This window comes from Amphiprion ocellaris, chromosome 1, assembly GCF_022539595.1.
Source record: "Amphiprion ocellaris isolate individual 3 ecotype Okinawa chromosome 1, ASM2253959v1, whole genome shotgun sequence".
Taxonomy (NCBI): Eukaryota; Metazoa; Chordata; class Actinopteri; family Pomacentridae; genus Amphiprion; species Amphiprion ocellaris.
The window spans coordinates 7,994,542-8,138,720 of NC_072766.1; the positions used below are offsets into that span (position 1 = coordinate 7,994,542).

The window sequence follows — 144,179 nt, forward strand, 5'->3', positions numbered from 1 at the left end:
CTGAATTTCGAGCTCTTTTCTCACCTCATTTGAATTTACCTTACTCCTCTCTCTCTTTCACACACACATGCATGCACGCACACACATGCACGCACGCGCGCGCGCACACACACACACACACACACACACACACACACACACACACACACACACACACACACACACACACACACACACACACACACACACACACACACACACACACACACACACACACACACACACACACACACACACACACACACACACAGCGTATGCTCATGATTAAGGGTGTCCAGGCCTGTCATTAGACAGTATGGTTCTGGGGAAATGATGTCTCAGTAGACCCCCATGCAAAAGGCAGAGCAAGAGTTAAGACATTAATAGGCAGAGAAAAGCCATACAGCATCACTGTCTACCTGTGTGCTAGGACTGGCAAGATCAAAGGCTGACTCTGAGAGGGAGAGAAGGGGGGTAGAGGAAGACAGCCAGATACACAGACACAGAGAAAGAGAGAGGAAAAAGTCATCCAGCGACAAGGAGACAGAGAGAATAGCAAGTTCTGAAAGCACAGAAGGGACAGGGAGGCAGGTAAAGAAAAAATCGACAGGGAGGGTAAATAGAAGACATTTCCCTTCTGCCACCTGCCTTACTGCTGACTTCAGTTTATGTGCTGCATTGCCCTCTGTGTCACCTTCTGTATGTCTTGTGAAACCCTTGAAACAAGGCAGGTATTGAACTTGACTGGTCAGCACACTGACTACTGAGCCTTGCTAATTGGAAAGAACTCTGCAGTGAATATGCATCCCTTATGGAATGATGCATGAACCACTTTGCACCAATCAGTTATTTTTTTACACATGCCTGGTTTAGTCTGTTGAATGGCAAGTCACTTTGTTGGCTATGTCACTACTGGTTCACCACTGGTCCAGACTGCAATATATCTACAACTAGAGGATAAGTTACCATGAAATTTTCTTCAGACATTTGCATTTCCTAGAGGATGAAACCTAATGATTTTGGATTTATGGCCGGAACATGCTGGGATTAACATGTCTATCAGCCTCTGGGCCAAAATTTGCTGTGGGCATCAACTGACCTTCCACTTACTCCTGAATATGTACCTCACTGCTATCAAGCTACTATTAAGGTCTACAGTTAGTGAAGTAATACTAAATATGTCGGATATTTGTGATCATTTGATTAGTAACTAGGCAGTTTCAGAAAATGGCTCACAAAGGGAAAATATCAACTGCAATAATAAAGGTTGTGAAATTGTCTAATAGGACACACTGTGTACCAGTGAAAGAGTATACTGTACTCTCGTGGAGCAAATAACACATCTGAAACTTATGAACTTTACATAACCATCTTTTTTGCAAGAAAAGAACAATGTGATGAATCAAGCTAGCTAAAGAATTAGTCGGGTTGTTACTGAAGCACAGGAACACAGTGTGATGTTACCACTGCCAGATTTCAAAGACCAACTGCCCAACTTTTATCAAAATAGAATAAAAAGTGCAAAGAAATAGAGAGATGGCAACACTTCTGCAACACATTATACCTGCATGCATTCCACCACCACTGGGCAAAGTTAAATAATAAATATATCCTGTGTAAGTGTTTAAGTTCAGACATAAAACGTGATGAATAGACTATTGAGTTTGCAATCTGGGCTCCAGGAGGGCGGCTCCATTATGTCTGAATTACCTCAAAGCACTCAGAGTATGCTCTTAATTTGGGAAGGTGTTACCTACTTGAGCCTTAAAATAACATCCCCCATTAATGTTTTTTTATGAAACATGTTTTTAACTAAAAGTATTGGTATGCAATCTATCGGTTTTAATCAACCCCTTCATACTCCCGCTACTCTGACTTGCGTTCCCTCCTTTTTTTACCTTTAGGTGAAAGAATCTATTATTCATGCTTTTCCTTCACTCAGGGTGTGTCTACTTTAGCAAGGTTTGAAGTTGGAAAGCTTAACAGAAGTGAGGCAAAATTGGGATGAGGCAACTCAATCTTGGGACACCTTTACTGGATGAACATTTCATTCCTGGGGATGTGTACCACACGGAGGGATCCATGCAGAGGTCAAATAAATGTTAACACATTGATGCTGTCAAATACAAATGAACTGCAGCTATGGAGCTGATTAACATGAGTCAATCATGCACTGGAAAGAGGGAGAAGGTTTATAAGAAGACATTAAACTGATTATAAAGAGTGGAGTCCCCTGAAGTTGAACCGGTACCGGTACAAGGACAGAGAGTGTTTAATTAGAAGCAGAATATATTCGATTTATTTCATTCTTTCACAATATAAGTCAACTCAAGGCACTTCATCTAGTGAGCTCACAGGATTACAATACACAATAGAGAGAAACCCATGAATTCAACAATTACCTTTGAGCAAGAACATGGCAAAACTTCATTTTAACTGAAAGAAACCTCTGACAGGACCAGGCTCAAGGAAGGTTGCAAAGAAAAAAATAATTACACCAAAGTCACACTGCAAAATAATTGCAGGCTTGGAAATATGCCTATTTTTTCTATTCAATTAATTTGTTATGGGTAGCAAATAAAGCTACAAACTCAACTCTTGCAGGTAAAGTGCAGGTAATAACTTTAATAATGTTAATGTAATGACATTGAATGCTGACAATTATAATGCCACAGTGGCATGTAAATAGTTGCTTTTAATGATGTTTTTTCTTGTGCTTTTAATGTGTTTTCACTAAAAGTTCCAACTTCCAAGATGTGACTATATAAGGCCTGTCTTGCAATGTCTAATTTGTTGCTTCTGTTTGTTCTTCCTGTTTTTTTAGGGAATCCAAATTGAGTTTCAAGGAGCAATTTTTTATTTAAAATTGACTTAAGTGGTTTGTCATTGGACCTTGTAAGAAGGCTCCTCCTCTGGCAAGTTATGCAGATTAAGAAGCCTGAAAGCCATTTTTCTTAAAGAATTTATAAATTATTTATGTCAAAATGGCTGAATGAAGACAAATTCTGTTTATTTTAGAAATAAGTATCTGAAATATTTGCAAGATCATTTCAGGATGGCTGTGAGGCATTTTATGAGATGGTGCATCGTACTCCCCTATAGATACCACACCATACTCCCTTATACACACTTTTAAATAATGCCTACTTGTCAATTTTTCATAGGTTTTACTTTTTTCTTGGTGCTGTTCTTTGTTTTCTGTAGCCAACCACAGAAGCCATAAATGAAAAAGATTCTAAACCATCATTAGAGTAGTTACTGTTTAAGCAGCCAGTAGTATAAATTTACATCCTAAAATGGCATAAATTTATGGCCAGTTTTACAGAGCTGCTTTTCCAATTTGCATTTAATTTGCGGAGAAATTATTACTCAATACTTAAAACAGAAGCGAACCGATAGTTTTCTTTCAAATCCCATTTTGCTGCAAGACTGTCCAGGGCTTTAGTTTTATATCTCCAGATCAATTCTGTCTTTTCTTCAAAGGATGAATGAATGTCTGGGCTGGAGTAATCTGTCCTGCCTTCAGTCTGTTAAGCCTGTGCTTTGTCTTCTCATGCAGCTTTTATGGATGTCTCCTTCCTCACTACTGCTGAGGTTCACAGAGGTCTATGTAAGGAACAACCAACAAAAACACATCTCTTCTCAGTGTAGTTTATCAGGGGCCACGGTCTTGAAATGCTTCTGGGGTTTTTCTTCTTTCCCCTTTAGAATTAAAAAATGTGTACATGTTTTGCAGAATACAATCCAGCTATTGAAGTTTTATCAAAGCTCCACTGTCCTCTAAGACATTTGTCACTCAAGTGCTTCTCAGTATTTTTGCCAGAATCCTCTGAAATCAAGCCACATCGCCGGCCTGTCTTCCAAATTCCCCAGCAAAAAAAAAAACATTTTTACTTCACTCTACTTTAAACTTTTGTTTGCCTTTGGAGTCTGTGTGGATGACAGACAAACAGTAGATAAAAGGATGGAAGTTTGTCTTCTTTTCTGTTATTTTGTTTCAGTTACCCTCTCACTTTCACTTGTGTCCCATTAATTTTCCTCTGGCGGTGTCTGTCTTTGTTGACATTGATGATACCTGATGTATCTGCAGGCTATAAAACACATGAGAGGAAATTTTGTTTTTTCTGCGTTATGTACTGCGCTTGGATTACACAAAAACTTGATGACACACGATGACTTCAGCAGAGGTTTTTTTTTTTGTTTTTTTTTTAAAACAGTGCTTCCCACATCTGTGGTAGTTGGTAAACTCAGGACAACCAGCATCAGTCTTCTTGCTGACAGGTTTGTTCGTTCTTTTCAGGAGCATGTGCATGTCATGCTTTATAACACTGCAAACTGAGTCTGGTAAAAAAGCTAATGGCCTAATTAACAGCATGTGTTTTTGCATGCAGATGAACAAAACCACTCATTGACTGACCCCAATAATTATTTATTCTTTTCACGTGTTTTCCCTCAGAGCTTTAGTAGTGTATCAATCAATCAAGAGCAGCAATCCTGCTCTCCCTTTCACTGATGGAATATTGACAAATGATGACGTTTGAAATGACTGATGAACACCCCAAAAGGCATTAAATCTATAGACCCACTTGTTAGCTGTCCAAGATATTCAGTGTCAAATGCCTGAAGTTCAGCATGCTCAGAAGCAGCAGGAGAATATCTGTGAGTACCGTGGCTCAAAACTGGTTGGATTTAAGCTGCACAAATAATGAATTTGCTTCTCTAAGTCAGTGTTGATAGTGACAGTATCCTGTATGTAAATATTTCATAATGTCTGTCCTCTTGCACATAAAAATAAACCCACAAACTTTAAGATGTCATTACAAGTTAGTAAATTTGAGTGCATTTGGTCTGAGATGTTGTTTTCTGAAAACAGCTCCCTGCTGCTGGAAACGGGACTAATGTCAGCAGGGAGAATAAACCGCAAGTACATTTACAGACTGCAAGTGTAGTTTTAACATGCACACATACTTGCAAATTGTAATTTGACTTGTTATACATTCCCCTAAATAACCGGTTCTCTCAATTCCAAATCCTGTTTTCAGCATGTGTTTCCATCACTTTGAACCTTGCTAAAATGATGATGTTCAAATAAAATAAAGGGGTGACAGAAGTGAGGATTAACTCCATGCTAGCATGTCCAAACACAGAGTGACAGAGCTGAATGTTACCAGACTGAAAAAAAATGGCATTCTGGCTTAGCAGAGCTCAGGCTAGATTAGTCTGCTTTGCTATAGTATCCTCTGGCATTCAGGACTATCCTATGCTCCACATCTCTTTCTCATTCTATCTACTGTTGTACAATTCCTCCTCTAATTTCCCCTCCTCCTCTCCCCTTATTGTCAATGACTAGGGTTTTAATGATTACATCTGGCAGTGCCACAAATTAATTCCTGCCTCTCTGGCAAAAAGCTGTTCCCCACCTGATTATGCAAAGCAGGCCTACATTCTCTCCCTTTGAAGTGGAGGAAAAGCTGCTTAGAGATTCTCCCCTTGAGGAAACACTGCAATATGGGGAACATCAACAAACCAGAGTTCACACAAAGGTCAGCGGTGTGGTTAACCCCAATGAAGGCCGACTTCATCTCCACATTTCACTGCTTTCAAGTTGTGTTGATGATGAGGTGGTGTAATGATGCGCTCATATCAGAGACTGGAGCTATTTTTCAGAGGTACGCAAAAGTAGAGCAAAAGTAGGAGAGCCAATAAAAATAGCCATATAAATGCACCCCATAATGTTGTGTCTATGGCCACACAGAGTACTTGGATGAAACCGGTGCAGGGCTTTTGCAGCTTTCCTATTTCAGCAATCATATCTTTGACGGTGTCTTGGATCTCTCAGAACTGCCAGACGTATATATTTGGGGCAAGAAATAAGGGTTTCCACACATAACCGCCTTTGCGACAGCATATTTTGTCAGCCTTTTATGTTGAAAAGGTACGAATATATGAATTCTCATGTATTATTGTCTACAGTTACATTCGGTATACCTTTGCTTGTGATCAGAGCAATCGCAGGCTGATGAAAAGCTACAACACGGCGATGAAACGGCATCTACTTTTCACTCAAGCATGACACAAGAACAGTCCTCCCAGGTAATGAGCCACTACAAGAGGCGATGCAGCTGCCTCAATCACACTGAAGGGAGGTATGATGACAGACGAGACAGATGCGAGACTACTTCTGGTGCAGCCTAAACCATGTGATAATTTGGAACAGAACAATGAAAAGCAGAACTGAAGAGACAAACTAGAAGCACATTACTACTGCTCTTTCTGGTTATGAAGCTCATCTCTGAAAAAAACAACTTTTATCTTCCTGTTGAATCTGAAAATGTTTTCAACAGTGGTACGGCACTTATTTAAACATCTAAAAATAAACCCTGGTCAATTAACATATCATGCTTTTCAGGCAGAGACTTGAACACCTGGACTAGAAAAAATTCAAGATTTTTCAAGTTAAAATTTTCTAAATTTGGGGGAAAAAATTCAAGTTAAAGGGGTAATAAATACTGAACAAATGCAAACTGTAGGAGCTATTTATTGGTTGTGTTGTTTGACAGTTAAAAATTTGTTTATTTGACTAAGATATGCTCATTTGTTATTTATTTAGTTAGTTTGTATGGTTGTTTCATTTGTTTTGATTAGTTTGTCACTTGTTTTACGTATTTTTTTTAGATGCATGATTGCTCTATAGGCACTTCATAGTGTATAAGCAGGTAGGTAGGTATAGAACCAGAATGAGCAATCATTCTCATTTTTTTTTGTTTGCTTGTATCACATCAATAAACCAACAACAAAATGCAGATTTAGTTTGGACAATGAACTTCTTTTGACTTCGTACACTACAAGCCGATGCTGCATCAGTGGCTCTTTAATTAAACTGACTTTGATTTGTATGAATAGCCGCCCCACAACCTGATATATTGACTTAAAGCTTGGAAGAGGGAGATGCTTAACACAACCTTCTGTAGTGCTTGACTTGTAATGTCATCTCTCATTCTCTAACTACCACTCAAAGTGTATTTAGAAACTAAAACTCGCACAGAGTGGAGCGAAACTTGCAAAATAAGCTCTTACTCCAGTCTACAGTATGAATGAAGTTTCAATATTACAGTCTCACAGCACACAATAATGAAGTCTTATGGTATTTTAAATTTTATTGTATCACGTGGATTTATTATTGTGAAGTGCTGTGATGAAAAAACTCATTTAGTCGACTTTATCAAATCATACATCTGCAGTGCAAACTCAAGTTTCTGCACCTACATTTCCCAGACAGTAACAGCAAAAGCTCAGACTTAAGATATAGATGTGCGAGCAGTTTCTGCAGTTTTGACAGTTGTGTCTTCCTCCTGCAGTTGCAGTTTTTTTAATATCTACAGTTTGGAAATGTGTGTGTTTTTAGGGTTTTGTATTCTACAGTTTAAACTGGCAGCTGAATGTAGTATATTTTCTGCAACACTACAGAGTCCATAGCTGTCTGGCATCACTGTGCATCCTCAGCCCACAAAATGACAGTCCTGTACTTTCAGACAGTAAAGAACATGGTTGGGGGGGATAAATAATCAATAACAAATAAAAATGCTATACAATCAATAAAAATAATAAGGTAGGTTGTAGAGGCTAAAATGAAACAGTCAATCTTGCAATAACACGTTTTTTCCTCCAATTGGGGACAGAGAAAACAAACACTGGCATATCACATTTTAAGTTAATATAGGGGAAACTGTCAAATTTAAACATCTACTAATTATAGAGCAACAGCATGATTCATTTGGAGTTCTGTTTTTGGCATCTTGATGACTTTCAGTTCAATATTCACACTCTTAGATCTGTTTTGTGGGGTCTTCCATCTCCTGAGAAAAATATCTGGCTCTGTAGCACTTAAATGCTCCATTTAGATCATTTTGCTGAAACCTGCTGATACCATGAAAACAGTGCAAGTGAACCAAAACAATAAAGTTGTGGGCTGGACAGCTAAACAATGAGCTGAAACGGGAAACAAAGCTCCATATGGCCGAGGGAAGCTGCAGATCCAGGTGGCATTTCTCTCTATGTAAATGACAGTCTCTTTCACAAGGACACGTTATCACATTCTCATTTGATACATTTGTTATTATAGAAACACTAATTATATGCCTTAATTAAATGTATGTTGTCTAAGGTCTGTGTTGACGCAGATTGCTGGAGATAAGAATGAATGATTTGAGAATTGTTCTGTTTTTATTTGCTTAATGTAAAATCTCATGTAACACACCCACACACAAAAAGGCTAGCGGCTATAGAAACAATAAAAACCGTAGCTGCGACACTCGGCGTATGTTTCAAGCTTCAACTGTCTTGCTTATCCATCACTTTAAATGGAGTTATATAGAGAGTTTCCAAACTGAATTGTGGGTCAACCGTGGGAAAGTAAAGAAATGTTCAACTTCTCAAGGCAGTGCAAGCACCAGCAAATCAAGAGCATGTGCACCCACTGTCAAGCATTAATACAATGCGTTTCTTGCAGTATTTACATCGTTAAAACTACAACATTTATAACTTATATAAATATATATTCGTTGACACTAACATGTTTACACCCACATATCTAAACTGCCGCTGTTCTTACTTCCCTCCTTTGCAAAATGGCACAGATTGGCACTGTGCAGAGTTCGCTGCATCTGAATTGTAAATTCTTACAGTGGTGCTTTGCATTGAGGTAATGTGTAAGTTTTGCAGTTTCATTTCACATATCTGTTCCACACAGGAAGATACCGACTATTTCCTTCTTCTAATCCGAGACAAAAACATGGGTCCCCAGGTTTTGCCGGGCTGAGGGACCACTAGAATGCCGAGTCTGTGTTGATAAGAGGACACGGTGCCATTCTGTGGCTTCAGGGAGGGCTTGTGAGGTGTCTGTCCATGACCAGGGTGAGAACTAAATGCAAAGTATTTTGATAAAGGAACAGCAATCTCCTCCCACAGGTCTTCAGGTTCAGCCTCAGGAAAGTCACTGAGGGCCGTCTCAATCACAGCACAGTTCTCAAAGCTGGACAGTGTGCAAGTTGAATAGACAACAATGCCCCCTGGACGCACCGCTGACAGTGCAGACCTGTAAAGCGTAGACAAATATCCCACTTCATGAGGAAAAAACAGTCTTTAAAATGAAACTATATTGATTTTACACCTGCTTAAACGTCTGCCTTTAGTTGACAATGGGTAGTGAAGAGGAAAATGGGGAAAAAACGGGGAGAGAGTGGAAGTGTGGCAAACAACAAAGGTCCTCAGCTGAAATCGAACCATTGACATTACAGATATGTAGCTGTAACCTTTCAGCTACTCTACCGAAGGCGCTCTGAGGAAGTACTCAGAATTTGAAATAGTACGATTTTAAATCACCATTTTTCACAGTCATGCAAAGCTTGAAGATATAAGGGTTGCATATGAGTTTCTCCTCCTTTAACACAGTAAATGATTTCACTGCTTTTTAATTGAGTTTACTGCAATTTGACAACATATGACATAGATTGTATGTAACCCTCTCAGTTGTTTTCACCTGTTCTGACATGTTGAAGATTTGAAATGATACTGACTTGCAAACCAAAGAAGTGCAATTACACTTCATAGCACTGTTTGTAATTGTAATCAATTTTTGTTATTTTCTATGTGCATATGCAGTGTTTATATAATACATGATCTGAGCCCTTTTTTTTTTTTTTTAAAAACCATGTTCTGAACGGTTAGATCACATATCCTGACTAATATCATGTAGGATGATATTAAAGTACCGCAAGGCTAACACTTAGAAGACATCCTCACATGGGGGATTGGACTTACCTAAGCAACTGAGCCTGGAGCACAGGCAGTCTGGCTCTTTCCTTCAGCCTCTGTTCCCCCTGCTGGTTGCTGCAAGAATACAGCCAGCTCCTGTCATTTGAACATGGAGCATCGACTAAAACCTGTGGCAGAGAGAAGAAGAAATGTGAGCAGTTCAGAGTTTGAGTCAGAGAGTAATCAGAGACAAAAGCAGGCGATCAAGTACATGTTATATTTTCCACACAGAAAGTCAATCATAAAGGGGCAAAATATGGTCCGTAGGGTAGAAAAACAAAGAGAAATTCCCCCAAATACCGTATACAGGACATTAAGTATAACAGCTTCTGAAACTTTACCCTTCAACATTGATTCTTCCCGAGAAAACTGCTCAGATTTCATGAATCGCTCTTATTGCCACAATACAGTTTCTGGACAGTGTGTTTGCACTCCTCTGTCGTCCAGTCTTTCTTCACACTCTGTCTTACTTTAAGCCTTTTCATTCTGTGGTTTCCCTTTTTCAATTCTTAGTTCCATTATCAGTCACTTTGAGTCTTTTGATTCCTCCTGGCCATTGTCTGCCTCTCTTATTTAGAATAAACGGTTTTCTTCTTTAGTGCTGGGTTCATTAGCTTGAGTTCAAAGGCTTCCTGCTCTCATTCTTATGTAGCCATGGCCTTGAAAAAGAGGCGTGTCACCTTAATTTGTTGGCCACTGAAGTAAAATTCAATCATACACTACCAGTCAAAAGTTTGGATACACCTTTGCAGTTAATGATTTTTCTTTATTTTCATGTCTATTTAAATTATAGATTCTCACTGAAAACATATGGAATTATGTAGTGATAAAAAAGTGTGAAATAAGGGAAAACGTGTTTTGTATTTTAGATTCTTAAAAATAGCCACCCTTTGCTTTGATTGCTGCTTTGCACACTCTTGGCATTCTCTCATTGAGCTTCATGAAGTAGTCACCTGAAACGGTTTTCCAACAGTCTTGAAGGAGTTCCCAGAGATGCTGAGCACTTGTTGGACCTTTTGCCTTCACTCTGCGCTCCATCTCATCCCAAACCATCTGGATTGGGTTTAGGTCAGGTGACTGTGGAGGCCAGGTCATCTGACGCAGCACTCCATCACTCTCCTTCCCCTTCACTTCACAGGTCTGCCTTGCCAAGGCTGATTTGTAGAATTTCTTGCCATCTTAATGGGGTTGGGATCAGTTGTGTTGTGCAGAAGTCAGGTTGGTACACAGTTGATAGTCCTATTTCACAAATGTTAGAATCCATATTATGGCAAGAACCAATCAGCTAAGTAAAGAGAAATGACAGTCCATCATTTGTTTAAGAACTGAAGGTCAGTCAGTCCAGAAAATTGCAAAAATTTTGAAGGTGCAGTCACAAAAATCATCAAGCACTATGAAGAAACTAGCTCACATGAGGACCGCCCCAGGTTAGGAAGACCAAGAGTCAACTCAAGTCACCAGTCTCAGAAATTGCAAGTTAACAGCAGCTCAGACTAGAGCCCAGATAAATGCTACACAGAGTTCTAGTAGCAGACACATCTCTACATCAACTGTTTGGAGGAGACTGACCAATCAGGCCTTTGTGGTCAAATAGCTGCTAAGAAACCATGACTAAGGAAAAGCAACAAGCAGAAGAGATTTGTTTGGACCAAGAAACACAAAGAATAGACCAGTGGAAATCTGTGCTTTGGTCTGACGAGTCCAAATTTGAGATCTTTGGCTCCACCCGGCGTGTCGCTTTGTGACGAAGAAATGGATGGTCTCTACATGCATGGTTCCCACCGTGAAGGATGGAGGAGGAGGTGTGATGGTGTTAGGGTGCTTTGCTGGTGAAACTGCTGAAGAGTTATTCAAAATTGAAGGCACACTGAACCAGCATGGCTACCACAGCATCTTGCAGTGACGTGACATCCCATCCGGTTTGTGTTTAGTTGGACCATTATTTATTTTTCAACAAGACAATAACTCCAAACACACCTCCAGGCTGCGTAAGTGCTATTTGATCTGGAAGGAGAGTGATGGAGTGCTGCGTCAGATGACCTGGCCTCCACAGTCACCTGACCTAAACCCAATCCAGATGGTTTGAGAGGAGATGGACTGCAGAGTGAAGGCAAAAGGGCCAACAAGTGCTCAGCATCTCTGGGAACTCCTTCAAGACTGTTGGAAAACCATTTCAGGTGACTACTTCATGAAGCTGATTGAGAGAATGCCAAGAGTGTGCAAAGCAGTAATCAAAGCAAAGGGTGGCTATTTTTAAGAATCTAAAACATAAAACAAGTTTTGACTTTTTTCACACTTTTTTGTTTACTACAGAATTTCATATGTGTTCATTAATAGTTCATGCCTTCAGTGAGAATCTACAATGTAAATAGTCATGAAAATAAAGAAAAATCATTAAATGAGAAGGTCTGTCCAAACTTTTGACTGGTAGTGTATATTGCTACTAACATGAGTTCTATGCCCACCTTGTCGTACACACCAGCTTCACTTTGCCCAAAAGACCGTCCATCTTGCGAGGACAAAATCACTCTGCTGTTTAGTGAGTGAGGCAGAAAAGACTCCAACGTTTTGGCCAACCAGTCCCGTCTGTGAGGATCTGGTTCATTACAGCAGAGAAGCACTAGAATACAGCACAGGATAGAGAATTCAGTTAAAATTGGTTATTCACAGTAGACAGTTTAATCAAATTTAGATATAAATAAATGAAGTCCATCAAAAATGGCTGTATTACCTGGCGTGGCACTCTGCATTATGGCTAAGGCTTTGCCACCAGGAGCAGAGCAAAGATCCAAAACTTTCTCCCCATCTCTGACCTGTAAAGCCAGCACTGGAAGCAGGGAGGCAGCGTTCAGGAGGTAGTACTGCTTCAACTGGCCAGGCCTGTGAGCCTGAGAGGGAAATCGCAGTGGGCTTGGGTGGATGTAACACTGTAATGAAGGACGCGGCAAACTGAGAGAGGGTTCAGACTGAGGGTCCTGACCAGGCTGAGGAAGGGAGTTATCAGGAGGGCGCTTGTTGATGTAGTCAGATGACAACAGAGTGTCTTTTCCTTCATGGTATTTAGAATGTGACACCATGGAGGGATCATTGCAAAGCAACACTGAGATATTTGTTTGTGGCAGCAATGTGGAAAAGCCCTGGGACTGAAGAATCTGTGTGATGTCTGTAACAGTGCTGAAGCGGTTGAGCATGACACCATACTGCCAAGACGGAGGGTCCAGGAGCACATGTCTGCAGGACAAAAGCAATCCCAATGAAGGACGAGTAGAATATTTGTTTGTGTGAGAGATGCATTAATTATTTAAAAGAAATTTACCTTGCAGATGGCCACAAGTCTCCAAGTTCCTCACTGTACTGCTGGTCAAAGTGATTAAGTACTGCTTGACATGAAGATCTTTCTTTTTTGTGTCTTTTTGTTACCTATGAGAAAAGGACTGCAGTGAAAATGTTGTCTAGAAATAAATCCTCGAGAAGGCCTCAAAATTAGCAAGGACTTTGGTTTCTTTCACTGGGACAATTCTAATTCAAAACAGTGAGTCCCACTTGAGTTAAACTGCTTTGGGTATTAATATCAAGATGAAAGATTTTAAAAAACAAAACAAAACATTGACCACATCCAAAAAAATATCACCTGGCAAAATATATCAGGTTTTGAAATTCCAATTTCTGGCTTAACAATTTGCTTATCAAAACCACTGGAAGAGTGAGATTTACATTCATGCTTCAGGTGGATTTTCTCCTCAAGCTACTTGACTCAAACTCTGAAAAACTGCTGCCTTATACATGAACTACCCCTGGTGGATGTTGAGTGCAAAATCCATCCTGCTAGGGATCAATGCAGGCCCAGTTTCAGAATGTAGAGTTGAAATGTAAATGTATAATGTGTTACAGCTCCATAAGCCTTATGACATTAAATGACAAATTGCAGCTAAGCCCAAAAAAGCAGCTTCCCAAATTTTTTTGCAGTGCAGTACGAGAGCTACTTTGTGCATAAATCACACATACATATTATCCAACCTGTTCAGAAATATACCTCAAGTCAAAAAATAAAAATAAAAACCAAAATAAAACTTTTGCTATCCCTGAAGTTACCCCAAACTGTCCATCTATTGTGCAAATGAGTAACACATTTTTAAGGTGCTTTCTCCTCTAAAAGGACTAAATCTGACCCACATCTGATAACCTGTTGGGGGGTTTGTCAAGTTAATATCTACATTACTAAACTTAGTGTCAGAAATGGGTAATGAGCTGTTGAAAAGGACAAGAAGGAATTAAACTGCGTAGAAGCTGTGAAAGAAGTGGCTGATAGCAAAGCTGCGCTGCAGACAAGAAGATAATACATAAGCAATACTTGCTAATACTTGTCTCAAAACGTATTCTTACTGTCTGCTTACCTGCTTATTTGAGGTTCCCTTTTGGTTACTTTGCAGAGAAACAACACGAGAACCAGCGTGACAGTTGGACGACCACAACCAGTTCAGAGCTACTGGAGTTAGCTTCTTACTTTTACAGCAAATTCTCCTCCACGTAACATAAAACTGCTGTACGGAAAACATATGATTAGACATTTAGGTCTCTATGTTACTGCGTAACTGACAGGTCCGAATTTATTTTCATTATTGATAAATGTCTCTCATAAAAGCACTTAAAAACGCTCAACACTGACTGGTACGTCCCTCAAATCCGTCCCCTCACTGTTTAGGCTGTGCGCGTGAGTTCCACTTAACGATCTAGTGACTTCTTTTCGTTGAAATGTCTTTGCTGTTGGGTAGTTTGGCTGAGACAGGTCGAGAGAAATTTTTCTGAATATAACTGGTGATTCTTGGTGCTGTGTGTTCAAATATAAGTTGGCATTTAATGAGATGTTTTAACTTTTCCCTATTTAAGACCTCAGTTATCCAAAATATAAATAATAATTATATCATGTATCAATTACAAAAGTTCTTAACCTGGGAGATTTACGTTTTATTTGTTAAACCCCAGCAAACAATCCTGTTTGGTCCTATGTGAGGCCACTTACAAAATCAGGGGCCCATGTTGGCTGGCCACAGGGGACCCTTATGCATTGAGAAATGGTGGTCACGGCGGGTCCCCTACTTTACACGGACACAAAAGCCCATTTCGGAAGGATATTTCTCCAATATTATCCCCCTCATAGTTGGTTCCCTGTAAAATCCAGAATCAAATTTAAAATTGTTTTTTTTTAAGATATGTAGCTCTTGTTGACCAAGCCCCAACTGTATCTGAAAGGCCTTATTGTAACTATACAGCTACTCTGTCCTCCAAAGTGTTTATTTTCCCCTTATGCATTATTTCTCTGTTCATTTATCCTCACTTCAGTCAGTTATGGCAGAGCTGCTTCTGTCAGGGGGTTTCTTCCTGTTGAAGAGGAGTTTTCTTTCCTTCCACTGTTACCGAAGAGTTAGCTCAGATGAAATCTTTGGATTTCTCTGCAACTTGGTAGATTATCTCCTGACTATGTGAGGTGTCTTGAGATGACATATGTTGCAAATTTGCACTTTGTAAATAAAACTGAATTAAAGTGAACTGAATTCACCTATGGTGTAGGCTCTCTGAGGGCCTACTTCTAGCTCCCTGCTTATTATATACACTGGCATGCAGGCCAACAGAGGAGGACTCACTTTGGCCCCACAGCTTATTTACTGAATCTTAAAATGTGTTTTTGTGATTCTACATATGTCTACACTCTTCCAGGAGTGATAAAATGTTTGCCTTGGGTAAAACTAATATTTGAATATGTATTTCCCCTGGTGGTGCAGCTCCACACTGCCATTCATTTCCCCGTAATGTAAGCCTTGGGTTAAAAAAGTTGGATTTAACTATAAAAGTTTCACTTCAGGTAAACATTGCATAGCTCAGGAAAGATAACGAACATCTGCAGGATCATGGAAATACAAACTTTAGATAGTAGCTGCTGCTGCATAATTGGTAAGTTTTTTTCCCCTTTCAAGTTTAACTCAGTTAACATACAGAGATTGAAGCATTACATCATATGGCTTATGTCATATATTAAAGCTATAAAATGTTTTTGGTTTTTGCATTGCTAAGGTAACACAGCTGTGCAGACAGAAAATATGGTCATCCTTTGTCAAGTCTGTTTTGCAACCAGGCATTGATGAACTTACAGAGATAAATATCAGGGACTGTTAAGAGAAACATTCTTTGATGCATTAGCTAAACTTTCAAAAGTTTTCTTCACTGTGAGGCCCAGTACTACACAAGAAACACAGTGCCAAAGTCTAATAGACATACAAAAAAATAAACAAAAACACCCCAGTACAAATGTACAAACACACTTGAGGAATTAAATGTTTTACTTCTGCTGTTGGTTGCAGGTTTTTAACAAAAAAGTTTGATTAAATATACAATATAATGACAAAACCGTCATTAACATGAGTTGCGTTTGCCAGAGTTTCATACAGCAACGGATTCACAATCTTTCAAGAAACACTCACGAACAAGAATAAGCAACACCATAAGCTGAAGTCATCCTACTACAACTGCTAATTCTTGTTAATTCTTGTTAACACTGTGATATATCCTGTCACAGTTATCGCCAAACTGGTTTACATGGCGAACAGAATGAGGAATGCAACCATCAGACAGAAGAGACCCATAGCTTCAGATAGAGCAAAGCCCAAGATGGCGTAAGAGAACAGCTGCTGCTTCAGAGAGGGGTTCCTGTGGAGAAAGAGAGGCCAGATGAGACAAGGTTTAGGGACAAAGGGCTGGAAGGACAACTGTTAAGACATTTTAGTGAGCAGACAGTCCCAATGTTTTCCAAGATTCCCCATGAAAGATGTTAAACATGTGACCCAACAATTATCAATAACCAGACAATACTGACAGTGCTGAATGCTCTTCAATATCTGGTTTCAAAAATGACATTATTGTTTCACCTCAACTTGAATCAAGTTATTTTTTTAACCACGTAAACATACCGCTGCCATTTTATAGCCATAGACTTATACTCAAGGATAACACAATCATCAAATGACAAAAAATCTGACCAAATCAAAGACACATCCAAGATCTAAACATCTGTTCTTTGGCCGAAACACTATCTGCCCATCAATTATTGATTAACTTGCTGGAGATTTAAAAATGTCCTATAATCACAGGTGATGTGTTTAATTTACCTGGCATAACCGATAATAAGGCTACCGAACACAGTTCCAATTCCAGCTCCGGATCCAGCCACTCCCACCGTGGCAGCTCCTGCTCCGATGAACTTTGCAGCGGTGTCAATGTCACGGCTCACAGCGCTGGCTTGGAATCCCCGAGCCGCCACCTGCTGCTGGGAGGCTGCGATGCTCTGTGGTGCCAGAAGTGAAGCAGTCTGAAGTACAAAAAAATAAGTCAGATTAGCAGAATACAGCTATAAAATACCAGCAGTGATTTGCAAGCATTGCTGCTCAATGTTAGTTACTTTTATTTCAATCACAAACGCTAAGTTGACTAATTAATTGACAATGAATCTGTATCAAACTACTCTGATAATCAATACATCACTTCTGTAATATTTTAAGCAAATACTGTGAACAACAACTTCATGAAGTTTCTCACCAGTGGGAAGTTAGTGCCTTTATTCATCTTATGCAACAATAAAGTGAGAATTTTAAGGTTTTTGATAACTGGTAGGAAATAAACAAGGTTTCTTAGTTGTTCCAAATGAAAATGTTGATAAAAATAACAGTTTAACCCTACTTATTGTTACCTCACAGTTGCTGAAGTCTTGATTTATTACATGAAGATCAGGTTAGGTGTTTGAAATATCTAACATATTCATTAAGTCCATGTCACAGCTAAACTTGATCTGTCTCTACCGTGTACCTGATTAACACTCAACAAACCCAAGTGAACATTAGCACAATTTTATGAAGGTGGAGGAAACTTGACAAACTGATGCACAGGTGGCATTTGCTTCTGAGCCTAAAGTTATCTGCAAATGTCAGGATTACTTTTGCTGACAATTTACTAACATGAAATGAACTTCTCAATGGGAAACTTTTATGGCAAGACATGATTTAGATTTTAAATTTACATCCTGTGCATCCCGTCACCTTGGGTATAAAATTCATTAACTTTGTTGCCCAACTACATGTTACAATATGCTGCTTCTAGCCTTTTTCCTAAGTGCTGCATTAGCTGTAAGCAAGACAAAAGTATCAAATCTCAATTTTGCCTTGGATTAATATATAGAGTGATTGTCCAGTGACTCTATTTGTATGACAAATAAGGTAATGAAATTAGCAAAGTAAAATATTGGAGTTATTATAGCCTCCTACTTCACTGTGAGTTTTTGTGTTGTGCTCAATGCTCACCTCTGCTTTCCTGCCATCTGACACTACTGCTGCTGACAGTGGTCTGTACAGAACCCGGGATCCAGCACGGACCTGTATTAAGGCAAAATATACATGCATTCATTAATTAAAAACAACATCTGCAAGGTTTGTAACCATCAGATTCTGGAGAATAAATATGGTGTTGGTACTCTCATAGGATATTGCATGTCTTCAGAATTACATCTAAGGGAGAAATTGATCAGTCACTTTCCCTCACACTTGGTAAGGATAGAAAGGAATAAATAGCTTTAATAGTGTCTGTCTACTCCTATACCATTACCTTAGAGCTTGGTAATGACAATTTGTACATGAAAACAACATTAATCTACAATGCATACTGTGTTAACTTAAGTTTGCTACTGAGAACTGGAAAATATATACAAACAAATTATTCGACACTGTAACTGAATACAATGGTAATTTACTCTGTATACTGTGTTGACTCAATCTTGTGAATGAGAATTTGAAATTTCTACATACACAAATTATATCAAATTTGTAGATGAACATATTGCTTATCTACCTTATATGCGGTATTAAATTAAGTTTGCTAATGAGAATTAGAAATGTACATGTACACAGATTATCACATAAAATTTGTGTATGAATACAGCGTTAATTTACTGTGGATCCTGTGTTAGCTTGAATTCACTAATGAGCACTGAAGAGCTACAAATACACAAATTATTTTATAAAATTTCACCATGAATACAGTATCAATCTACTAGGTACACCGTGTTTACTCAAGTTTGCTAATGAGAATTTGAAATCTATATATGCACAAATTATTACATAGAATTTGTAAATAAATGCAGTTTTGACAGTTTTCTATGTATCCTGTGTTCACGTAAGTATGATGAGGTCAAAGAACAGACAAAATCCCAGACAGGTTAGTTTTTAACTTGAATATTTCTTCACTACATTATACCCTTTAAATTCAGATGTTACTGATCCATAAATGCTGGAAAACGTGTAGAAACTGTTTCACACGTGGACAGGCAGAGAGTTGTCCTGATAAACTCGGACGTCCTTGCAGGTGAGCAGCAGCTGACTTTAGCAGAGGGTCAAAGACGCTACACAGCTCAGTACCAGCGTTAGCAGGCTGCTAACTCGAACTGCTAACTCTCTGCCCTGAACCCGCACCTTTCTGCAGACTGTCTTAATGTGAACGGGTGCAGTTTAATTCAATATCACAGCACATAGGGCAGTTACCAGCTGGCGTCCATTCATGCAAACTCACCAGAGAGGGCGTGGAGACGAACTTAGCACAGGCGTACATTATGATGGGACTGAGTGCTTCAGGTCAACCCAAGCAGCTGGCGATTCTTCAACGTCTGCAGAAAACATTAAAGCACAACAAGAAACACTGTTAGCCTGCCGGTTCTGTGGCTAGAATGCTAAATGAGAAAGTACAAAGTGTGCAAAGTTGAGTGGACACACAAATAAGGTCAAGATCAGCCGCAAACCCGTACGACGTCGCTGAAAACGAGCAAAGTTGCAAATTGGAAGAGTTGCTGCGATGAATGAAACCACAAAAACACGAGTCACACGGAGAGGGATAGGTTTTTAAGTCGAGCACAGTTTGTGTTAGATGAGCTTAAACACTCACCGGTCTCTAGTAGAGGTCGAACACACGAGAGCCGTACGCATGCGCAGTGTCACGTTTAAAGGGGTTGACTTCCGGTTTCCTGGTGTGGGAGCTGCTGAGCCTGAAGGATGTCCAGAGATTAGTCTACAGCTGAATTACGTCTCTGCAGTAAAGTTTAGACCCGTGGACTCCACTGTGCATCGACAGAAAGGTTTGCTGGGCCCAACTCTTTCTCAGAAAACATGTTATTTACCTGCTAGCTGATACATTTATAATTACAACCCACCAGAGTCCATTTAAGTCGAAGGGATATAGTGTACAAACCCCACAGAGACACCACGACCAGGAGTTACAACCTATGGAACTACATAATGTCCTTTGTAATTCATTCTTTTATCAATTATTCACATAATTTATCAGCCATTGTTTCTATTTTTACTTTTATATTGGTTTGTAGGAGAGGTGAAATGGATGGGCACTGATGGATAGAAGGTATAAAAAATAAATTTAACTGTTCTCTATTTATGGTTGGTTGGAGCTTCTCCTAGTTGATGCTGGACAACAGCTGGACTACACTTTGAACAGATTATCAGTCTGTGTCTGGGCCGATACAAAAAGACAAACAGTTAGTTTGAATTCAGCTCCACTCAGTTAAATTCATTTTATTTCAGTTGCATTTATACAGCACCACTTCCCAACATACGTGATATGAAGGCATTTTATGAAATTATAGAGAACAGCTTAATGAATCCAATTGATTCCCTTTGGGTGAGCTCTTTCGCAGCTGCTAAGAGAAAGTAATCTCTGGCAGATCCAGGCTCGGGGAGGGCAGCCATGTCCCTCAACTGGTTAATGTAAGTAAGTAAGTAAGTAAAATCTATTTATGTAGCACCTTTCACAGATATGAAATCACAAGGTGCTTTACAACAAAAACAAGACAAGGATAAAAACAAAAACAATAATGCTATGTGAGGGTAAACACGAGAGGGAACAGGATAGCAGACAGAAAACAGACTAACAATGCCTAATAGAACAACAAATTCTTGACAGATTGATTTTAATTCATGTATTTCTATTTATGTGATTTGTCTTAGACATGATACAGAATCATTAAGGCAAAAAAAAAATACACAAACAAACAAGCAAAAAAAAAAACACAGCCAAACCAAATCCTTAACTTAAAATAATGTCTGTTTGAATCAAACATTATACTTTTATAGTTCTTTATAATCTCCACGAACACATTTACTAGTTCCACATTATTATTTTTTCAAGCAATCTTTTTTGTATTCCTTTTAAAATTGTTTTACAGTTGTACTCATTTTGAGATTATTGTCCAGACTGTTCCATAGTGATGAGGCCAGTAACTCCAGATCAGAAATGTGCATCTCTGCAGCCAGAGATACTTGCACAGAGGATAAAACACAGACTACAGGAAAAAGAAGACACAAAGTTAGTGACATGCAGTGTTGGGAAATAAATATATAAGAGAAAACGAGGAGAGAGATGAGGTCCTCAGTGCATTATGGGAAGTCCTCCAGCAGTTTAGGTCTATAGCAGCATAACTAGAGGATGTTTGCTAACCAATGCCGAGCCTGTGTATCGCATATTGCTATTCAACTTACCCCATATATATGTATATTATACACAACTCCACATGGAACGTATACAAACTTGTGGTTTATGCAAAGTCAATTTAGCCCCATGGTGTTGTTACAGTATGGCTGCAATTCAGGTTGTTTATATATATATATATATATATATATATATATATATATATATATATATATATATATATATATATTTATTTATTTATTTATATATATATATATATATATATATATATATATATATATATATATATATATATATATATATATATATATATATATATATATGTAAATCCATGTTATCGTGTGTTGTGGTATTTGGTTGGTGATATAATTTCCAGTTTAAGGACCATTTACATAAATAGTCCTATTCACTCTAACTAAATGTGAACACTATCTGTGATAAGTTGTCACATCAGGGTTTCTTCAAGTGAGGCTTGTGCTTTGTGTATGTAATGTGCAGACATTGTATTTCTTTGTGCAATTAAGACGGAAACAGATTTTGAAGTAGATTAAGTGAGGAAGTCTTTGCAGCAACACTGATGCTGCACTTGGAAGCACTCACACCAAAGGTAACTTCCATTCGCAGTAATCAGTCGACTGCAGCCACATGGCCCCTCAGGTGTTTTACTTTCATATCATTAAGTGCAAACTTGGCAAGTCTCTTTCAGGCAAACATTTATCATCAGTTGAAAAATCAAGTGATTCTTGACCAAACGGGAGCTAACATTTGGCTGAGTGTCTGTAGTCAGAATTTCACATTTACTAGTGTTTTTTCCAGATATTAGCTTTTAATATTTTGCATAATCCACACGTAGAGTGAACATGTCCATACAGTTCTTAAATTTTCTTTGATGTGGATACAGATTTGATTTAATATGTTGAATATGTCTGTGCGTATATAACAGAATATAGCAAGAAATCTTTTCAAAAGGTTTAAGAAATCCTTTAAAATTCTAAAATAGCCCTTGATTTAAATTTACTCTAACAATAAAAGCAAGGGTAACAGTGAGTGACCATTGTAATGGGGAAAAGGTAAAATCTGAGAAGAATTTTAGAGGGAAATATTAACAGTGGTAAGAGGGCACAGAAAAAAATGCAAACACCAGCATCATCAATACCTACATCACGACCTTTATTTAAAGTTCGACACCTGACACACTGAAGTTCACGGAGTTCAACTGTAATGCAAAAATTGAATCCACAAGAGGGCAGCAACACATCATGCAGAGTCTGTTTTAAAAAAAAAACTGGAAAATTAATGTTGCCTATCGGGCACATCCTGCTGTAGGTCGCAAGAAAATATATGCAAAATATGCAGATTAACATAACACCTACAGAGGTGAAACAGAGACAAGTGACCTACCTCTATTAACGTGTTGCACAGCCCAGATATAGAAACTGAAAGACTTCTGCATTATTCAATGCACGGATCAGTAAAAGCAAACATTAGTGGTATAGGTCAGACCTGTCAGCTGAGAGGAATTACAACTACAAATGCAAGAGTCCTTTTGTGCCTGCAGCCTTTTCTTCATTTTCGAAACAGCAAGGTGGTGGGTGGAGAGCAAGGGATGAATGACAATTGAATGGTACGTGTGTAGAATTTGTGTGTGTTTATAGCAGATTCCTCACTTTATTGTTCAAATATATGCAGATAAATGAATGTACATGTAATGGTCAAGGGCTGCCACAGATTAGAGTTAATACACGCTTGTGTGCTATAAGCCTCATGCTGTAATTGTTCATTTTTTTCAGATATTCATATATTTTGCAGTAATATGAGAAAGAAATTAACATAAATTGAATGATATTGGGCAAGCATGGACCTCCACCTTACAGAGGTCATGCAGCTCAAATATGATCATCAATTCATGCAAGGCAAGCGATCATATTTCAATCAAAGCCTTCATTTGATCCATGCATTGCTACCTAATACACACTTACATCTTGTACCGTAGAGGATATTATGTGACCATTCCACCTACTCTGATCTCCTAAATAAATATTAAATATTTATACTCTGGCTTTAAGTGGGTTTCCCCTGTTCAAAGATTCGTCTCTGTCCGCCCCCTCAAAAGTGAGCTCTATTTGGCGAGGCGGAAGGGGAGATTCCTCAGCTCTTCCAGTCATACACCCCCTCCTCTTCGTGATGTGACCGTTACGCACCACTATAATAAACGGAGACGTGATTCTCCGGGGCGAATCCCTGCCGACGTCACTCCAGCCCGGTATAAATAGGCTGAGCAGCCACTCTGATCAGACTCAAGCGAAACAGCATTTTCGACTACAACAACTTTTCAAAGCGAGGATTACTGGATTGCCTTCGTTGGATTTAATTGCCAGCTCCGAGTAAGTGTTTTTAATGCTCACGAGCGATTTCAAGCTTTAGTTTGACTTTTTGTTTAGTTGTATAAACATGTGGTCAAGTCAGGTGTAACCAAATTTTAATTTTACGACATGACTTATAAAGATAAACGTGTGCGTAAAAGCATTTTTTTTCTGCTTTAATATGTGATTAAGCGTAAAACGGGCATATTTACGCATCATGGCACATTTATCCACAGATCTTCAGCACAAGCACAATGACTCTGAACAAGGGTGACAAATTGCGGAACATGGACAAAAGGAGAGGAAGCATGCCGTTCCCCATGAATCTACCCAACCTACACAGGAGAAGCATGCCCGTGGACGACCGGGACTTGCGCGCCACGATGCCACAGACGGGACAGACGGACGAGCTGTCCAACCTCCTGCGCTGCACGTCCTACTCCCCGAACGAGCAGCACCGGGGCAGCTGCGCGTCGGACTCCTCCGACTCGGTCATCTCCACCGGCAGCGAGGCAGAATCTCAGGTGTACAAGGTGGTTCTCCTCGGAGAGCACGGTGTCGGGAAGTCTAGCTTGGCGCGCGTCTTTGGAGGAGTTGAGGATGCTGGTCACGACTGCGATGAAGCAGGTAAATGTTGATGCTGAGGATGAGTCATCTACCTAACAACCTGGCAACCCACACTCATGGCCACACAGAAGATGTTCATTGTGAATATTTTATGTAATAATTTGGCCTGTCAAAGGCTAGTTTAGTTTACATAATTATTAATAATACAAAAAGCTATTGTGTTGCCAATTTTATTCTTAGAGATACAAGGTTCAATGAATAAAGTGCAGCTCTGACATACAATTTTTGCTTTTTTTAACTGAACCTGTGTGTAACACATAAAAAGCCGCTATTTTTAAACTCATAAAATAAGCAACAAATATGTAGATTTTAAAAAAATATTACAAAAAGGCTGCATGGAAACTTTAAAGCTGCCTAATCCAGAAGTCTATTTATCTATGAGGACAGAGATAAACTTTGCTTGATGGATTAGACAAGACAGGATTCTTATTTTTGCACGCAAGAGTGTGCATGCATTGATTATTGCTATTTCCATCTACAGCCAGGCACCACTCTTGCCCTCAGTCGTGCAGCTGTCAGGAACGCATCCTGTGGCATAATGTGAAGGGAAAATATAAAAGGCCAGCATTGGCATAATCACAAACCGTAATCAACTTCACACATCAATGTGTAGACTACAAAAGAAAGAAAAAAAATGTGTCAAAAAATCTGAGTGAAGAAAAGCAGCAGCAGCACACATTGACAGCGGAGGAACACTGTTTAGATAAGAGATGCTTTGCTCCTCTCTGCCGGTGTGTAACATAATATTTATTTTTTCCCTCCCTCAGGAAACACTTACGATAGATCTATCGTGGTGGATGAAGAAGAGGCATCCATTTTGTTGTACGACATCTGGGAACAGGTGAGAGTCATATATTATTAAGGCAGGGCTTTTTCCATTTACATTGATTTGTGGATATTGCATTCGTAAAAGATGGCATACTAAAGTTGGAATCCGTTTCTGTCCTGAAGGATAACAGTCAGTGGCTGAAGGAACAGTGCATGAGGATGGGAGACGCCTATATCATCGTGTATTCAGTAACAGACAAATCGAGCTTTGAGAAGGCATCAGAGCTTCGTATTCAGCTGCGCCGGGCCAGACAGTCGGAGAACATTCCCATAATTCTCGTGGGCAACAAGAGTGACCTGGTGCGATCCAGAGAGGTGTCTGTAGATGGTAAGTCAGTGTGATTAATTTATCATTGAGCCTACAATGTGCAAGAGTCAGGGAAGCATATCTGAAACAGCTTTGAAGCTTTTAAACAATTCTCGAGACCTTTGATGACAAAATCTGACAGATCTGTTTGAGCTTGAGTGAGGGCCACATTTCTCAGTTGATTGCTCAGGTTCAGACTGGGCCTGCCTTCAAATACTCCTACAAAATATAGTAATCTGCCAAAGTTAAGACTATCAGCTCTCCGGGGTACTAGTCTGAGTTCTCATCTTGAATCTACCTTCCTGTGTGATTTCTCAAATGCATGCATCCTCAGAGTTCTCCATGTTTTCTTTCAGAGGGAAGTGCCTGCGCAGTGGTATTCGACTGCAAGTTCATAGAGACGTCTGCATCCCTTCACCACAACGTGCAGGACCTATTCGAGGGCATCGTCAGACAGATCCGCTTGAGAAAAGACAGCAAGGAGGAGAACGCGCGACGCATGGCTAACTGCAGGCGCAGGGAGAGCATCGGCAAGAAGGCCAAACGGTTTCTGGGCCGCATGGTCGCACGCAAGAACAAGAAGATGGCCTTCAGGCAGAAGTCAAAGTCCTGCCACGACCTAACGGTTCTCTGAAGAACAGATGGGACAGAAGGACATTTTTTTTTCTTTGGCCTCTGAAGACCAGATGCTGTGTGTGTTTTAACACTAACCCTAAAGGACTAATAGAGCTGTACAGAAATATATATTTTTGTTTTTTAGACACCAAACAAAAGCAAAGAAAGGATGTAATAAATAAAACGACATTGTGCAAGTCATATCATGATAATGGTGATAGCCTGCATGAAGCTTTGCAAACATTTATTTTATTTTATTTTATTGTTTGCCTTAATCATGTGGCCGTCATAATATGATCAGTATGTATGAACAATCCACAATGGCTTGTTATTTCTAATGGGTTGCAGTAATTGCCTTGCTGTTGGGTTATTGTGCTCCTTTATTGGACGGGATTGATGTATATACTGTAACATGAACGATACTGAATGCAACATACATCTCATTATTCTGTACAACAAAGTAAAGGATCACAATAATAGGTCATCTGGAGTGATATTTACTTGAAATGTGGTACGCAGGTTCGTGCCTTGCCCAGACTAGTCCGAGCTTAGAGAAAACTTCTGTTGTTCTGTGTTGTTCCATAACATTGAAATAAGGTTGTGAATGTATGAGTAAAGCAATAAGTTATATTAGTCTCGTGAACCTTGACATTATTTGAACATTCTTTGTTACGTTGAGTTCCTTTTTTCAATAAAATATAAAATCAAATCATCCAGTTGTCTCTGTCTTTATATTCCCAAAACAACAAATTCAGTGGAACGCAACAGACAAGAAATAGATGTCGGTTTACGTGCTCATTAGTATTCATTTGATCGTATCAGTGGAATGGAACCTCACTGGCCATTGGTTTTACAGGAAGGAAACAAGGTAGTTAAGCATGTTTGTCTGGAGGTGTTAACCATTAATCCACCGAAGGAGTACAAGTACGCAGTTTTTCCACCCAATTTAAACTCTACTCACACCTCTCAGAAGGAGCACATGCATCATTTGGAGAAGGTAAGATGAAACTTTTTTTGTTTGAAATGGGAGAAGAATTAATCATTTTTGCTTTTCTACCTTTTCTCCCCCTTCTTTATCATGTCACTATCTGCTTTTGTTAAGCTACAGTTTATCCAGAGTGTGTTGTTACACACTGAAGACTTGTATTGGAGTTAAAGAAGTATACAGTGCATTACTGTGACTGTTATCCTGAGATATGGTTTTGTTAATCAGCTGCATATACAAGAAATATGACTTACATTAGGACTTCACTGGAAAATTGTTTGAATTTAATATGATTTCAAGACACAAACTTTTTTACTTCAAGTCAAGTGTGTTTTTCTTTGTCTCTGAGTATAGTTTGGGCTCAGATGTTGCTTTAAATCACTTTGTAGGCAGCTATGTGCTTGAATTCAGTTGCTGTCGGACACATAAAAACTGTAAAATCTGTGTGTTTGAAAGAATTCCACGTTGGTGAATCTGTAACAAGATAAGAAATTGTGGTGTATGTTGATTGGTTTGAAATGCTGCCATTGTGCCACATTTACAGAGACACATGGCTGACAGAGGAGCTACACCAATGCTCATCAAAGCTCTCATAGTAAGATTTTCTGTTGTTACTCTTAACTCTCACACTTTTTGTCATGTAGTGGAGCAAATTACTGCATGAACAGTAACACTAAGAATCACTAAGACAGGCTCAATTTCTTGTTTCGCAGTTGGTATTACTTTACACATTTGCACCGTGCTCTGGAGCAAATGTTAAAATTGGTGTTCCAGAAAACTATGACGGTATTTTCCCATGGTATCTAGCCAAGGTAAGGCACTTCAGTTGACTTGAAATCAACAAATGTTTTTTTTTCTTGTATTCATAGCATTCCTATGTGGGGTTAGATGTGTAATTCTTCAGTTTGAACCTGTTTTTCAAATGTAACTGCAGGAAATCCACCAACGTGTACAATGTAAAGTGGGATTTTATTATTTGAGATCCAGGTTGACAATATCTTCTAATCTAGATGCCAAAGATCAATAACTGTTAGAATTGTCTCAAATCCTGCTCATAAGACCAATGTTTTACTAATAATTTTAATGTAGAGCCCAGAGAAGTGTCCTCACTCGTAAATCACAGAATTTCCTCAAGATTAAAACTGAAAACATCTTCTGGTGGCTATTTGAGTGCGTTTAGAAAGATGGTGAAAAGACCATCATTGCTCTATAGACAGACGATTAAGGTAGACGGCAGAAGAAAACTGCCTCTTTTTTTCCCTCCTTCTCTCCAATTTTCGACACTCAAGGCTGAAGATGTATGAACATGCTGTCGTCAACACTGTACTATAATTGGCACACTCACAATGAGTTTCAAGCGTCAGACCCTCATCCTCTGCATTTAATCCAGCTGGGTGGCAGGTGGGGCGATTTGTTCGTATATGCCACTCAGACGTCCTCTGGATCGTGCAGCAGCATAAGTATCTGGCAATTTAATTGACTGCATTATGACGTCATCACTTCTTGTATGAAACAAGTCTTTGTGTCGCAGTGAGCGCAATTAACTGCTGACTCACTCATAGATAGCATGATAACAGCCAGAATGGAGGATAATAACCCCACTTTGTGTTATAAAAGGAGTGGACCTAATAATTGCTGCTTTAGATTTTATTTCAAGGTAAACCTTCTTCATTTATTAGGGTGAATAACTCATTTTGCAAACCTTACAAAGAATAAAAATACTGCAAATGTTTTTTTGTTTGGGTTTTTTTTTTTTTTTTTGTTCATTTTGCAAGCCACAGTGAATGAACAGTTCCAACATAACACTGGCCTTAAATGTAGACAATTGGATCCTGAGATATTTTCGCTTCGAAAGGACCTTCATTTAGGAAATTCAAAGCATCTGAACCTTATGTTCACCTATTCAGGCTGTTGGAATGCAGTATTATTAAAACAATAACTTTGCCCTCAGGCAAATTCAATTTTATCATGCTGGCAAAGAGAAAATTCAAAGGAAAAGTGGGCTTTACATTACATTTTCTTCTTTTTATGTCTCTTTAAAAGACTAAAACCAACACTGTGCTAGTCCATGTTCACTCTACACTGCCGAAGCCCATTTTTCCTACTGATTTCAAATACCTTTAAAATTTTATCACAACCATATAGTTTGATCTGTATATCCATATATAGCTAATTTCCTAAAACAACTCCATATTGTAGTTTTTTGCAAATGTTTTTTGAACAATAACAAACAGTATATCTCCTGGGCACAATTTTTAGGGAGCTGGTGTATAACTTCAATGACTGAATTTTGTTCCAGAAGTCAAAAATCTTTTTTTTTTTCCAAATCCTACTGATATTTGTAGCAATGCTAATAACTTAAAATACAGCTTTGGATCTCAGAACTACATTGTGTATTTTAATTCATACATTTGGATAAGAATAGTAGTTTTTGAAAAAGAATTCCTGTTGAGAATTGTTATTGTGACACCAAATCCTTAGCCAAAAATTAGTAATTTGTAAACAAAATAATGCACGAAAACAGTTGATCATGTTAAAAAAACGCCTACTACATGTCCAGATCATGCGTACCGCAGGCAGACAAACTGACAAGACCAGACCTGTGCATATGCATTGATTTTAAAAAGCACATTCAATTTTAACTTTTTTCATTTTATCAGTCATTCTAGCATTAGAAATGTTTCTGATTATGTATCAATTCTTCTAGAATCCCACAAAGGTGACATTTTCTTACTTCTGGAGGAGTTCCGGTCCTCTAAGGCATGTGGTACCAGTTGAGATCAGCTAGTGTGAATAATATATTATTGTAATAGAGCTTCATTGTAACTGAACATCTAACATTTTACCAGACAACAGTAAAGTTGGATGTGCTGGCTATCAAAAAAAGCAAAATTGAAAACAATGAGATAAAATCATCCTGCCTGTATGTTCAGTTTGTGGCAAATGGACTCAAAACAATGTCTTTCCCAAGCTTTCAGTCAGTTTATGTTTTCATTTATGCTTTTAGTACCATAATTACTTAATGAGCCCTTCTGGTCAAAATCAATCTGTAGCATTCTTCAAAACTGGTTTCTGGTTCACGCACATATGGCTAAATTGCTCCAGTATCACAACTTGACATTATGCAGCAGAGAATAAATTTTCAGTATTTGAGTAGTGAGCTGGTGTGCTTGAGCTGCAGCAAGTACTGGACAGGTGAATGGAGAGAGAGGCAGGGACTTGGTGGATCTGCTTATTCTAGGGGGAACGACTGTGTAGAGTTACATCTTAGCCATATTAAGGCAGAAAAATAATGTCTTAATATGTAACTTTGATATGCAGAGGTGAGTTTTGGGGTTTAATCAATGACTGGAGAGGGACTTTAAGATTTTAACTGTTTCATTTCTCAAGTTTCAGCTTGGCTTTCTGTAAAGATACAGCTCAAAACCAAATCACTGATGTTTGTAATAACTTCCCTTCTGTTGTTTGTTCAGTCCTCCTGAACTTCACTGCTTGTTTATACCACCTGCAGAAACACAAAATAGTGTTTGTGGGATGATTTTGTTGTTCTGTTCTGTACAGCTCCACAGCCTGCCAGTGAATTACAGCGACCTGGTGGTGACAGGAGATGATGAGGGGATATTTGGAATCGATGCTCAGTTTCTGTATGCCCTTAAACCGCTGGACAGAGAGAAACAGCCATCTTACTCACTGCAGGTAGCACATCTTATCCTGTCATATCATATTGTAGTAGCAATAGAAATTCTTACTAACTTAGCTCTTGAAGAGTTGCCATAAATGTATTATCTCAACATGCATCAAAGTCAAATGCTTAGCTCATCATTTGAAGGTCCATGTTAAGTAATGTATATAGAATGAATCCCTCTTTAGATTGTTCTTAGATTATCATGGGGACACTGTATGCAGATTCCAGCTCGTTCACTGGGGATATGTTTGTCTGTTGACTTCAGGTGTCCTTCAGAACATCAGTGCATCATCAGAGCTTCACTGTAGAAGTCTGTGTCATCGACAAGAATGACAATGTGCCTGTTTTCATAGAGGAGAGCATGAGAGGCAGCGTGCAGCTCGGGCTCCTCAAAGGTACCAGAACCTTGTGACTGCATTACACAACCTGATTCAGTCTGGGCCACATTTGTCAGTCCTGATATATGCAATACATAAATATTTCCTAAACAGTGGAAAACCTGCCTAACGTATCACTGGAAACTGTCAGCCCTTAACTTATTAACAGAATTAATGGTGTAGCAAACTGACTCAGTTAAATTTTGATCACTGTAAAAAAAAATACTAATGCAAACTGCCTTAAGGCTTAGAAGTAACGTCATTTCAGATACAATAGCCCCTTTAAATCCACTGTGTGTGTAATTTTGTGAAGCGACATATCAGCTAACTGTAAAATACTAAACAAAATGCTATACTGATAGTGTCATGTTTTTTAGGAAAATCATGACGACTCACAAACATTAGTCTTCAGCAGTATCTTGTTTTCTTTTGAATCTAAGTTCCCCACAAGGATTACTTTGCTGAAAAACAGATTTTTATGATGACTAAATGATGATTAAGTTCATTAATCACATTATCTGTGATCAAATTAAGCATTTTCTGGCTGGATCTTCTTTAAGCTTTCTGTGTTTTGTGTCAACTAGGTGGCACAATCCAAGTTCTATTCTGCACTATATGAATCCACCAGCTAATAAGCTTTGGTGGACAGTAATACCTTTAATTCCAATATTTGTCTCTGCATTTCCTGCATATTTTAGGAATCCCATTCATGCAGGTGGAGGCTCTGGATCGTGATGACCGCAACACTGCCCATGCTGAGCTGCGGTTTAGCCTTATGGAACAGACGCCCAGGATTCCCTCCAGTCAAATGTTCTTCATTGACTCCATCACCGGAGAGGTTTCCCTCACTGAGGAAGGTCAGTCCCAACTAGTGACTGAAGGGAAAGAATCAAGATCATGGGACATTTCTATATACAGGACATGTTTTTTTCAGAGGTTAAAGTGCAGGATTATCTAGAGGGCTGCACTTCTGATACAAGAACATACAATATGCTTACTTATTTTTAATATTCAAGTCATTTTATCCCTACATTGCTATTTAAATATATCCCATTAGCTTATATTGGCCCATAAGTAACAAGAAATTGCAGCAAAGAAATGCTTGATACATGTTTGTGAAAGTCTAAAATCAGTTTTGCCCCTGCATAATATCCAGATGTTAAGTATTTGGACAGTTACACCTTTTTTTGTTTTTCAGGCTCAGTGCTTCAGCACATTCAATTTAAAATAAAATAAGGGATGCTTTGTTAGTGCCAAGTGTCAGCTTTGATTTGAGCTGGCACACATCAGTACAAAGGAAGCTGTGTACAGTCCCTTTCTACACAGAGGATCCTAAATATACGAGTTCAGAGGTCACTGGACAAATACAGACAAACAAACAACATGATGTCATATTTAACATTTTGTGGAATGTTTTCTTTTTCTCTTGTTTCATATCTTTCCTTCTCATGCTCTCACGGGTCTTTGCTGCAGCACCTTTCAGCTCTTGCTTGATGTGGTGTCTCTGCTTTTTGTCTGGTTCTGAGTAAAGCTTACTCAGATTGAGATCAGATGGCTGACTCTGCCAGTCGAGAATTTTCCACCGCTTCACCTTGAAAAGCTTCTTGGTTGTTTTGACTGTATGTTTAACATTGTCCTTCTGAATGATAAAATGTCAATCAATAAGCTTGAAGGCATTCGGCTGAATTTGAGCACATAGAGGGCCTCAGTATTTTACTGTCTTCATCCTGCTGCTTCAATCAGGAGTGAAATCAGTTCCACTGGCAGCCATAGATGCCCAGGACATAACAGAAGCAACACCATGTTTGACTAGTGAGGCGGTAAACTCTGGGTCATGAGCTTTCATTTTTGGAGTTTACATCTTGTGGTAAATCCAGTGAGGTTAAGGTGGTGAACTCTTGACTTGCCGTGCACTCATGAAATGCTTTTTTTGTCCAGTTATCCACAACACTTCTTGATCTAACAGGTTCTTTGCCAATGTCTGGTATTCCCCCACATGTCTGCTTTAATGTACCCAGGTAATGATATTGTCAAACCCACTATCTTAACTATATCTCTGATAGATTCCTGCTTTTTTGAGCATTAATTTCTTCTTAACTTGCATATTGTACTCTAAATGGCAACCTTCAGTCAATTCTGACTGAGTCATGCAAAAGAACCAGTTCTTTTTTTGCATTCACTAACAATGAAACAACACACACCTATCCAAGAAATATTTAGTACTCAGACATCCAATTATTTTTTAACACATGTAGTTTGGGCAGTGTGTGTAAGAAAGGCTGTATGTCACACCCAGTTCATACAGTAACCCGACTCAAATTAAGACTGAGATTGGAAATTTAATGTCATACCCGTTCTGTTATTTCGACCTAAAAGTACCAAAGCAGAGACTCTGAAGAACAAAATGTATGCAACTGTCAACTCACTTACAGTCAAAAAAAAAATAAAACAATATTCCGCTCAGTACGCAATTGGTCACTTTTCTTTAAATGTCAAATTCAGATGAACCTAATCAAAAAGGTTGGTTTGTTAATCTCATCTATGCAAAAAGCAAAAAGAAGAGGAAGAAAATATCACCCACTGTATAGATGAAAATATAAATTTTAGCATTAACCTGAGAAATCCAGTGTTGGTCAGCATCTTATCATATATGTAGTGCAAATATGGAAGCAAACTTTAGCTTAAATTTAAAAAAAATATATTAATACAATTTTGAATGTGTCAAGATAAGCACTGAGTGATGGTCCTAAAGAGAAGAGCTATCCAGAGATGCAGATGTAAATCCACTCTTTAAAAATAATTCCTGTCAGTTGCAATTATTTTAATTGTTAAAATAGGATGAAAGTGGGATTAAAAAAAAAAACACCTACACAAAAAGAGCCCATTATTAAATATTATACATACAGTCTTACTGCATGTTGCTTATGGAATAAAATACAAAAAATGTGGGTTTAGATGTACTGCAAAAGTCTAATTATGTTGACTAATGATCCTTCTTTTGAGCCAACAGACATACACAGACAGCACACACACACATGCACTAAATTCCTGTGTGCTGCTGCTATTTCTGTAGCTCAGGTTTTGCCCTTTGTTACGGTTTGGCAGGAGCTGATGACTTTCACACTTGCCGGTCTCTTCCAGCCCACACTGCTGCTGATTTCCACATGGCAAGTAGCAGTGAAAATTGCCCCTTTGATTTTCTACCTTATTATCAGGTCGACTGTAGCTGATGAATATGATTGCTTTTATAGCGGGCTCTTTGTATAATTTGCGACCCCTTTAAGCAAGCAATTGCAAATGCAGTCTTGAAAAGACTCAAATGGTTAAGAAAAGCATGGACAAGTTGAATTTAGCATGTGATGTATGTACCATTTTATTTACCAGAGAGAAAATACAATCAGCGACAGATTTCATGTATTTTTAGCCTTCTTATTAACATGTTGTATTTCTTTAAAGTCATTATTTTCCTTCGCAGCACTTGTTTCTTCTCATTCATTGCACATATGCAGTATCATATCAAACATGGTGATATGCAGTATAATTTCCTTTATACTGCAGATGTCTTTGTAAGAGAGGTACATTGTGAAATAAATGGAAATCTGTTTCTAAAATCTAGTATTCTGTGGCCTCCAGGAGCCTCTACTTTGGATCCAGAGATGTGCGGTCGTTACAAGCTGGCAGTGATGGTGAAGGATATGGCTGGGAAGGCGAACGCTTTCTTCACCACCGGCATCGTGACTGTTGAGGTGACTGGAAACACGTGGGCATCACCCGACCCTGTGAGACTCCAGGAGAATCTCCCCGGCCCTTACCCGATCCCCATCTCACAGGTGAGGCAGAAAGCCCTGATCAATATGTATTCACTCTGAAATTTTATAATAAAACCATCTTTAATTCCTTTTTCTTCATTAATCAGTTAAACAACTCAGAGTAAACATTAATCTTAATGCAGTTCCAACTATGATATCATGTTACAATAAAACAAACACCGTCAATAGTCGAGACTGAGTAAAGTGGCATCGCATTGGTGGTTGCTGTTTTTGGTGCCTCTCAGGACCTCCTAAGTGACCAAATTCTAAATTATTGATGCTGTTCAAATGCCATGGATCCTTTCAGGCTACCTCCTGACTGAGTCACTTTAACTCACTCACTGTGTTCCCTCTCCCACCCACCAACCACCACTCTAAAAGGTGTTATACAAATCTTACAGTTTAAAGGGAAAATCCACACTAAAATACAACCGCAGTGGGCGACTCAGTAGCTGAGCTGTTTGGAAAAAGAGCACATGAGGACAAGAAATGCTGTCAGCAATGAATCCCTGGTTTGTCTTCTGGTCATTTCTCTGCTCTCCTTCACATTTCCTTTCTGTCTTTACTGCAACTATCAGATAAAATACCAAAACACGTGATTATAAATACATGTGGAGTGTTTAATAGTAGCTCAGTATAAAAATAAATATTCATTTACAGAAAGTCATTCTTCAGTATTTTTTGACACATTTTTTTACTTGATATCTTAAGTTTGGTGATTTTTTATTAATTGTTCAATCACCAAAAAATTGTCTAGAATTGTATTCATAAAATTCAAGTCAGTTCACTTACTGAGCTTCTCAACTATCAGGCTTTGCTGATTTTTCTCATTTTGACTTTTACTTTGAGCCACTTGCACAAAATAAAACATCTGAATACATCATCTTGAGCTGTGAGAAACTGTGATGAGTACCAAATGACATTTCATAGACCAATCAATTATGCATTGATCAAAAAAAGATCAGATTTATTGCTGATGACAACCAATTATGCAAGTATGCTTCTTGAAATTAAGAATTGAAAATGAATAATAGAGCAGCCCCAAGGAAGCTACCAAACTACCCATTGTGATTTTATGATGTTATTTTATGATTTAATGATCTGAGGGATGGAAAACCTTGTTTAAATAATAGTCTGGATTCTTTTCAGAGTCAATCCCTGTTTCATTGAAGACCAACTATACGAGTAAAAAAAACAACAACACAATTATATTGCATAATTTCACTACTTCTATGTAAATTGTGTATAAACGTTTCTGATTCTTGCAACATATCACTGCATTTGCTTCTGTCCTTGGACTTGTCTAACCTTTTGTTTGTTATAATAGCAACCATATCAGCTACATGTCTATTAATAACTCAAAACCCCTCCGAGATTTTGAAACATGAAAAAAAACAGTCCGTTGGCAGTGGCAGATATTCTTTGTGAGGATTTTTTTTCAAATGGATGCCTGCAAAAGAGAATTTTTTTTTTTCCATTCACTGCTGAGAACTGTGAAAACAAATAGGTCTGTAGAGCTGATTCTGATGCAGAATTGAATGTGCTGCTCTGAGTCTGAGATTCGCTTTGGCCACTAGGTACATCACAGTACCCCCCCCCCCTTCCCTCGTTCTCTCCCACCTCCCCCTCACTCGCCCTCAGTCTCTCATCTCTCCTGTTCTAACATCCCCCTCCACCCACTGAAAACGTGTGGAGTGTGGGCACGTTTGATTTTTTTTTCCCTTTTTGACATATTTTCAAAGGCCAGTCTACAATAAAATCTGTCTTTATGTCTTGTAGGTTTAGTATCAAATTCTATAATATAATACTCAGTTTGGTGACTTTATTTCATTATTTAATATCAAAAAAGAGCATCTGTGTCTCTGTATGGAAATGAGGCTGTCTGGAAATATTTCAGTGGGCAGATTCCATCTGTGTATTTGTTTTAATTCCTAATTAAAAATGTGTCAAGAGGGCGAGAAATGAAGCCTCTTTTGTTCCATCACTGAACCGCATACGTGAAAAGCATTTAGTTACAGAGTCTCATTTGTCCTCGTCCCATATCTAAATCACACAAAACTGGATTAGGTTAACATGGTGTTTACTTGGGGGAAGCCTCGTTTCGCCCACGGTGAGTGATCACTGTGCTGTGCTCAGTAGGTGGTGGGACTAACCGCTGTTATGACACATACAGAGATAGTCGTGTACAACATCCCACTCTGTGGATCCCACCTCCCCTTACTGTCTCAGATAAATGGAGCAGTCAGGTCCACATCCACTCATCTGTGAAAAATAGTCTTTTATGTTCTGACATTATCCACCGTGTGACAGATCCTGGAATCCTTGTGCTTCTTAGCATCCTTTCTGCATTTCTGCTGTAATCATTCTCTTGTATAAACGTCTGTTATGAAAATAAGCTCAAAGTGCTGCTGTGATCAATTTTCATGATTCTGCAATCAGATCAAACCAGGCTCCGGCTGTAAATTTAAATCCAAACATTTGCTATCAGCACTTTTGCGTCACTGGGGCGATGGAGGTTAATTTCAAACTGTTATCTATTGCATTTTTTTTCTGATTGCCTAAAACTTTGATTATGTAATGCAATCAGCAGAACTACTTGAACTCAGTAATGCAATCTATGGAGACTTGGAAGTGGGAGAGAGGCCCCGGTGCCTGTTGAATGAATGAGTCAAAGCTCTTAACTGCATTGAATAGTCAGTGTTCGCAGTCGGAGGAAATCTGATTATCTGTTGTGGAATTAGTTTGGGCCTTGCTAGACCTTCGTCACAGCCTCATAATCAGTTTTCAATATTACAAATGATGGTTGTATCAACGTGGCAATTCAGCAAAATGTTAGTCATTGAAGGTGATCCCATGTTGTGAACAGAAACAAGGTTAAAACTGCTAATCATTATTTGTGTGGTAGCATTTCAGCAAATGATCATCTTATAGGAAAGGACTTACTTGCAGTGAAAAATGCATTGAAGATCATCACCTCACTCTGCAGATTGCCTCAGCTTTACAAAGCATTTTTGTTTCTTTCAGCACTAAATATCAGACAAAGTTACCCGTGCCAGTGAAATCACAATGTAAGGGATGACCTCCTTAAACAGCATTAATTTTTGACAGTTTGGTCAAAATTTACTTCTGTCGTTGAAACAGGAAATGCTCTTTTAAGATGCATTTTTACGTAGATTTTTTTTGCGCAAAGTTACTTTTGTAATGTTAAAAACAATCTTTTTTAGAATTTTCTTGTAACCTTGTTAAAAGTGGGAGAAAAAACATGATTCTTGAGCAATAAAATAAGGACGAAATGTTCAAAAAATAATTTTAACTTGTTTGTAACTAGTGTGGACTGCAATGTTAAAAGAATAAGATTAATGAATGTTTTGAGTGCAGTCGGATTAGATTTTATGTGATTTCAGCTTCACTGAGGTTCGACTGGTTTAACAACCGCCACGACAAAGTCAGAAAGTTCATGTTAGAAAAACATCTGATTGTTGGTTTTTGTGTTTAACTTTAAACATTAAAAGTTAAGCGAGCAATTTTTTTCAGAAGTTGGTAGAGACCTAATAAAAGGATCAAAAGGTATAAATTGCAATATGGCAGTCTGAACTTTGTTAGATGTGCTTGGTTTGTTTACAGCTCGATTCTGTACGGTTAGGGGAAAAAACAGTTATTAAAGATTCAATGCTTTGACACCCAAATAAAACAACACTGACCTTGTTTGTGTTACTCGAAAACTTTGAATATTCTGCTGTCCATCTGAAATACACACTAAAATTACACACTAGAATTCAATTCATTATTTCATTATTTATGATCATTACTACTTGCTTTAAAATGGAATAAGATAGATAGATAGATAGATAGATAGATAGATAGATAGATAGATAGATAGATAGATAGATAGATAGATAGATAGATAGATAGATAGATAGATAGATAGATAGATAGATAGATAGATAGATAGATAGATAGGTAATTTATTAATCCCGAGGCAAATTCAGGTGTGTGCAGCTTACATATAACAACAGAAATAACAAACAGACAAGATAGGCGGGTTAGTAACATTAACATTGAAAGTTCGTATATATTCTGAAAAACTTGCTGCACAATACTATAAAAAAAACTTCTGATTTTAAAGTCTACAAATATTATATGTATTAAATGTCAATATACAGTATTTACACATTTCGAGGCACCGTGATTTAAAGTGATTTTAACTGATCTAAAGTGATTTTAACGGAGTAAAACAACAGTTATGTTAAACTACAGAGACAGAAACCTGGAGCTGAACACACTCCTCTGCCTGATCACAGTCCTTTGCAGAAGATGCTGGGTGTTGTCCAGGATGGAGAGAATCTTCTCCAGGGTCTTTCTCTGCTACTAAAACCAGAGAGTCCAGCTCTGTGCCCACCACTGAGCCATCTCTCCTCACCAGTCTGTCCAGTTGTGCAGCATCCCTCTTTTTAATGCTTCCTCCCCAACAAACTGCAGCATAAAAGCAGTTAATTAGATGTCAAAATAGTTACAGATTCCTTTAATTAAGCAAAATAGCTGATTAATTGAAAATTTGTTTCAGCTCTGGTGTTCTAGCTTTTCCTGATTTTGTGGTTTCAATGCGACGTGTTGTACTACTTTCTGTAATTCAGCAACTCTGCAGACTAAAGTGCCACCTAGAGAAGCATGTTGACAAGCTATCCGGGGAGACACTGCACGCTCTGCAAACTCAAACACTGACAAAGGCAAAACAGATGATTTCATAGCTGTTTTGTGTATAGCCTAACTTTATATAAAAAAGTCAGCCATCATTTATCATATTTCTTCAAAGTTCTCGGGTCAGAAAACACTCCAAAACACAGAGAGGCAGCCAGCTGTATGAAGTAACTCTGTGTATACAAGAGCGCCGCATTTGAGCAGCTATATCCAAAACAAGGGAGGAGTGTGTGACAGTGAATTGAGGAGATGCACATGCCCTGAGTGTGCATCAGCTGTGCCGCGACCGGGCTCCTGTCCTTGTTGGGTGCTGTTTGATGGCTATAGGGCCCTTTCAGCCCCTCTGCACGGCCGTCTGTCAAGGGTTGTAAAGCAGAGTGGAAAATCCCCTTCAGCCTGCACAGTTAGTTTTGGCTGTGCTCTCTGTTCCCCGTCATTGTCAGTGCATTCGTTTGGCTCCTTATCATGTAAACAAATGGTAGCTCAGCTTTGTACTTTAACATCACGTACACTTTGCTGCAGAGCTCTCCCGGACCCAGATAAAACAGCATTTCATAATTCATTTCATGAGCTTTATTCATGCCCAACACACTTAGATATGAAGAATTTTGCATCCACATAAATGTTTGTATATGTGTGTGTGTGTGTGTGTTAATATAGGTCAAATGGAGTGGGAGTCAGGCAGAGTACAGTCTGGAGGGGGAGTTTCCAGAGATGCTCTTCACCATCAGCAGAGAAGGAGTCATTTATCTCAATGCACCTCTGGACAGAGAGACACAAGACCAGGTCTGTACTGTAGCTGTAAACTACAGCGCCTTATGATGAATACAAGCTCACCTATTACTGTTTAAAATGTCTGAGCATTAAGGATGCCAGTGCTGCATCTTTCCCTTTATGAAACACTGAAACCTTGATTTCTTTATTTGAACACTAGTAAAGTGTGTTTCTGTCACATGTGACAATAATTTCTTGAATTTAAACCAGCAGAGTCAAATGTGATTCAGTGGGTTTTGCTCACAAGTAGTTTAAGAAACTGATGAATGTTACCAAGACTCAAATAGGATTAAATAAATAACACCAAGTGACAGATTTGATGACACTAAATACGTTCTCATGTCGTTCATTAAAGCTGAGGTAAGCAGTATTTTGTCCATCATGACCCTTCAGCATACCAGAATTTAAGTTATCTGAATGAAAAGTAGACCTCTGCATGTCCTCTTGCCCACGGTTTCAGACAGGTGAGATAATATAAAGAGCAGCAAGGTCCACAATAGGAGTAGGATATGGTGGCTGCATTGGTCACATAGAGGATTTTAGGTCATTAAAGCATGAATGTTGACCTGCATATGCTTGTCTGTGGAAAGGGCTGAAGATAGACAGACAGAGGAGAGCTGCAGAAGGAGGGCTGTAATTGCAAATTATGCTGTCATTTTTTTCCCTTCCTTTCCAGATTTCTCTCTAAGATAACTGTAAAAGAAAACCTGCATTTTAATTAACTTTTACTCACAGCTTAATGGTCTGTTAATTGAAGGGACCCTGATACAAGTTATTGCAACAAAGCTGAGCACTGAGCTCATTCTATTTTTAAACTGAACAAAGATAATTAAGAAAGCAGCCCACAACCTGAAACGCACAGCTCTGCTTCTAAACCATATAGCACCTGTAGCAATGGATTATTGTATTATGACAATGACTGTAAAGCTAAAGTCGTGATTTTAAGTGTTGCTCACTTTTAGACCAAGGAAAAAATTGTTATTTTGGGTAAGATTACAAATTTAAATCAATTTGTTTACATTTTACTCTTGGGTTTTGCGCATGACTTAAGCTCCTGAGAGCTTTGAATGGCTCGGTGAACAGTACATTCTGGCACAAATGCTTGAGTGACCAAAGAATAACACAGATAGACTGAGCTACAACAGTGGAAGTGATTAGTGTTAAAATACATGCTTCTAGCACACTGCACTCTGTCTCCTGCAGTGACCATTTAATAAAATATTGAAAATGCTTCATCAGCCTGATGTCTTGTGAGCTCTGTTTAGTCTGTAGCTGACAGGAATACGAAAGCACACATTTCTGCATCATATTCCATCCATCCATTATCTATACACCACTTAATCCTCATTACAGGTTTGGGGGGCTGGATCCTATCCCAGCTGACTTAGGGTGAAGCCAGGGGACACCCTGGACAGGTCACCAGTCTATTGCAGGGCTACACAGAGAGACAAACAAGCACACTCACACTTACGAATTACCAATTAACCTCAGCATGTTTTTGTACTGTGGGAGGAAGCCGGAGTACCTAGAGAAAACCCACGCATGCATAGGAAGAACATGCAAACTCCATGGAGAAAGATCCCAGGCCCAGGCCTGGTCACGAACCGGGGATCTTCTAGCTGCAAGGCAACAGTGCTAACCACTGATCCATTGTGCAGCCCCCTCTGCGTCATATTGAAGCCATTAAAAATGCATTAGTAGTTTTTAAAAGACACACTGATTAAGGTATATATTAGGTATGTATTGAGTCAAAAAGGGAAAAGTGGAGCAAACTTTTGCTATTTTCATAAAGAACATCGTAGGCTTTCTGTTTGACCATTTCTCTCTTTTTTTAATCTGAAATTATGGATATTTAAAATAATAATGTAAAATGTAAGATTGTTATCACTAGTACTTTAAAAAAATGCCGATTGATCCACTTTCAGCACTTTTTTTTTGTTGTTGTTGTTGTTTTGTACATTGAATTTTGAGGCTGTGTTAGGTTGACAATATCTTCGAAACTATAGAGATTAGCCTGAAATTTTCACTGTTATTTCTTATATTTGGATGTACTAGTCCAATATTGCAGATAATGAACCAATGACATGGTGAGAAGTAACTGTGAAAATTTCAGGCTTTTATTTTCAACAGTTCCTGAAATGTTGTCCAAACAAGCCTCAGATTTCAAAATGCGAAAAAATGTGCTAAAAGCAGTTCGATGAATAATTTATTTTTTAAAAACATGCTATCTGAAAAGTTTAGTATATCAAGCTAAAATTTCAAAGTATCTTTATGAATATCTATACTTTATGCTATGAAGTTTCTTGGTAAATCAATGATGGTTGAGCAGAATTTGGCCTAAAAATTTGATGATTTTAGATAGGATACCACTGGTCATGATGGAAAAGTTGTACATGTATGAGCTAATTACCAGTCTGAAGGGCCACTTTTTCAGCTTCATTACCTACTGTAATATGAGTAGGTGTGTAGGTGACATGAATGTGATGCTCTACCTGATCTGAGGTCCCAATGTGAAGCTACCACACCAGCCCAACCAGATATTCCCTGCTTGTTTTTTTTTTTGCTTTGTTTTTCTGTCTCTAGACAAATATTGTGTTTCATTTTTTTTGCCTTGTCAGTTCCAAATCAGCATTGTGGTGGAGCGTCCAGATGGCAGAGAGATTGCCAAGCCTGTGGAGTTGCGGGTGATGGTGGGCGACGCTAACGATAACAGACCTACCTTCCCTCAGGCACAGTACCACACTGTGGTGAAAGAACTGGCTGCTCGAGGTAACGGACAGCTGTTATTTACTTTAGCACTCTCAAAAAAATATATTTACAAAATGTTTTTTTAATATGTTGATATGAGTCTCACTTTTTCTACTCCAACATGTGTTCGAAAATACGTGTCCAAAACTGCTCTCATTAATCAGTCTACAGGAGGATATTTATTTAATTCATTTGAGTTTGTTGCCTTGTTAAAAATTCAAATTAGTTATCACGTTTGACATCACCATAAACAAAATAATGTATCTTAATAATCTTTTGACTCTATAATGGGAATACTGTTTTACAACACAGTGGGGAAAACTGAAGTCTGACAGTGATGCAGCAGTCATAAAAGGGTTGTGATTGCTGGATACCTTTTGTGAAAGCACTTTGGGATTTTTGCCAGGACACAGGGGAAAGCACCGTCACCGTTACCCGTGCTCATAAAAAGCACATGGTGTGTTGTGACATCTCAGGTTCTGGCATAAAAGCTTTCTGTGTTGATGCTTTAAAGCATTTTGATTCTGGGAAATGAATTAGTCGGGACAATCTGTTAATCTAAATGGAATCACTGAGTAAGGATTAAATGAGAAAGCTATTGTTATATCCTTCATCCTCCGTTCCTCCCCCCATTCTCATTGTTATGTGATGGTAAGTTATCACTGAGAGAGAAACATTTTGGGTTATTTGTTTTACAGAACCCTGCGTCATAACGGTTAAGAATATTTGAAATATTTGCAACAAGAAAACCAAAGATTCCAGGAAAAAATATTGCATTAAAACTTATAAACGAAATTGTATCCAAAAAAAGATGCTCTTCGCTTTCACAAGGCTTGCTTTGACTGTTCTGTGTTGTTTCCCCAGGGACAGAAATCTTGACAGTGCAGGCAGCTGACAATGACGATCCCAAGACAGACAATGTGCGGATCTTCTACCGTTTAATCGGACAAATCCCAGAGAGCCCTCGTGCTCTGTTCAGAGTGGACCGTGACTCAGGGGTCATCTCGGTCCAGGCAGACAGTATGGAGGGCACAGCGCCACAATACACCCTGACCATCACTGCTGAGGATGCCAAAGGTAACTTCATTTTAATACAAACATAGAAATCATAAATAAAGTTGCAGATCACTGTATATCTTTACTTTCTATTCTTTAAAGTTTACAGGTTGTAGCAAGGACATTATATTCAAGGTATAAATTGAGAGTGGAGGGAAAAATACTATAAAGTGGTTATTGTGCCAAGAATTAACACAATGTGTATAGATGTAACGCTGCAGCCTTTATAATGACATATGCATATTAGCTTTGTGAGTTAGTGCGTCAGCGGCTTGGTTGGTACGTTGACACCCAGGGGATGTATATAGGTTCTGGGATGACAGATGATGTGGTCTGCATGACTCATGGACTCGGGGCATGATGGAGGCAAGATGAGATATTTGCTTGTTCCTTCAGCATATTTTATTTGTGTGAAGGCCTGACCCTGAGTCACTAACGGAAGCTGTGATGATGTCCCTGGCAGGTCTGAACAGTTCGTGCACTGTGGTTGTGACGGTGCAGGATGAGAACAACAACCCGCCCGTCTTCTCCCAACACGAGGTACGAGAGCACATGTCCGAGCAGACACAGAGACGAAGATGCACTTCTGATGCATCGATCTGCCCAGAGCACGATAAGAAAAACCTTCTGGGGAAAATAAATAAATAAGTAAAGGCAGGCCAAACATCGCGGGCCATAATAAGTGGCTGCTGGAGTGCAGACTGTGAATGCGCTCTGCAGGTCACTGATCTAATTTTCCTGGCGGGGAACGAGATGTGGTCGCTAATCTCAGGCTTATAGTGATGGCACCATGTTATTGGAGGAGTTTTATTCAGTTCTTTGTACTCTAAGTGGACAGTGTTTTTAGAGTTTGATCTGATAAAGCTTTCTTTGGAGACTAGTTTCCACTCATTTATTTATAACTAAAGCCACATCATGATGACAGAGGGCTATCCAGTACCCTTAAGATGTTAAAAATTACATGCGAGCCAGTGTTATCTGAGCCAACATAATTTCATAAAAATATCTCTATTTGCTAGTTCTTTATTTTACCACCTTATGAGGAGGAATCCACTTCCTGTTTCCTGACATCTCTGTAGTACTAGCTGCCTTAATTATGATAATTAATTGCTTTAATTTTCCATTACATACTCATTTCCATTTCATTTGCAATACTGAAAATATCTTCGGGAGCTTCCTCCAATATCTGTTGGTATCTTGTTGAGCAACACATCATTAATTCTGCAGTCAGAGCCCCAGCATGAAACAGGACAGCGGTTTCCCTGGTTTTGGCATAGCCACTGGTGTGAACCAAACAGAAATAGGCTAAACATAGGCAGTTGCAGAAAATCCCTTCACTTCCACCCACATGTCCTGCATAATAAAGGAGGAAAGAAAAGCCGGGAGGCTGGGAGTTATGTGGGAGAGCCATCATGCTGTGATAATGGGGAACCAGTTCTATAGTTGTTCTCGCTGTCAGACCATAGTGACGCTGAAAGACATTACAAGCTGTGAAGGAACGTTTTATTTTGAGCGAGAAGAGAAGGCTCTGCTTTGAAATTTGACAGTGGAAATTGGCTTGTGGAGCTTCAGCACGAATGTCTACTCCAATTATAGGAGACAGAATTCAGACCTAATAAAATACTGTGCAGTATATTTTTTTAAATATAACATCTTCCATCATGGTATTCTTTACATTTTAGCCTCGGCTACACTTTTTAATCATGTTTTTTTTTTTTTTTCAATTGTTGCTTAATGCTCTTTTTCAAGTTGGTAAAAGCAAATGCACACTTGTTCAGATAACACTACCACACACACACACAGACACACACACACAGAGGTGGAAAATGCTCTTGAGCAGGTCACGCCTGAGCAGTGCAGCTTTTTCCATGGCAATGCGAAGCCAGCGCTATAGTGGGGTGATGTGGGAGGTGAGTGGTGACGGGACTGGGTTCAGCGACCCTGTGGATGGGGCAGCCAGATCACAGGCACGGCTGCTTCACCAGAGGACATCTGCGAGTGGCAGATTAAACGGCTGTCTAAACACACAGAGGCCTGCGAATAAAGGTCGGTTAACACCAGGAGGGCAAGAAGGGGCAAATGTACGCTCACACGCATCGTCTCAACAGAAAATTGGACAGTCAGTCATCTGTGACTTTTATTGGCCACCACAAAAATTACAACGCCAACAGCTTTCTGACAACACTTAAGGCGGCCGGGTGCTAAAATACATATTTAATGTCATTATTTAATATTTAATACACCTGTTAATGCAGCAGCAGTTGAGAATAGTACATTGATTCAAACAAATGACCCTGACTTTGTGGGTCAGTATATAATATTGAGGGACTTTTGAAGTCCATGGGATATATCTTGCATACATTTTTATTTAAAAAAAAATAAATAAAATAATGTCTTTATGTTCATTATGATCATGTCTTTACAAATACAAAATAAATAACTTTCAATTTCAATTTTACTCAATTGTATATATAATATTTTAGAAGAATCTTTCTGTAAAAATGCCATGTGGTGTTTGGTTATAGGTGGCCATGTTGATTTTAGGCCTGAAAACAGCAAAAATGTCAACTATGTTACCTGTCAGCTATGTTACAAAAAGTCCCTCAATTATATATTGACCCCTGTAACTCAGTAACAGACATATTAAAGCAATCTTTGCTTTAAACATAAGAAAATAATGTTATCAAGTATATTTTCAGGGATGTTTCAAAATGTTGTTGTCATTATTGTGCACAATATCCAGTCAGTTGCTATGAACAAAGCAGTGTTTGATGAGCAGCATTCTAAGTAGTAATAATACAATTTTGTCATTTGCTTCATCGGGTCATAATGAATTTCTTCAATTGTTTTCCCATGAAGATGCCTCATAAAATAAATCTAATCTAAATAACAGTAATTTTACACCTTATTTCTTTAACCAGAACGATTTGCATGTTTATTGCACCTTCTTTTGTACATTGTTTTCTTTATCCTTCTTGAATGTAACACGTGTGACCTACTTTCTGTCTATCTCATATTTTTTCACTTTTTATGGTGTGAACGTTTTCCCTGAAGAGAGTCCAGTCAGTGAAAATCTGTTAAAAATAGCACAGGCTACGTCTTAGACTTTGACGTAGGAAAGCCTTGTCAATAAATAAATGGTTTCTGCTCAGTAATCATTCATTTTCTGTCTCCTCCCCATCAGTACGGGCCCTTTCACATCCCAGAGGACGCTCCGGCGGGCACCACAGTAACAGCTGTGCTGGCAGGGGATGCAGATGTTCGGGGTGGAGACAGCTGGCAGGTGGACTACCGTTTAGAGTCTGGAAACGAGGAGGAGGTCTTCACATTGGTGACGGACAAACAGACCAATGAGGTCTCGCTTGTGCTCTCAAAGGTGAACAACACAAAACATCCTGCAACCTCCTGTGCACACATATTTGACTACCAAAAGTTCAGATTAAACCGATAAGTTAATTGTTTTCTTTGTCCTGTTTAGACTATGAGAGTGCAAACAGACCTCTCCTCTCAGGGGCACAAATAATAATGCCAAGGACAATTTTTGGCATGATGCCGTGTGTCTGTCCTTGGGGATGTGTGCAGTGCTAAGAGCTCATTCAGTAGCTGACTGTGTCAAAATAGCAGCCACATAAAGTATTTTATGGGGCACGATTTTAATAACACAGTGGGCACGTGTGGGATAAGAAAGGTCAGAAAGGAATATTCCAATACGTCAATACTTCATGCCTCAAATAGAATAAGAGTCCTGATGACAATGGGATGTTTTAGCCCAATAATCTCTCGTGTCCCCAGGGCGCATCACCCTTCGCCTGCTTCCTATAATCCAGCAGGGTGTTTATGGATGCATGTGAGAATGAGTGCGAGTCAGTGTGGGTTTGTGTGCGTCTACTTTAGTGGTCGGCTCTCCGTAAAGTGGGCTGGGCAAGAGACACTCCATTATTTCTAACCTCTCTGTGGGAGTTGATGAATGCGATTGAACCGCTGAGTTGCTCCTCTGAGATAAAGCACGAGATGTCCAAAAGCTAAAAATGGATCTTGCTGCATTATTTCACATTAACACAGGAGGACCTCCGATTTTTAGAAGTGAGAAGATTAAACTCTTGTCTCTTTGAGTAGGTGTGCTTAAAGCTCTTGTATTGACCTCACTAACTAACTCTAGAAGGAATACTCTTGTCTATTTAGCCTATTTGAGTTAAAACGAAAGCTACAATCTTTCACAAGTAAAGCCCCAGTGGATTAAAAAGCACTTGAGCAAATCCTTTAATTCATGGAGTTACAGTGTGAGGTCAACACCCCAAGGCAGACGTTTCATTATTAGAAATCACACACTGCTCACAGCTCCATTGAATAATTAGATTGTATGAGCAGACACTAATGGTAGTTTACCACACAGGCTAGAAACCGCTGATTGAGGCAAATACAGAATGACCTAGGCGAGCTGAGAGGAATCTAATCAGTGTGGAAGCACTGTAACATTAGACATTACACCCAGTGTAAAACCATTTTGTGAAAGAAACATTCAATTTGCAGTTAATGTGAAAGTGGGCTTGTAAGAGTGAAATGTTAAATCTCAGGTCTCATTATTTTGCGAATTTAGGTGGAACTCATTTCCATGAACTTGCTGAAGAGAATAAAGAATCTAGAAATATAGAAAATTTAATACAACATTCAAAGACCAATGTTCTTTAATGGTCTTCAGATGGAGCGTATGCAGAAAAATATGTCTCATGCAATGGTAATACAGTTCTTTAAAGTAGCCACAGTAAAGATAGATAGATAGATTTACTAACATTTTTATTTTTCAGTAATGTCTCGTAATTATATCTTATTGCTTTCGTACTGGGCTCTGCATGTCACATATCATTTTGTTTTCTGAAGAATATCTGGTTAAAGAATTCCCTTCTGGGTTAATCATGTCCAACTTATGTTATCTTATCCCATCTTATCTTATCCTATCTTATCTTATCTTATCTTATCTTATCTTATCTTATCTTATCTTATCATCTTATCTTATCATCTTATCTTATCATCTTATCTTATCTTATCTTATCTTATCTTATCTTATCTTATCTTATCTTATCTTATCTTATCTTATCATCTTATCTTATCATCTTATCTTATCATCTTATCTTATCTTATCTTATCTTATCTTATCTTATCTTATCTTATCTTATCTTATCTTATCTTATCTTATCTTATCTTATCTTATCTTATCTTATCTTATCTTATCTTATCTTATCTTATCTTATCTTACACTATACAGTACTGTTCAAAAATTTGGAGTCACTTAGAAATGTCCTTATTTTTGAAAGAAAAGCTGTTTTTTCTCAATAAAGATAACATTAAATTAATCAGAAATACAGTCTAGACATCGTTAATGTGGTAAATGACTATTCTAGCTGGAAACAGCTGATTATTAATGGAATATCTCCATAGAGGTACAGAGGAACATTTCCAGCAACCATCACTCCTGAGTTCTAATGCTACATTGTGTTAGTTAATGGTGTTGAAAGGCTCATTGATGATTAGAAAACCCTTGTGCATTTATGTTAGCACATGAATAAAAGTGTGAGTTTTCATAGAAAACATGAAATTACCTGGGTGACCCCAAACTTTTGAACGGTAGTGCCAGTGCTAGATGTGACAAATCCATAGAAATCCTCACACAGTTCTGCAGGGGAAAAAAAGTCTGAAACCCACCGCCAGCTACCCGCAGCACCAAACTGCAAATGTGTAAAGTTATGACTGGAGAATTTAGCAGTGATAGACACAAGCAGCACACAAATACAACAATGCAAAAGAGTGTTACAGTAGTGAATAGGCACATGTATGCTAACAAAGCTCACAGAGTGAGGCTTTTTCTACAGTTATTACCGTGCTAAATACAATACTGAGTGTGATTGTGAGCATACAAATGCAAATAAGACGACAATCAGATACTTTTCAGGACTGTATCTGGTTATCTGTTTCAGATACACATTGTTGCGGTGTTTGAATATTAGCTATCACTCTAGCAGTGAAGCTGAGGTTGATGATTAGGTTGATAATGACACTTTGCCGATACTTAACGCACACATTATACACATAGTAATAGTGTCATCATGTGAGGTTTTTGAGTAATATACTGGTTCATGTAGCTGACTATAGCCTTCGGAGAGTTCATGCACATCTTCTGATGCACACTGAGCAGTTTGATGCGTCACTTCCAGTCAGCAGCAGTACTCATCCATCCTCCAAGGTTTGCGTTTCTTTCTCCCTGGCAACAGAGACACGATCAGCCTGAGCAGCATGTTGTCAGGCGATGCCAGCTTAATAATGTCTTGTTTTATGTCAAGACAGAACACGTTTAAGGGTAAAACCTGACATCAGATGTGAGCTTTGGGGCACGATTCTGAAGGTTACATTAAAATAATCAAATTTGTTTGAAGCTGAGATTGAATAACAGGATTCCTTATTTCTTCAGCTGGATTCTTTTGCCTCTAAAACATGTGGAATCTGTAAGTACGTGACAAGTATTTAAATCCCTGACTGCACTGTAAACTATAAAACCACAGTTAATCTTTCCATACCCAAGCTATGAAACTACATTTCTAATCCGTCAAACAAAGTCAGCAGGTCACAGTTACTATTTTTAGTGTCCAGATTACGGTAATCCTACCACTTGATATCTGCCACTTTCTATTTTGCTGCAAACATTGGAACCCAAATATAGTACATAATGATCACACCAGGGAAGAAATAAAGGTGTTAAGATTTTTGGATACACTCAATTGTCTAGATGTGATATTTTTATCATGTTTTGAATCAAGAATTTACATATTTAATAGCCTATAATTTCAACATCTGTGTACTCTATATCAATGCATCCAGCTTACATGGGGGTATTTATTGCATTTCCACGTGGTACTTATGGCATCATGGAAAATGTTTCATTAGTGACAGAGCAAATCAACTGGTTGTTCTCAATGTCTGGATCATATTAGAAATACAGCAATACTGCCAGTAAATCCGGTTTCCTTGGAAGATAAGCAGACAAAGCACAAGGGACTGTACTGTGTCTTTTTCCTACTGGCAAGAAAAACATTTTTTTTTGACTGTATGGTAGTGTTCTTAGAATTTGTCTACATTCCTTCCAGTTTTTACAATTACTGTTTATCTGAAACAGTTTTTGATTAATGATTAAGATAAATAATCTATTTAAGGACCAGCTTACCCAAATTTTTTTTTAAAAAAGGCAAACAAACAAAAAACAGAATTTCTCTTTTAACTTAGATGTATCTGGATTGCTTGTAGATTGCTTGGTGCTTTCAAAACACTGAAGAAGGCAAAGTTTCATTACTCATACCCTGGTTACTGTGAACTGTCCAGCGTGCTGTTGTATAGAAAGTTCTATTCAACATAGTGTAGTGTAATATAGTATAGTATAGTATAGTATAGTATTGTACAGGACAGTACAGTACAGTATAGCACTCTTCTATGTTCATTTTATTGGTGTCTTTAAATGTCTACAAAATTATCCCAACATTTGCAAATGATATTCCTAGTTATGTTGAAGTGGTCCACACATTGCTTTTTACAAATTATATTGCATGTAATTGATAACTCATCGTTTACAACTTCAGCAAAGCTCATGATATATTTACTGTTGCTGAATGTGTTTTCACAGGTATTGGACTTTGAGCGTGAGAGTGAATATATCCTGGTGCTTAGCGCCCAGAATCCTGTTGCTCTGGTGCGCGGCCGATATGGACCAGCATCCACAGCAACGGTCTCTATTTATGTCGACGATGTAAACGAGGGTCCGATCCTGTCTCAGACCCATTATGAGGTGACGGTCAGAGAGGGGGAGGAACCAGGAAGAGTTATTGCCACCATTCGAGGTTACGACCCTGATTCTCACCCAATAAGGTAACCAGTTCAGGCAGGCAGGACCGTGTGGCATCACGTTTCTGATTTTACAGTTATGTGTTATCTTTTCATGCAGATATTCTCTTCAAGGGGACACCAAGAAATACTTCTCGATAGGGAAGTATTCCGGTGAACTGAAGACTGTGCAGGCCTTGGACAGAGAGGAAAACAGCACATACACCATGGAGGTCATTGCAGTGGATGGACGTAAGATCATTCCCATCAGTATTAACATCACACAGCTGTTTGTTTAGAGGTAGACTCTGTGTATGTTCAGTTAGTCCATAATATAGCACACAGCAGTTGTGATTTTTGAGTTACTTGCTAATGAGAAGAAACACCAAAGAATTATCATTTTTATTGGGCACCTGTTCCACATTTCTTGTGTTCATCTTAGGAAACTCTTCCTTATCTGCATCCACCCTGGTGACAGTCCAAATCCTGGATGTGAATGATAACAGCCCAGTGCTGGTCGGAGATTACTCCTGGAAGTACCTGTGCACGCCTCGCTGGGAGGACCAAGCTCTGGTGCTGGCATCACGGGACAGTGATGGACCACAGCATGGAGGACGGCTCAATTTCTCCCTCCGTAGTGACGCCACGGTTCGACGTAACTGGAAGCTAACGCCTATTAATGGTGAGGTGAATGCATGCAAGGAGAACCCAGTCAACCCACAGCACACAATAAAAGCTCTATGATTCAGAGAGACGAGAAAAAATAAGAAAACAGTGTGAGAAGCTCAGCTGAACCAATTTTCTAGTAAATTTGAGAGGTTTAACTAGCTGAAATTAGAAACAGACTGTCATTATCATGATGTTCTTATCAGTTATCTGGTTCGCTACCGCTCATGTAAGCTTCAGACTGAAGGCACACTTTTCATGTCAAATATTTTTTTAATTGCCTTAACATAGATAGATTTATACATTATCCTGTAGTTTGAGAAGGTTTAAGATATGTGAATATTGTGTCTTTTTGTATGGTCCTGCTACATTACTAAGCTGTTCTGATTAATGTGCAGAGGAGGGAAGTTAATTTACTGGACACGACAGGTTGTTGCCATCCAGTCACAAGGTCATACAGTTTGATATTACTGGGAAATGGATTTCTAAATGCAGCCAGTGGACATCAAGTTTGCCACAGTGTTCTAAATGTTTTGAGTCATTTTGACTTTATATGAATTAAAAAAGGCTGTTCATGAGTACAGATAGTCAAAGAAACTGAGTGATCTGTCCCTGAACATGTGCAAATCACCCTGTGCTGTTCTTCCTGCATAATTTCACCTGCCCTATCTGGGATGGAAGATATAATGTAATTATGTTTTTTTTCTCCCACAGTTGTAAATTGGTAGTGTTGGGCTTATTTAACGCCAACTATTTACAGCTATGACGTCTGTCATTAAGTGATTCAAACAGCTCAGCCGCTTCTCTCTCAGGTTTTTTTTTTCATCTTGCTCTTTCACTCCCCTGTTCCTGTTGGTATTGATTGAGCCCAGCTGTAATTATATCTTCTGTGTAATTTCTTTGGCGTCACCACTGGTTTCCTGCCAGCTAATGGGGGCTAAAAGAGGAATCTCCCAGAATGCTTTGCACCTGGTCACAGGCAGTGATGGTTATACCAATAAAGGTGCACTTGTGCCAGTGTAATTGTGCTGCTGAGGTGCACAATTCGCGTGACACAAACACAACCTGTTATGAAAAGAACACGTGTGTGAGTGTGTCTGCCAGCATGCGTACGTGTGTGTGCGCGCGTGTATGTGTGTGTGTGTTTATCGTCATCATTCATCTCAAACCTTTCAGGGATGTGATTGGCAGTTCTTTTCAATGCAGAAATCAGTTTATGAGGTGGCATGCTCTTATTCCAATTACATCCACTCTTAATGACTGTTCATAGAAGCGAGGGAAGGAATATGTTACATTCCCGTCTGCCTGTAACACATTTACTGACACTTTCATGTAAAAATTCTTTTTTTGGCACCATAGCCATCCAAAATAGTTCTGGTTAAGTGCGTAGTCACACATCCAATCTACAAAATGTCACACCAGAAGTAAAACGGTGCAGGCAGAGGATAAATACGTGAACATTACCGGCCTCTACAGACGGGCTACACAGCCCATGTTTCCCTGACTGACAAATGGAACATGAAGGGGAATGATGGTACAGTGCAAGCGCAGACTTGAAGGCCCCCAGATAAGGGTTCAAACAGCTTGATAAAACGCTGCTCTTTACAGGATGGGGTTTTTACATCATGCAGCCTGGCTTGTATTTAAGGCTGATTTACAGAGATAAGATAAAAAGTGATGAGCTCCAGACCACTTCATACGCAGCCCGTCAGCCTCTCTCATGCAGTGTGCTGTGCAGTTATGAAATTGTATGAATGTATATTTGCTTGATTTTTGTTCCATTGTTTGTAGAAGTTGTTGTAAGACTGTTTCTGATGACCTTTTCATAGTTTTGTACCAGTGTTGCTACTGTCTGCTACAGGATGTAACAAACTGGGTCAATATATAATTGAGGGACTTTTGAGGTCCATGGGATATATCTTGCATACATTTTTATTAAAGGTGAAAAAAAGAATGTTTTGTTTTATGTTCGTTCTGATCATGTCTTTATAAATTCCATAAATATTTATTAAGGAAACAATCACTTATTACTAAAAAATAACTGGATATCACTAAAATGTCAACTAAATAACCGTTCAAATTTAATGACAACCACCTTCTAATTAGTTAAACAATAATAAAATGACTTTATTCAAAGATTGTTTTGATTGTGTTTTTTTTTTTTTTTTTTAGAGATAATCATTTTGGCAATTTATCAAATTTTATATGGAAAATAACAAATTGTATCTGTGTCCGAGAAATCACTTTCAACCAAGTTACCCATTATAAAAACACCTCTCAAGGAAGTGTGTTAATTCCAGATCACATGACCTGCTCCACATGATGTCATTTCCTCCTGAAGAAAAGACTGGCCAGACTCCAAGGCTTTCTGAGTTATTTAATATAAAGTAGTGTGAGAGTCAAGTGTGGATTTATTGCATGTCAACAGGTTTACTACAATATCTTTAGAAATAACTTTCAATTTCAATTTTACTCAATTGTATATATAATATTTAGAAGAATCATCCTGTAGAAATGCCACGTGGTGTTTGGTTATAGGTGGCCATGTTGATTTTAGGCCTGAAAACTGCAAAAATGTAATCTGTGATACCTGTCAACCATGTTGCAAAAAGTCCCGCAATTATATATTGACCCAACTATTCTGCATAATCTCCTACCTTTTTCACAGTTGATTTTTCAAAATCTGTAATTTGCTGAATACAAATAATGAAAACATTGTTGCTACTATTGTGTATATATTTCTCAATCCATCAAATACAAGTGTCAAGCAGCACACATTTGCTGTTGTAATAAGGTTTCACACGGAGCTTTGGTGGTGAAGAAATGTAATCAATCAAACAATGACAAGAGCACACTTGATCACCTTTACCTCATCATTCATGCCACAGGGAAAATGTCTCTTTTGTAATTCTGTCACAACAATGTTTGTCCTTCAGATACTCACACCAACCTGTCCTTAAACATCCCATACCTGGCCCCTGAGGTCTACACTGTGCCCTTCACCATCTCTGACAGCAGCTCTCCTCCCAGGAGCACCTTCATAAACTTGCCAGGTAATGCTGACACTGACGCTGATGAGCTAAAGTGAGCGCAGGGAGGTTATGGGACGAGAGCGTCGGAACAATCAATAGAGATCAACCCCCATGTGCCAGCTTGTCCTAGCTCTGCTCGTGTTTATTAATGATGCAACGGGGCTTTACAAATGATTTTTCCAGGCTTGTGATTACACAGCTCTCTTAAGACTTTGTTCTGGCCAATACAACGGTGCTGACACCTTATGTATATAACACAAAAGGACACAGAACTTCTTGTGCACGTGTTGGAATATGTTACATGGCGAAGACAATGAGGGGATTAGGTACACAGAGGGTTGTCCACTGATCTGTTTCAGAATTAAATCAGTGAGGCACCTTTTACAAAGCTCTCATGTGAAGCATATGTGAAAATGACATTTTGTATCATTTCCTGCTATACAAGTTTAAGTTTTTATACATGAAATAGTACAAATATAGACATACGATGTGTACAGTATATGCAGGAAAACGGTAATGTCTAAAACTTAACACTGAACAGAATTATTCATTGACCTGCTCAACATGCAGTAGTTATAACATTAGTTATGGGCACTGGAGTGTTTTTGGTTGGAGCAATATTTTTTGTGATTATAAAATTCCCAAACCATGTATCAGTGAAAAATGTAACATGATTTCTTTCACTGAGTTGTATTTCCTGTTAGGCAGAACTACAATGGCGTGTGATGCTAAAATCCCATGATCTATGAGTTGTTGTTGTTTTGTTTTGCTATTTTCCTCCCTTGTTGTGACAGTGACGGTGTGTCCCTGCAACGTCAGAGGAAATTGCAAAATGGCTGCCAAGCAGCTGCAGGGAATGCCGACGATTCAGTCTGCTGTGGGCATTTTACTTGGCACATTTGCAGTCATAGGTAAGCAGAGAAGCTGATGAAGCAGACTGAGTGTATAACGTGAGAATACATTATATCATCTGTTCATCTATGTATCTGGTATCATCTTTTCACTATATTTGACAGACAAATAAACAATAATAGAGCAATGTTATAGAATGTTGTGTTTATGTTTCATTCCAGGAAGCATCCTCATTGTTATATTTGTGAGACTGTCCTACCAGAACCCCGAACGGCCGAGCAAATCCAACCAGGAGAGGGTTCCCTTGAAGATTTCAATCTGATCGTGATGCTACTCTGCTTGCAATGCTGCTTTCAGGGCACTGAATTCATTTATTCACCATGAATGTCTAAAAGTGTATGTTGCAGTTATCAAATCAAATTCAGATGTACACAAGATGTATTTTAACTCAGTCTCGTATGTTGAGCACTTAGACTTGTGCCTAATGTTAGCTTACGTATTGCTGTTGAGCTGTTACTTTGTTCAGAATGGTCCCTATTTACTATAATATAATGAGGGCCATGGTATGGAAAAACATGTTAAATTGTGAAGAAGTTGTTATACTCTATGAAAAAATAACAATTTTAAAAGAACATGTCCAAATTTTTGAGAAAAGGGTAATAAGTTGTAACATTTTAAAAAGTGACTTCGTTCTTGTATATTTACAATTTCCTTCTTGAAATATTTTTTTCTCTAACTTTTTTGTTGTAATTTACACTGCACATACCTGTTATTCATTTATGTTAAGCACAGCTGGTCACTGAGTTTGGAACCTGTTTCTTTAAATTGTAATTATGATTAGCTGTTACACAAAGATTGTTGGAAAACAGAAATCACATGAAATATGCCCATGATTGTTGAGATGTGTTTTTATGTAACTGAACATATGAATAGAATTAAAGCATGTTAAAAGCACCACATAGCTATACGATTCAACGTGGCTTCAAATCCTCATATATTTTCATTTGTTCTATTCATTCTATTGAATTATGACTGTTTATAAATTGGTGTAGAGCCGCTTATAGCTGTGGGCCATTGTGACCTGCTATCTTCCACATTATAAACCAAAACACGTCTAATCTAATGAGACAGCCAGAACTTGTCCTGTGTTTGTAACTGCATTAGCAGCGTGCTCCAGTCTCTGTGATTAAGGCTTTACAAATGCTGACCCTGACAGCCTAACAGGCAAGCAAAGCTATATTCAGACCAAAGTGTTGCTATGAATAGCTCAACAACTGAAGGTCCACTGAATGACATTCATCTAGCACTGTCCGAAGAAATAATCACCTCCCACTTACAAACTGAATACGTGCTACATGCTCATCCATTTAGCTGCTGTCTCAGTGCTGTAATTAAGTTTAGATAATTGTTCATGCTCATCTGTGAGGAGGAAAACGGGGCCATCGGTGATGTAATTCAAAACTCCTTGATAAGGTTTTTGCAGTTAGATACAGATCATTTTTGTCACCAGCTGTTTGCTTTAGCATCATTTAATGATGACTTTAACTTGAGCTAAATACTAACTTTGCCACTTCCCCAAAGTCCCTTTCTGGTCATTGATTAAACCCATAATAACTGAACCATTTATATCTTAAAATGGCTTAGATGCAACTCAGCACCTTTGCATCCTTTGGAGTATGTGGTTCAATCCCTGCCTCTCTCTCCACCCACCCTTCTCCATTCGCTGCAGCTCAGGCACACCAGTTCACCTACAACTCTGCTCAGACACTATGAAATTTTTCTACATTCCAGAATGGCAACTTGTACTATCAGAGTAATTCTGTCATGCATGCCCAAACTGGATACTTACGGCTATTGATATGTGAAACCCCACCCCAAAAAAATGGGATTTGTTCCATGGGATTATGTAGAAAACCTAGCTATTTGAATCAGTGTTTTAGACCAAGGTGAAGGTGGAAATGCTCAGCCATAGTAATAATTTTTTTCACTCATGATGTGTCTCCTAGCATATCAAAAACAGCATATGGTCATGCTCAAAGACCCCATCTGGTAAAAATAGACATATTTTTTACCAGATGGGGTCTTCAGTGATGCTAAATCCAGCCAAAACTTACAAAGTTATGTCTTTTTCTTAGCAGATATGCTTGTCAAAATAGCTAAAGAACAGGTGTTATTAATAACATTAACAGAATTCCATTCAGCTGATGCAGTGAGTCACAGTGTGACAAAGAGCCAACATGCACAATAAAAGGACCCTGAAACTGGAGCAGCTTCACAGAATTCAGCCATTCATTATATTATTTTACACCCGACCCCACTGAATGGAGGCATCTACAGTATATTAATGTTATCACCTATAAAAACAAGAATGTTTAGGTGCACTTAATGTCTTATCATAGATGAACCAAAATGTGGTCGTATTTTTGTTTTCTAACTTGTAGCACAGTCCGAAGCACCAGACTGAAGAAACACAGGTAGAAAAGGATGATGAAGTTCAGATTTACACAGTCCAAGGCTCACCTGTGTGAAGGTTTGCGGCCTTATTTTTTAGCTCCCAGACCTGAGTTAGCAGGTTATTGTGGAGTAAACAAGGAAATTTTTGGGTGCTTGTCTTCTTTACTGTTCCCACAGGCGTGAAATCGGGGGAAAAAAAACAACAATAAAGGAGCAACAAGCCAAATCTAAATGGCAAATCTAAAAAAAAAAAACTATTTACATACTCCCATCACAAATACATGTGCATGAAGATTGGATGCTCACTCAACTGGGCATTTTCAATGTGCACTGACTCACCAAATATACAGACAAAGCTGCTGATAGCCCACGCACACACTGCCCATTTATATTAGGCTATTTATAACGCTGGATAACTGTTCCAATCAAAGCAAGCTCCAAGTAGAAGTAAAAGTACACTGAAAAGCACCCAGAGGGAGATGAGGGAGCGGTGGGGAAGGGATTATCTTGTGACATGGGGTCAAACGTTATTTGGGAGGTAATGAGCCTCTAACTATAGCCTTGATGTGTTCTCCAACAGATCTCCCGAAGACAGGGATGGCTCAGCTGGCGGACTTGGGGTGCAAGGCTACGGAGACAAGTGGGGGTGAGATTTCCAATCACTTTTAGTACGTTGGGAAATGACAGATAATGCACCACATATGGACGGAAGCTCAGGGACAGGAACAGCGGAGCACCGGCCGGTTTTCCCCAAGAGGCCGGCCGGTTTTCCATTGCTCAGTTACTGACACAGACGAGTGTTTTTCCTAATCCCTCCTCCCTCTGGTCTGAGTTTCCCCACAGCTCGGGCTATTTTAAGCTTGTTTTAAGATTGCGTTGTTTTACTTTGGCTCCAAACTTGACAGTTTTCCCATCTGTAGCTGTTAAAGACTCGTTGTGTATCAGTACTGCTGCAAGTCATTTCTGAATCGTCTATTATTGTGAATGTGACATATAGCCCTTCCCACAGCCTCAAAATAACAATTTTTCCCACTGAATCTCATTGAACCATTGAAGATTCTGTAATAATATTTTATATTAACAAGAAGTTCCACGTGATGAGCTCACAAATCCCCACCACAGCTCCCCTCAGTTCTACAGTGAATTTAAACACCTTTCAGCTTATTGTTGGGGCTTCTAGCCTGAAGCTTCACTGTTTTGGTTCACTCTCATCAGCATCATTTTGCCCTGCAGTAGAAGATAGTGTACAATGAAAAACCTCTAAAAAGCCAATACCAGCACCAAAAGATAAACAGACAAACTTAGAGGGTGTCTGGAGGAGAATTTAGCTGTTAATGTTTACCTCAGGGGTTGGTGGAGGCCAAAAATTGAGCTAAAAGAAGAGTAAATATTGGACTCACATCTTTGTCAACATGTTTGTAGACAAAGACCAACTGAAGTTTGTTTCACAAGCAATGTGAAGTAATGCTAACCTGCTCCTTTGTAGATTCAATCAGTTTGTGTGTCACCATCTCTTGTGGATTTGATGAGAATTTCAACATGAATTCCAATTTGTATTTTTTGGTACACAGGCCTACTCAGACATCTTGATGAGCTACCAGTTTATTGTTTATGTGAGTGATTTGTCGTATCTGCATACACCACTGAGATGTGGAGATCAGATGTATATACAGTGCTCATTTGCATTTTGATTGCATTGATTCGCTGCAAACTGAACTCAAAGTAAACACCTCATTTCTTCCCACTGATTGGATTGTATTCAAAGCATTACAGGTTTTCATTTTAATAGCAGTAGAATCAGTTCTCCCACCAACAAAGGTAAGGAGCATGTAGAACATTTCCATCCTCCTGATATTGTTCTAATGGAAACTCTTAAAGGTCAAAAACATCAGTGTTCTTTCTTTGAAATGACCCAAAGAAAGGCTGCAATAATTGGCCTGCTAAGTGTGGGAATAAAGTTGCTGTTAGTTGTTTCAGTATTCTCTGCTCTTTCAGTTAATTATGTTTGACTAATATAAATTGCCTGCAATTACTGGCAGTTGAGTAAGGTCAGAGGCTGTTAGGGTTTTCCATTTACACAATAAATCGATTCACTGTCAGGAACGGTGCTGCGTGGCAGTGACACAATTCACTGGTGTGTTATGTTGCATCACTGTGACTGATGTGCTCCAGCTGTCCACTTTTACAGTAACCCCACTTTAACAGTTGATTTGGCACAAACATTGAGACTCACTCTGGGGCTTGAACAGAACGACACGCTTCTTTGCAGCGGACCGCATGTTACCGCCTTCCTTCTCCTTTAAAACTGGGTTGAGTGGAGTTGACCTGCGATTGCAGGCGGCTGCAAGGCTGTCTTGTTTCACATAACACTGTCACTGGCAGCGTGAGAAGCTGTTAATCCTGTTTGCTTCAGCTCTGCTCTGGCAGTGGTGGAATGGAAATTAATGCACTTGCTTAAATACTGTTCTAATGTATAAATTTGAGGTAATTATGACTGTCGTGAGGTAATTCTGTCGACTAACTGTCGTGCCGCTTTGTACATTTTTGTAAAGCTATTTGTATTGCAGTTTTTACTAGTTATTGCATTGGGAGTTTCCATACAAAACAAATGTGGATGTTATCTGATGCACTGTTTTCAAAGCACTATCTTCCAGTAACATGTGCAAAGTTGACTTTATTGGCAATACAACCCATCTTCATTCTTTTTAGCACACTGGTGCGGCAGGATTTTTGGTCTAGTATGGCCAGTAGGGTGAGTAATGTTAACAAAATTTGGAAACATATTGCTGCTGCCTTTTTGACTCATTCCTAATTGCATTTCATTGGCTTATCATTTTGTCTTCTGTGGCATTTCTGCTTTTACTTGACATTGTAAGGAGACAGTAAACACAAGGAGAAGAATGGGTAGGCCGTGACAAATCTTCTGGTTTTAGGATATGTCTGTAGTAATTTAGCATTTAGCCTTATCGCATATTTATCACTTGTTTTTGCACTGGCTGAAGTTATAGCTTTGGGGTGACAGTGCATAAAATAGAAGAAATTACATCCATCTTCTCCACCTGCAACAGTAAAATGCTAAATTCACATTTATATAATCAGTGATGATAACCTTCAAATATAATATACCATGTTGTTGTGCTTTTAACATGAGTTACATTTCAATACAAGACTTGTTCTTGAACTCATTTGCTCTCTCATTGCAAGTGTGCAGCCAAACTTTTTCACCTCTTCTATTAAGTTTAGTGCAACATCTAAATAAAGAGAATATTTTTTTTGTGTGTATAAAGGGCACATTATATAATCTAAATGTTTGCTGAAAAAAGACTTAAACAGCAACTCTCTTAGTTCTGTCTTCTGTTTTGTATTATTTATTTATTTCCATAATTTGATGTTCTGGACAAGAAAACAGTTTAAGCTGCCTGTCACATGAAATGGACATTTGACAGAGTATGTGCGTCACTCTTGCTATTTATGGCATTTCAGAGTCTATAATCACTCTTACATTTCAGTCTATCAAGACAGGAAGCTGGAAATCAACAATTTGATTCAGGAAGCAGCTGGAATACGCACATGAACGCAAACCAGACTCCATCACATTGCACTGTGTGAGTGTTGCCCTCGCCCTCTAATGTGGACATTTATCTTAAAAGCACTGCAAGGTGGAGGAGCAGAACAGTCAGGTATTACAAAGTGAAGACAGGTTATTCATGCATTGCTGGCTTTCTTGAAGTCAAACATAGGTTCATAAATGAGAGTTTTAGTTTTAAAATATATTTAGGCAAACCAATTTGATGATTTTTTCACAAGATTTTCTGTTTGTTATATCTTTTTATGTATTCAAACATGGCATGCATTTAGGAACAAGGTATTACTACATGCATAATTCAGCACCGTTAGACACCACTGTGCAAACATCCTTTCCCTCTGCCTCCCCTCACTCATACCCTAGGCTGCATGTTAACTAAATGCATTTATTTAATTAGCACAAATCCCCAGCAACAGTCTCTCTCAGACAGTTGACACAACATGTCCACAGAGCAACAGACACATCACTAACAAATGACTACAGAAAGCAAATATGTAATTCCATATTTCTTTGGGAATCATATACTTTACCATACAGGATTATGAACAAAAAGAAGCTTAAAGGATAAGGCTGGCAATATTTTACAAATCTATATTTAAATCTACAAATAAATCCCATGAAAAGACAGAAAACAATGTTGCAGTCTGTCTCGTGTTTTCTGGCTTCTCTGCTGTGAAAGCCAGAAAGCCTCCGCCCAAGCTACAAATATATATTTCATTTTTAAATAGGCTCAATGATTTCCAAAAACAGATGGGCACTGTCATTTTTAGTAAATATTACAAAAGTGCTCTTGTCTGGGACTATTTTGGGGTTCAGATTTAAAGTGGCAGTTGGTGTTTACAGCAGAAAGGCATATTTGTAATGTGTAATCTGGCCAACAATGGAGAATTATGGGACTTTTGTTACACATATGGTACTTGGGGTCAGTTCATTTTAGCATCTATTAACAAAAACAAAAATGTCATGAGGATTACCATTTAGGTTAATGAATACAACATAATTCATTAAAGTGTAGGGAAATAGAAAAACACATTACGTAATATTGCCTCAACATATTCCATGTGGTACTCTTGAAAATGCCATGTGAGGGTGAGATAGGGGCACTGAGTAAAGTGTGCTGCACAGCTAGAGAGAGCCAGGAAAGGGAGGACTCAAAAGGTTCACATGAGGCATCAGGACACAGGGTGCTGACTGAAATAATGTCCAAGAGGTGCTGCTGAAAGCATCATGAAAACTCAGCACATGTGCATGTTATTCTAGGCAGCTGTGAGGAAAAAAATGGCAAGACATGTTGCAGGAGGGTGAATTAATCTGACATGAGGTAAAGAAAGAAAGCAAACAAAGGAGTTTAAACCCAAATTTAGCTTTTTGTTTTAATGTCACTGTCTTCCTTAATTCTTTTAAAGCGTATTTGCTTCTCTTTTATCACCTAGCAACCTGTTTCTATGGTTACAAAAAAGGCTTTTGTGTTTCTTTTCACTTGAGAAAGACTGTACAGCGCTCCACTTTAGACTTTAACTGTACTTGCTGCGGAATAATCAGCAGCATTTATGAGGACAACACATATGCAAAGTGCATTCACTCAAATTCAGTATTTCATACTTGTCTTTCCATTTTAATGTATAGATTAAATGCCTATTAGTGTATGAAGTGCTTTAAATTAACCCCACCTCAACCTGATGCAACATTAAAGTAAGGCTTACACAATGATCGCTAATAATTCTAATACAATGTACAATGTCAAAATAGAGTAGAAGAATTATAACTAATAATATGGAGTGAAGCCTCCATGTTTGTGTGTTTTGCTGTGTCCCCAGTCTACTGAAATAAAGGCTTTTTATTTTTCAAAGCAACCTTGAGTGCCGAGACCTGGATTTTCAATGACATTATTAATCCTTTCTGTGAGCATAAGTGGTTTGAGGGACATAGTGCTTCTGTCACTTTCCTATTTCATAATGTATGATGTATAATAATAATTAGTCATAAAAACTATTCTACTTGGTTTAGATAATATAATTCTCATTGCATAATTAAGATTCTCTTTTTAATTCTTTCATTTCATATTTATGTTATTCACTTATTGCATATACCTGTTGCTAAGTTATACTTTTAAATAGATAAAACTTATAATGGAGTATTTACAGTATAGTGTTGCTGCTCACAACAAAGTAAATGATTTGAATATTTATATATCACAATACAAGAGGTACAAAACAACCCATTTAGTTGCCAAAATAGACATAGCATACAATCAGATCGCTTAAAAGTTGAGATTTAATTTTCAATAATTTGATCTTAAGGTGGGAATAATCATCATTTAAAAATTAGGGCTCATCAGTTTTTTGTTTTTTTTTTAATTTTTGGGTTTTCTTTTACATTTTTATATCTAAAGAGGAAAAAAGACCACAGATCTTTATCTACTGGTAAGTGACCGCAGCAAATTAGCCTCAAATAATGGCATGAAAATGCTCCAATCATTTGTTTCCTCCCAGACTCAGTCATCCCACACACATCGTTTACAGGCACTGACACATCTCCATCTTGGCAAAGACATTTGCATGATTACACGCCTCAGACTCGACACAGAAATAGAAATGATGACCAACGAGTTGCTGAATGGTTAAAATAATCATTTAATGAGCAACAGACACTCACGTTGCTGTTCCAGCATTTGGATGGGCCGAGGCTGAAGCGTAACAAAGCTGCAGTCTTGAGAAGATTGTAAGAAACCCACAGACACAGACTCAGCTGCAGACACACACACACACACACACACACAGTCCACCTACACATCTTTGTTCGCTGAATGTGGCCTCTGCCATCAGTCATGAACTGAAGCTTGAGTGGGATGAGACCTACTGTCCTTGTGTGGGCAAACTTGCTCTGAACTATTTTCAGCAAAATACACAAGCGAAAGAGTTAGAAGGAGAGGAAGACGAGAAAAGGTTGGTGAGGAGTAGTAACACACTCTGTTTCCACTGGAAGTCATAAAGCCTTTTGACCTTCTTCTCAGAGTTTCTTTTAATGTGAAGTGCACAAGGCTGATAGATGCACATCTCCCAGAAGAGTTAGACTTTTAGCAGTTTCAATTGAAACCATCCAGAAACAGCTGACGGCATCACAATTCCACTTATTCACGTTTACATATTGTCGATAGTTTCACTGTTTGATTTTCACTTTACATTTTCACTCTGTGATTATTCGGCAGATTTGTTGGAGGATCTCAAGCTGTTAAGATCATTGAACCCTTAGTTTTACCTTCTTCTAGATTTTATCTTTTTGAAAAATGGACATCATCAAGGAATTTTCAAATTGTTTATCCAAATACATCCCTTCATTTCTCTCCAGATGCACAAATCTCACCAAAGACATGTTTAATTTTGCCCAAACCTTACAAAAAAAGGTTACCTATCTAATTCCTGTTTGACATTTAGAACATTTATATCCATGAACCTAATCTGTGCTTCATCTCTCTTTGTATTGATCCTGCATTCATCTAAAGTATTGTGCTTTCCAAATCTTTTCTCATAGCTCTCCTATGATGCTCGCAGCTTTTCAGAACACCTGAATAAGTAAAACTGTGACGCACTGAGGCTCTCACAGAGAAAGATGGGAGTGAGCATTTAACTAGTTTAGCAAAGGACAATGAAATGTGACCTGTATTGGTCAAATAAAGCCACAGTTATGGACCTTTTCTATTTTTACAGCTCTGCTCTGTAACAATAGCTTCTGTCATGTGACAACTGTAACAGTGCCAATCACCATTTCACAATAGTGGACATGCTTATCTGTCATCAGAAGAGAGCTCCATAAACACTAAGTAGATGGAAAGAATCTGAGGGCAAGAATCATCAAGCCGTTAACTCAGCAGCTGTTAGGCGGTTTGTTTCTGTGAGGGCTGCAGGCCGGCCAGCGCTGTGGGCTCGCTGATTACCGTCTTCACTCCACGGTGCTTTCCAGCATCAGGCCGAGGGCTTGGCACACATGTGACCTATTGAACGGTGACTGGAAAGCTTTGCAAGTGGTGCTGTCAACACCAGGACATAAATAAAGCTAAAGATAGGGTGATGTGGCTTCGGTCGAGGTTTCTGGTCAGCCAAATGCTTTTTATAGAAACACTCTAATTTATAAAAGGGTAAGAAGGACTATTTTTGACCCGTTGGACTTGGGGGATAGAGATCTTGGAAACTTGTGACACTTCTGGGCGCATGACTGACCCCTCTGACTTGAATGTGTCAGTGGTAGTTGGTTGTGGGAGTTGCAGCAGATAGCAGATGCGGCAGGGATCAAACTGGCCAGAGGCCTGTGATGTTTTTGGAAACAATCCAGAGGGACAGACAGAGAGATGATCACATGGGTCTATCCCAGTCAGACCTGTTAACTTATCAGATTGTTCTTTAATGCAGCTGTCTGGAAAAGAATTTCAATGAAGCATGGATCTGTCTGCTCCACTTTAATTAAAATCCAGTGTGTTTGTTCTTAGACAAACCAAGAACTGCATCATAGACTTTTTCCGTGATCATTTTCTTGTTATAGTTCACTGTTAAGAAAGACAGCCAATTTTGTGGCCAATTTTTGAGATGATCTCCCTCATCTACAATATTTGTAATATTGTAGTGCTGTCTGCCAATTAAAAAATGTGCCTTTACCCATATTAGTTTACTGTTCAGCTCTATGAGCAGAAATATCAGTCAAATAGTCCACAATTGAAATAGCTGAAGAGCTATTGAATAGTTTGCCACAGAATTCAGTGCTGATATTTTCAAAGTCCCTAGACTCTGATCATCCTCTTTTCCTCAAGCATCACTACTATTTCACTTTCCAGTGAAATAGAGTCACAAAAACAGCATAAATCCTGCTATTGTAACCACCAGCCCTTCCTTCCAGTAGGTTGACATCAGATTTGCCACAGATGTTTAAAGTCACTGTGCTGACTTCTGATGTAGCACCATCCTCAGGTACAAGTGTTACCTTGCTCAATACTTGGTTTTACTATGAGATATTTGCAAAACTAGCATGCATGCTAACAGCAGAATTCAGCTTAAGGCACTGGTTGGGTTGGGTTAAAAAAGCCAAGATTGCCTAGAGTTAGTTAAGAATGTCAAGATTGCCGAGGCTTAGGTTTAAAATTAAGAGATTTTCTTGAGTTACATGAAAAATGCTGAAATTGCTGAGAGTTGGGTAAAGAATTTCAAGTTCGAGTAAAAATGCTGAGGTTGTTCAGAGTTGCATAAAGAGTGTCGAGATTGCTTAAGGTTGAGTTAAAAATGTGGAGATTGTTGGTTTAAGATGGTCAAAATTGTCTAAGTTTACTGTTGAATGACAAGATTCTTTGAGTTAGTGTTATGAGTTTGTGTGGTGTCTTGCCCAATTTTGGTGGCCATATGTTTGTGAGGGGACTTTTTAATTCATGAGTGACCACAGTGAAGGAAATAATGCTTAAAACACATTGATCAGTTCACTTGAGTTTTGTGTCTTGTATTTTTGGCCATTTCAAACTTATGTGGCTTTGTGACTGCAAATTTGTGTTGTTTTGCTGTTTTTCCATATGTGTCTATGTGATCAGTGTTGGGACACTGGTTGATTAGGCTGAGTGGCTACAGCTGCTGCATCCGACGCACCTGCTGGAGTGATTGGTGACACTCCTTTAAAAGACAGACTCTCGAGCTGTTCAGATGGGCTCCGACTTCACAGAACTGCACATCATATTTCTCTGTTCGTTTGAGAGCGGGTGTCAAATAGCTCTCTTGTGAGAAACAAAGCCCCTTTGAATTGTGTTTACACCCTAAGCACATTTATTTCACCCTCCCCTCCTTTTTGTTTGGTTTTGTTTATTATAATTCTTCCAGCCATTTTTGCTGGCTTAGTGGGTGATAGAGGCAATCTACCTCTATCACCTTTCCGAACCCATTTTGTGACCTTTTGTTTGGTTTATTTGTGTTGGGGTTCTTTGTTTTGTTACGGTTTTCCTTTTGATACTTTAATAAAGTTTGGGGTTCTGGGTATTTTCCTGGGGTCCCGCTTGGGAAACGTAACATTAGTAACACTGTTACTTGCTCAATACTAGAGATTGTTAAGATTGTTTAGAGTTAGGCTAAGACTATCAAGATTGCATAATGTTAGCATAAAAATGTTGAGATCTTTTGACTTACAGTAGGTCAAGAAGGTTGAAATTGTTTTGGGTCAGGACAAGACTGTTGAAATTGATTAGACTTTGGGTAAGAATGTCAAAATTGCTCAGACTTATGTAAAGACCGTGAAGATTGCTGAGGTGAATGTGAGAATGTTGAGGTTGATTAAGGTCATGTTAAGAGTGTCAGGATTGCTTAGGGTTAGCAAAAAGGTTAGCCAATCAGCCTTCGTAAACTGACAAAACAAAATTCACTTGATTGGCCTTTGTACAGCCTCACAGAGCTGACCTAATGATAAACTGTCATTACACCAAGAAGATGTCATTATATGTTATGTCATCTTGATGAAGCGCCATAAATACTGTCTGCAACAGGGCTAAAAACCATTCCTCTAAAATGTGTCACATTCAGCATTGGAAATTGATTTGGTCTGTAGTGATGCACACCAATAAAGCAAAAAACACAAAATGTCTAGCCAATTTTAGCTCGTGTTTGTTATAATAATGGCTGTCTATGACTGCTGGTTTATATTAACTCTCCTCTGTATTGACTGAAATAGCTCCGGATATAAATTTCTGATTCTCAGGTCTATGGGGATTGGTTTTGTGTATCTACTCAGCCGGCCAAATGTCTCTGACATTGATTTTAAACAGAGGTGTATGAAATAAATAGGGGTTGACTGAGCCCTGATGCAGCTCTGGCTGTGTGTGTTGCTATAGACACTGTGCAAACACAGGGTTGTGGATTGACTCAAGGGGATCATGAGGGTCACTGAGTAAAGTCGGTTCCCCGAAGACCGTGTAGGTGTCTGTCGCACACTCAGTAAGTCATGGCTCAATGCTGGGTAACCCCACACTAACAAGATCAGATGTCAGGGGGCAGGGTGTGACTGTCATACCTCACATACTGAGTGTTATGTCTCCATAAACACTTACTGTAGGTAGACCAAGTCACTGAGACATAATGATAAAATTATATACCAAGGTAGAAGTAAAATAACAGATATTTTCTGAAAAACTTCCATGGATTAAAACATTTTCGGTATTAAAGTTTATACCCAACTAATTGGATAACACATCCTGACCTCTCTACCCTGACGGCAAAACTCTGTTGTCTTTAATTATCATAACAGACCACCAACACAGTACCCAGGAGAGGGAACCTCATCTCTTCTTCTACAGTGATTCATAATCCACTCAGTGAACCAAGGCCACTGCCCTACAACCTTAATATTTTTGGTGTATATATACAACCCATAAAAGGTGTATATTGTTTGGCAAGTTGTTATGGTTATATCTTAAACCTGACCCTGAACCTGTGCCAAGGCCAAACATCAGCACCCAGGAAAGACAGGTGATGTGTGTGTCTGTGGCCGGTTAGGATGGAATAAGTTGAACATCGCTGAGTGTCCACATAAAATAGACCCAAGGCTAAATAAAGCTCACTAATGAATACAGAAGCACACACGTGTCACTGAGGAGGAGGAGGGGTCTTCAGGGGAAAGAAGCGTTAGATATTTTTGTAGTATGGTTTTATTTTCTGACAGGGTGAGGGTGATGGATCACTGGCTCATAGACAAGTAGGGGAGATATGAGCCGGCCAAGCGTTTGTGTTGTGTTACATGTGCTGTTTGTATCCATGGCAACTGCACCATGACCATGTCCTCTGATTGCCAGATAGAGTCGCTGCCCTTGACAATATTGAGAAACTTAAAATGATTTAGGAGTGGAGCATCCCGTGACTCAGTCTGTGTAGATGGTGACACTTTGACAGCCATGAGATCAGAAGGTTAGAAACTGTTTTTTGGTTTAGACAAAGTAGTTACTCCGGTTTAGTAGAATGTGTGGTTTGAGCTTTTGCAGCTTCATGGCTGCCAAGCATAGATCAAATTAATTTATCAACAAAATAATATTATGTAAGAATGAAATCAGATTATGAAACTTGCTCTACAGCAATTGAACACTGCTGAGAGATTCACAAGAGAAACATGAAACACAGATTGGGAAAAAATCAAAGCAGCCTTCCGTCTCTGTTGCGAGCTAAGCTTCAGAAACCTTGGAAACCACACTTCCCACTGTGCGTCTTATGTTTACCCCACTCTGTCCACTTCTGTGAAGCTACAGAGCTGGGGGAGCTCTGCTGGAATGTAATTAATTTACTCAAGTACTATACTTAGTTCCAATTCTGAGGTATCTGTGCTATAAATTTTTACTTTATGCTGTAGTATGTCTAATCCACCTCATCACATGAAGGCAATATTACACTTTTTATTTCATTGCATTTATTCATCAGCTATATTTACTTGGGACTTTACAGATTCATGCATTGCTAAAGTAATACACTCGGCAGTATATGTAAAATTTAGCTCCTTCTGCAACAAGCTGCAGCATAAAATGCTGCTTACACATTAATGCATCCGTGATAATAATCCAATAACACTTAGATAAAGACACAACACTGGCAGGAGACATTTTTCCGCATGAGTACTTTTACTTTTGATACTTCAAGTACATTTTGGTACTATTTACTTTTATTTAAATGGTATTATGACTGCTTTAAAGACCTTTACTAGGATTGAGATATTTTTACATTCGAGTCAGTCGTTAGCATTTTTCTTTTCCTCAGCGAAACTCCTCTAAAAGCACAAAAGATTTGCTGATGACTACTAAATTGATTTTTGACATGTACAATAAGAAGAGTATCCATTTAAAGGAATAAACCAACCATGATTTTTAGAGGCAGGCTTCATCCATGTATGCGGAATATGTATCAGTTACCTTATTTTTCATTTATTTTGTTAAATACTTAAGTGGTAAATGGCTGGACATGTTTGGTACTGATACTGAAAACAATAGCGCAAGATGATAAATTACGTTTAGGAATCATAGGCACTAATTCACACATTTCTCTGTATTCTTTTTATGTCCTAAATATGTATATCTCTCTGCTATCCTCTTAGGAACTGAGTTTATTCTTTTGTTTAGAGTGCAACTTTTCTCTATTGCTTGTTTGTCCCGCAGGTTTGTATTTCACAATGTTGCTCAAATGTTGCTGTGTCTGGGAAAAATCACTACAGCAAGTAAGTAGATATCCTGATGCTAAAAATACATGTGACTGACTCTATTTCTGAGGCCTGACTACTAATATCTTATTACACGGCACATCGATTGTGGCTGAGGATGATGTGCCCGCTCAGGTATTCTGAGTCTCAATAAAGCTCACTGATGCTGTTTTGGAGGGATTATTTGAGAATATGTGTTAAATATACTTCACACAGACACATTTTCATTATTTATTTATTAACCTGAGAAAAGAATTTTTCCACAGCCATCAGATGGAAATGAAACCAGGCAGGGTCATATAACTTCTTGATTGAGACTCTTGCACAGTGGCAAGGAGGACAGACAAAGGCAAGGTCAAGTGTTATTGATAGAGATACAGAAAAACAAAGATGTGTTTCTGCTGTAGTCAGCCATTATCAGCACATCATTTATTTTCCACAATAATCTATGTCCATGCATTGTCATGTTCCCTGTTATGTTTTTTGTTTCTTTTTCCCCTCAAAAAAATCTGGTACTACAACACAATTCAGTTCTCTTTGTATTTCATACAAAAAGACAGTAAATGCTGCCACCTACAGGATGATCAGCACAAGCTGACCACAGTATGTAGAGCACAAACAAAAAAATCAATGAACAATGTGAAAATGTAATTAAAATACAAAAAAAAGAAAAGAAATGCCAGATTGTCAGCATAGAAAAACATAAATTCATCACAAAAGTGTTGATACACACCATTTTATTTCAATGTTATGAGCATAAATAATGTGTCATTTTGATTAGGGCACATGTAAAAATCTAGTTCCTTGTGTTAAATTTGGGCATAGTTTTAAGAGGGAAAAAGCAGACTTCAGAGTGATATATATTGTCTTTTTTATTTAACCTCAGGAAGATGTTGTTAGATGATAAATCAGTTAAATTCAATAAACTACCCTCCTTCAGTCTGGAAACAGACCTCCATCTTGCCATCTGCTGGACAAATATTGATGCCACACGTTAAAGACAAACTGAATTTCGATTTTTAAAAAATAAGCTCAAACACCTTCATTTATTGGGTACATTTTAAAAATACAGGGAAGCTTTTCAAAAATATTAATGCAAAATGACATAATATGAAAGAAACTATTTACAATTTCCTTAATGTCTTATTATATCATATTGTCATTATGTTATCCCTGCATTAATGAAATACGTTTATTCTTTTTTGCCGCTCCCAACCTTACCCTGATTTTTGGCATCAAGACTTTTTAAACCATTTATCAAACGCGCTTGAAAGACTTTAGGTGCAACTTTCTCGTCAAATTCAATGTTGAATCTCCGTTTGTGTGATTCTGAATTATTCTCCCACTATTTACAACATTTTGTTTCTGATGATCTGAAGACCTTCCGTCAGTTAAGTCCGATATGAAAAAACAGGTGTGTTGACCTCTTCTTTCCCTCACCTCAAAAATGTCTTTTGGTCAGTTTCATTTCTCTCAGGTGTTTGATCTTCACAGTACAGACTGAGAACGATTCTGATTTCAAAATCTTCTGCAGAAGGTGGAAAGTTTTTCTGTCCTCACTTAAAATCCGAGTTTAAAATGTTTACCTGAGAAACATTTGCAACAGCATAAGGTCTTTAACTGTAAACACTCTACCATATTGAATATAAAAATTTCAAATAAGAGCTGTTCAATGTACAGTTAGTAAATTATTCACTGATTACAGTCCATGTTCCTTCTCTCCATCCATCACCCCTCCAGGATATAATCTGGCTACTAATTACCTTGAACCCACTATGGCTAATTCTGACCAGTGAGAGGGAGTTTAAACATTTGCTTCAATGAGTCCTATGTCCGAAATGTATTGTAGATACAAGGTTCAGTTATTTCAACTGGAACAAAGAAGGTGAACAAAGCGATTTGGTGAGGAGAGAAATCGCCAAACTGTAGTCCATCAATGTAAATGTGTGTCTTTCTGTTAACAACCTGCTGTTTGATATTGATCTGGTTTTGAAATGACAACTTTGTGTAGTTTGAAAGTACAAAATCGTGAATATAAAGTGTGTGTTTGAGGACAGAAGCAAAAGCTTGTACCAGAAAGACTCTATGTTCACTTCATGTAAATGTTGAAGTTCTTCAGGCCTATTCACATGACAAAGAAAATTCTGTAAAAGTTATTTAGAATTTTATTGAAGTTCAGCAAACATGGCATAATTCTGAATGCATTACAAAAATATTCAGACCACCCATAAATTACATTTTTATTGTTTTTTCACATCAACAACATACAACAATTATGACTGAGGTGCCATTCCTAATGTGTGCGTTTAGTTTTTCCTTGTCATACCCCTGCTTAGTAAAATCCCCATCCATCTAAGTTAAGCAACAGCGTTGCACAAAGCTGCCATAACTCACCAAAGTGCAGCATCAAGGCCTCTGTCAGGTATTTACATACAGGACTGTGCATGGTTTTGGGTTTTTTGCAAGTTCCAGTTCAGAGGTGAGCTGCTAATAACAGTGTGCATTACATCAACACACCCTGCATAGTAGAAACACCAGATCAACATGTGACACTTCAGACAGAAACTCAGAATGAGGAAGACAAACACTCAGAGTTCAGCTGAATAATTAAATTCATTTTGGTCTTCTCTGTGCTGCTGGAGTTGAATGAATCATAAATCCATGAATGAATTTAAAGGATTACACTGTTAGGCGGTGGATATCTCAAGCTCTTGAGCTGCAAAGGACCTTAGACTTTCATGCCTTCAGTCAGGGACAAAAGAGCAGTTTAGATGAATGCTAATCTGACCGGACGGGATCTGGCCACAAGGACTAGGAATCCACCAGCAATAGGCTGGATCAGCAGAGGATCAATCGGGATCAGTGAGGAGGCTGAGGCTTTGGATCTGCAGACAGCACAGTGGTACTGTCCTAGTGTGCAAACAGCAACATCTGATAACAAACTGAAAGGGGCCTGTTAATAGATGTATCACCTTGTTGCCTTAGCAACACATGTGACGTTGAAAATCTCCAGAGGTATAAGTGCATATCCAGCATTTGAATCTTCAACTTATAACTTACTAATAATAAATAATGGCCCCAAAACATACAGCACTTTTATTATATAGCTGCTCATTCGTTAATGTGAGTATCATTATATTGTATCATAAAATCCCTTTTATTGTTTTCCTAAATCATTCATTGACTGATTCTTCCTGCTGCCTTTCATGTTTCTGACCAGTAGAGGGAATTATGCATCTTAACATGGTGGCAGTGATGAGAATTCCTTCAACTTCTGCACCAAGCAAATCAGACATCCTCAGGACAAGCTACCATGAGGTGAAAAGTACACTCAAATTTAATGCATTCACGACTTCAGATCTCTTGAGGTCACATTAATTGGAGGAACGCACTTTCCTGCCTTTGAGAGGCTGCGGAGGCCGGAAGTTGTTTTCCATGCGTATCCGCTGATCCTCCTCCTCTCCAGTGAACAGAAGCATTCGGAACTTCCCCAGCTGCAGTGGGAGAGACAAGAGAGAGGATTTTTGCAAAGATCCACACTAAATGATACACTAATGTTAAGGGACAACACTAATATTCTGTATATTACGGCCAACAAATTCCATGAAAAGACCAAATCCAACAGTATATTAGTTAATTGCAGAGGGCATTCTGACTTCTTTCATGCCTTCACGGTTCCCAACCCCAATCCTATTAATCCTACGAAGGGCATAATTAAAATTTACCACATATTTATACTTCAATGCTTTAAAAAAAAAAAAAAAAAGGCTAAATAGTTATTTAAAACAATTTGACTGCACTTTCTAGTGAGTATTACTTTGACAGAAGTTGGGGCTATTTTCAAAAGCAGTTTTGGCCATACACAGCCAGTAATAATTAGTAGGATCAATTCATTATTATTTTTATGGTATTTATTGACAAGAAAAATATGGAATACTAGGCCTGGCCTTTATAATGCTACTTTCAAAAACTTACAACTACTCACACAACCCACTCAGATTGCGGTATTTCCCCTTAGCTCTATGTCTACCCTTATGTAGGGAAATGAAAAACAAAATAATTCCCAGTTATGTAAGGGCTTTTCCCTGCTGGGTCTCCATGCAAGCATTTCTCAATTAAAGCCCTGCACCCATCCAGTCATCCATCCATCAGAATAATCAGCTGGAGGGGATCAAAGGCTTGAGGCCTGGAGTTATAGTTTGTGGGGCCAGTTGCCCAGCTTACACCTCACCCCCAGCTATGCTACAGACGTGGCTTTACAGACAGATCATTCATGACAGCACCCAAGGTGCCGCTGTCACCAGAACTCTTGATTCCTTTTGCACAGTCCCGCAGTTAAAAATGGGCAAGTAGACAAGAAAAGATCAACCAAGAGTGAGAGTATAATCCAGAGGCCGGCAGCAGTCGCCACAGGGCCAGCTCACAGGGGGGACCTGGAAGGCATGTGCTGCAGTCACTTATTCAGCTTAACTTGTCAACAACCTGGGGTTATCCGACCAAAACTTTCTGATTAAACTTAAAAGTGGTAAGAGGGGTGGATAAAAACAAGCTCTCCCAAACATGGCATTCCCAAAGAATGGCCTCTAAATATAACACCAGGCCAAATGGTATATTCATGCACACGCTACAGCACAGAGGTAAACCCCACCATCACCCCCACAACTACTCAAACCTGAGATCCAGTGATGCTGAACTTTGGTTTTGACAGTAAAGGACTCGGATCCCTTGAGCCCAGTGAAGCGTAGCCTAACATTATGCAGGCCAGGAAACATGACTGTCACAACTGACTGACCAGCTGCAGCATCGCACTGCCTTAAAATCAACAGACTTACACACGCGCACGCACGCACACACATATATATATATATATATATATATATATATATATACACTGTATCTATTTGTGCAACTGTGTGTTCTAGTCCAAAAAGTAATTTCAGTTTTTCAAATTAAACAATCTGAGTAAATGTCACACTTGATATCAATGAAATAACGATACACATCAATGGCTTTGTCAAATGTAACATAGCAGTAGGCAGCACTTCAAGGTTGAACAAATATGTGCATTTAGAAATCAAGAAAAATGTAATTTTTTTGTTTTTTTCTTTAAATAATTTCAATGTTATATAAGATATCAATACTTATTTAAATAAGGATTCTCCTCATTTAATTTAATGAATGACGGACGTTTACTTGCATACTTCTGGTACAGCAGTTGTCTCTTTTTAAGCCGTCTCGGCAGATCTTTGACTTGAGGAAATATAGAGCGTGTGGTGGAGAGGTTTCCCACAACTGGCTTGGTGCCATGATTGCTAGATTGAGGTTATTGCTGTGGATGGCTGTGCTACATGACCTGGAAAAATTAATAAGGGTATTGGTGGTGTATAGTCTGGTTTGCTCTTAATGTTCCACACCAACACTAAGAGAAAAGCTAATTTTTAGGAAAGTAACTCCCTCTCTCTCAGTCAAAATTATTTGAAAAATATGTTGTGGATAAAACACACACTGAAATGTACATAAAAACGGTACAGAGTTAAAATATAAATCTCTCATCCATCATTCAAATAACAACCAAGACACTGGCCTTCCAATTTCTAATGCCGAATAAACATCTCTATGATGCTAATATTTGATATATTGTTCTATATTTAGGATTACATTTAAACAACTCAGAAGAACAAAGATGTACATATGTTTTAATATTCAAATACTATCTACGGTATCTTTTATGCTCTGTGGTCGAGGGTGCAGCACTCACCTGTTTTTCGGACACTGAAATCGGCTCCTTCAGGATGATCCAGGTGACGCTCTCATGCAGGGGGGGTGTGGTCAGAGATCCCAGGTAGGTCCAGTAGTGGAGGCTGCTGGGGAGGAGGCACTTGGGGTTGAAACCTTTGAAATCTGTGAGGCTGCCCTGTAACAGGAACACAAAGACAACATCCTCTACAGAACTGCAATAATGCTAAAAGCAGGTCTTGAACATTGTATTTAGTAATGAAGATTGTGCCTGTGCAGCAGTTCCACTCAAATACAGTACTCGCCTTGTATTTCACCATATACAGAGCATCCGTTATCACATGGAGCCATCTGTGGTCATCACCTGTCTTACATGAGAGATTTTTTTTTATTACTATTATGTAATTTGTGACATTTAGACTACATCAGAGCTTTTTATGTATACATTCAGTATAATTGTGTGAGAGTTTGAGGCAATAGATATTCAACTATTCACAGCACAGTTGTTTTTTGACAACCTTTGGAATCAGTACCTGCAATTATGCATTAAAACAAAATGGCAATTCTTTCTGCTTACCACGCTGTACAGAAGTGATTGTATGAGCACAAAAATAACGTCAGTGGGGCAAAAAAAACTACACACACCTGACAAAATGTGTGAATTATCAGCAAGATTATAACACATCCTGCCCACGCTTTTGTTCAAGCTGACGTGAGTTAATGCACACCTATGAGAACAACTGCGAAACTGTCAGACAAATACAAAACGGAGAGGAAACGTACAGCAGCACAGAGTGGAATACTGCATTTCAGAGAAACGGCTTACTTCTAAGAAGATGCCAAGGACAACGAGGCCGTCTGGAGCTGTTGCTGCCTCACCAAAATTTTTGTATTTGACGGCGTTCCAGTGAACTAAATGAAGCTAGAGGAGGAATAGAAAACAGGTTTTTATCATTAGATAAATTCAATCAAATTATGCATGCTACTTGTTGTCATTCCTGTGTGCTGATAAAATACAACACATTTATTTTTGCAGGAAAATAGGAATGAAATGCCACTGTTGCTCACACATCTGTAGGACTCTTTGTAGGGTCATAAATATAAAATGTGAGAAAATATTTATACACATAGAAAGCCATATTTTGATTTTATTTCATAGCAAAATACATTACCACATGTACCTTACAATGCAACACACCTTGTCTGAAAATCATTTATTCTGCATGTAGTTATCAGACACCAACACACTGTATTTGGATCCAAAACACTGACCTCAGATGCATAGCTCATTCCTGCAACAGTGTGCTCAGAGCCATGGCATCCTTTTCCACCCCAGTGGAAGTGAAACTGTTTCAGTCTGTAAGCGTTGTCAAGAGGGCCTCCCCGGATCACTGCAGGGATGAGACGTGTAAAAAAAGAAAAAAAAAAGTTTGGCATCCACACACATGGATGCAGTCGCAACCTCCTCCCTGAGAGTGTCAGAGAAACTGCTTTGCATCCTGTAGGAAGCATCATCCAAACAGCCTGGTACAACACACACACACACGCACGCACACGCACACCACATAGGATGAGTCAACCTGGTAACACCCAGCAGACTTTCACCCAGCACGTTTCTCAGTCAAACCCAAGCAGACAGACACCCTCCCTTACCAGCTATCATATCTCTAGCACAAGCTGTAGTGAGACATGCAACTAACCAATCCTATGCCAAATATAGATGTCGCTGTTTTTATTTCACTTTCAATTCATGTACATTGGCCAGCAAGGATATATACTAACTCTGATCTGTGTCATAATGAGGTTCAGCCCATTACGGATCTTAACTTCTATCATGTTAGCTATTCTAACATTTAGAGGTAGATCTTTGAAACTATATAGTCAATCTGAATTACTGATTTCCGTTCCTAACCAAAATAACAGCAACACAGCAGTGTGAGTGCACGTGCACAACCAAACCCAGCCACACATGGCAAACTGACAGCAGCAGGTTTAAGGGATTTGTGCACCTCGTTTGAGTTATGGAGAAAGGCTGATAATGCTGCATTGCTTTTTCCACACGTTCCTCCTTTCAATAATTATTTACAGTAATAGCTATTTGCTCGCTCTGGGGAAAACGTCTCAGTCAAATCGCTCACATTTCCGAGCTTATCATTCACGGTAATGATAGGGTGGTTAATATGGATCCACCCAGCGATAAAGACAAATATTGTCATAATAACCACTGACATTGCTTAAAGGTTATTATATCTCTTGTCCAGCAGACAGACACTCATACAGTTAAGTGCTGGCTGCACTTTTTGCAGCAGCATAATCAGAGGTTTATTTTCAACCTCTGATTATGGTCAGTTGTGCACAAGGTTTGCACTTTCTGAAAATTAACGTAATCCCAAATTTGGAAGAGCATGTCTACAGAAAGTAAACTTTTAGCACAGATTTCCAATGCACGTGGCTGGCATCAGATATAAAGATTATCTCTGAACTGTGACCTCAGACCACAGTTTCCTGCACATTGTCCCTCCCAAGATATGACTGCCTAATCAAGTTTATGTTTATGTTCTTTTCACCGCATTGGTTGCTGGTTGTGATTTGATTTCTAATTTAAAAGATTTAAAACTGAAAGTACTGCAAACACAAATCTAGATATTCTTACCTGAACGGTCATCTGAGTCATCAAACTCCACAACCACTGAGTGTCCATTGTTAGAGATGTTAATGGAGGTACAATGGTCATAGTTCAGGATAATCGCATCCAGACTGTGATCATGTGCAGCCTGATGAGGGATGATGTCAATTGGGGATTGCCGGCTTCCCTGAGCAACGGGGTAGTTTCTATGCCATAGAGAAGGACCTTAGCAGACAGAGTCAACAGAGACAAACTTACATAATGACAATAAACACAATACTGCACCCTCAGCTTCAGCTGTAATTCATGGGAGGAACTAAAAAGCCTCAAGAAAAAATGCTTTAGATATGTCATAGTGTCACCTGTTAAGAAAAAAAAACAACAATGAACCAAGCTAATGAGAGAATAACTTTTGTGAATCATTATTTTTGGGAGCACACCTTCAAATATACACAAAAAAAAAATCAAAGAGAAATGAATGCAAATCACTTGACACCATGTCATTGACAGCAGTAGCATGTCTTAAAAACATCAGCCATAATACAAATAAAAAAAACAATGTCTTTTTCACTGGAGGACAAATCGAGAGGGATGTCAGGTTAAGGTGACAGCAGTCATCCCTTTAAGCGTGCAGTTAATCTCGCAGCATGTTAAGCATCTTAACATTTAACTGTCTTTCTCCTCTGCTTAAAACAGAACCTGCTCTCTGCACAACCAACAATCGGTAAGTATTTTTTCTGCTGAATAAATGTATGACCACGTGGGGAAAAGCATTACAGACTGCGCTCGGACCCTGGATGCTGTATCTTACCGTCCTCCTTCCCGTATCCCCAGTGGTTCCCAGTCATCGTCCCGGTTAGTGGATTGGATTGGATCGGATCGGAGCTGCCGGTGCTGCACGTGGAGGGGCACGAACATCAGCTGGTGCAGCAATTGATGAAGTTTATGTAGAGACCAAAGGAGAAGGGAGGGCAATTATCCCTGTGGGACACGCCCCATTTACGCACGCACGCACACAAACACACACACGCATACGTATTGGGGGGGGGGGTCCAAGCTACATTTTAAATAAACAATATGATTTCTTCCTTATTTTTAGATGTGGTGTGTTTTAAATATTTCATTGTACTGTTTGTAGCAATTTTAGATTTCCATTCTGAGGAATACATGAATGGGTTTTTATTAGTTGTTTTTGTTGTCAGTCACACAGCACACAACTCACTGCAACCAAGAACAACAGTACCAATTTTGCTGTTCCAATATTACTGGTAACTTGTATATATACATAGATAGATAGATAGATAGATAGATAGATAGATAGATAGATAGATAGATAGATAGATAGATAGATAGATAGATAGATAGATAGATAGATAGATAGATAGATAGATAGATAGATAGATAGATAGATAGATAGATAGATAGATAGATAGATGGATACTTTATTCATATTCAAAAGCATGTGCAATTTATGTTCAAATTGTGCCAAAGAAATAGCATGAGGGCCCTAAAAAGCTGCTATTTACAGAGGTGTGCAAAATGTGGTTAATATTTACAATAAAGTGTACACTGGGGTTATTTACAATAAAACGAAACGGGATATATGTATATACGTGTACACACACACTGTAAGAAGCCTATTTGTTTCGAAGAAATCTCACTGCTTACTTTTGTGGTTTGAAGAATCAGCTTCACTCAAAATTTTGACTGTGGTTTAACATTTAGTTTAGTTGTCCTTTAGCATTGTATGTCTGAGATCCATGTACCTTCAGAATTTTCTGCTTCTTTCATTGCCTCTGCAATCAAGTCAATTGTTAGCATCGTTGTCTAATTAAAGCACTTTGATATGCCTTGTATATCAAATTCAGGATGCACTGTTAAACTATGTATTGCCACTGCTAAAATAGTCAGGTCAAGTTCAATCTGCAGACGTTCTTTTCTTATAGCCTAATGTCTGTGGCATTTTTTGTAGCAAAAATAAATGCTTCAGATTCTCAACCATGATGATTAGCTGTTTTTCCCTTGCCTTGCATGTTAAAAAATATAATAGCAAGAGGGGCTAATTTTAATAATGCCACTAGGTAGCTTCCCAAAAAGATGTTTTTTTTAAGAAACATAGTAATTTATTTGTTCATTATATTTTAGATTTTTAATCAAATTTCTCAAAGTAGCCACTAAAGCATTTTTCTCTCTGAGTTATAGTGGAACTTAATCAAAAGTAGCAGAAAATGGAAATACTGTGGTTAAATTGCTACAAGTACTTCAAAATTCCACTTTGGCTAAGTTGCTTGAACAAATATACTTCCGTGACTGCATTTATTGCATATCTTGCACACAGTAAGGGAGCTTGTCCTATTTTATCTAACACAATATTAATCTTCAATGACAATTTACCATTTTATACATGCCCAGTATAAAAGCATTTGACTTAAAAATTGTCGAAATGCCTCAGAAGATGTCCCAAATTACTTGAAATTTGTCCAAAATGACTCAAAAATTTTAAAAAATTACTCAACAAATGTTCAAATTGAGCCCTGCAATGGACTGGCGACCTGTCCAGGGGACCCTAATGAGGATCAAGTGGTGTAAAGATGATGGATGGATGGATGGATGGATGGATGGATGGATGCTCAAACTGAGTCAAAGTTTGTCCCAAATGATTTGAAATTTGTCCAAAATTACTCAGAGTAGTCCAAAATAACTGGAAACATGTCATATATTACCTATACATAGTCAAAATGACGCAGAGAATGCCCCAAATTACTTGAAACTTTTCCAAAATTACTTGAATACATGTCTAAAATGACAAAAAAAATCCAAAATAACTTAAAACATGTCCTAAATTACTAAAATATGTGAAATGTGTCTCAAAAGATGTCAAGAATGACTTAAAATTTGCCCATGACGATTTCAAACTTGTCCTAAATCACTCAAAGGTTATCCAAATTGATTTGAAATATGTCATAAAGGGCTCAAAAAGTGTCGAAAGTGCGAATGTGTATGTTCACGCGGGCACGTTTCCGTCGAATCTGCCGATGCGGAAGTAAAAATGTGTTCATAACGTCACTGATTGGAAAGCTATCATGGCAGCGACCAAAGCCTCCAAAGAACAGAAATACGACAGGCAGCTCAGGTAATTTAAAATCACACTATAGTTGTTACCCAGAGAGTGCATTCCTTAAACCAAAAAACTGAGCATTTCGTGTGAGTGGTCACAGCAGAAACATTTATGAGAGAGGAGTGCTAATGTTAGCCAGCGTTAGCTTGCTGTGAGCGTTATAGTGAAAACAGCAGCACTAAGCTAGCACATTAGCTAGCTATGAGGGTGATGGGATGGGTTTCTTTCATTTTCTGTTCGGATTTTGCTGGCCCATCAGGTCTGCCAGCTTCTCCAATGATAGCCGTGATCCTGTCATCATTTATGCCGCCTGCAGCTGATGGTTTAGCCGCTGTAACAATGCAGAGTAGTCGATGCTAAGGAAGCTGTCCTACCATTAACCAAGTCAGCTTGACAAAGTGTCTCACAGTGTTCTTCCAGCTGCTGAGTGAATTGTATCACTAGATGGCAACATGTTCGTGTTATGTTGTGTGCTTTCAGACTGTGGGGAGATCACGGTCAAGAAGCACTGGAGAATGCACATATTTGTCTCATCAACGCCACAGCAACTGGAACAGAGATACTGAAGAACCTCGTACTTCCAGGTAAATAGATGTGGTTCTGTGTTGCAGGTGCTGATGAAAACATTGTCTGATACAGGGCTACCGCTAACAACTATATTTCTATCTCACCAATCGGTGGATAAACTATAATTTCCCCCTAATAAAGGACAATGACCATTTCACTTAAGTCCGTTTTATGTTCACTAAACCACGTTTGATTGTAAAATGCAGCACTGTATGAAATGAGCAGCAAAGGTTTGCATATTCAAGTGCAAAACTGTGGTGTTAAACTGGTAACTTCAACTTGATAAAAACAAATACAAAAGATGGCTAACTGTTTAAGTACTGTAACACCAAAAGAACACCAGGTTTCTATTAAACCTCTTAAGAAGTTAAAAAGTTTGTTCTGTTCAAAGTGCAACATGGACATGGTGGATGATTAGAACAGACCAGCTAAAGCAACAGTTTTTCTCCTTATTGTTTAGTTGTTTCCGGAGTTATTTGCTCTTTTTAGTTGTGCAAAACAGTAGCTTGAAAATGACGTGGCCTTAATAGGCTGTGTTTCTGTCAATATTCCATACTTGTTCCATTACCTGATAGCCGTAACTTAAAAATATGTTAGTGAGAACAACTTGCTTGTAAAAAAAAAAAAATATATATATATATATATATGAAGTGCATGTGAGACCAGGAGAAAAGCAGACAGGTGTAAAGTGTCTCTGCGTTGAGAAGAACCTGTGGGTTTTCTCTTCAGTTGCTGGTGCCTCACAGTGTGCTGCTGTTGTGCGCCTTCCAAAATTTCCACAGTGTAAAAGTCACATATTTGTTTTGTGATGGTTTGAAAAGCCTTGGAAACCATTATCTAAAACTTTAATGCTTAGTGCAGCTGACCAGTGACTGGAGGCCACAACAATTGATGTCATAATGCAACAATAAGTGATACTGAAGAAAAACATTTGCTAGAATGAATCAAAATTTAAAAAATGACATGAGTTGGGTAAAATCACTGATATCAGGCATACTGGCAGCGTCAGCACCATCAATTATGTTCACTATTCGCAGCAGCTTTCAATCAGCAGGCTGATTGAATGAATTGATCTCTTTGTCAGGTATTGGAGCATTCACCATAGTTGACGGACACACAGTCACTGGGGAAGATGTTGGAAACAAGTAAGACAGCAATTTTTTGACAGCCGATCAAAGCCTATAATAATGGATTTCAGTTTTACTTGTGTGTTCGCAGTTGACCTCTTTACTTTGCCTTGCAGCTTTTTCCTAAGCAACAACAGCATCGGAAAGGTATATATTTCTGAAACAAATGAACACAAATCCACATACAGTCAGACATGTAATTACCAATGTTTCATCTCTTTGCGTCTCTCCTCTGTGGTCAATCATAAAGTTATTTTTTAGTATTGGTAATTGGAAACATGCTGTGTATTTGCATATTTGCACGAGCCCTTATTTTAGTATTTATGTTTCAGAACAGAGCACAGGCTGCCACTGAACTGTTACAAGAACTGAACAGTGATGTCTCTGGAAACTTTGTTGAGGAGGTTGGTATATCATACAAAAACACATTATACCAGTAAAAAAATTCCACAGTTTTGAATACAACATATTCATGTCTTTACATAAATATGTAAAGACAATTTATCAGTATTTTCACTCTGATAGAAGTGACAGGGATCTGTCTTGTATTTTCTGTCACTCTTGCAGAGTCCAGACAAGCTTCTGGACAACGATCCAGAGTTCTTCCACAGGTTTACTATTGTCATTGGTGTCCAGTTGCCTGAAAGGTAAAAGCGCCTGGAGCATCTTTTGTTTTGTAACAATTCATTTCTTTTGCAGAAATGTTAAACAGATGGGCTTAAATTGTTATTGTTTTATTTTCTTTCTGAATGACTTGTCCGATTTTTGTCTAAAATTCTACAGCACGTGTTTGAGGCTTGGTTCAGTCCTGTGGAATGCCTCTGTACCTTTCCTAGTGTGTAAAACCTATGGCCTGCTAGGTTACATGAGATTGGTGGTGCAGGAACATACAGGTTAGTATCCTCAGCAATTTAAGTTGTTCAAGCTTCATTTGTTGTTATTATATCACACAGCATATTTCAGCTGATTCTATGAATAGAAATGTGTAATTCTGCCATTTCATAATGAGACATATATGTAAATTTTTTCATGTATTGATATTTTCCCTACTCTTTCTGCAGTGATTGAATCTCATCCAGACAATGCCTTGGAGGACCTGAGGTTAGACCAACCTTTTGCTGAATTTCAGAACCATGTTAAGTCCTATGACCTGGACAGCATGGACAAGAAGGTGTGTGTTAATTCATATATGCACATCACTGAGTTGAAACTCACCTTTTCAAAACTAATTCATTTTTTTCCCTCGTTCTCTCTTTAATCCGTAGGATCACAGTCACACACCATGGATTATCATTGTTGCTAAATACCTGGAGAAATGGTTCAGTGAGGTATAGTCCAATTTTCTAAGGTCTCTTGGTTGTCAAGATATTCAACAAATTATATTAATTTGTGACTGCTATTATCTACTGTTACTGTACAGTAAAATTTTACTCTGCTTTTGTTGTTGGTCATTGTAGCACAACTGTCGGCTACCGAAAAATTACAAGGAAAAAGAGGCCTTCAGACAGTTCATTCGGGAAGGTATCTGTGATCCCCTGGATTGTAGTTGACTTTAAATCCACTGACTTGTCTTTGCAAGTTACCTGGTATTTATTCTCATTTTTTTGTTTTTTCAGGGATCTTGAAGAATGAAAATGGCGTCCCAGAGGATGAGGAAAACTTTGAAGAAGCTATTAAGAATGTCAATACTGCTTTAAATCTAACCAAGGTGCCAGACCTCATATTCTCTTGAGTTTTAAGGCGCTATCTTGTGCTCCACACAACAATTCACACCTTTAAAACCCCCAATAGGGCTGTTCTCACAGTTTACAGTTATGTTTAGCAAGTTTCTTTTTGTAATATCTGTTTTTTTCTGCAGATTCCTAGTACTGTTGAAGATCTCTTCAATAGTGAGCAGTGTAACAGCATCACATCACAGGTTTTCACTTTTTCATGAAAAAATTCTATTAAATACATATTTTTCTATTAAAGATTCAAATAAATGGTTGCTATAATTAAGTGTTGTTTTTGTAAGCTGTAGAACATTTTGTGCTTGTACATGTTCAGAGTCCGTCCTTCTGGGTGATGCTGAGAGCTGTCAAGGAGTTTGTTCACAACGAAGGAAATGGAAGTCTACCTGTACGAGGAACCATCCCAGACATGATCGCAGATTCTCAGAAGTTCATCAACCTTCAGAATGTGTAAGTGTGAAATGCGTGGGTGTTAGCGTGTAGATACGTTTGTAGATTGAGTGACACAAACAGAAATGTATTTTAACAGTTCTCTGATCCAACCGTGAATCTGGTCCAGCATTTCTCTCATTAGAACAGTCCATGGTTTTATGGTTGTAGATGAAATTATATAAGTTTCTGCGTTTTTATTATAGTTACAGGGAAAAGGCCTTGCAGGATGCAGCAGCTGTTTCTAAGCATGTAGAATGTCTACTACAGTCTGTTGGAAAGGTATGTTTTAAGCCCCCATGATGTCTGAATTTAGTGCTTACTTAATCTGTTAAGTTTCTACTCGTGTAATAGATATGAAAACTTTTCTGTGACTAGGAAGTACTGCAGTTGATGTATTACATCAGCAATGTTTCTGTTGTTACAGGTACCAGAGGCTAACAACTAGCTGTTTAGAGAGTTATTATAGGGCAATTTCACCTGTAGAAATAGTGGTCAAGAGAAAATGTGACACACTCCACAGATTCAGTAACAAAACATGATTAAACACGATGCATTCATTACAAATACGTTTGTAGACTACAACTGCAAACAAGTTTAACTAAGTCAGGAAGCCAAATTTGATTAAGTGATTAAGTATTGTTAATTTTGTTGGGAATACATTTTTCTTCATCTTTGTGTCTTTATTGTGGCTTTTAATTTAATCTTACAGGCTGACATGATAGGATTAAGTTATTGCATTTAATACATTTTGTCCCCAAATACTTGATATATATTTAAAATGCATTGGACTAAAAAAATGATGTCTACTCTTCTTTTCACTAGCCACCAGAAAGCATTGCTGAGAAGGACATCAAACTGTTCTGTAAGCATCCGGTCTTTTAAATGTGCAAGCCTCACATTTTTATATTCACTGAGTATATATACATGCAAACATGTCTGATGTCAACCAGATTAGGCCAATCAATAGTCCACATTCACCATAAATATGTGCTTTAGAAGCAGTTGTTTTATTGGGAGACGTTGACTTGGGGTTCCGCTATGTTACTTTAAGTAAATTTTCAAATAAATTACGGGTATTAAGGGCTTCGAAATTGGTCAAAATTGTTTTGCTTCAAATAAAATCGCCTTAAATCACATTAGCTTTATCTGACATCAGAGCTTTTCATTTTAGTGCGCTTGTAAACTGTCATGTTGTCAATGTGTGGAATCGACTGATAAAAGTCTAGCGTGACATTTGCTGCTGCTGCACTAGTTTTACTCCTAACTGTAGGCTTGTATGTTGGTGTCCAGGTAAGAATGCGTCCTTTCTGCGAGTGGTGCGCTGCAGATCTCTGGCTGAAGAATATAGTGTGGATTCAGTAAACAAAGATGAAATCAGTAAGTAGGATATTAACCCCCTTTTCTGATGTTCATTGTTTGTTTAAACTCCTTCTAGTTCTATTTACTTGTTGATATAAGAAATATTAACCGTAGTCGTGTCTTCTCAGCCTCATGTATGGACAATCCGGATAGCGAGATGGTCTTCTACCTCATGCTTCGCGCTGTCGATCGCTTCTATCAACAGCACTCCCGCTACCCAGGTATGACTCATATTGCAAGAACTGAACTGAACAAGATGTGTTTTTGACATTTAGATTAATACTTAAGTGGTAATTGAGCTGTAAAAAAGAAAATGGTAGCTGCTGAAATTCTGTTGAAATCCTCATCCACTTTGTAGGCAGTAAGCATTACAGTTCTGTTATATTTTATGGTCCTACGTTTAACAGTTTCATCACTTGTTGGGTCTTTTATCGATACTGATTGAACTGTGCACCCAATAATACCGCCATCCAAACATTTGGTAAATTCTGTAGTTTTACCAAAAAGAGGGTTTCTGGTGTATCAGGAGAATATCTTCCACACATTCTGATTTCACTTCCTCCTGATGCCAAATTATACAAATAGAAGCATGATACAGAAGGTAACTCAACTTACGTCGGAGTTCTGTTCCTACAGTGTGATGTAAGTCGATTTTCACCATAAGTCAGAACTCCTGCGAAAATATAAACGAAGCCATTATGTGCATCATGTTATGATCAGTTCTTTGGAAAAGTCATGAATACCAATGACTTTCATGCATGTATGAATCATTTTACAAGAAGATAGCAGAATATTTTAACAAACTGATATTGTTGTTGATCTTTTCATCTTACTGTTCAGTTTGAGATTTACCTAATGTGCCTTGCCCGTGTGTGTGTGTGTGTGCGTGTGCGTGTGCGTGTGTGTGCGTGCACGTGTGTGCGCACGTGTGTGTGTGTGTCGAGTGAGAAAGAGCTGGAAATGACAGCTAATTCTGGAGCTAAGTTACAGGGTTTTTGTAGTTATTTTGTCTTTGGCTATGGCCCACAGTAGCCTGTGTGAAGGTTCAATAAACAACCAGAGAATGAGATAAAGGGTTCATCATAGAGGGTCGCTACAATATATTGCACTGTTTCTGTAACTTGACCGGAGTTCGTTGGTGTTTCGCCCTGTTTGGAGCGTTTTATTATATCTAATTTCGCATACATGAAGATGCCATCAGAAGAGTCTGACTTGCGCTTGGGAGCCATAATGAAAGGCAAAAAATTTGCAAATGCAGCACAATCCAAGGTGGCATACAACGGGAGAATGTAAACAAATTCGTCTCACAGCGCAGCGTGACGACGTGTTTGTCCGCTTCTGATGTAAATGCTGTAGATCGAGGATGTCGTAAACCAAGGACCCCCTGTCTTAGTTTCATATCTTTACCCTGTCTTTTATGGCAGGTGTTTACAACTACCAGGTGGAAGAGGACATCAGCAAACTGAAGCTCAGCGTCAACAGCCTACTGCAGGAGTACAGCTTCAACGTCAACATCAAAGATGACTATATCCATGAGTTGTAAGTTCTTGTTGTTGCTGAATTTTGTTGTTCAGTGCTTGTTAAAGAATGCAACACATACTTATTACCATTTCCGCCCTTTCAGCTGTCGATATGGAGCGGCAGAGCCACACACGGTTTCTGCATTTTTGGGAGGTAAAGTTTTTTAAAAATTGATTTTCTCCCTGATTTCCAGCCCCAAAACACTTCTAAAACATCAAGAATTTTTGTCATTATGTTTTAGGATCAGCTGCTCAAGAGGCCATCAAGATCATCAGCCACCAGTTTGTGCCCTTCAACAACACTTTCATTTACAACGCAATGTCACAGACGTCCGCCACATTGCAGTTGTGAAAGCAGTCGCTGATCCTCAGTTTGCTTCCCGAAATATCAGAGAAAACGGTGCAAGCATGAACTGGCTTTTAATAAATCCAACTGTAAACTGCACATCAAGTTTTGAAAGAGAAGAAAATGCCTTCTTTTTCACAGCTCAGTAAGGTTCTCAAAATGTTCTCGCCTAACCTTAAAGTCCTTCTCATGGAGAGAAAGAAGTCAGGACGTTTTCACATGAAATTTTCTGTTGATGGTAAAGCCTCGCCGCCTTCTCAAAAAATATCTTGAATGGGAAGAAATCAAGAAAGCACTTGTGGAGATTTTTTTTTGTTTTTTTTTGCAAGACATCATTAAACAAAGCTGGAAATGAAACTAGCAAATTCAAATCCTCATGTAGTATTTTCATCTGTGAAAGTCAACATTTATGGACGATATCTTACAACGTAGCAGCACTTTGTATACTTTAGTCGCATCTTTCTCTTATTGTGTTCTTTGGAACTAACTGTTTAGAAACACGTAGAGTTTAACTGTCATGTATCGCTATAAAAGATTCAACATTTCACCTAAATTTATTTAATTTTCTGTCCAGGGTGAAGGTGATATGCTCAGTGCTTGTGTTTTTCAGTGTGCAGAAATGAAGTGTCCGACTTTTGGGCTTGCACGGTTTCACCTTGCTTGAGGTACAGTGTGGGAAGCACCTTGAGCTGAGCCGCTATGACTTATTGATTTGTTTAATAGTTGTAACGAGGTTTACACAGTTATTTATCCTGAATAAATGTTAAGGACAACCACGTGAGCTTCCTGAAAGGCCTGTAATATGACTTTTCCACTGGCAGGATCCTCATGCAACCAAGCATAAGATTAGAGGTGGTGAGGATATTTTAATTCAACACTAGAGGGCACTCTGCCATGTTGTACAATTTATTGGTTACCTTATAGTTCCAAGTTCATTTAACATACCTGTACAGTGACCAATTCCTGAATGCTGGCTGGTTACAGGCTGCATTTGATGGAATCCGTTAACAAAAAACTTGCCATGTTAACTATTAACCAGTGTTTTGTTTTTTCAACAGCTGAGATCCCCTGAAATGAGGACACTGGTCTTCATAAGATGCAGAATCCCGTTGGAGAATTATGTGATATAACTGTTGGACAGGGTGAAGTATTTCATTTGTTGTTTTTTCCCAGACTTTAACTGGAAATGGAAATTTGCCCTCAGCAGATCTGCTCTCCCCATGCAGCTATCTGTCACACATTCTCACACACACACTGTCTGAGAAGGATAGAGCAGGTTGCCAAGAAGTAGTCTGGCCATTTTCTAAATCTAGATTTTGTCCACTGCCTCCTAAAGATTATGTGTTCATCCATCCACTGCCTCTTAAGATTACCACGTAGTGGCAGTGCCAGGTTTATAAGGGCAAAACAGAATGTTTTTGTTAAGTTGAAGACACTGACTTCTGCCTGAAGATTAACTGTAGATTAGGTCAACAGAGGTTGCTGTGGTTTTAAGTCCGATAGTTTTTTTTCTCTCACTCCTGTATCCACCTCTTAAGTAAAGATAAAACCGAGGGAGTAGGGTTTCCTTAAAAACAGACATTAACATTATTTGAACAATGTGTGTTATTGGTCATTTTATCCCTCAGTAGCTTGAGGCATCCATAAGGGAAGGTCTTTGCTTCTTATATTGAGAAGATAAGTTTCATTCTTTTGAGACTGCATCACCTGTGCTGCAGCAGTGGTTAGTTTTAGTTTGGTTTCCAACTTTCACTGGTTTTCTTGCTACTAAAGATGACAAGGTAAACTTTCACGCTGCTTCTCGTCTACTCCCTCTGTAAACGCTGCAGAAGAGGCACGAGGTCACAGTCACTAGCAAATTATGATAAGAATGTGTTTAAACACACCAGGATGGTTTCAATTAGTGGACTGTATCTGCTTCGTGCTATCCTGACAGTAACTCATGTGTCTCCTTGTAACCCAACACCCACACTCTTGTAGAGATGGTTACTGATGAGAGCTAACACATAAACAAACACACCAGGAAGACATTTTTTCATGACACAACAGAATCACCTTTAAAAGACTTTTAACTGTTGTGTCCACAGGACTGAAAAAAGTCAAATATTTCAAATGAATGAGGCATTAGTAATAAATTAAAGACTTAACGTTGTTATAAAATGAATTTAAAAATGACACAACCCAAAAAATACATAGTTATCTATTGGCATTATATGCTGTATGCGCTGTATATACAAATAAAAAGAAGCACATATACTTGTTTAATAATTAAAATGTGACAAATATAAAAAAATATAAACATTCTTGATCTCCGTGCTCCTTTTATGGACAGCCAAGAAGGTCCATCTCTGAAATATCCAAACGTGAATTAGCCACGCTCACATTATAATTGGTTTTGAACTAGTTTACTACATTTAACAACATTTAAATTTTTACAACATTTAATCAATTTAAGTGACAGCAGTACTTTGTCCCATGTGAAAAATCACATTTACTCTACCTCAATGCACAATACTTGGATAGCTGGTGTAAATGATACTGTTTTGTCAATATCAGCGGTGCAAAGTAGCAGTTGTGTTTTTGTTCAAGTCAGCAAAACACCCACAGCAAACAGTCCCGTCATGCAGTAGAATTAACTGTGCAAACAAAAAATGTTTTTTCTTTAGTGATCTGATAATCTGATCCTTGTATCTTGTCGTTTTGAAAAAAAAAACTGTTAATTATTTTTCAATAGAGAAGCTTACACACCTTCCTGTTACAGGGAGCAAAACGGGCCCGATGACATGATATTATGTAGCATTATGGTGAGAAACATGTTTATGTCTCATATATCAGCAGGCAGATGGTTCAAGGTTTGTCAGCATGCGTTTTTTATTTTCCACTTAGAACCAGTGGACACCAATTAAACACTTAATCGCATGTGATCGTTAAAAAGATGGCAAAGAACAGGCTTGTTTTTCCGCGGAAAACTTGTTTTTTTTAAATCACTTAGTTAAATTCATTGCTATCGCATGACTGCAGGTCATGACGTGACCCTGTCAGGGCTTAGAAAGTATACATCCAGAACCATGGTCCTCTTTGGGTCTCCAGATCTGTGGCATGAGCAACACAGGCTCCTGCTGCAAACTAAGAGAGCTGAAACATTTTAAAGACTCAAATCAATAGTTTAAATAAGAAAAACTTACATGGCATGATGCTAAAATGGTAAAATGTAGTGCAACAAACACACAAGTAGCGAAGAGTTAATAAGTTAATCACACTAATCTATCTAAAGTGTGTTAACATCAGACACAAACTACTTGTACATGCGATTTATTGTGTTGCTTAGGAGCTTAACTTTTCATGTGTATAAGGCAGAATATGCTTTTGCTTTAGTTTCACTAGAAATCGGCAATATCAGAATTTTTTGGCCACTTGGAGGCAGTAGAAACAAAAATGCTGTAAATGCAGCAATAGTATCTTATTACAGGGCACTTTCATTTGTTTTGATTCATTTAGAGTCATGTTTCTGGCCTTTCTGGTAAATGTAAGTCCAATATTCTCTACTTTTTTTGCTCTTATTTTGATATCCACCACACCCTGAGGAGTGCGTCTGTCTCCTCGGATTCTATAAATGCTCCACCAGCTCAGTGAAGCAAATCAGTGTTGGATGTAGACAGCTAAACTTAGTGTGAACTATTGTAAATCCAAGAAGAGCCACAAATTCTGGTGATAATTATCTGTAGGTGATATATTATAGCAAGCAACCCCTTTCAAATTCTCACAAATTCACTGTTTTGTCAACTGAATGTGCCATGTAAAACTGAGTTTTGGCTTGAAACAGGTAACAGCTGTTAAAGGAATTAAAATGCTCTCTGCAGAAATGAGAAATTCCCCACATCTGTCTCTCTGCATCCATGCTTTATCAAGACCTCAGCTTCCAGGCTCAGCTTGGAACTGCTGCTTTATCTTGAAGCCACAGCAGAGGCCCAACAATGGATGTGTGTGCGTGTCTGTGTGTGTTCGGGGCAGTTGGAGGGAGGGGGTGGTCGTTAATGCTAAAATCAATCAGTAAATCAGAGGCAAAGCCTGCAGAAGGGCTGCACTGCCAACAATGATTCTTGCTGGAAGCTTCTAGCAATAAAGACAGAGAAAGAGGGGGGAGGGAAGTGGATGAGTCAGCGTAGGGAAAGGAAGGAAACTGCACAGCAAAGGTGGCAGATTGATGCTCATATCTCTCGCAAGGACGAAGGCTGTATTCGCCCTTGTCTCACCCTGTCATTGGATAAAAGGTTTGTGTTTAACGAACACATTATTAACAGTACGAGAGAGCAGCAAGAGGCAAAGGCATGCAGAGGTTGAGGGTGATGTCTTCTGATAGCTCATGGCTGTTAGTTTGAACCAATTACCTGGCTGGGATCCAACTGGTTCACCTCCTCATGAGGCCCAGGCTGAATTAAAACCGGCCTGCCCGCGCAGAGCAGAGTATTCAGTGTGTTTGCTGGGAGACTGCAGGAGGCCGACATACTTTAAACCTCTCAGGGGTCTGCTGAGGGCCTCTCCATTCTTCTTGTAAACAGATGGAGCTGTGACTGCACTCTAAAATGTAACACCTGTGCTTTCTTATGTTATATGCGCCAATTTTGCTCATGTTTCGGTGTCCTGTTGATTGGACTAATGTAATCGGACCGATGTGCTCGATTCGGGATGAAAGAGCTCTAAAATTAAGCTCTCGAGTGAAGCAGACTTGTTGCCCAACTTAACAGTGACAGCTCAGCAATGCACATGTGCAGTATACAGGAGAAATCTGAAAGTGTGCACGCAGGAGATTTAAAACTCTAAGTTAAATATACTGGTGTATTTCAAATTGTCAACTACAGTTTCATTAATGTTTCCAGGAACATTTTGGCAGGCCACATTTAGCATCATTAGTGCAAAGTTGACACTCAGTGTATGCTCCTGCTAACATCAGCTAATATTATAGCAAAAATTAAAATGCGTATGGCCATCTTGAGCTTAAAATACCAATGTAGAGTGTAAAACAAGAGCTTCAATGTCCACACACGTTTATCCTCAGAAAAGACTAGAGCGGTTTATTGTATTTAATATAGTGAACATTGCATATGTATTTCCAAGTAAACAAATATATAAATGCAAAAGTTATGCTAACATAAAAGAAATACAAACTTACATGACATAGAACGAGTTCATCTCGCATATTTGACATATTCTTTGACAAGGTTTCTGGCCACTCCTTGATGTGATGATGGTGTTTGTTCTGTTTTGTCATTCAAGATTGCTGCTAAGTTCACTAAACGGACAACTTTATAATAATAATAATAATATTAAACTTCATTTCTGTACCACCCAACGTTACAAGTTGCTTCATAAAAGAAAACTTAACACCTCAACCTGGATCTCTTTCAGCTTTTTCACTGCTGTTTATGAAATCTTAAAGTCTCAAAAGAGGATTTTTGGCAGCCCACTCCCAGATTTAAATGAGTGAGGTAAGTATTTTTGTTTTTGATTTTCTCTTTAGCAAAAGTAAAAATCCCACCCTGATTTAATACATGTGACATGTAGCTCTTTGACCTTTCAGCTATTGCACAGAAAGTATTGTGTTTCTACTGTATATACAGTGTAATGTCCCTGTTTTATGTGTTATTGCCATTGGATAATGTTCCAGTCTGCTATTTTGTCCCTTTCCAGTTGTTTTTGTTTCTCTTTGAGTGATGAGTGAAGTAAGTGAATGTGATCTTTAAACAATGTGATGCACTTACAAGCAGCAAGAACAATGTTTTGTGCAGAAAATAGTTTAACTGCTTTTCCTCTCAGTCAGGCACACGATCTCCTGGTAGTGATGCAGACCGTTTCTATGGTGACGTCGTCCAGTTTTTCTTAACAACGATGATTGTGTACTTTAATCTTCTAAGTGTATTTGGTAAGCATAACATCATTTCTTCTCCAGTGAATATAAAAAGTCTTTGCATGGACAAGTTTAGCTTTTCAATGCAGTCTTTGTTTATGCCTGCAGCGCACAGATGTGACTGCAGTACTCACTGCAATGGCATCTGAATCTGGTAGGTCTTTTAAAGTTATTAAATCATATTTCTTTTAATTGTATAGTTTGTTTTTGCAAACAATCACTTGTTCTTGCAGTAAGTAGTCTGAATGGCACTTAAATAAAAATTAAAGCTAAAGAATTGCTCAGGTAAGTCACACTAACTATATAAGTTAGCAGCACTTGGAAAAAATAAGTTCACTTATCATTGTTTTACATTGCACCAGTCTAAACTAAAGTTATTTTAAAGATACTACAGTCAAACTCACTTTCCTTTTTCAAAGCAACCAGTTTTCTAAAGATTTTTTAATAAGTTGAGCTTGCCAGGTTTTACAGTGTAAGGATTACATGTGCACAATGCATGTAGAGCCCTGTGGAAATCAAGGAAATACTAAAACAACGATCTGGTCACCAAACAACCAGACAGTACTTATAAAACCATATAAATGAAAAACTTCAGGATAATTAGTCTCACAGTAAAATGAGTTGCCTGTTAAGGAAAGATATTTTGTTTTTTTGCAACAGTACATTTTGCATGTAACTAAATTAGTCATACATGTGCAATTCATAAGCCAAGATGTCTTTCATTGCACACCTAATATACATTTTCCCGATGGTCTACAGGATCTGTGATTTACAGTACAGACTTGACAGCAGTGCAGTTTGAACAAGCCAGAATAAGTGAGGGTGGACTTGTCCAGGCTGCCAGGCCTTCATATTTAGATTCTTTCCAGATGCATTGTCAGTGAATTTATGTAACATGGGACATATAGGACAGTTGGAATCCAGTCCACCATCAGAGGAAGAAATATACACTTGACCTCTCCCAAAACTGGAAGGTATTTGACAACCAGCCTACCTCCATTCTCATTATATTCAGTATAAATACAGGGGACACATGCACACATACACTCATGTATTTGAGCTACAGTTGAACTTTTTAGAATGAATCTCATTTTTCTTTCTGGTTTAGTGATGGCAGTTTACTTTTTTTTGGGTTCCATCAACTTTCAAGGTACACTTTGTCAATTTAAACTGGTATTCCAAAATTTGGTTTACAGCCATTTTAGCACTGAGCATCTGGTCTCATGACATCCACGTTCCTTAAAAATGTTGTGCTGTAACTCAGTCATTGTATTATTCAAGGAAAATTGCAGAGTAAAGACAGTAAGTCTAATGACAATATCATGTTTTATATTTTGCATTTGGGTAAAGCAAGTAAATCTGGAAAACTCAAGTTGGCTTTAAATAAAATTAAGTGGCAGCAATTCAAACTTTTAATTTGAAAGTAATCATGATTTGAGTGCATCTGTCTTAAAACTGTGGCATCAATATTACTTGCTAACTCAATTTGGGTAAACTTAATTCAGTTGGATGTCACCTAATGAAACAATTCATTCAAACTGGACCAACAATACTCTTTTTTTCAGTATACAAGCCAGGAGGAGAAACTAAGGGGTGTGTCTGTGCTGCTTTCCCAACTTCGTAATACCAACCTACAGCTTATAGTGAGTTAGATCATTTGAGCTTGAACTGTTGACAAAGGCCTCTCTGTGGAGACATCAATAATGAAAAAAGTTGTAAATCTGTAAACTGTGGAGTTGAGTTCGTGTTTCTCAGCTTATTGTGATCTAAATACCCTGATTGTGAGTCAAGTGGGACTGAGCAGAGAAAACGACTCATAGTTTGTGACAACCATCTACGTATAACGCAGATCATGAATATCACTTTAGAAAAAGCCATTACGAGTTTCTGTTTGTGATTAGTGTCAAATGGATGGAAATATACAGCATGTAATGCAGAAAGTTTGGGCAAAATGTACAAATGTAAACACCCTAAGAGCATTACACCCACAGAACCAATCCAGACATGCATGGTTCCGTGTGTTTGCATGAAGTGCATCTGTGCGATGGAAATGGGCAACAGTACAACATATTTTACATGCAGGCCAGCAATATGACGGCATGATCTTGATAGATTGCACTGGTATTTTGAATGAGTGAGAACATGAGAGAGGCAGAAAACATCAATATTTCTTTTGAGATCTGAAACACTGGGGACTTGCAGGTCTGGTATGTCACGAAAGAAAAGCATTTGTATGAATCAAAACATTACAGATGGCAGAATTCCATTTAGCTTTCCAGTTTTAGGGCCGTGCTCTTGTTCATGCTGGCTCACTACCACGCTATAGAGTCTTGTCTTTTTGTTTTGTTTTGTTTTTTATGGTCTGTGCACATGTACCATCTATTCGTCTACATTTACGTTCCATTAGCAGCTCAGGCCTTTAGAGAGTCTGGAAGCAGGCACATCCAGATGGGGTCAGAGATTCAGTCCCCCCTGCAGGACCTGGGTGTCACATTACACTCTTAAAACGCACACACACACTTCTAAGTCCATGCAGCCTCACAGGAGATGAACAAGGTATACACAGGCAGCTGAATAACTGTGATATAAAGTCTGCAAAATGCCTGAATAATCAATCATAAATCTCCCCTACATCTTGTTCCAATATTTACATTTTTGATACGCAGGTGATGCTCATGTCTCCCAACTGATCTATTTTCTCAGGTCTGTGTGGACAGGTTCTGTAACAGTATTATATGTGATAGTGTGTCAGCTGATTTCTAGCGTATCATTTACCTCTGAGGTGCACAAACGTGCTCCAGAGCACATTCTCCAGGTGCCATTCCTATCTCTGTCGTCGCGCTTTGACATTCTCATCATCGTTCAGATCAGCCGGAAACAAGGCAGCTGGAATTCCACTCTGGGATGAAGCATAACGTTTTTCACTGCAGCCCCATCTATGTATATCTCATGTTTATGCCTTTGTGTTTGTCAAATATAGTTTGGTGCAAGTGAGATAAAGAATTTTCTTATCACTACAGATGGTTGTCAGTTCCTGTGAATGTCAGAGGAGATACAAACTGTTGTAAAAAGAATTTCTGCAGAAATGATGTCTTTCTCATCACACGGAAAAGAAAACTCCATCAATGTGAACCCCACAAACGCGTTGGGTGACTTTCTGTCTCCATTCATTTTTCATGGTGAGCCTTAATGAGGACCGCCTGTTTAGTGTAGCAATGACAGCGGAAAGCACGAAGACTGAGAACTATGTCAGCAATGTGAGCACTTTATGGGAGTTCCAGGTGGCGTTTGTGAACTGTGTGTAATTTGCATGATGGATATTCTTTTAGTTCTGCAGCCTCTCGTGTTGGTTTTGGTTTCATTTATTCTTCGGGCAAACTTGATAGCTCACCGTTATGGATTCAGAGGGGGTTTTGTGTGCGAAAGAGAAAGGCTGTGTGAGAGGGAGGGATGTGCTCCACAGGGGAGTGTTTATGAAGAGGAGATGTTCAGGGTGAATTCCTCAGATAAGTGACATGGCCTCTTGCTGTTCTGGATGAAGGAAAGCGCAGTACACCCCAGGCTGTATATGGTTAACCGCAGAGACACACACATACACAAACTGTAGCCCTCGGACAGAGAGTGCGCAGTGATACACATCTACCACTATAAGATCAATATCTAATAATCATCCTTGTAGTAAACAACATAAGTGCTCGGCTGCCTGCTTCTTTTTTTTTTTTTAACATTGCAGGATTCTAGGAAGACTGTGGAAAATGTGTCATTTATAACGAATGGCACCAGCACTCCAAGGTCAAAATCCCCCACATATGAGCACACACACACACACACACCTACACACACACACACACACATACACACACAGGGAGTGGGTAAATCAGCTGCATGGGGCCCTATACATGGTGTCAGGCTCAGTTCAGATCACAGCATTGTTCAGATTCCTGCCTGTAATTATACTGGCAGGTCGGATTCAGCTTTATATCTTTTATCCACAAACCGGGGAGGATGGTGCTGATCATAATCAAATCGTTTTCTTTTCACCACACGATCACACACGGCAGACTACAGAGAACTGTCAGCTCATGAGAGGAAAAGCAGAGGCGCCTCCATATGCTGCACTGTGGTTGTTTTAAAAGCAAAACAGAGCATAAATATTCCCTCTGCTGTGCATTTTCTAAGTTTGTGTGTGGGTGTATATGTGAGTTTATGTGCCCACATGTGCGGGTGCATGTAGGCATTTAGAGGGCCGTGTTTGTGCCTGAGTGAATGTTTGTGCCTCGCTTGTGTCAGCAGGCCAGGAGATACTCCGACCACAGAGAAACTACAGAGGCCCATAAACGCAGCAGTGTGCCTTGGCAGAGTGGAGGAGGAGGAGACAGAGAGAGGGAAATGAAGGGGTAACCTCAACAGGGGATTGTAACAAATATGTAGAGTCTAATCCTCTCATTAGACAGCAGGGGGTGTGTGGTGCAATCAGATTCAAGTGGAGTAGTTGCGCTGCCATGTCAGGGAGTCTGAGGCCTGGCAGAGGACTGGAGAAGATGTCTGTAGCTGTAAGAATATTATCTAATGCAGACGCACACAAACACACACAACAGTTTGGTTTTATTTAGCCAAATAGTTCACATTTGGTGATATATGAAATGGAAAAGCAACAGATACAGACTTGCAAACACTGTAAAACAAACATGATGACAAGGAAGCCTGAGCTGTTGGCTCACTTCTTACCCTCTCTATAACCATGTGTATTTTTCTCATTTTACACAACACATCTATCACAATCTCCAGACTGGCTTCTAGACTCAGCTTTGGCCGACCATCCTTGCTATATTCAGCTCCTGTGCAACCAGGGATAATCACAGATTTTGCAGTTACCAGTAGTCAGACTTTGAAATATTTTGACGGGGGCCAGTTTCTCATCTAACTCAAAATATTCCTTAAAATGTTACAGCCAAGGAGCCATGTTGGTGCTTTTGTTCTCCAGTAGTCTTCAAAAGAGACACTTTTGTCCTCCAGTTCCAGAGTTCTCTGTCCTCCTCTGCTGTCTACAATCTCTGTCTGCCCTCCCTCTCACACTACAGGCCTCCCCCTCCTCCCCCTTCACCTCTTACAGGCACGCTTTGAAGAAAAACACAGGACGTCTGATCTCAAAGGAGTGTTTTACATTCCATTTTCTGCAGCAGCCTGTGTCCTCTGCTTTGAACAGTGGAACATTGTTTGTAGACTTTCCAACAATAAGATCTTATTAACAGTTAAGAGGGCTAATTAGCTGTAATCTCATATTAGTGTGATCTTAGACAACGTATGTGTAAAATTCCAAACCCACGTCTTTTTGCGCACATGTAATCTTACCATTCTCCCTAAACCTCTGTGTTCAATAAGCAACGCTATGAGGGTCAGAAGATAGTCAGACGCTTGTTCTTGTGGCTGTATATGAAGGATAAATCTTTGTTGTTTTTTTTGGAAAGGATCTTATTGGGAACCTTTCTGGGAGGTTGCCTCTTTAGGGCTACATGCATGGATGGATGCAAACACACACACCTGAACACATGCAGCGCAGCTCTCCTCCCACCTCACTCGCTCTCTTCTTTCCCTTGAGCATCAGCTGAGTTGGCTTTCTTGTTAAATAGTGCCAGGGAAGCTGTTCCTTCCTTTCGTCTGAATGTCAGCAGTAGTTTGGCGTGATGGTGGGTCCTGACCTGCTTTGCTTTGACACTTCTCAATCAGAAATGCACAGCAGTGGTGGATCTGGGTCATGTCCCGGTGTCCAGAGCTGAGTTACTTTGCTGGCTCTACCTGTTCCAGCCACCGGATGAGCTGGTTTGCCACTAGACAGAGCAGAAAAGTCTTATTCTTTACATAATCCTGTCATTCCTCCAATCGTCTTTCTTTGTCAATGACCATCGTCTCTATATTAGAACCTCATTTTTCTACTTTCACTGTCAGTATTCGCTCTTGACACTCTTGGCACAATTATGAGAAGAAATTAGTTGTATCTACGTATGTCTTGCTCTTACCAGGCTTACCATCTCATTACATGTATGTTGTCTTTTGACATGGGTATTGGCTCCTCTGTCAAAATGTTCACAGCTACCTTGTCAGTACATGTCTCTTTAGAAAAGAATAACTGAGCTGAAAGTCTATTTATTCATGCCTTTGTGTCTGTCCTATCTAACCTTCTCATTTCACAGGATACATTCTCTTTGTGATGCAATGGCCTACATACACAGTAAAAATCCAATGTTTCTGTAACACACAGAGCGAACTTACTGCTTTTACTTTTTCTTCTTGTCCACACAGTATAATTCAGAACACTTTTTATAATGTCTCGGCAACCAGATTTTCTCTGATACACAAAACATCAGATTTTTTTATTTTCTGGTTTACGACTTTTGTAGATTTGAATCCCATTTCACAAAAACTGTAAAAAAAAGAAAAAATTACTAGCAGGAAGTGCACCATGAGGTTATTTCTTCTCACATTTATATAGACAAATTTCAATTGTCCAAACAAACAGCATCCTTACAAGCCATACGTGCATCACAAATGTATCTGCAAAGGACCCTTGCCTTCGAACCATTAACGATTCCCTCTGAACTAATCACAGGGTTTAACACTGAATTAAGTTACTTTTGTTAACGTGACCTGATTCCTCTTTAAAACAACATCATGATTGACAAGAAAATACATTACTGGACTCATGTCAATGGTTGCTATGACTTAGATTATGGAAAATCAACGCTGAAATGATTACCTGCCTTCCATACAACAAAGGAAAGTCTGTGGAGAGTTTTAACTCTATAAATCTCTTCATTCATCCATTCATCTTAGTTGAGTCCACTAATTTTTTGTATGACATTTTTAAATGGAGAAACCCAGCGGAGTCTCACGGAGTGGGACAAAAGAGGTGATGTGTAACATTAGAGGGCCATAGACCTGCTTCAGTCAGGGGCACATGGTTACACATTTCAACCACACCAGAGGCTTGTCAAGCGTTCGCAAACCTTACATGGAAGTTTATTGATTTTACATGCAACAGTGGTGAGAGGCAGTGTGACAAGTTAACTATAGGGTTAAATTTTCAGAATATTAAAAATGCATAGCAGAAAATGAGGAAGATGCTGTAACAAAACACAAAAACAGAGCTCTTTTTTAAAATTCATTTTGCAATTTTTAGTTTATCCAGTATTTCTTTAAGTTAAGTAGGAAACAAACAATAGCAAGAAACAGCTGTAGAACTTCAGCTCAAAAGGCAATCTGTAATCCATTAACTGAAGGTGTCAAAACCGTTGTGACACTGTGTTGCATCAGGGTGTGCTAGGTTTTGTCTAAACCCTAAACCAACTGTTTCTATAAAGCAACAGTGGGATCACCATGTTTCACAAAAGCCTGGGGAGTTTTTGAGTCGCCTTTCGGTCTTTCTGCAGGGTCTTTCTCACATGTTGCTTCAGGTTTTCAAGTGTGTGTGCTGAGGACAAAGCAGTATGGAGCTGCCAGTGCCTGTGGTGGACATATGGCAGTGCCATGGGCCTGGGGCACTGCAGGGGGTGGAGGCACCAGGCAGAGAGAGAGAGAGAGAAAGAGAGAGTGTGTGTGTGTGTGTGTTGGGATGGATCTATGACCAAGCTAAGGGATTTAATGAGGCGTGCAAGGGGTCAGTGACAAAAGGAGTTCCCGGCACTTGTCCAGTGATTCTCTGTATAGGAGGGGCCAGATTGAAGTCCTTGTTACTTTAATACAATAAGACCCCACCCATCCCACACTTCCCATCTCAGCTCTTTGTCCTTCACTTTTCTCTTTCATATTCACATGTGCAAGAATGCAGGCACCAAAAATACTTTTAATGAGCAAGTAAACAGACGGTTTAATGTCTAAAACTTAGAAGATTAACTACATGAAGCAGCATAAGGGTGAAAAGACTCAATTTAGTTGTATGTGTTAGGGGTGGGGTGTGTTTATATGTGTTTCTGCCGTGTATCCAGGCTGGAGGGATTCCTTTTTTATGAGTCCTTTCTCATTCTGAAAACAGCAGCTGGAATTTTATCTTGTCTACAAAATGAGCATACATGGAATGTCCATCTTCAGCAAAAGAAAAAGTAAATGAATGGTATATATGGTGATCTATAGGGACTTGCCTTAACATGGCATAATTCACATGGAGCCTTGCTGGATGGAAATGCTAGTGTTTTACAAATGATCATTATTTTCTGTGGGACAAAAATGTTCTCCGTGTCCCTGTTTATGGTTATGGTAGTAAAATTTTAATTCTCAAAAACTGCTGAGATTGTTGTTGGCTTTAATAGGTTAGAAATGCTCACTTGTCACTAATCTGAATGAAAATGATTCTTTCCTATTCTCTCTCTCTCTCTGCATTTCTCCCTCTCCCTCTTTGTTTACATAGCTGGACGTGAAAAGCTGGGATGATGATCTGCCTCAACGCTTTAGCCTCCTCCACAGTTAGATAAATGTTGACAGGACAAAACCAAAGGAATACAAAGAACACTCTGCAGCTAACGTAAAACAATGCTCAGGTTCATTTGGATATGCATGCATTCAGTATACAAGATATTGAGTCATGCATTTTTCTCTTACTTTTTTCTTTTTTGCAAGCTCAGTTGTAATTATTCTGGAATGCATTTATTGGGCCTTTCTCTGCAGCCCTCTGCAGACACTTCTCAACCGTTGTGGTAAAACACTATTGTGCAACTGTGTGAAGTCAGTTGAGCTTTTGAAGGATTTTGCCAAAGCACTAAAGAAAACTGTTAAAATAAAGCTAACAAGTTAGAATGTTTAGTAAAATCCTGAAGAGTATAACCATCATTTAAGGTCCTCTGGCCTTTTCATATAGGTCTGTGACTGCTGCTCATGTGCCTACAGCAGCTGGACTGTAGGTGACAGATGCTTTAAGCTGCTATTTCTAGTTGGCTGCTATGAAAAGTTCTTTTAGCATCTACCTGCCATAGAGCAATCTGTAAGCATCTAACATACTAGTCTCTGTTGGAGTCAAAGATGTGGTAAGGTGTGTGGAGAGGGAAGCACAGAGAGCATGCATTGGGGATAAATACGTTTTTCTGGAACACGGAAAATATAATCTGTAATTTTCATACTTTTACAGATTGCTAAATATAGTTTACATGTACATTTTACCTTAACTTTGAACTCAGTAATATTTGTGTGTGTGTGTGTGTGTGGGAGTGAGTTATCAGTGGGGGTTGTAGAAGAACGTGGCATTTCAAGCTGTCATACCAGTCAGTCAGTCGCCTTTTCAGCTGGCCTGTAATAATGCTATCCTGTGCTGCAGCATTACATCTCCTCTGGCTTCCTGTTAGGTTGGGAGCTTGTTGTCTTCACCATTTAGTTGTAGATGACAACAATGGTGTCAATTTGATACCAAATGGGAGCAACACATTCCCGTGTCAGATTTAGTTAGACTCTGAGTGTAAGCTTTAGAGGATCTGTAATAGCAGCTACACAGGCAGGTTCGTGTTCAGTCTGCCATTCAGCTGGTCAGTCAAGCAGCTGACAGGCCAACTGCTCTGTCAAGCTGTCAATCATTCAGAAGGTTTGTAGGAGGTGGAAATGGTGGATGTCAACAGCATAAGAGGAAATCAGAGGACAGAGATGTTGTGTATAGCATGCAACAAAGGTGTCCAACCTGTTCATGATCCGTGCTGCTTAATCATCCTTAGATGTTTATGAGTAGCAAGTAGTAGGAGTCACTTATGCCAAGACTATTCTGCAGCATGTTAAAAAATGTCTGCTATAGGGGAAAACACTGGGGATTGTTTGTATTTCGTTAAACCCAGTTACAATCATTTTGGAATACAGCAACGGTGTCCCCTCACAATAGGATTCTTTTGGTGGAACATTTGCATGCCGGGAGGTGTGCACCGTAATTAAAATTGCTAATCCACTGGGAAAACTAGCAGGGCTGCCTTGTCTGCATTGTCCAAATCCTCAGCAAATACGCAGTGTGGTAGGTTGGTAGTCTGGAGGTTGTTGTTTCATGTAGCGAAGGCGGTTTCAAAACGGTAGCATGTAGATAGCAAAGGGGAGGAGAAAACGGTGTGAAATGTGTCGCCACTGGCAGATTTATACCCACAGCTTTTATCCAGTGAGTCAGACTAAGTAGTATGAGACAAAAAACAGGAATCTGGACAGACTTTTACTGAGTTTAATGGGCTTCCAGCGTTGGCACTGACTGAACGCTGTCATTCAGTGTTAATCACTGATGAATAATTACATACGAACTGAATTTGCAGGAGGCAGGACTTGTCTGTGTGTGTGCATGTGTGTGTGTGTGTGTGTGTGTGTGTGTGTGTGTCGTAACAGAACATCCTGCCTGAATAGGTTTCAGATGGATGTTATCAGAGCTGACTACTCTGCTTGGAAGTGGTCTGCAGTCTCTTTCTGTAAGACATGCAAACACACATGCACACACACGCACACTAAAACAATCTTCATCTCAAACTTAATACACAGTTTTAGTTCTGAAACATTTCTGTTAAGACTTGAAGACTGACTAAAATGTCTACGTAAAGACAGGTCAGAGAGCAACGTTCTGCTCCAGCAAGTTGGAAAACACCTTAAATGTGAACCCCTGCAGGCTCCTCCTGAGAGTCAAGCTATCAGTTTGTCTCTCTCCATCTGTTTCTGTCTTCCTGAAAATTGAATGTATGTCCAAACATACAGTAAAGCCCTGTGTTTGTCCCTGCGACTTTCTCCCTGTCCACCCTCTACCTTTTACTCAGTGTGTTTTGTCCTTGCCCTAACCCTGCTGTCTTCTAACTGCCAGAGGTCATTTCATTTCATGTATAAATAATTCACCAGGGGCCATGCAGCCAGTGTACAGTGGCTGTCTTAAACAAGCAGCAGCTTTGATTTAGCTCTGTCTGTCACCAGAGGCACAACGAAGGTCATCTCTCCCCAATGGACTCTCCTCTGCAGCCATGGTGGCTGGCGCTGAAACAATTTACAGCTGGAATTTTATTACAAAGGAGCAAACTTTATTAGTATATATTTTTATATAAAAATAGAACTGCCAAGACTGCTGTCTGCATTTATATTTTCATCCCCCTCAGCCCTCCCTTTTTATTATTTTTTTAAATGGGCTAATGTGAGGGATTAAGTAAAGAGAAACATCAATTCCAATGCTGTGGAGAGTAGCTTACTCCAGGGGAAGGCTAAAGGAGCTAAATGGAGGAATGAATTTTTCACTTTGTGTTTTCCTTGAAACCCACAGTGCCTGGAGGCATGAAGGTGACTGCACACAGAATAAGTTTCCACCTCTAATCTAAAACACACACTCCGCTTACACACTCCCTGTAAGCAACCTCTCCACCAGTGACTAAGCTGAGATAACTGGTAGAAGTTATTGTTCAGTGCGAAGCTCTGTTGCTTTATTTGTTTCAAGGGAACAATAACACACATGACTGTCAACTAGTGCATGTGATAAATACATGTATTTATCCTAGCATGCTAGCACATTAGTATACTAGCATAGCACACTTGAATCTCCAGGTGAACTCCCTCGAACGTTTGGATTTTAAAAATCAATATCTCTGGTCCTGCTTCATCAGTTTTGATCGTTTCTACAAATAGCCCATTATGAGTCAAGCAATGTTAAACATTAAATTGATGGAACACTCCTTTAAGAATATATTGGCAGTTACAATTTGTATTTAAGAAAGAACTCATCTATGCAATGTGTTGTCCAATGTGTTTACAGCTGCATCCAAAGGCCACTCTTACCTCTTCACTTCCACACATCTTCTCATTCAGAAAGTTGGAAATTGTGGTGCACTTTTCCCACAATGACAAGTCAAAATGTCTCCTCTAAAAAGTGTCTATTGTATCCAAATTTCAAAGAATGATGGATGTAGCAGTTGTGGATGCCATCTCAACTTTCACTTTGGTGCTGCCCAGCAAACACTGCAACACTGAAGAGTTGCTGCGCACTGAAAATCTCAGCAGGGGTTGAGCCAAGATGAAAACTGAGATGGCATCCACCCTGCTTCATTTTGTTATATCAAGGCCTAAACAGGTTTCTTAAAAGAGTTGCTTGTTTTGTACCAAACTAGCTGATTTAACACAGCAACTTTCCTGTGTGTGTGGGTGTGTGTGTGTGTGTGTGGTTGTGTGTCCTTAAATCTTCTGGTTGTTCTGCTTGGTACAGAGAAATATATATGGTTGTGCCTGAGAAACCACAAGCCTTTAGCCTATATGTTTACGCAGATACACGGGCTCTAATGTTCACATTTACCCCTTTACTCTCTCTCTGTCACAGACACAGTAAAATGGGCAGCAGTAAAGTGCTCACTCAGCACAGCAGCTGCATCAGCAGAGTGAAACAGAATAGAAAGCACTGTCTTTGTGTGTGTGTGTGTGTGTGTGTGTGTGTGTGTGTGTGTGTGTGTGTGTGTGTGTGTGTGTGTGTGTGTGGTTGAGAGCAAAAAAGCGCGCATGTGTGAGGAGTTAAGGGTGATGGGATCTCTGAGCAGACAAAGGGGAATCACTGGTGCTCTCAGCATCCATTAGACAAACCCTATGGATCAATATTGATCCTTACTACCACCAAAGTCTGTCTAATAGGCTTCTGGCCGCCCTGATACAATGACAGCATTAGCGCACATGTCCAGATGGATGGATTCGAGGGTGGGAGGATGAACCAGCAGCCAGAACAAGAGAGAGAGATAAAGACGCAAATGATGAGAGCAGGCAGTAATGTTGATAATATGCACATGACAGACAGTTAGAGTGTGAGAGAGAAAGGGAGAGAAGTGAAGCCAGGCAGAAAAACAGAAAAATCTTAGTTTGCTTGTGTCAGCAGGAGATGAATCCATATCAAACGCTCTCTGCTGCTCTTTCAGTCTGTCAGTTACTCAGTGCATCTGCTCCTGACCGACCGTTTTAGAGAACATGAAGGGAAAGAGAGGAAGTCTCTTTACAGCCATAATAATGAGCGCATTAGAGTCGGTTTGTGGGTGTCAGTCTGGGGAAGAGATTAAGTGAAAAGGGAAGAGTGAACTGTTTGTTTTTGTCTTGCATGTGTTTTCCTGTCTGTACTTCTGCTCTGACACCCTCATGTTTGAATAATAAATAGTGATCAGCTGTTGCTGTAATTTGGCCACCTGACTCTTATTATCTACTCAGGCAGCTGAGAGGATGGAACGAGGGAGAGATTATCTCTCAGATCAGAGAGCATTTCCAAAGTCTGAGCAGTCTTCTCTCACGCTCTCACATCCTTTCCCTTTTGTTATTTTAATCATAAAGAAAGATGAAACTGAAAGATTCCTTCATTCCTTCATGAACTATGGCAGTACAGAGTGCAGATCTGTCTTCAGTTTGGACAGGAAAACTTTATCATTTTGTGCCATTGTTGACAGTACAGTATTATTCACCCTCAGAATTTGGATACTCAAATAAATTAGTGGCGAGTAGTGCCACATCCATGGTGGAGTGCAACACTACATTATCTCAAGTCGTCTTCGTCTTTCAGTGCGACTTTTAGGTACTTGCATTTTATTTGAGTACATCTACTCTACTGCATTTCAGAGAGGTATTGTACTTTTCACTGTTCTGTATTTATCTACCAGATTTGATTACTTGTTGCTTTCCAGTTGATTCATAAACAAACAGATGAAAAGTGCATAAATTGTAATGCACTGTTAAAGATCAAGCCTCTAGTGTTCATTTTGAATGGAAGTATTTTCACGAGTGTATTGCTACTTTTACTTAAGTTAAAAATGCCAATTAGCGAGTGATTTTAGACACAGCAGCTCAGGAATACTTCAGATTTAACAGGTTGTATTTAATTGATTTAATATAAACATAGGCTTAGTTGCGTAGTCCTACTGTATACTTGTAAACTTGTAGTTATACTATATATCTGTTGAGTTATTGATGAAGATGATGCTGACTCATTAGTGCATGGTTGTGTTACAAGTGAAGAGTCTGTTGTTTTAATTAAGAACTGTAGGAATATTCCAGAGGGTATTAGCTTTAAGTACTGCTAATTAATTCTCCTCGTATTTCTGATCCATAGACATACTTACATGTAAATGAGTGGATTCATTTAAAAGACTTCACAACCCAACAGTTATTTCTAGATCAGTTTCCTCGATATTCTGCCCAAAAGAAGAAAAAAATTTGCAAAACTTGACCCAGTGGTTCAGTGCCTCACACATTTCCTCATAATAAAGCCTTTGGATTTAGTTCACGTTTTTCCTTTTTGCTTCTCAGAGGCATCAGTTGGGGAGAGCTAAAGCCTGCAGGCTAGTCTTCACACAGGCAAAAAAAGAAGCTGAAACACAGTCTGAGCTTTGTGCAGGAGCTTGCATATAGAGCACATAGTGTTAGGGTAACCAGGCAGTGCAGCTGGCCTTTCACAACTATGCAACTTTAAAGCAGTGTTTAAATCAAGATCCAATGGACAAGGACCCTGTTCTCCTACACAAACACGAGAGAAAGAGGAGAGTGGACCAGATAAATGAGGAAATCGTGTGACTTCGGTATAGCGTTTCAGTAATGACAATGATAATTTTATCAAGAGTCAATAAAAATAAAAGAACAACTTATTCTGGTTTGAATACATGAATATGTTGTCATAGAAATAAAACAACTACTATGGTATTCAACTTTCTCCTAGATTTGGGAAGCTTCCTTTCATCCATATTTCCCATTTATACCTTTTAAAGGTAAATTAACAAGAGTCAGTTATATTTTTTCTGAACTGTCTCTTTCAGAAGCGGTCCTGCAAATGATGACAGCTCTTAGATGTAATCTATTATGTATTTGGAGATTTAAACTTACACAGGCCTGCTGTTTTTACTGAATAATGAACTGTGCATACAAGGCAGCAGATACATCTGTTATGAAATGTTGTGACTACAAGAAACATAAGATGTTACCTCAGTTACTTGAAAAAACAAAAAGGAAAAAAGACGGTTTCACTAACCCACTGAGCATTTGATTAACTTTAACATAAATCTGTTCACACAAACAAACCAAGTGTTTTACGAAACTGCTCCGCGAGAAAACAGAAAAACTCGCCTGTAAGTTTACCCTCTCTGCCCCCAAAACCCTCTCCGCAACATTCCTATCATAAATGTGCAGCGCTGGACTATTTTTTTAAAGAAACTAGAGAGACCTGGTATGCGGATGGACCCATTATGAAGCTCTTTCTATGGGAGTTTTTTGTAATCACTATCAGATCTCTTCTCATGCTCTGACCCATGGTCCAGTAGTTGTTTCAAGGTTGGATGACTGTACTCTAATGCTTCCCACCACCTCATACACACAAACGTATACTCACCCACCTCCCCACTGTCCACGCATGTACTCACAGACGCACAGAAACACAAACATCATTTAACTCCTTCTTGTGAATGTATGTGCATTAGCACCTGCGCGTCAAAGGCCCTCCGGCGTGACATTAGTGTGAGCAGCAGGCATGGCAACATTCTACAAGAAGGCCTCAGGTAGGTGTCAAAAATATGTTTACCTAATCCCAGATACAATTCAGCGATCCCCAATGCTTGTTCATTTGAATCTGTGAAATAGCCTGAAAATGTCTAGAAGAGGCTTGTCTTGCTTTCTTTTCCTCTGTGAAGCATCATAGCACTTGCTTTCATCCCACGACACTCTTCCCCTGCCCCCTCTTCCCTTTTTCTGCCTCCTGCAAGCATTCCTGCCCCTCCCCCTTCCCTCAGTTCCCCTTGCTGGTATGGATCTGTGAAATGTTAGCAGGGTGTGCTGCTGTGACATCGAGCCTCAGTGATAGGCATGGTGATGTGAAGGGTGCAGAGGTGAGGATTATCTTAAAACATAACCTGATTTATCTGGATACGGTAAAATCCTTTCGTCTGCCCAATTGCGTCGCTCAGGCTGTATGAAATAGCCAAGAGCAGTCCACCAACTATGTGACCTGCAGGTCGTTGCTCTCTGCAGACATCAATCACTAAACCCCAACCTAACCAAACTGATATGAGCTTTAGTGGCAGCGGATGTCAACAAGTGGTTTGACATTAACAGAGTTTTGTTGCTCTGCAAACAGTACTGCTCTGCTTCTCTTGCAAACATGGCAAGAAAATTCCTTGTCACTGGTGGATTTTATGCTTTGAAATTGAGTTGACCAACTCCTGATGACTTGGTTCTTATAAATTTATACTATGAATCTGAATTCTAAACTTTATTGCAGATCCAAAATTTCCAAAGATCGCAGACGACAGGTTGGTGATGCACCAGACATCTAGAATATTTCACATCTTAGGTTTAAATCCATAGAAAAACAGGAACCTAAGTCCACAAAAAGCTGGTGTACGAGTGTTTCATTTGGAATAATCATCGTATAAATTTAGTAAAGTATTAGATCATGCTTGTATTAGACAATAAAGATAAAAATGATTTTTAAAACCTAAAAGGTAGTTATGGTTCTTTACCTTCTAGCAATAGCGTTAACTATACATTGAGGGCTTAAAACTGGCTGGTTAATTAATTAAAAAACCTGATCCATAGCTTAAAGTATTGTAAATCCAAGTGCTACACACAATTGTGACCCACTTGATGCCGAGAGAATGCATGAAAAGAAAATAATATCACTGTAGACTATAACAATCTCTTTTTATTCTCTATTCTGAACAATCAGTTTAAAATTAAAAGTCCTCACAGGTACCATTATTATAAAAGGCCAAAACACGTGTCATGTCTCTGCATATAGTAATAGAAAGGATATATGAAATTCTAAATCAAATAATATACTAATAATGAATGCTTTTCCAATAAACCACTTTGTCATGTTATTCGACCTCACACGCAGACAGATTTATTTGTTTCATTCCTTAATATCATATTTACTGTCCATAGGTTCTTGCCATGCTGTCTAGCTTCACTGTCTGTCTGCACTCAAATTTCCAAACCCAAATCTCTTCTCTGCACTTTCATCACACTTACTATCAATTTCTGTCTGTCCGTCTCATTCTATCCTCAAGTGGTTGCGTTTCATTTTTTGGTTACTCAAGAGAAAACATCCTTTTGCCTGAGTTACCACTACAGACGTTACAGTGGTTACAGCATTTCAGAAAGCCTAGCTGTGTTTGTGATACCTTGATCGCTTTCTTGCACCATCGGGGGGATTAAACTGAATTCACACTGATTTGAAAGCTGGCTTCTGTTCAGACTGCCTGAGTGACTTCAGTGCTGAGACCCTCCACCATGTCTGAGACTGCATCGGGAACTTCCTGGACGTCCCCGCTCAGGTTCACGTCCTTTTTCAGTTCAAAGTCACTCTGCTCCTTGATAGGCGTCTCCTCGAGCTTTTCATTCCCATTAACACATTCCTCTGCCTGTGTGGCCACGGCAGCAGCAGCATCTCTGCACTCTCCATTCACAGCAGGTGGTGCATCGACTTCTGCTGCATCCGGTGTAAGAGAAGGGCTCTCTAATTCTCCATTTTCCATCTTGGTTTCTACCTCAGGCTCTGGGCAAGGCACCTCTTCGGCTGCCTTTTCTGGTTCCGCAGTAATTTCACTGGCAGAGACAGAATCTGAGACGACAATATCAGGGACAGGTTCTGCTGCTTCCGGCTCAGCTGCTGCCTCAGTGTTGGAGGCTTCAGTGGAGACGTCCTCTGCTGCAGCTTCCAAGATCTCACATGCTTCTGCTTCCACAGTCCCAAGTTCAGTAACATCAGATGTGACTTCTGTTACTTCTGGTTCACTTTCTTCTACTTGTTCCTCTGCTGGAGGTTTCACTGCCTCAGCATCTTGCTCAGCTTCTGGCTCTAGTGAATGTTGGACCTCTGCCTCTGGGGCTTGCTCTGGTTCAGGTTCTGGCTCTACCTTTATGGTCGGTTCTGGTTCCGGGGCAGACTCCAGCACTGGCACTGTTGCTGGCTCAGCCACTGGTTCAGGTTCAGAGGCAACAGCAGGTACCACTGCCTCCTCCACAGTGACTTCAGGCACAGTAACAGTCTCTGGTACAGGCTCTGGTTCTGGTTCTGGTTCTGGTTCTGGCTCTGGCTCCTGGTCCACAGGTGCTGCCTCTGTGCTGGCTACAACAATTTCTGGTTCTGGCACAGATTCTACGGCTACAGCAGGTTCTTCTACATGAGGTTCCTCAGTTGCAGATGCAGACTCGGGTTCAACTTCAACTGGAACAGGTTCTTCTGGTGCTGGAGCAGAGATTTCCTCTGTTTCTGCTGTGGTCACTGGGAGCTCTACTGGAACTTGTTCCTGTACTGCTTCTACTGCTGGAGCAGATTCCTCTGCTGCAACAACTGGCTCTTCTATTTCTGGAGCTGGTTCCTCTGCTGCTGTAGCTGGTTCCTCTGCTACAGGAGCTGCTTCCTCTGCTGCTGCAGCTTTTTCTTCTACAGCGGGAGCTGCTTCTACTGCTGCAGCCGGTTCCTGAGCAATAGGAGCTGCTTCCACTGCTGCTACAACTGCTTCTTCTGTTACTGGCGCTGCTTCCTCTGCTGCTGCAGCTTTTTCTTCTACAACGGGAGCTGCTTCTACTGCTGCAACCGGTTCCTGAGCAATAGGAGCTGCTTCCACTGCTGCTACAACTGCTTCTTCTGTTACTGGCGCTGCTTCCTCCGCTGCTGCAGCTTTTTCTTCTACAACAGGAGGTGTTTCCACTGCTGCTGCAACTGGTTCTTCAGCTGCTGGTGCTGCTTCCTCAACTGCTGATTCCTGTTTAGGAGCAGCCTCCTCTGTAACTGCAGCAGCCGGTTCTTCTGGAGGTGCAGATTTGGGTTCCTCTGGAGGTTTTGCAGCTTCAGTTTCTGCTGCCACTGCTGACACAGCAGTCTCCTCTACCACACTGTCTGCCTGAGCTGGCACCTCGGCTGCTGTGGGTGGGGCTCCATCTTCCACTTTAGCAGACTCTTCTGCACCAGCAGGTGTTGCTGCAGCCTCATCCTTCTTGTCTTTGGGGTCGCTGACATCATATCCTTTCCTTTTTCTGCTTAATTTGCCTCCCATGATGTCTCCTAGAAACAAACAAAAAAATTGTTTATTTAAGACTTTGTCTATAATCAAGAAAAAAATGTTTTGGAAAAATGCAATATATGTTGAAGTGTCTAATTTGCCTGGTCTGCAAGTCTTTGTAATGTGGGACAAAACCCATGCCAATACAAAGAAAACATGCACATTCCTTTCTTAAAGGACTCATGTGGCTGGTTTCAAAGCCAAGATAATCTGGATCTGAGGCAGCAGATCAAGTAAACAATACCACTCAAGCAAAGAGGTGATACCCTTAATTTACACATGCCTTTTTATTTAGATCATAATACATAGATAAGTTTAATCATGTCAACAATGGGTGTGTATTTTCTCATACTATGTTAATATTTCTTCTCTTTCATATATAGTACAATGGCAAAGCAAATAAGATATAGAAATGCATATTATATCTAAAAATATCTGGTATGTCTAATGAAGTGTCGTTCTACACAAGTCTGATGGAAACTTCAACAAAATACAATCAAATGAGTCACAATGGATTTCATGTTTGTATAAAATGCAGCAGAGCTTCAATGTAGTTGCTTCAAATGTAAAGCAGTTTTCACTTCAGTAGAGAAGTCTCTTGTCTAGAAGTGACCCAGAAGTTCAATTAGGAGACAGTTCTCTGCCAAACACAGTTTGGCTAGAAAACAAATGTTAATGCATGGGAACCTTACTGGGATCCGACAACCCCACAGACTCTCTACTCTTTCAGGAATGTCTGGGGAGGTCCAGTGCCAAATGTGCCCACAAGCCTGAGTTGCACATCTATGATGTAGATGCACAACTATTCCTCTGACAGTATGACTGGCTAGAAAGTATGCAGAGTAATGAGTTTCTCAACAAACGGAAACCATTCAGAGCCTGTAGAGTACAAAATGGGATCGACTGTAAGACCTGCGAATCAGTGCAAAACTGCAACATCAAAAGCTGACACATTCTGTGAATGGAACAGACATAGACGGTAGACATACAGTTCTTTGGGTTAAAGTGGCCTCTGTTGCGGTTGTAGAGGAAGTGTAGTGCAGTGATTGCCAAAGAATGTAGCTTCCATGACAGAATAGAGAACTGGAAGTTCAGCTTTAAGTTAGCAATTGCATTTCAGTGAACTCTGAGCAAACCAGCCCATTTTAAATAGAAACTGTCCAAAAGAGAATCCTTTAACAACAAGATCTGACAGAGATGATAGATGAGATTACATTTGTTTTAAATGCCACAGTCTCATGAGTTGGTTATCCTACAATACCATGCATGATAGCCTGAGTTTTTTTATATATATATATATATATATATATATATATATATATACACATATATAACAGGCATTACTTTCACCCAACAGGGCATAATGAGGGCACAGGTACGAACCATCCGGGAACTGTCCATAGTGCTGCAATGGAGCAATCAAGACAGGATGCACCACAAACCAGGCACGGATAGGCAGCATATCCATTACAGCCATTTACAGTCTAATAAGCTGCCCATTTGACAAAAAAAGAGACGTTACATCACCATAACATCTATTTAATTCTGCTTTGTGACCTGCTTCTACCTAATAACTATTTTTTTTTCATGGCTGATTTCTTTTTCGCCATTTTTTTTTTTTTTTTTTTTTTTTTTTTGCCAAACCCCTCTGGGTGGCTCCGGCCTTCCAATCAGACAAAGCCAAAAAAGAAAAAAAAATCCAGCTTGAGGAGAGAATTCAATATTTTACCAGCAAATCTCGACTTTAAAAATTCACAACGACGTCCAAGCTATTTCTGAGGGAGTATTGAAGACAAATAGGAGACTAGGCACCATTTTTGACGGTAGTATTGTGGGTAGATGAAGGAGACAAATGTGCGGTAGCATGTGCCGGCCGGTAACAAAGGATGGGGATTCCTCACCAGTAGCCCCTCAATGACAAAAGTAATGGGCTGGGCTAAGTTGGCAGCCAACACTGACGCTGAGCTGTACTGTGGTGTAGACTGCAGCCTACTATGCAGCTGAATTCAACTGTAGGCCCACGAACACTGGAGTGATACAGGCAGCAGAGGGGTCTCCATCCCCCATTTCAACCCACCCACTTCACACTGCTTCTCTCTGCTGCCTGGTTTTCTTTTTTGTTCACAAGCAGTTGAAAACCCTGCATTGAGAAGAGCGTGTAAAACCAAACGAAATTCGCCACGACAACGTGTTACTTCAATCTCAACTGTAACTTTGTTGTGCGCTTTCTGTGCGTAATCTTCTAGGGTTTTGATCGCCAATTTGAAAGGAGCGCTGCTGCCTCAAAAACCACCCAGTAACCGGTGCGAACTGGAAAAATCAAACAAATTTATATATTTTCTTTATAATGCCAGCATTTAAATGTAAGGTTTGCACAAGATTAGAAAGGCAAGGAGAGAGAACAATGGGGAAACTGCGAATCAGAGGCACCTTTCCCCCACTTCTTTCTTTCTTTCTTTCTTTCTTTCTTTCTACCTGTAACACATATCCCACACTGCATGCATGCTCCAGTTTCACAATAAAATATAATAATCAACAATAAACCAATGGTGGGACTGACCTGTGTTTCTAGAGAGGGATCAGTTCTTCTCCAATCTCCGGCTGGATGTGATAATGGAGGTAAACCTTTTGGAGTGACAGCTGCAGATTCCGCCCCTGCTCTCCGAGCTGCAGTCCGGGACTGTGTTGTAACCGAGGAGTGCTCCTCACAGTTTTCTAGACATCTGTCCCTATCACAGTCCAGCCAAACCCACGACTGCTCGCTCTGCAATCTACACCCTCCCCGGTCTTTAACCCCTCCTCTGCCTCACACACCCACTCCAGCGCATATTTCCCTGCTGTAGAAATACATCTGTGGGGACCGTAGGGTGTTTATGAACAGACCACCACTTATTATTACACCTTAGAACACTGCATTTTCCCCCTCTACTCTTGTTCAAATATAAAGGAAATAAAGGAAGTCATGTTTGTGCCCCCTCTTTCCTCCCACAGGAGTATTGCTGTAATATAAATTATGCATAAGAGGCATTATGTCAGTAAAAGCACTTGGGCATCATTGATTCAAGTGATTCCTTGATGCTTTTTTTCCCCTTCTGTTGTTGGTCAGCAGTATCACATGCATGCTCATCATCTGGAATCATGAAAAAAAACCTTAAAGGGATTCTAAATAAATTATAACCCAGGCAAAAATGAATGTACGTGACTGCAGAATGTTGCTGAACTCAGTAAGTCTTCTTAATCGTGTTACATTTTGAACATATAGAAACACACTATGTGGAGTGCTCATGTGTAAAATTAAAAACATGGTTTCTGGTCTTGTTAGGGGATGTATAAGGGACCAGATGTTCTCTCCAAATATTGTAAAGTATCCTGAAGCACTGTGCCTCTTTGCTATTTGCCTTCCAAGTGTTAATGGGGCACAGTTGGTCTGAGTGAGACTTAATGAAATTCAACAACTGCTCCGTCCAGATAAACATGCTGCTGGCTTTGACAGATTTCACATAAGCAGCGACACTCCAGGCTCCTGAAAACCACTGGTGACTATGTATTCATCACATAAAGGTGTACAAGATTTTTTTTTAATCTTATGCAACAATATGAGAAGTAATGTACAAGAAGTACGTAATTTCATCTAAGCTGCTGGTACACACTCAGCCAAAAAAGACTCACATTTCCTTCCCTGTGTAAAGAAAGGTGATTTCCATGACCGTTACAAAAACAGCTTTTTCTTTAGCATTTCTTCCGGTGAAACTGGAAGAAAGAAGCTGGAGTTTACACAACAATTGGACTGGTGATTTTCTTGCATCACTAAAAACTGCCCAACCTGCTATTTTATCTCAAATGACTTGAAAAGCAGCCAAACAGGTCGGTTTGTCCTGGATTAGGCCTAAAGGAAGCTGATTTTTAGTTTCACTTATTTGAAAGAGGTGTGATTAATTGACATAAGTATATAAAGATATGTGATATCAAAGCAGGGAATGTGTATCAAGGCATGTGAAAGTCAGGCTTTTCATTTTAATTGTATTTTATAGTCTTCTTTTTCATTCACTATTACAGAATTAAGAATATATTCCTTGCTAGATGGGATATATCCCACTGCTGTCATCGTTTAAAGGGACTTTTCTTTTTATTTTCTTTATTGTTTCCTCTTTTACTCCTTTATTGTTCCCATGTAGGGATCTTTAAGTAAATACATTTTTACTGATATTTTACAGAATTAAACCCTAACAGAGTTCCTATTATTGAGGACACAGCTCCCTCTCCTGTTATAAGAGCTGATAGCACAACACAGCATCTGTAAAGATGGAGAAAACTTGTTGAGCAATAAGGTAAAAGTTGCACACAATAAAGATTATACATGAAATAAAGACATAATTTTATTGCTTTTGCAAATCTCTAGTTACATTTTTTTCAGTAATGAGATTTTCATTCAAACTCTGTGGATTTCGGTCTGTGACAAATGAAATGTTCATAATTCCTTCAGTGTATATAAACACAAAAAAGACAAGAATATAAGAAAGTATTTTTTAAAACAACTGTAACAGAAATATTCAAAAAGCATACTTCTGTTATGTATACAATCTTGTTACTGAATCTTATAAGAAAAATACTATGCTATCTAGTTTTTCCAAAAAGGGATACTTTTCTAAGAAAACAGGAAAACAAAATTGATTTTGTTTGTTTTCCCTGCTGGCAGCGGAGCTAAATAGTGACAAAGGGGCAGCAAAGGCTGACTTTCACATGATGCAAAAGCTCAGGAATGCACTCCCAGGAGTATAACCACCATCCTAGCCAACCACTCTGCTCCACATAGACAGGACTCAGGGACATAGGAGGCCTTGGAAAATCCCCCAGAGTTTCTGGGTTAATGTCCAAAGCTCATCTGTCTGCAACTCCAGGTCCAGTTGACCTAAACTAACACAGCAACAAAAACAAAGAGAAGCAAAGAAACAGGTGCTACAACATTCTGCAGAACAGTAGCTCACCACCAGAGTGTGTGTGTGCAGGAATGTGGAAAACTTCTGGGCTTGTGTATGTACTGGGACAGGAAAGGTATGCCTGGACAGATTAGCAATTCTCATGACTTTAATATCAATGAACTGACAATAGTACGATTTCATACACAATAAAGTTTGTTTTGGAAAGTACAACCAATTTCACAATGTTTAGCAAGAACTGAACAGCTCTAAAATAAAATGTCTAAAATAACCTGACAGAAACAAATTAACAGACCATTTTGAGAATATAGCTTATAAGACGGGCGGCACACAGACATAATGCAATGATGGATTCGTCATGAGAGCATAGATTTATTTAGCTAAGTTAGGAAATAACTCTGCTGCACACATTTATCTGTGCTTATTTCTTCTGCATGCATACCATAATTGTTCTATTCTATTGTGAAAATATATTGGTCCAATTATCCACTGTCTTGGATAGCTTTTAGCCATTTGTATAGTTAATGCACTACAGCATTGGTGTTAAAATGACCCAAATGGGGCCTGTTTTGACCAGGTGATGCAGAATAGCAGGGGTCTATTGAGTCTTAATGGCTACTGTTTCTGCTGTGATAAGAAAAAAAATGCCTGTATGTCCCTGCTACCTACCTTTAATAACTGCATTTCTAGACAGGTTAATAGTTTTGGATATTACGATATCTTATTTTTCATAATAGTATTCATGCATTAAATACTGGCTAATCTATTTAATTAAGGATTCATTATAAATATAAATGATGATATGTTAATTACAGTAAATAACTTTTTAAAAAAAAAAAAAAAAAAACAAGTTTGCTTTCAGATTTCTCACACTAAGGTATCAAAGGGCCCATTGCAAATTTCTGCCCATCAACTTTTCAGCAAAGCATTAATAGTGCCATCTACTGGAGATTTATTATTTTGCAACATCTTGTAGATGTTTTCAAAAAATAAAATAATTTAAATATAAACACAGTTTAAGCAATTTTATCTAATATTTCACTTTTTAATTTCTGAACACAGTAGTTCCTATTTGTCTAATGCAAACTGCATCACATTTAAATGTTTAAATAAATTATATTCCTAATAGAATTCATTAATGTCAGACTTAAGGCTGCTAAGGACAGAAAATAACAGTTTGTGGTCTCTCTGTGAGCCAGTATAGCAGCACATGTGTATCGCAGGGCTGCCTGAATCCACCTGTCTCCTTTACAGTGAAATTATGCTTATACAAGTATTTATGTGTCCACACTCAAAATCTGTGTGCTCTGACACTTTACTTACCATGGGTCAAGGTGTGTTGTTTGTTTTAGGCCTAGTTTAAGACTAGTGTGAACTCTGTGTTCTAGGGGAACAACTGTGTATATGTTTATACCTCAGTGGATTATATATCTAAAGTCAAAGCATTTTCTATACAGCTGTGTGCAGCTTGTACTCAAGAAAAATGTTCCCCTAGGGTCAACAAAGTATATTTTATGTGGACATGTGGAAGTTGGAATGTGTATTAAGTCTTTCCACTGAACAAATGCTTGAGTCATCTTCATGCAGTTCTGCTAAAATAGTTTGTAGTATAAAAATCATCTGGGAAGCAAAACAAAATAGTTGTAAATGCATCCCAAAATGGTTTATTCCAAAGATGTATCGATGATGATCAGACTTACTTTGCAAATGGAGGAGAGCATTTTGTTTTTCAGAAAATTAAAACTGTACACACAGCAATGTAGATACAATTCGTTTCTATTACATATATATGTATTTTTACTGCAAATGTGTTGGCATGTTGTGGCTATATCAAATATATCATGTGGATAAAAAAAAAAATCTGTTATGAAGTGACAAAGAAGAGGAAGGCATCATTTGAGGCCTTCTTTGGGGAGGGCAGTGCATGACTGGTAGTCCTAATTAAATGTCCAAATGAAGTGGTTCAGTTTGTATCATCAGACTCATTTTGGCCCATAATACTGTGACAGTTATTGAATTAGTGCAGGTTCAACTGCATCTTTGGCCTGCTGGGCAACCATGACACCCACACAAACTTTCCTTTCTTGCTTCTACGTACATGCTCCGAAGGCTTGCAGAAGTACAAATGTGCTTTAAGAAAGCTCAAATTGCTGCCTGAATGACTTGACTGCAAATTTGCCAGATTGGGTGGACTCATCTTGATCCATCAAATTTAATTGGTGAAAATAAGTGTGTAGGATCAAGAATTAGAGGTTAGATTTACACGTAGAAAAGAGCAAAATAGCTAAACATGCCGGCTAGAGGCCCATTACTGATGTCTAGTGATGGTCCTCTGATACCCGAGGCTTCGACACATGCGCTGTAGCTCATGAAGCAAACGTATCGAGCCACTGTGCCGAGGCGTGGTTTGGTCACGTGACTCGTGACGTTTGAATCACTTCAGTGACGTTTGAAGCACTCAACTGCTTCGAATCACCTGATTGGTTCGGTTTGTTATGTGAATCACTCAGCGGGATCGAGTGTTCCGGGATAGGAGATCCCTATTTAGTGTTGTTCATTTGAATTGTTTTTCGCAGAATAGATTGGGTTTTTTTTTGCTGTTGTTTTTGCTTTGAGAGTTAGTAGTATGTCAGATTTCGTATTTCGTAGAGAATATATATATATATATATATATATATATATATATATATATATATATATATATATATATATATATATATATATATATATATATATATATATATATATATATATATATATATATGTATATATATATGTATATATATATATATATATATATATATATATATATATATATATATATATATATATATATATATATATATATTCCCAACTCACCACCCCCATGACACAACACCTGGCACAGAACCTTGTCAGGTGCTTAGCTGACAGACTACAAACCAAAGAAAAGAACAGTCACTGACTGTTGCTACACTTGTGGCTCTGCAGTTCAAAACTTTTGGATTCACCAATCAGAGTGGCAGCCAGTGTGAAAGAACGTTTAATAACAGAATGCACAACAATTAACATAAAGAATACCAAGCAGCAGTCATCTACATCACAAGCACCACCGCAGCCTCGTCCTCCACCACCAGCAGCACCTTCCACAGGTATTCTTTTTCTCTTCTGAATAGGGAATGACTGACATTTCTGGTGATGATGATGATGATCTTCAATATTTTTCAGTTCAGCTGTGGAGCCTATTAGACGAAGACGCAAGTAGAGCCTGGCAAATGCAAAGCGCCACAGCGAATGCAATTGTAGAAAGAACGGCAGACCCACTGGCTTACTGGGTAACCCACAAAACCGTTTACCCAAACTTGTACAATGGAGCCAAACATTTCCTGTGTACCTCAGCCTCATCTGTGCCGTGTGAACAGGTTTTTTTTTTTTCTAAGGCTGGGGAGATAGTGAGTAAAAGAAGGAACTGCTTGAGTCCCAAACAATGTTCCCTGTAATTTTTCATGAGTGTGAGCAAACACACAAACTCCCTGAGCGTCCCTTGGACCACTGTGAGCAACATCAGATGTGTGCACTGTGGTCACACCAGCATCACATCCATTCAAGTTACATGGTTTATTAAAAGAATCAAATTACAGCATTTACATTTCTGTTAAAACACTTTGTCAACAGGAGCCAGTTGAAGGCTGCAGTGATTTTAGTGACACTACAATGTATAAGAGTGAAGTTATTGAATATTTGTCTCTCTTTACTGTTGCAGTGGTTTTGCAAATTGCAGACGGACCCTGTTCACTCCATAGACACCAATGTTATTCCTGTAGCTTGAATGACAGCTACTTTTGATAAAACTGGGCTTGTAGCACATTGTCTGCCTTGCAACAATGGGAAAGAGGCACTGTTTATGTTTTGACAACCTATATCTAATGAGTTATTGATGCTGGAAGTCTGAATCTGTGAATATCTTTCCAACTTTACTGAACTTGGGGCCACTACCACCTAAGGAGTGATATATTTAATTCTGAAAAAAGCATTTAGCCATACTTAAAGCTTTAAGTGCTTTATTAACACGGAACTAAAAATTTTGTATTGTTTTATTATTGCAGGTTCTGTCTGAAAAGCGGTGGCATCATTTTAAACTGTGAAATCAAACTAACAAAATGTAATGACCAACCAGTGAGCAATACTGGATTCTGCAAAAACATAAACAACTTTTTTAAAAAAAATCTAAATCTTATCTTAACACAGTTAATGTATTAACTTATTTTTGTGTGTATGCATGTATTTATTGATTTATTTAGTACTGTTAACATAGAGTTCTGAGTGAGTTTTTCTTAAGATAGGCAAAGGCCATTTATTGATTACATATAGGCTGTTAAATGTTTATTAAAAACTAAAAAGCATTTTTAAAAAAACAACTTGGGCATTTATTGAGTCACTAAAATACTGTAGAGTACAGACCACATCAGCATGATTATAAGCATCCTCTGGTAAATTAACAACCAGATACTGATGTCTCTCACCATATGGACTTCAGGAGATGATTAGATGATGATAAACTGTGACCTACTGGTTGGGTTCTCTCTGTTCTCATGTTTCTTACATGTTTGTCCCCTGACAGCCGGGTCCTAATGTTTTTTGAGCAACACACCATACTATGACGTTTTTACAATGATGGTTCTACTATGGAACCAGTTTGACATGTTCAGGTGTTCTTTGTGTGAAAACTCAGAGATTTCAGGTATCAGAAGGTGGTTTTCAACTTTCTTTATTAACTTTCTGCTTCAACTTTAAATTAAAGCTGCAAGCAGCGTTGGACGGGTCCTCGCATCCATGCTCGTCGTCGAATCCACGCACGTCCACCAGGTGGCGCTGCGACCGAGAGTGTATATTGGCCTATGGATGTGATCACGTCCACACTCTGATGACACATATAACATTTCAGGCAGATCGGACCATGTCCAGGCTAGTTATAGAGCTTTTCCTTCTATCCACCAGGTGGCGTTATGACTGTGGCTGTATTTCAGCATGTGAATGTCATCAGGGCGGGACTCTGATCATACATGTAAAGTTTGAGGCAGATCAGAGTATGTTTAGGGCAGTTACACAGCAGTTGATGTGTCATGTCGAAGCATCAAAGTTTGGGAGCCTGCCATGGCCACGCCCTCAGACTTTTGTGGAGCATTTTGATAACTTTTGATCACCCATACCTGGAGTACATCCTGGCTGAATTTCATATCTGTCGGTGTTACCCTGTTTGAGTTGATAGCTTTTCAAAATGTCTAAAAATGACCCAAAATTGAAGGTTGGTGTTAAATTCTAGAAAGAAGAAGAAGATTAAAGAAAGAAAATACATAAAAAAGAAGCAATTAAATAAATGGGAAAAAGTTAAGACAATTAAACTTTTATAAAGTATGGGGGGAAAAAAGATGTAAGAAATTAAAGAATTGTATTTAATAAATAAACAGGAAATTTGTAAATAAGTGTTGTAGTCTTTTGCAGTTAATTGATGGATAGGCGTAGTGAGAGACAGCCAGACAATGGGGTAGAAATAAGAATGAGAACAACTAATATAGCACAGGGTTGCGAGCGGGAATCGAACCCGGGCCTCAGCATTGAGGACCAACTACATGCATCAGTGGCTTAACCCGCAGAGCTATATGATCACACATGTTGACTGTCAGCAAAGGTGTATCAATCCAATAGAAAGTCTGGGGGTAGGGTTCGGGTTACAGAGGAAGGTCCTGACAGTAGCAATGTACCAAAAACATGGATATAAAATTATACATTTTTTCATAATTTAATATTAAGTCACACTAGCCAAAAAATTCTTAGAATAAAGTTGGGGTTTTTCCTTCAGCCGTTGTGGTTGCACTGTACCTTTAGGTTATCTAGATCTACAACGGCTGAAGGAAAAACCACGGATTAATTTCTCAGAATATTCGGCTGCTTAGTATTAACATTAAAAATATTTATGTGTAATATTAATTACCCTATTTTTTTTCATTACAACTGTAAGGACCTCCCTCTCCAACCCTAACCCTACCCCTAGACTTTCTATTGGATTAATACACGTTTTCAAGACCAGAACATGTGTGGTCATGTAGCTCTACGGGTTACGCCTGTGATGTTCAGGACTCATTCTTGTATTTTACACTCTCTGATGTTTTCTTTTCTTCATGTCTAGTGTGTGAATCATTTCTGGTTTGTCTCTTCAGTGTCTCATGTGGCCCTGCAGCTTCTCCTCCTCCACCTCCTCCTGAAGCCTTCATCTTCTTCATCATCAGCTGCTCAGTGACTCTGTTGGACGTCTCACCGTGTGGCAGCAGCTCAGGTCAGTGGTGAAGATCCTCTTTATCAGCTCCACACCCACAGACGTAGTGAACGCAGCGTCTGTTGTGCTAATAAGAAGCTGCATCTGAGCAGCAGCAGCTCTGTTCACTCCAGCCTCAGTCACACATGGAGTCAGAGCAACACTCTGTCAGAGCTGATTCCTCAATGTTAGATCTGATTAATCTCTCTCTAGTAACAGGTTATGTACCACAGGCTTTTAAGGTTGCTGTAATCAAACCTTTACTTAAAAAGCCCACTCTAGATCCAGATGTTTTAGCCAACTATAGACCAGTTTCCAACCTCCCATTTCTCTCCAAAATTCTGGAAAGAACAGTTGCAAATCAATTATGTGAACATTTACAAAGGAATAGCTTGTTTGAAGAGTTTCAGTCAGGCTTCAGAGTGCATCATAGCACAGAAACAGCTCTGGTGAAAGTTACTAATGACCTTCTCATAGCGTCAGATAATGGACTGGTCTCTATACTTATTTTATTGGACCTTAGTGCAGCATTCGATACAATCGACCACAAACTTTTATTACAGCGACTAGAACATTCTATTGGCATTAAAGGGACAGCACTGGACTGGTTTAAATCCTACTTATCAGACAGGTTCCAGTTTGTGCATGTCAACAATGACTCTTCTGAGCATACTAGGGTTAATCATGGAGTTCCTCAGGGTTCTGTCTTAGGACCAATACTGTTCACATTATACATGCTTCCCTTAGGCAACATTATTAGGAAGCACTGTATTAATTTCCATTGTTATGCTGACGACACTCAATTGTATTTATCTATGAAGCCAAATGAAACTAATCAGCTAGCTAGACTGCAAGATTGTCTTAAGGACATAAAGACCTGGATGACCTATAATTTCTTACTACTAAATTCAGACAAGACTGAAGTCATTGTATTTGGCCCCAAACATCTTAGAGAATTGCTTTCAAAGCATATAGCTACTCTGGATGGCATTACATTGGCCTCCAGTACTACTGTGAGGAACCTCGGTGTTATCTTTGACCAGGACATGTCCTTTAACTCGCACATAAAACAAATCTGTAGGACTTCCTTTTTCCACCTGAGAAATACTGTGAAAATCAGGAACATCCTGTCTCAGAGTGATGCAGAAAAACTAGTCCATGCATTTGTTACTTCTAGGCTTGACTACTGTAATTCCTTATTATCAGGTTGTCCCAATAGCTCTCTGAAACATTTACAGCTGATCCAAAATGCTGCAGCCAGAGTACTGACGGGAATTAGCAAGAGAGATCATATTTCTCCTATATTGGATTCTCTTCATTGGCTTCCTGTTAAATCTAGAATAGAATTCAAAATCCTTCTTCTGACATATAAAGCTCTTAACAACCAATCTCCATCATATCTTAAAGACCTGATAGTACCATATTATCCTAGCAGAACTCTTCGCTCTCAGACTGCAGGCTTACTTGTTGTTCCTAGAATCTCTAAAAGTAGAATGGGAGGCAGAGCCTTCAGTTATCAGGCGCCTCTCCTGTGGAACCAGCTCCCAGTTTGGGTTCGGGAGGCGGACACCCTCTCTATTTTTAAGACCAGGCTTAAAGCCTTCCTTTTCGACAAAGCTTATAGTTAGGGCTGACTGGGGGACCCTGACGGGGTATGCTTGTGTTTTCATTTGCACAACTGACTTCCCCTCTTGACGTCCCTTAGTTCTGCCCCTAGTTATGCTGCTATAGGCCTAGACTGCTGGGGAACCTCTCTTGATGCACTGAGCCCTTCTCTAACTACCTATGTATTTACTACATATACCATTATTGCATTACATTCACTCTGTTTCTTTCTGTGTCCTTTCTCCGAGTGTCCCTGGTCCCAGAGCTGGATGCTGGATGCTTCAGATGTGTGGCTGTGTTTTATGGTCCTTGTGTCCCACCCCCCCACCTCTCTATCTCTACCCCTCTATCTGTACCCCTCTATCTCTACCTCTACCCCTCTATCTCTACCTGTCTACCTCTTCTGTCCCTCTCAACCCGCCCGGCCAGCAGGCAGATGGTTCCCCCCACATTAGAGCCGGGTTCTGCTCGAGGTTTTTTTCCCTGTTAAAAGGGTGTTTTCCTTGCCACTGTCGCCTTTTGGCTTGCTCTGGGGGTCAGGCATATGGGTTCTGTAAAGCGTCTCGAGACAATTTGACTGTAATTGGCGCTATATAAATAAAATTGAATTGAAAATTGAATTGAACTGAGAGCTCTCAGCAGTTTTCTACCCATTTAAGAGCAGGACAAACCGAACAAGCTGTTGTATCGATTTGTCCACGATTTCCTCTCATGTGTCCATTTTAAGGAGTTTGCAGTCAACCATGGCCGACTCAGAATCACTCCCACCGGGAAGATCTGTGAAGGAAGGTCCACCCGGCTGGTCCAGAAGCTCCGGTCCAGCAGAGCAGCGTCAGGATGGAGACGTAACCGGGTGAGTTAACTAGAGAGGCGACACATTCACATAGAAAATCCAACAATTCCTTCTGTTTTTACAGTTTGTGACTCTAGTAAATGGTGTCATTTTTCAAAGCTGGTGGGTTTTGGGCTTCACAGATTGAACCTAAATGCTTTTCTTAAACAAACTGCTGAGCTGCTGCACAGTGAAATGTTTGAGTGGAGCTCAGGATGAAAGCATGAGAGCTGTTTTACATGTTTTTATGTTCAGCTAATATCATTTCCTCTGGACAATGTTTGTGGTGTTAGAAGTGGACGTTTGTAGGGAGTTTTCAGTTGTGATACTTTAATGCATAAATATTTGCAGTGGTGGTTTCACTGCAAGCATCTACTGATGTCACCAGTGAAGTAAATAAAAACAGCATTTGTTGAACTTTACGCCTCTCAGTGTCTGCAGTTAGTTTAGCTGAATCAATGCAAAGATATTTCTATTTTTCTACATGACAGGAATGTCAGTGAAATCCAAATGCTAAGAATAAACAAGTGATCTGCCTGGTCACAGATCCCACTTTAATCCAAAATAAAGACTTTGCAAGGAAATGAACTTGAAATATGAGCCACCAGTAAAAGTTGTGATCAGACAGAAGGGCCTGTATTTTATCTTTGGAGAAGTTTGACATGTAAGTTTGTGCATCTGATCAGTGGTGAGGCCTGTGGATGACTGGAGATGTGTGTGGACACTTAGACGAAGCAGCAAATGTGTTGAAAATGAGTTGTCTTCTCAGAGTCTTGAAGATGTTTTGTCAGAGCTAAGAAAGAAGTAAGAGATCCTGCAGGTGATTGTTGAGTGGTGTTGAGGAATTTGAATGTAGAGGAATAGCAAAGAGATTTTGAAGATATTTAAGCCATAAGTTGTATTTTATTTGTTTGCTGTTCTCTCCCATTTGTAGTGAAGAGAAGTGATTTGACATGAAGAATGTGATTTGTGTGGCTTTGAAATTGTGTTAAAATGTAAAAATGAGTGATGAGGAGAAGAGTGTGACTTTTTAGTATTGTGTTTTTTAGCGTGTTCTTTAAAAGTTGTAGGTAGATGATCTTCTTTTTTTGATTTTGTGGATTGTTTTTTTTTCTTTCAGTGTTGATGTCACCGCCTTGACGAATAGAAGAAAAGCCTGTATTTGGGTATGTAGGACTGGTAGTCCAGAGGTAGTGCTGGTGGTTTGGAACCTGAAGAGTGCAGGTTCGATCCCCCACCCTGCTCAAGCTTTTTTTTTTACATTTGGGCAAAAGTTGCCAAAAATCTGGGGCGCCCGTATAGCTCAACGCGTTGAGCGGGCGACCCATGTACAGGGGCTGGTCCCCGACGCAGCTGGCCCGGGTTCGATTCCCGCTCGCGGCCCTTTGCTGCACGTCTTCCCCCGACTCTTCTCCCGTTTCCTGTCTCTCTCACACTGCACCTATCCAATAAAAGCCGATAAAAGGCCAAAAAAAAAATAACTTTAAAAATCTGCCTTCGTGCCTTCGTGCCTTCGTGCCTTCGTGCCTTCGTGCCTTCGTGCCTTCGTGCCTTCGTGCCTTCGTGCCTTCGTGCCTTCGTGCCTTCGTGCCTTCGTGCCTTCGTGCCTTCGTGCCTTCGTGCCTTCGTGCCTTCGTGCCTTCGTGCCTTCGTGCCTTCGTGCCTTCGTGCCTTCGTGCCTTCGTGCCTTCGTGCCTTCGTGCCTTCGTGCCTTCGTGCCTTCGTGCCTTCGTGCCTTCGTGCCTTCGTGCCTTCGTGCCTTGCTTATGGGTAAATCTCCTGGTTTTCCTTTTTACCGGATCCAGTCCAGTCTAGTCACACTCCACCCCACACCACACCACAACCTTTCCACTCCACTATCACCCTCCACAAGGTTCCCAGCAGGGATTCGAACCATGACCATCCACATGACAGACACACACCCTCTGTGTGAGCTATCTGTCACACAAGGTCCTTGGTGGAGTTTGTTGTAATGATGGTTGCAAGAGGTTGTCATGCAGCCAAAGTGTAAGATAAGATAAGAGATAAGATAAGATAAAGTTCTTTATTTCTCCCCACTCCAGGGGAAATTTACATTGTTACAGCAGCTTATGTAACAGTAGACATAGTGATAAGAATAAAATAATAATAGAACAATAGTAATAATATTTACAATATATACAAGGGTGACAGATGAGGGTAAAGTGGCTTAACAGAAAAAATAAAAATAAAGTTTAAAAGTGCAGAGATGTGCAGTGCAAGAATGTCAGTGCAGATTTTATGGTTTGGGGTGGTAATGATATAGTCCAGTTTATGTTAACATCAGCCAGTGATGCTGATGTTGTAAAGTCTTATAGCAGATGGAATGAAGGACCTGCGATAGCGCTCTTTCTTGCAGGGTGGATGTGTAAAAAGTGTAAAAAGAGCCTTGAGTTGGATTCAAACCAAGGACCTCCTGGATGAGAGGCAGATAACTTACCACTGCACTATCCTTCCTACTGGGTGTAGCTGTTAGTTTTCGTAAATGATGGTACACAAAAGTATTAAGGAAGTGAAGATAATAAAGGTACTAAGGTACTGGGGAGGCAAAAAACTTACCTCTACACCACCTGTCCTACAAGATGTTGCTCTAACTTTGCTTAAATGATGCTATCAATTAGTACTGGCGCAACCAAACGACAAATAAAAGGTGTGAGTGGAGATCTGAATCATGTGAGGTTTGTTTCTGAGACTGAATACACCCGATCTCATCTGATTTGCAAAGCTAAGCAGGGTTGGGCCTGGTTAGTATTTGGATGGGAGACTACCTGGGAATACCAGGTGCTGTAAGCTTTTTACTTCTCCTCACAACCTGAACAACACACTGCTAGCGACAGCTATCAACTAAAACCTCTTGGTTTCTTTATTATACACTCTATGAGGTGGATAAGCTGCAGCTCATGCTGATTTATTGCTGCTTCTTGTTGGAGCCAAAGAACAAAGGCTTCACCTGTTGGAGCAGCTGATGTCCTACAGCCTCTTCACCACAGAAAGCCTCTGACAGCTTCAATTCTTTACACTCTGACTGCAAGACACCAATCACATAGGAACATTTACATGTATGGAACAAAGAGCTGAGCTGACACTCAACATATGTTTGACCATTTATTGATAAAGACATTCAAACATGTCTAGAGATAGAACACCAACGCACGGTGTAAGAAAGGTCAGAACAGACTTCACCTGCTCAGGAAACTGAGGTCCTTCGGGGTGCAGGGAGCAATTCTGAGGACCTTTTATGGTTGTGTGGTGGTATCAGCCATCCTGTATGGACTGGTCTGCTGGAGCAGCAGCATCACGGCTGCAGACAGGAAGAGACTAAAGAAACTGGTTAAGAAAGCAAGCTCTGTCCTCGGGTGGTGGTAGACAGGAGGATGATGACAAAGCTGTTGTCTATCATGGAGGACATCTCCCACCCCCTGCAGGAAACAGGACCATCACCGGCAGCTCCTTCAGGGACAGACTGCTTCACCCACGATGTTTGAAGGAGGTCCTTCCTTCCTGCAGCAGTCAGACTGTGTTCAATCAAGCCTGCTCCCAGTAGTTCAGATCACCCATGAAGTAACTGCAATAAAATGTAAATAAGTCAATATGTGCAATTTCACAGGTTTTTTTTTTTACAAGCATTTCTATTTCTTCTCTAAGGAGAAAGCATCTATTTATATCTGTGCACTGAATGCTGCTTTTTTTTTTTTAAACTTTTTCTCCTATCTGCTACTGCCACACTGAAAATTTCCCCACTGCAGGATCTACCTATCCATCCATCTATCTATGGTCCATCTACCTCCCTACCTATCTATCCATCCATCCATCCATCCATCCATCTATCCATCCATCCATCCATCCATCCATCTCTCTCACAGGTGTGGGGGTTGATTCACCTGTTCTCAATCACCTTAATCCACGAAGGCCCGGTTCTTCATTCTTCCGCTCTCTGCCAGACCACAGACTTTGAAACCAGAACCTTTCTCCTACAATTAGTCTGGTTTCCCCTTTTTGTTTTCACCTTGGTTTAGTTATCCTTTCTGTGTTGGTTTTAGTTTCATTCGTTAAATAAACTCCTTGTAATCTTTGACCTGTGTCTGCAGATGTCCTGTGACACCAATGATCCCATCTGATATTTAGCATGTTTTCAATTATTGGTCCCATTTCTTAAAAAAAAAAAAAAAAAAAAAAAAAGCCCCCTTAAATCTGATCAGATAAATGAATGTGAAACTACTTTGGGTCTGCTGCAGCTGCCTCCCTCTGATCTTTGTCCTGCCCACAGCACAATCTGATCAGTGAAACACTGAAGGACAACTTCAGCATGTAAAACATAAATAAGCAAAGGCTGCAACTCGTGATTATTTTAATTTTAACTTAACTTTATGTGCTGTTCAAAAACTTTATTTTTTCTGCAAATGTGTAGTGATTCCAAATCTTGGTTATTGATCTCCTTGATTACAAAAAAAATCTGTATCGACCCGGAAAAAAAACAAACATGTCAGGGACCCTATGATGTTAACTGTTTGCCTGAATGTTTTTGTTTAAAATCCTCAGTAATAACCTTTGACTGGTTGCTCTTAACCCTGTAAAACTCACTGCTGCAAAAATACAACATCAGCTTATTTTTTAATTACTATTTTCTATTATATATATCTGAAATAAACCCTAATCTGTGGGTCTGACAGCAGCATGAGGTCAAAGAAGCTGCCATCAGCTGCTGCACTTCTGTCCGTCCAGCAGATGGAGCCATGGAGCTGCAGTCAAGTGAAGAGCAGCACAAGGCAACCACCACTTCCATCCACTGACGCATTCAATTTGACTGACGCTAATGTTTTATTGACTTCCAACCACTAAACCAATATGATCACTGATGCACTGAGCTGAAGAAGTAATGTTACATTTCAAACATAACTGGGGAAATAACCGAAACTTCTTCCTTAGGAAAGGAGAAAGTATAAGAGTATAAAGGCAGTGCAAGAATAAATAAGAAAAAAACGGTGCAAAAATTGCCCATAGCATTATATACAGATGACTTTATTCTTAAAAAAAAAAAAACAACAAACATGTAGAAGACTATATACAGAGGATCAGGTTTCAGGTATAGATAGATCGACAGATGAATCCTTACTGTGAAAATATTTAAAGACATTGAACATTGTGCAATATAAGGTCAGTCAGCAGCCTCAGTTCATGCACCAAGAAAACTTTTATGCATTTTTTAAAAATAAATTTTCTCCATTTACAAGGCAGGGAGATAACCGAAACTTCTTCCTTAATAGTTCCTGTTTAGTTTGTATGCTGTGGTGTCAGGATTACTACACGTGGAAATGAATATCAAATTAAAATCATTTCCATATCTTGACAAGTTGTTGCGATCAAAAAGTAAACTAAAGCTGCAAGCAGCGTTGGACGGGTCCTCGCATCCTTGCTGGTCGGCGAATCCACGCACATCCACCAGGTGGCGCTGCGACCGAGAGTGCATGTCGGCCTATGGATGCGATGAGGGCTGGACTCTGATCACACGTGCAAAATTTCAGGCAGATTGGAGCATATTCAGGCTACTTCTAGAGCTTTTCCTGTCCATCCACCAGGTGGCGCTGCGACCGAGAGTGTATATTGGCCTATGGATGTGATCAGGGTCAGACTCTGATCACACGTAAAATTTCAGGCAGATCGGACCATGTCCAGGCTAGTTATAGAGCATTTCCTTCCAACCACCAGGTGGCGCTGCGACCGAGAGTTTATGTCGGCCTATGGATGTGATCAGGACTGGACTCTGATCACACCTGTAAAGTTTGAGGCAGATTGGAGCATGTTTAGGGCAGTTACACAGCAGTTGATGTTTCATGGCGAAGCATCAAAATTCACGAGGCCGCCATGGCCACGCCCTCAGACTTAAGGTGAGCATTTTGATAACTTTTGATCACCCATGCCTGGACTACATCCTGGCCGAATTTCAGCTCTCTCGGTGTTACCCTATGTGAGTTTATAGCTTTTGAAAATGTACAAAAATGACCCAAAATCGTCAAAACGTATGACATATAATTCAAAATGGCCGACTTCCTGTTGGGTTTTGGGCATGGCTGTTAATTACATTTTGGTGTGTCTTGACGAGTTACATATGCCTACCAAGTTTCATAATTCTAGGTGACACGTACTGGCCGTAGTAAATGTTTGAAATTTTCCAGGTGGCGCTATGGAGCCATTTTGCCAAACACATGTGCAGTTTTCCTAAAATCTGAAATGGGTTGCCGGTCCAGATATGTGTGGCAATTTTGGCGAGCATTTGAGCATTTTTAACCTGTCAAAAAGTACTTTGTTTATTCCGGCAACGATACGTTGCCACGGCAACAGCGTTTTATGAATCGTCAAAATCTTCACACTGTGCCATCGTCAATGTGTGGTCACTCACCTGACCAATTTTCAGAATCATATGACAAAGTATCAGGCAATGGCACGTGCAAATATAATGACAATTTCTTCCTGTTGCCAATAGGTGGCGCTATGAGTATTTCTAAATTTATGAATGTGGATGTGGTCAGAACCGGACTGGTGTCCAAGTTTGGTCCGGATTGGATCATTTCCAGCTGAGATATTAATAATTCAATTTTTATGGCGAGAAATCGAAATTCGCCGCAATGCCACAGACACGCCCCTTGACGACGAGTCACCATTTTCTTTGGGAATCATCATCAATGTGTTCAGGCTTATGTTACCACATTTGAGGTGAATCTGATCAACGTGCTAAGAATAGTACATCAAAGTGTGAAAAATGTCAATTTCCTGCTACCACAAGGTGGCGCTATGACTGTGAATGAATATAACCACATGGATATTGTCAGGGCTGGACATTGATCACACATGTCAAATTTCAGGCAGATTGGACCGTGTACAGCTGAGTTAGACACCACTTCCTGTTTCATGGCGAAGGATCCATTTTTTTGGGAGTCGCCATGGCCACGCCCTTTGAAATGAAATGAACATTTTGATAATTTTTCATCAGGTCGCGTGTTTGCATATATTGGCCAAATTTGACGTCTGTCGGACTTATCCCCGATGAGTTATTAATTTTGAAAAATTTACAGCTAATTCAAGATGGCCGACTTCCTGTTGGTGTTAAGGCGTGGTCATGATTGACTTTTTTGGGTTTCCTGATGTGCTGAATATGCATGCAAAATTTTGTAGCTGTACATGAAACATCGTGCAAGTTGGCCTAATGACCAAATTTTCAATTTTCCAGGGGGCGCTATGGAGCCATTTTGCCACACACATGCGCAACTCCCATAAAATATCAAATTTTTCGCGAGGCCTGATGAGCATGCCACGTTTGATGCATTTTGGGGTATGATAAGGCCGCCAAAAAGGCAATTCAAAAGTCCGGAAAAGAATAATAATAATAATAATAATAATAATAATAATAAATAATTCCTTGCATTCCAATAGGGTCTTCGCACCAGTCGGTGCTCGGACCCTAATTAAATTTCCTTCACTAAGCCAGCCCTCTGGACTTCCAGTAACCTGTGTTCCTATTGGCTGTCCAGGTGGCTGTATTCCTATTGGCTGTCCAGGTGGCTGCTTGGTGTTATCAGGAACACCTGAGCAGCTTGGTGTTATCAGGAACACCTGAGCAGCTCAGTGTCTTCCTGCTTTATTTAGCTGCAGACAAACATTTCCTCTGCTTCTCTTCACCACTGAAGTGGGTTTGGCTCCTTTGCTTTAGTTTGTTCTTTAGGCGTTGGCTTGCAGCTTCCAGCAGTAAAATCGTCTTTAATGTGTTTCTTGGTGTGTTTTAGGGCTTTGTACTGGATAGTTGTCTTGGTAAATGTGGTTCTTTAGCCACAGTTAGCACATGGTGGTAATGTGTGCAGTGATTAGTGGATTTGGTACAGCTAAGTTGTGTCTTTATCTTGGCTGTAGTGAGTCTTTAGAGGTTTTTGGTCAGACACATTCTGTATTCTTGTTTGAGAACCAAGGTTGGTTGTCCAGAAGGTAAGAGTTCCTGTCCTGATTCTCTGTTCTCAGAGGTTCTCTGGTAGGCTGCAGGAGACTTTAGCATTTGGGTTGTGCTAGTTTGGTTTTTGTACGGTTTCATTTGGACGACTATCTTGAGGCCCCTCCATGTGGTTTAGTGAGGTTTTCTGGAACAGTTTTACAAAGCAACCTGCAGCAGAAGAGACTGAGAGTTTTTAGGAAGTTCTGGAGACCAGACTTTAGAGCAGGAGAAACATTTGTCAGCAGTTTGAGCAGGAGAAGGTGAGCTTCAGAGTAGAAATGAGACAGAAACCTTCTTGACCCGTGTGGTGAGGTCCTGTACCAAGAGTTTGAGCAGGTTGTGAAGAATCTGTAGTTCTTTGGTCTGAAAGCACAAGAAGAGTCGACTCATTAAAGGAGAAAACAGGAGATATTGTTGGTTCTTCAGTTGCTCTGCAGTTTCCTTAGACTGAATATCAAGTTTATATTTTAAATGATTTCCCATGTGAGCCCAAGCAGACTTCAATAAACTCCCTCCATCCCCTGGACACAACATATTTTATTACCATGTTAAATGTTATTTATTTATTTTTTTTTTTATGTTTTTGAGTTTTAATCATAGTTTTTTCTCTTTGCTTGTTTAGTTTTGTCATCTGTGTAAAAGGTGCTAAACAAATAAAGTTGAATTGATAAACTGAATAATTGACTAACTCATGATTGTGACAACAGAAGTATTTTCATTGTGATTTAAGGGTTTATTTCATTTTTAAGGTTGGAGTTAAAATTTTGACAGAAAAAGAAGATTAAAGAAATAAACAACATAACAAAAAGCAATTATATCAAACAAAAAAATTAATACAATAAAACTTTTAATAAGTTTTATTGTTAAAAAGATTTAAGAAATTTAAGATGTAATTTTCTAATTAAACATTTAATTTTTTAATTAAATGTTTTCTCTTTTTAAAGTTTTAATAATCTAATTAAATGTTTTGCATTTTTTTTAAATGTTTAATATTTATGTTTAATTTTGTTTTTTAAATGTTTAATTATGGAAAATATTTTATCTGTAATTTTTAATATTTGTATTTTAAAAATTTTGTTTAATTTCATAATGACATGTATTGTATGTTGTTGAATTATCTAATTCAATATTTTGTCCTTTTAATAGAGTTAAACATTAAATACAATTAAATTATATGTACATATACCACCTTTTAATGTTTAATTTTCTTTTTAAATGCTTCATTGTATTTTCTGTTTAATTCCTATTTGAAGTTTTATTGTCTTTATGATGTAATTTTCTAATTAAACATTTAATTTTTTAATTAAATGTTTTGTCTTTTTAAGGGTTTAATAATCTGATTAAATGTTTTGCATTTTTAAAAATGTTTAACATTCTTCTTGTTTGATTGTATTTTTTAAATGTTTAATGATGGAAAATACTTTATCTGTAATTTCTAATATTTGTATATTAAAAATTTTGTTTAATTTCATAATGACATGTATTGTATCGTGTTGAATGATCTCATTCAATATTTTTGTCTGTTTAATAGAGTTAAACATTAAATTACATTAAATTATATTAAACAGACAAAATATTGAATGAGATCATTCAACACGATACAATACATGTCATTATGAAATTAAACAAAATTTTTAATATACAAATATTAGAAATTACAGATAAAGTATTTTCCATCATTAAACATTTAAAAAATACAATCAAACAAGAAGAATGTTAAACATTTTTAAAAATGCAAAACATTTAATCAGATTATTAAACCCTTAAAAAGACCAAACAGGGGTGCCCATATAGCTCAACGGGTTAAGCGGGTGACCCATGTACAGAGGCTGGTCCCCGACGCAGCGGCCCGGGTTCGAGTCCCGCTAGTGACCCTTTGCTGCAAGTCTTCGCCCGATTCTTCTCCCCCGTTTCCTGTCTGTCTCTTACTACACCTATCCAATAAAAGGCCAAAAATGACAAAACATTTAATTAAAAAATTAAATGTTTAATTAGAAAATTATATCTTAAAGACAATAAAAGTTCAAATAGGAATTACACTGAAAATACAATGAAGGATTTAAAAAGAAAATTAAACATTAAAAGGTGGTAAAACATTTAAAAAGAAAAACTAAGATTTAATCGAAACATTAACAGACTGTCTGAAGGTTCAAACTAACAGAGAACTACTCAAGAACTTTTAAGATTTCAGTCCTCAAACTAACAGAGAAGTACTCAGGAACTTAGAAGATATCAGTCCTTGGACTGTCTGGAAGTTCAGTCTAACAGAGAACTACTGTGGGACTTAGAAAATTTCAGCCCTCAGACTGTGTGAAAGCTCAGGTCCTGAGGACTCGGGAGGTCTGGAGGCTTTGGAAAGTCTTGGAACTGAGGGTTCAACCCTCCAGCACAAAGGCTGAAGTCCAACCTCCTGAGAAAAACGATCGAGTCGAGACTCAAGTTAAAAAAAACTCGAAAATGGCAAAAAAATAGATGATAAATGCGCAAAAAAAAAAAAAAAAAGTATCACGCGCAGCTTAGAGGGAACAGTGGTCCCAAAACTGTTGATAAATTATTTCTCAATAAAACCTCATAACCAGTTACATAAGCACACCCTCTTTACTAACCTCTTTACCAATAAACCCCAAGACATACTTTGCCAAAATCCATAATAATCAATAAAATCTTTATTTGCACCATGCCCCATGTGAAAATGACATCAGTCTGTATTTGTAGAGCATCTCATGAATGTAGCAGCACCGTTTAAATGTTTCATAACACAGAATATAAGCAAAGAGTATGTAGGGATACAGACAAACATGGGAAATAAGAAACGTGCTCTTCAATAGTTATTGTCATTATTATTACTAGTAATATTATTTTTGTGTCCACTACAACCCATACAATGATCTAGTGTAGTCAAACAGCAATGTGTGCATGGCGAATCAAATCCAAAACAATCCATGAACCGACCACGTCTTGATTGCACTTCATTTTATTGACCACTAGATGTCCTACTCGAGCACTGTGTGTCATTGAGGCCTCGAGTAATGAACCATGTTTTGAATGAAGTGTCGAAGCTTCAACAAAGCCTCGATCAGCCATCACTACTGATGTCACAGTATTTTGTATCAGCTGTTAAAAAGAGAAAAAAAGTGCAATGACATCACTTATTGGGATGTGGCCAGAAGTGCTGCTTGATGTTGTGACCTCATGTTAGTACCATAAAAACATTACATTTTTAGCTGAATAATCTTTCACATATATTCGAATATAATTATGGAGGATACATTATTTCTTTTCGATGAATATTATAAAATCGGTCAATAATAACATTTTGTACTCTGAGGAACATACTGTGTCGCGGCGCGGCGTGGCGGTAAACGAATGTAACGCACCTTTGGCCAGTTGGATGAAGGCGGTGCTAGTGGTGCCCAAGCAGCAGGGCCTTGCCTTTGTGGTTGTAGAAAGAGAAGATGGCTCCCGTTCTGGAGAAACAGCACCCGGGCGCCGCCGGATCAGGCGACAACAACAACGAAGAGGAAGAAGGACAAAACCTTTGGCAAGTTCTGCTATTCTTTTGACGTCTTCATGCCTGCTGAGGCTCTTCTCGGAAAAGCAGAGCTGCTGTGGTTCTGCTTTGTCACTGCCGGTTGCTGCCTTTCAAACACCGGCCCGGCTAGCAGGAACATTAGCACTTACTGAAGCTGAGCGGTCAGTGTGCTACTTGTGTTAGCAGACGTTAGCTAACGTCAGCTAAATGGGCTGAGTAGCTAACGAATAGAACCACTATTTACGATATGTGACCAGTTTTACTATTAAAATAAATGGTGTTGGACGTGTCAGGTTTCCAAACAGCATTTTATATTATTAGGGACTTTGATGGTTTATGTTAAGATAAGAGCTAAATACTAGTTAGCCCTTTTATGAGGAGTGCAGCAAGCTAACAGGAACGTTAACAAGCTAGCTCACACCTTAACCGACAATTTGAAGTGTGCAGAAAATTAACTCTAGCTTTAGATAACGCATATCTTTAGAGGTTGTACTGTTATGGGGCTTCAACTTGTCAGCTTTCATGAATACAGATATTTAGCTGCTTATTTCTAACGCACCGGTCAGTAGAGTTTGTCATTTCCTGTTTTTTGTGTGTGTTGTCGTGGGCTTCTTACCGGGCTAGCTAAAACTATGCACTAACTGTGACCAGTAAAGTTAAGGTGTGCAACGTTAGCTCACCAGCTGCTGTTTTGATAGCAACGTCTGATCTGCGATGAGAAGCTGTCAGTGTGCCACCTGGCAGTCAGTCTAACTTCCACTTGTTTTTTTTATGTCTTGTTCTTTCTTGTAGGACCTCAATACTGAGTGAAGTTTCAACAAGATCGAGTTCAAAGTTACCATCAGGAAAAAATATCCTGGTATTTGGTGAGTATTGTTTACGCCACCTGTGTGAAAGTCTACTCTTCCACAGTGGATTTGTGGTGGTCAACCCTGAGGGCGAAACTAAACTGAACTCACAAAAGCTATTGATTGCACATCTAAACCAGATTTTTCAAACAGTCTGCACTTCCCACACTTTTGAAGAAAAGACATAATAAACCCCAAAATACAGGGACGTTTTCTTTGGTGTGGGATCATATTTATTTTGATGAGCCTTCCAAAACTGTGAGAAATGCTGCCTTTGACCAGGAAGATTTGTATTAAGACATTGCAGCCCGTTGTGGATTTGAGGTGACAATAGTCATAACTTATAGATTATAATACAAAGGAACATAAAGTGAGAAGTTACTGGTACATTTGTATGTCATTTTAGTTCTTATTTAAAATATCAGTAATCATCTGTAGTTATTAATATCACCATGCCCATTAGAAATAATAAATGTCATACATTACGAATGCAATGCCTTGCAGGTGAGGATGGATCAGGAAAAACAACACTCATGGCCAAACTTCAAGGAGCTGATCACAACAAGAAAGGGAGGGGACTGGAGTATCTGTACTTAAGTGTCCATGATGAGGACAGGGATGGTGAGTTTACCTGTTCTGGTTGTTTAACAGCAATGTCATTTACAAGTTATCAGTACTTTACAACAGTAATTGTATTTCTTGCTTTTAATTAATAATTGTTTTTTTCCCTTTGTAGACCTTACTCGCTGTAATGTATGGATCCTGGATGGGGACCTATACCACAAAGGCCTTCTTAAGTTTGCTGTCACACCTCAGTCGCTACCTGACTGTCTAGCTGTGTTTGTTGTGGATATGTCACGGCCCTGGACCATCATGGAGTCACTGCAGAAATGGGCAAGTGTGCTTCGTGACCATGTGGACAAGCTCAAGATTCCTCCAGAGGATATGAGAGAAATGGAGCAGAAGAGTAAGTAATGATTTATCCAGCTGGGCAATTAAAACCGTGTGGCACCTTTTTAGAAGTCCACTGTGTTGTTAAAATTTATGATTTTATTACACTGTCAAATACTAACCTTAGATCCTGTAGTAGCACCCGTTGCTACTGTCTTCCCTGGTTGCACATTCATAATAGAAAGTGAACATGTAAGTACTAAGACTGAATGTTGAATTAGATTTGATCTGCTTAGTAGTAACTCTTGAGTTCAAATGCTATGAAAGATTGTGACTGGCGTAAATTCAAATATGTCTTTTTTTTGTTAAAGTAAACTTAAAATTGAAATAAGGTGATGATTTATTTCGAATTAGTCATTTTTCTTTATGTCTGATGTGAAATGTTAAAATCTGGGACACAAATGGAAACATGATATGCATACATTTTGTTGAATTAACTAAGGAGCAGGTTAAAAGGCACTCAGCAAAGCTGCCTGGAGCATCATAGGCTGAACGCAGTGGAGGTCTTACATAATACAAGCCAGGCTTCTTGCTGACTGTCCTCTGGGGAAAAGGAGAGATTGGTTGCTGCGTTGTGTGGAAGACGGGCAATGTATAACATTACACATCGCCATGGACGATGCTGGGTCATCAGAGAGGCCCATGATCCTCAGCTGTGTGTTCTGGCTAGAGGCAAGTTGTGCAAATCAATGAGTGTGATGTAGGCAGATGTTGTTCTCTGGTTAATTTTAGAACTGGTCATATCCCACTTATGAACAGTTCTTTTGTCTTTGGAAAGGTGGTTGCTTTTCAGACAACTTAGTTCAGCCTGCAGGGTTTTGCAAAAGGTTCTTCTCTGCTTCCAGTTTGCTTGCTGCTTTTACTCTTAAAAGGCTATAATGACTTTTCACGTATATGTCAAATTGTTAAATAATTGTAGGACAACCTGAAAGCACATGTTTAGAAATGTTCTTGACATATAACATGCCAACACAGTAGCAAGTGTTAACAAGTAGTTTAGTCTGGTGGCAAACATGTGAAAAAGAAAAGGGAAGCTGTTCCTAAAGCGATGACTAAAGCATGCTTAATTTAAGTGAGTATTATGGCTTTAATTGGTTCATATTTTTAATTTTTATTATGAGTATCTAACATTGATTTAAACCATTCAGCAGAAAAGAGAGACTACCTTGTATTCAGTAGATGTTAGCTTGGGCCTTTATTTCCTAGGAAAAAAATTTGCAGTTGCATTGTTTGTACTGGGGTTATTTTGTGAGTCTTCCCTGTTTGTTCAATTTTTAAAGCTTCATTTTAAATCTGTTTGCCAGATTTTTCTAGGGATTCTTCTACTTTCTCTCTGGTGCCAAACATTTTGACCCCACCCATGGACATAGTTAGATTACCAGTTTAGCTGAGACATGTCATCCAGATAAAGCATCTCTCAGCATAGCAGTTGTGATGTCAGTAGAAGATTGGTGAGACCTAGTCAGTTTATGTATTTATGGATATGAATGTTTGAGTGAGAAAGACAGGGTGACGGACTGGAAGTGTGTGTTAGTGGCTTTTGTCCAGGGAGTCTTGCAGACGTCTTGCATCATAGTTCCCTCCCCTCCAGCATCAGCGTCAGGGAGAGGAAGGGACGCAAACTCAGTGGGTCTGAATTCAGTGAGTGGGCCGGACATTCTGACTCCTGCTGTGTAACTGAAGTAGGTTGGCTGCTGGAGTCGTCTCAAGTCAAATTACAGGATCAGCCTACCGCTCCTCAGCTGCATGTTGAAATGAGAAATATTTCACTTGGTGGTTTCTGTGGTAGTGATGAGACAGAGATTGTTTTTAACTACACTTTTTGAGAATGGTGTGCAGGAAAACTTCTTCACTGTTTTTGTTTTTAACCAGTGTTGCTAACTAGTTAACAGTTAA

General features: G+C 39.1%; 8 protein-coding genes and 3 long non-coding RNA genes across 13 annotated transcripts in view; 6 read left to right on the forward strand and 5 right to left on the reverse strand.

Moving 5' to 3' along the window:
• Positions 1-8,183: 8,183 nt before the first annotated feature.
• On the reverse strand, positions 8,184-14,471 carry nsun3 (NOP2/Sun RNA methyltransferase 3). Its single transcript, XM_023265030.3, has 6 exons — positions 14,187-14,471; positions 13,109-13,212; positions 12,524-13,023; positions 12,258-12,412; positions 9,799-9,920; positions 8,184-9,073 (listed from the first exon to the last, which is right to left on the reverse strand). The coding sequence occupies exons 1-6, from the start codon at positions 14,358-14,360 to the stop codon at positions 8,740-8,742; spliced, it is 1,389 nt and encodes a 462-aa protein (XP_023120798.1). The 5' UTR covers positions 14,361-14,471; the 3' UTR covers positions 8,184-8,739.
• A 1,638-nt stretch (positions 14,472-16,109) lies between these two features.
• LOC111565057 (ATP synthase F(0) complex subunit C3, mitochondrial-like) lies at positions 16,110-19,832 on the reverse strand. Of its 2 annotated transcripts, none has more exons than XM_023265017.3 (5): positions 19,768-19,832; positions 19,399-19,492; positions 18,138-18,209; positions 16,953-17,152; positions 16,110-16,494 (listed from the first exon to the last, which is right to left on the reverse strand). In XM_023265017.3, exons 2-5 carry the CDS (start codon positions 19,435-19,437, stop codon positions 16,380-16,382), a joined length of 426 nt encoding a protein of 141 aa, XP_023120785.2. In that variant the 5' UTR covers positions 19,438-19,492; positions 19,768-19,832; the 3' UTR covers positions 16,110-16,379. The 2 variants fall into 2 exon arrangements, with proteins under 2 accessions (XP_023120785.2, XP_023120786.2); XM_023265018.3 differs by lacking the exon at positions 19,768-19,832 and adding an exon at positions 19,599-19,758.
• Positions 19,833-19,847: 15 nt separating this feature from the next.
• On the forward strand, positions 19,848-81,016 carry LOC129349150 (uncharacterized). Its single transcript, XR_008602035.1, has 3 exons — positions 19,848-19,957; positions 59,641-59,706; positions 80,897-81,016. It is a non-coding gene; the product is annotated as an uncharacterized LOC129349150 (long non-coding RNA).
• rrad (Ras-related associated with diabetes) lies at positions 23,132-26,773 on the forward strand. The gene is made up of 5 exons (XM_035945841.2): positions 23,132-23,705; positions 23,921-24,311; positions 25,079-25,152; positions 25,263-25,467; positions 25,803-26,773. Exons 2-5 carry the CDS (start codon positions 23,939-23,941, stop codon positions 26,078-26,080), a joined length of 930 nt encoding a protein of 309 aa, XP_035801734.2. The 5' UTR covers positions 23,132-23,705; positions 23,921-23,938; the 3' UTR covers positions 26,081-26,773.
• On the forward strand, positions 26,887-57,581 carry cdh16 (cadherin 16, KSP-cadherin). Its single transcript, XM_023265031.3, has 18 exons — positions 26,887-27,058; positions 27,591-27,641; positions 27,760-27,858; positions 30,608-30,742; positions 30,997-31,126; positions 31,807-31,965; positions 34,742-34,938; positions 40,276-40,401; positions 43,008-43,158; positions 44,002-44,214; positions 44,657-44,733; positions 47,378-47,569; positions 51,860-52,101; positions 52,178-52,308; positions 52,499-52,738; positions 55,659-55,775; positions 56,549-56,665; positions 56,828-57,581. Exons 1-18 carry the CDS (start codon positions 26,888-26,890, stop codon positions 56,926-56,928), a joined length of 2,649 nt encoding a protein of 882 aa, XP_023120799.2. The 5' UTR covers position 26,887; the 3' UTR covers positions 56,929-57,581.
• ca7 (carbonic anhydrase VII) lies at positions 74,065-81,147 on the reverse strand. The gene is made up of 7 exons (XM_023265014.3): positions 81,012-81,147; positions 80,228-80,425; positions 78,847-78,965; positions 78,401-78,496; positions 77,880-77,942; positions 77,597-77,752; positions 74,065-75,332 (listed from the first exon to the last, which is right to left on the reverse strand). The coding sequence occupies exons 1-7, from the start codon at positions 81,046-81,048 to the stop codon at positions 75,213-75,215; spliced, it is 789 nt and encodes a 262-aa protein (XP_023120782.1). The 5' UTR covers positions 81,049-81,147; the 3' UTR covers positions 74,065-75,212.
• A 2,050-nt stretch (positions 81,148-83,197) lies between these two features.
• On the forward strand, positions 83,198-91,175 carry nae1 (nedd8 activating enzyme E1 subunit 1). Its single transcript, XM_023265020.3, has 20 exons — positions 83,198-83,333; positions 83,799-83,902; positions 84,970-85,030; positions 85,129-85,159; positions 85,345-85,416; positions 85,580-85,659; positions 85,796-85,905; positions 86,074-86,183; positions 86,278-86,340; positions 86,470-86,533; positions 86,629-86,720; positions 86,871-86,930; positions 87,059-87,192; positions 87,378-87,453; positions 87,997-88,036; positions 88,465-88,551; positions 88,662-88,754; positions 89,958-90,072; positions 90,158-90,207; positions 90,296-91,175. The coding sequence occupies exons 1-20, from the start codon at positions 83,284-83,286 to the stop codon at positions 90,403-90,405; spliced, it is 1,602 nt and encodes a 533-aa protein (XP_023120788.2). The 5' UTR covers positions 83,198-83,283; the 3' UTR covers positions 90,406-91,175.
• Positions 91,176-112,905: 21,730 nt separating this feature from the next.
• Positions 112,906-118,043, reverse strand: si:dkey-56m19.5 (fibrous sheath CABYR-binding protein). The gene is made up of 2 exons (XM_023265019.3): positions 117,851-118,043; positions 112,906-115,292 (listed from the first exon to the last, which is right to left on the reverse strand). The coding sequence occupies exon 2, from the start codon at positions 115,282-115,284 to the stop codon at positions 113,476-113,478; it is 1,809 nt and encodes a 602-aa protein (XP_023120787.2). The 5' UTR covers positions 115,285-115,292; positions 117,851-118,043; the 3' UTR covers positions 112,906-113,475.
• A 7,901-nt stretch (positions 118,044-125,944) lies between these two features.
• On the forward strand, positions 125,945-130,415 carry LOC129349413 (uncharacterized). Its single transcript, XR_008602413.1, has 3 exons — positions 125,945-126,540; positions 128,852-128,977; positions 130,077-130,415. It is a non-coding gene; the product is annotated as an uncharacterized LOC129349413 (long non-coding RNA).
• A 3,559-nt stretch (positions 130,416-133,974) lies between these two features.
• Positions 133,975-140,467, reverse strand: LOC129347791 (uncharacterized). Its single transcript, XR_008600057.1, has 2 exons — positions 140,330-140,467; positions 133,975-137,315 (listed from the first exon to the last, which is right to left on the reverse strand). It is a non-coding gene; the product is annotated as an uncharacterized LOC129347791 (long non-coding RNA).
• dync1li2 (dynein, cytoplasmic 1, light intermediate chain 2) overlaps positions 140,354-144,179 on the forward strand; it is a 14,734-nt gene continuing 10,908 nt past the window's right edge. For both annotated transcript variants that reach the window (XM_023291041.3, XM_023265024.3), the window contains exons 1-4: positions 140,354-140,493; positions 141,277-141,350; positions 141,837-141,953; positions 142,069-142,299. In XM_023291041.3, the coding sequence (XP_023146809.1) occupies positions 140,408-140,493; positions 141,277-141,350; positions 141,837-141,953; positions 142,069-142,299 (508 nt within the window). In that variant the 5' untranslated portion in view covers positions 140,354-140,407. The remainder of the gene's footprint in view (positions 140,494-141,276; positions 141,351-141,836; positions 141,954-142,068; positions 142,300-144,179) is intronic.

Coding starts and splice junctions, on each gene's coding strand:
- nsun3 (XM_023265030.3), bottom strand. CDS start 14,360: ATGTCTAATCATATGTTTTCCGTACAGCAGTTTTATGTTACGTGGAGG. Junction 13,213..14,186: donor AGGGAACCTCAAATAAGCAG/GTAAGCAGACAG, acceptor CTTTTCTCATAG/GTAACAAAAAGACACAAAAA. Junction 9,921..12,257: donor AAGCTGGTGTGTACGACAAG/GTGGGCATAGAA, acceptor TCTCTGCCACAG/GTTTTAGTCGATGCTCCATG.
- LOC111565057 (XM_023265017.3), bottom strand. CDS start 19,437: ATGTACGCCTGTGCTAAGTTCGTCTCCACGCCCTCTCTG. Junction 18,210..19,398: donor TCGTCTCCACGCCCTCTCTG/GTGAGTTTGCAT, acceptor GCCTTAATACAG/GTCCGTGCTGGATCCCGGGT. Junction 16,495..16,952: donor CTTATTATCGGTTATGCCAG/GTAAATTAAACA, acceptor CTTTCTCCACAG/GAACCCCTCTCTGAAGCAGC.
- rrad (XM_035945841.2), top strand. CDS start 23,939: ATGACTCTGAACAAGGGTGACAAATTGCGGAACATGGACAAAAGGAGA. Junction 24,312..25,078: donor TCACGACTGCGATGAAGCAG/GTAAATGTTGAT, acceptor TCCCTCCCTCAG/GAAACACTTACGATAGATCT. Junction 25,468..25,802: donor CAGAGAGGTGTCTGTAGATG/GTAAGTCAGTGT, acceptor GTTTTCTTTCAG/AGGGAAGTGCCTGCGCAGTG.
- cdh16 (XM_023265031.3), top strand. CDS start 26,888: ATGGAACCTCACTGGCCATTGGTTTTACAGGAAGGAAACAAGGTAGTT. Junction 30,743..30,996: donor AGCCATCTTACTCACTGCAG/GTAGCACATCTT, acceptor TGTTGACTTCAG/GTGTCCTTCAGAACATCAGT. Junction 44,215..44,656: donor CACTGCTGAGGATGCCAAAG/GTAACTTCATTT, acceptor TGTCCCTGGCAG/GTCTGAACAGTTCGTGCACT.
- ca7 (XM_023265014.3), bottom strand. CDS start 81,048: ATGACTGGGAACCACTGGGGATACGGGAAGGAGGACG. Junction 80,426..81,011: donor GGGATACGGGAAGGAGGACG/GTAAGATACAGC, acceptor CTGTCTGCTAAG/GTCCTTCTCTATGGCATAGA. Junction 77,753..77,879: donor TGTATATGGTGAAATACAAG/GCGAGTACTGTA, acceptor TTCCTGTTACAG/GGCAGCCTCACAGATTTCAA.
- nae1 (XM_023265020.3), top strand. CDS start 83,284: ATGGCAGCGACCAAAGCCTCCAAAGAACAGAAATACGACAGGCAGCTC. Junction 83,903..84,969: donor GAAGAACCTCGTACTTCCAG/GTAAATAGATGT, acceptor TCTCTTTGTCAG/GTATTGGAGCATTCACCATA. Junction 85,906..86,073: donor GGTGGTGCAGGAACATACAG/GTTAGTATCCTC, acceptor CTCTTTCTGCAG/TGATTGAATCTCATCCAGAC.
- si:dkey-56m19.5 (XM_023265019.3), bottom strand. CDS start 115,284: ATGGGAGGCAAATTAAGCAGAAAAAGGAAAGGATATGATGTCAGCGAC.